This window comes from Siphateles boraxobius, unplaced genomic scaffold (genome assembly GCF_051911475.1).
Source record: "Siphateles boraxobius isolate OS27281-9 unplaced genomic scaffold, OSU_SipBor_1 25, whole genome shotgun sequence".
NCBI lineage: Eukaryota > Metazoa > Chordata > Actinopteri > Cypriniformes > Leuciscidae > Siphateles > Siphateles boraxobius.
Genome location: NW_027508866.1, coordinates 31,002,476 through 31,146,654, shown reverse-complemented (window position 1 = coordinate 31,146,654; position 144,179 = coordinate 31,002,476). Strand labels below are relative to the sequence as shown.

Sequence of the window (144,179 nt, the reverse complement as noted above, 5' to 3'; positions counted from 1 at the left end):
AAATGTCTCTCTCTTAGACAAAGAGCAATAAAAACCAAAGTCCCGCCTGTGAAATTCCAACCCTCTAATTGGCCAAGTCAACAGGAAGAGGCCGGATTTCTCCAAGGTGATAAATGACGCTTCCCCCCTCCGCTCGTCTCTCTGTTACTTTTGATTGTCAAAATGTAGGGTCTCGCCTCCGGGCGAGCTCTTCGCCTTTCTTTTATTTGTTTCTAGTTTAGTTTGTGTTTTTCAGTCTTAGATAAGTCTCCGTGTTTAATTCCAATCGACGAGTGAAAAGAACACCGCGTGACATATCTCTTCAGCAAATCCATCTACAAGGGACCTTTAAACGAGCGCGCGCTCGTTTTGAAGGAGAAACACGCGCACGTGACCACGTGGCGAGAGACGCACACACGCTTCTTCACCAGCCATGCGAAGATGTGACGTTAACTCCGCGTGATTTCCCCGTAGAGATCTTTATTTCTTTTCTTTGTTAGTCAAAGTTTTGTTTTCCGTAGTCGACTCTGCTCACTTCCACAAAGTGAAACAAACTTAGCCGAACTATTTTCCTTTGGTAATGTTACCCCAAAGACTTGGAAACTCCGTTCAACGCGCGCCAAGCAGCACCCAGTGACGCTTCCTAAAGGACTCCGCTCACGCACGCGCAGGAATGCCGCGACACAGAGAGACCCAGAAACTTAAGTATATCTCTTTATAGAGCTTCTAAGAAGCATTAAGATGATGTTTTCGTGTTGTCACAGGCAGGGGACTGTCAGGGGAATGTTGCCAATGCTCTCTCTCTCTCTCTCTCTCTCTCTCTCTCTGTCCCTTCCCCTCTCACACGTGTTTCCATTGTCCACACTCTATGCATTTCTCATTCATCGATGCCTTATCGTGTATTGTTGTTTATTATGTTTGTAAATACATATATCCCATGTAACCGTAGTAAATACATAAGTAGTTCTGCCTTATTAAATTCATTATATTCATCTGATTGATGTACTGCCTTTTTGCTCATTTAAGTCCCTTAAGTGCCAAAAGATCTTATAGCAACAAGCTTACAAATTAAAGATACTTTAAAGAGTATGTGTTTATAGGGCAGGAAACCCAATTCTTGTGGCCACAGAATTGCTTTTCCTGAAATCCTATAAAGTAAGATGATATTGTGGATTCCCACAGATATTAGTCTGACAATTGAGCTAATTAATTTTGCCTGTTTTGTAAAACGTGGTCCGTGCAGGTAATTGCAATCAACTTGTGGTTAAGTGCAAGGATACACAAGCATGCATGCAGGTAAAATTACATATCATCCCTTATCGGGAGTTTTATTAACATGTAAGACTGATCTAATCCAAACATGTATGAATAATTATTAATTACCAATTATTAATTATGATATGCAAATTCCCCACGGATTAGATCCGCCCCAGAGTCTTTACATAATGGTGGAGAATAATGCGGGCACATTTTAAACTTGTTTTTGAGCAATTCAGTTTCAATCGATGTCTATATTGTGATTTAATAATGTACGCGCGCCTCGAGTGAGCGAACGCAACGCGAACTCACTGGCTGACTGATTAAAGGCACAAAGCCGAGTCCAGTTCAGCACATTAACAGCTGCAAAATAATGTCTAACATTCATTTTGCCATTGTTAATAACTAAAAGTAAAACTGCAGTTTCATAGTATTAAATTTGTCCAACAAAAGACGAAGAAACCTCTTTTGAATTGTGACATTTTAATGTTAAACTCCCCTGTCCGAACGAGATTCTTCTGTCAGGGTGAAGACTAGATTTAGTGAAACGATGCTCTTTCACTATTCTTAAGAAAGGCCTGATATTATAATCGTTAGATTAACGATGAACTCCTGGTTAAACATTGACGCAGCTACTCAATTGTAAAAAACCTAAAGCATATTTAATCATAAGTGCTATTTGATAATATGTCATGGGAGTCGAAAAAACAGACGAATATTTCCTGTTTTATTTTTGCACGACGCAGCGAAGCAATCCTGCCAGACGTGTTTGTTAAAATATAGCACCAAAAAATCCAAAACCGAAAAACATTTTTAATCATAAGTGATATTTGATAAATGTTATTTGGATCCGAACGACAGACGTATAATTCCTGTTGTCCAGGAGTTGTCCATTAGTGTTTGGAAGCGAAGAAATCCTTCCGTGCACACGTGTGTCGAATAGAAAAAACCCGCCGAGGTTTAAAATTCATAAGCGAACACGTGTGAATAATAGCGCTAATTGTTTATGTGGGAATTGAAAAACCGATGCCTAATTCCGGTTGTCCCTATGTGTGTGTGTAGAAAAAATTCCTGCCAAGCCGTTTTGTGAAATATAGCTGAAAAAAAAAAACGCTGAGATTTTATTTTGGATAAGTGTGATCTTACAGAAAACAAAGCGTCTGCACGCTCAAATTTGAATCACACATGGAAGCAGGGTGGTTGTTATTCCGCTGACAAACACTAGAGGGCAGCACTGAGGCCTAAGTGCTTGACAGTTCTCGAATTACGCACCGCCCCCTGACTTTACCCTCCATGAGCGAAATGGCGCCATCTCGTGGACACTAGTAACGAGGCCGTCTTTTCCTAAACAATCTCTCTCATCACAATTTCAGATTTTTCCAGTGAATTTCTGAAATTGTGTTTCTAACTTTCAATGCATGTGCAAGTTCCAGTTTTACTAACATGATTTCACTCCCGACTGTGTACACTTATTTTGAATTTGGTTCAAACCACAGTTGAATTTAAAATTTAAAAGTAAGCAGTACCAGTTTCTGATGACCACTTAGGAGGAATGCGCCCCTTGTGGCCTCCCCCCTCTACGTCAGCTCATCACTTAGTTCCTAACATCATTCTTTTCTGAAGTGGCTTTCTCCCAGTTGGTTTTATTTTGGTTATTATCATTGATACCTCACCGTAGTCGTGATCATCATCAAATATAATGCCAACCTTTAATTTCCTACACTTAATCAAATTTGGTTTGAAACAAACAAATTTCAAGATCAATTTGAATTAAGTCTCCTTTCCTGTTGGGAATGGTTTTATGGCTTTATTACTATATTTCCTTTTTCAAATTATTTTTAATAATTTTGATTTGATACGTTACGTTATGTATTTGATACGTTATGACAACTGTATCCTTACTATTCTAGAAGTTACTTAACATCTATGCATACGCTTGATTTGAATTGTATTTAAACCAGTTTGAATGCAATTTAAATCAAGTTCTCTGTCAGCCAGGTTGACCACTAGGAGGAAGTGGCCCAAACCCTTAGTGGCCCAAACGCGCCACTACAGCTTGCTTCCTCCTGTGCTCTTCCTGCTGCACTTAATCTCTTCTCTGAATGGAGGCTAGGTTGTTCTGATAATTAACATTGTCATAATTCCCTTTTTGTTTGTACCATAATTTTAGTAAAGCCGTTGCCTTTGATTTTTCTACAAAAAATAGACACTCAATTTGATTTAGATAGAGAGAGCTTTAATTCACGTTGAGGTTCACTTGTCCTTCATCCTGTTTTGTGTTTGTAGGTAGAAATTTCTCTCGTGCTGTGGTGATTTGACAGTCATCTCTGCTTGGGGTCCAGCTGGCTGGTTCGTCTGACCTGCGTCACCAGCGCTGACTGAGCACGGGTCTCGGACTTTCCTGTATTTCTCCGTTGGTGCAGCCCGCAACACGACATCACCAATTTGGCACTGCCGGTTGTGTTCAAGGTCGGGTTGCGTGAGGGCACACATCGGTACAGATATGCGGAAGGGCCCGGGACACTGCTGTCAAGTGTTTGGGGACGACAGAGAGACCAACCAAAATGCTGACTCCAACCCGAATGACCTCGGTTCACCCCAGGGAAACTAGAAAAGGTATTAAATCCATCACTTAGTATTGGCCACAGAATCTAGAGATTCCCCCGGTCATTGAAGTGTTTGGCTCCCTCCTACTCTCCTAGCCACAAATCGCAGGCTTAGGCCTCCTCTTCCCCTGTAACACTTCCTGTGTACTATTAACGCCATTTCATTACAGACCTTTCCATCTTGGATGGTTGCATGTTACTTAAAACTTTGCTATCTTGCCATTGCTCTTTTCTGTTGTGCTCTGCTCCTTTCAGTTCACTTAGAGACAGAACCTATCTGAGACAACAAGGAACGCTGAATAATAGTTTGACAACCAAGCCGTTAGCATCAACAGGTGACCCCTAAGCTACCGCCCCATTAAAAATCTTTATTCAGGCCCATGCTGACCTACCCAAATTGTCCTACCAAATGATTTAACTGTCGGCATCAGTTAACCAAAATTTTCATACGCGGCATAGCCCGTATTATAGCTTGTTAAACGTAGAACGAACCTGCATACAGGTAAAGATAGCTTTATTAATCCCCAAGGGGCAATTTAGTTCCATTGGTCTCTCTGTGTGTGTGTGTTGTGTTCCTCTCGCCCACAGTGAAGCCAGTATGTTCCGGTCCTACAGTCCCACAACCCGCTGGGACAACCTGGAGACATGGCTGAGATTCATGAAACCTCCATTCCTGACCAAGGTCGCCAGTGAATCAGAGCCCCGAGCCAAGAGCATCGCAGACGTGGACAGGCTGATGGCGCACAAACCAAGCCAAAGCTCCCACGACAAAGACCGGTCAGATACGTCAACCTCACTTGCCAGCTGATCGCACAAGCACGTCTCCACGAAAGGAGCCGCATCGCCCTGGAGCACGAAGTTGCAACGCTAAGGATGCAAGCCGAGGATGACAACGACCCCGAGCTACAGAAGGAAGTGGAAAGACTTCAAACTGCCCTATCTGATCTTCATCTGCACATAGACCAAAGAGTGCAGTCAGAGAAAAGAACCAGAGAGGAACTCAACGAGAAACTCCGACAAAAGTGAAGCCCCTTGCAAAGAGCAGAGACTGAACTTAAAGAGACTCGAAAGCCACGGCCTGCGAAAGAAACTCGCAAGAGGCCCGTGCTACCATCCACAAGCACGTTCAGCAGAGACAAGATCTCGAACACGAACTTGACACCGTTCACACAGAGTTGAAACCCTCTTATAGACTGCAGAAGGACCGGGAAGGGGAAACGCACACCACAAAGTTTCCCTGACCAGCCAGTCCGCACCTTTCAGCCAAGAACCCAGAGCTGTACAGGGGGGTGAAAGCCCACTGTTCAAAACATCACCAGCCAGCCCACAAGAACCCCCGTCAGCAGCGAGGGGGGAAGAGCCTTTCCAGGAGAGCCCCGGCCACTAACCACGGCATGGCTCCCAAAAGACTTAACAAGCTGGCCAGAAACATCCCTATGTTCACTCCGAACCATGCAGGAGGCCACAACGTGCACGCCATCCGCAGGACATTGACTTTCACTTACAAACTGTTACCAACGTCACCGCGTGGGACAGATTGTACCTGCTCAGAATCACGTCCAGTCGTGATGCGCGCAGCTTCCTCGACCGTCAACCAGAGACAGTCAAGTCGGACTACCAGCCGCTGCGGCAGGCCTTCACTAAAGAATTCTCTGATCCAGAATCAGACCAAAGACTAATCACAGCCATGGACCTCAATCAGTCCGGCATGGAGGATGATTTCAACTTCAGAACTTTGTCTCTCCGAAATCTGCACCCCACAGTGAGTCATCATCTAGACATCCTGGCCTGACCACATAGCATGACTACTCAACAGCTAAAAGAAGCTTACACAAAGCAAAAGACTGTGTCCGAAAAGACTTTGAAAAACCCCACAATCTACTCTGTCTCTGAGCCCTACTCAGAGCTGCCTCTAGAGGGCGCCCCACAACACCATAGCCCTGTTTACAGAGAGTCAAGACCGTTCCAGGCCAACAGAAGGCAGCACTACTGCGATGGTGCTCGTCCAAGACACCAGAGCGAGGGCTTTGACAGATTCTGGGACCTGCAACAACCACCCGACCACCCAAAAGGTGGAGCCACATGGGAAACCGACCAATGGCCCAGAAAGAGCCGAGCCCCATCGACCAGACCATCAAGCCCAGACAGCCCAGAGCGGAACCCCTCTCGACATGCCACTGGTAAGCACAAGTCTGAACCCACATCAGAAAAAAACAGTCCCGCCACATCTGAGACAGCTGAGACCCTGAAGTCGCTGAAAGAGCTTCTTCACAAAAGACTTTCCAAAGGAGACAAGAGGGACAAGACAGACATCCTATGTCTAAGCGTAAGACCTGAACCAGGCAACCAGAACACTGCTCGTCAGCCTCAGAGCACAGAGCTAACTGTCACATCACAAAATGACAGCATCACCCAGCCACCACAGCTGACAGCTGCACAGCCTGAGCGACACAGCACAGTTTCCCACAGCTGGGTCCAAAAGCCCAAAATACCTAGAAATGCTGCTTGTCTGTCTCCGCAGAGAACTACACAAGACCGGCCCTAACCGCCCATCGATCACCACACCAGCCCCTACGCTAAGACTCCTGGGGAACCTGATCGAAAAAGGGGGTGGCCCGGAAACTCTACCTAGCCATCACTTTGGAAAATGAGGTGAGCTTGGAAGCCCTGGTAGACACCGGCTCAGACCTCACTTTAATGTCAGCTCTGCCCTTTGAAAGACTCGGCACTAAAGCTAAGAGCAAAGATCGAACTCTTATACCCCAAACGTGACAGCTGAACGTGCAGTCGTACAGCCAGAACAACATCCGGCTCGAACAGGTAGTTCCCAGGAACTCCAGCAGCCATCCATGGGTACACAGCCTCAGCACCAAGTCAAGATTCAAGTTCACTACCCTGCACCTTCCAGCTCGCCAGAGACCAAGAAATGCTGCTCAACGATGCGTGAACTGATACAGAAGGCCTCTAACACATAAGGCCTCCTCAGAAAGGGTCCCCTAAGATCCCATTGTTTCCGAACTGCAAAACCAGAAGGCACACAGAGTGAACATAATGCAAGACTCTGTAAAAGGGTCCCTGGTCAGCATAAAACATAAAACTTTTAAAGTAGATGAAAATGTGTGCTCGAAGAGAAGCAAGACTCTGCATTAGACAATTTAGAATTTAACTGATTTAAAGAAAATCTTGAATGGACGTGTATGCCTCACCTGCCAACACACTATGCACAATTTTTTCGAAACAAACATTTGCTACATGCTGGTTGAAATGACACTGCTAAACATTAGTTTCCATGACAATAAAGGGTTACAGGAAACCCTAGCTCCAAATAAGGCATACGTCACCTTGACGCCATAGTGTAGGAAAACCACCTGAGTTGAAACTACTGTTAACCTACAGGTTTAATTTGATCATTGCAATCCAAACGGAACACAACATGCGATAAGCATTTTGATCACTGGCTGCTGGCTTGTCTAAATGCAGATAAAACAATAGCTGGAATTGACATCTCTACTGTAAGTGAAAGAGTCTTAGATTTCCAACTAATATAAGTAAGTTCAGCAGTAAAGCGTAAGTCTGTTTGACAAAAAAAAAAAATCTCATCTCAGCAGCTTGTAAACTGTACCGATATCTATCCTGCTTTGGTTAAAGAAAACCAAATTGCAGTATTGCTAAACCTGTTTCTGACAAAGGAAGCTCAGGACAGTGTTATATATACGTAGACCTGGGTGATGCTCCCCTTTCTACAATGTAAAGGCCTTACAAATTATTGTTAGATTGATGTAATTCACCTAAAAATTTTAGCTGCATCTACAAGCAGAGAGCTACCTAGCGATCAAAACTGTTCACTCGCTGAAGAGCCAGCATTTGTGCATGAGAGGGACGTAACTATAGATGCTTAGACAACCTTTGACTTACAGCAAATCTATTTCCTTACTCGGTAAACAAATAGAATAAGTTGTGTTAAGTAAAGAGAAGAGTTACATGAGTAAAACTAGCAAATGCCAAAACACAGTCGCATTTTACTTAATGTAACGTCAAGTTCTCAAAAGACTTTAAAGTATAGGCGCCCCCTTATAACCCTTTTAACCCGTTAAAAGGTGCAGACATTCTTCAGGTACTGTCGAATTGTTCTGACATGCTCTAGTTCCCATGACAATGACTTGTCACAGGAAGTGCTAACTCGTGATGTCACGTTGTAAACAAACCAGCCTAGGTGGCTAAGCTAACCTAACCTAGCGTCCATCCAGCTTAGGCTAAGCTAACCTAACCTAGCATCCATCCATCCAGCTTAGGCTAAGCTAACCTAACCTAGCATCCATCTAGCTTAGGCTAGGCTAACCTAACCTAACATCCATCCCCCTTAGGCTAAGCTAAATAATAACTTCTACAGTTAGCAGTTAGCATCATTTACTTTAAGCCTTAATTACAGCTGCTGTTTATACAGCCCAAAGTATTCTAGAATACTTTCTTTAACCCCAGTTAGGGTTTGTAATTCTTCACTTTCCGTACTTTCAATTCTGCTCAGCTAAAGTTCACCTTCACTAGTTTAGGCATAGGCCTTGCTGAGCACTGTAGGCTAAATCGCCAATTAAACTTAAGCTTAAGTACATGTAAAATGTGTAGCTAGAGAAGAATCTCTATAGTAATGAGAATTTTCATCAGCATGTTGACTAAACATTTGAAGGGACACACAAAGTGGTCGTGAACACGCAACCGCTGTAACCCACCATCGAGTGTTGGTCCAAGCGAATTCAAAGTTTAGTCACTAGTGCTACTGACTATTCTCACATTCAGATCATTCCCGCTGTTTTGACCACTCACCCACGTTTTATTTTTATTTTTACTTTAATAATAATAGCATTCAGCTATTACCTTGTCTTTTCGGTCATCTATATGATTCAATTCCATTTCCTCTCTTGTTGGAATGTGGTTCCATTTCCCATAGGGCCCAGAAAGGAAACAGAGACACCTTTATTTGTGATTTTGTTTATTTTCAACAAGTGCACTAATTTTTATGACCCTGCAACACAAGTAATTTCAACGATTACTAGGGCATAACTATAGTCCTGAGGATTGATAATAAGCCTAATTGGAATAGGAAAGCTGTCCTTTTTCCCCCTATCATTCACTTCGTCAAGCCGTAGTGAACCACTAGTTAAGTCCTGAGAAATAATTTAGTCATAAGAACCATCTTAAGTCAGTTATTTCATCTCGGCTATGCCCTTTCCGGGAAATACTCTCGGAACCACATAAGTCTTAGCCTCCTAACACACTTCACTAGCTAGATACACGTGAAACGCATAGCTTTATGCTACATTCCTAGCGAACCCATTAAACCTTGGTTCTGAACTTTTAGGGTCATGCATTAGTCTCACCCCAAGTGCGACAAAATGTCACAGAGCCTCTGCTTAACCTGACCTTAACGTTCCAGCTTACCAAAGACTATGACAAACAATGGACACTATGAGAAACCACCTCTCATACCCCTCCAACCACCCACGAACGCCGTCTGCACCCACCGACAACCAATGCCCCTGACAACCGACGTCTACCGGCACATGCTGCGTGCACAAGACAACATTCAGCGTTCTGCACCTGATGCCATCACTGCGCCACAGCTTGTGGTGCCACAGTGCAAAAGGGGGGTCATGCCAATGTATGCCCATGACGCACCATGTGCTGCACACCGCAGCACCAGAGACACTTGCAAGACACCGAACCAAGTGGCATACCGGCGTCCTCAAAAGCGGAAAGACTGTCCTAGCCAACCAAGGACGACACTCGCTGAAATTTTTCCTCCCTTTCTCTTTCTCTCTCCCTTTCACTTTTACCAGGATGCTGCTGTGGTTTGCCATCCTGTGCCTTCAGTCGACCAGAGGCCAGCCGCAATCGGAGATCATCTCACCAGGTCCGGCATCAGGCATCGTCCTGAGGGAACAACCGGGACTCCTGATCACCAACTGCCGGACCCACACCCAGAAAGTATATGTTCGACTAGACCCGCGTAATGTTTACAGAGCACATTACCCCAGCGCAGTGGCCCAATACAGTTGGGCCGGTGCCCGATGGACAGAGGACTCTCTCACTCACGCTGAGGCCGATGTCAGGCACATGCTCAACCAACTTGAGAAAATGACTGTCACACAAGCGGAGCTAAGTGGACACAACCGCCGCTCCAAACGGTTCCTTGGAGCTTTGCTCGGAGCCGCCGCTGCCGTCGGAACTCTGTTTAACATCGGTATGTCTAGTGTCAACTCAGTGAACTTAGCCACCGTGAGACGGCACGTGGCCGAAATCCGGACTGAAATCCCACAGATAAAAGAGCAACTCAACACACAAAGTGCCTCCCTTCAGACCATCGGCAAGACTTTGAGGGGAACTGTGGTGGTTCTCAACACTCACAGCGTCCTGCTGAACCAGACCGTGAACTCTATGAAACAGCTGTTTACGGTTTTCCAGAATGACTTTGCTCAAACTCAGCTGGTCACAGCCCTGATGGCAGACATGCTGCGGGAGGTGAGCTCTTCCATTGACAGCCTAGCCAGGGGAAGGATTCCACCGTACCTGATACCCTTAAGCCTTGTCCAAACGGTGCTGGCTTCCGCCGTCACCACGCCAACTGACCCTCTACAAATACACATCACCTGTTGTCCAAGCCTGGACCGCAGCCGATACCGCGCTGTGTATCTCTATGGTAGTCAGCCACATCCTGTCACTAGGCCTGGCCTTCATCCTGTATAGGAGGCTCAACGAGATGCGAACATCGACAGCCAAGCTCACGAAAGCCGTGTCTGGAGGTTTCCGACGGAACCCCCGGAAAGAGGGGATCACACCAGACACCGCTTTGAATCTCATCGAGCTGAGCCCTCAGCCTCAATAACCACCTGCTACAAAACCCTCATGATTCACCTGCCATCCGCCATTGTGATGATTGTCGTCCGATGATGTCTCCACAGAGACGTCATCCGACGAAAAGGGGGATTGTAGGGTATGAGCGCAGAATCATGGAGTCAGCATTCCTTAACACAATAAACACACGTTAACAGGGGTTTCTAAAGCCCCAACCTATGACTCTTCCAATTCTAAATCTTCCGTTAGCGCCAGCCAGTCTGGAGGGTAGATTAGTTTGTGACACCTTTACAGCGTAATGAGTCCCCACAGCGATCCTCGCGCGATCCTGATTTGTTCGCGAGCCAACATCCAAGAAGACCGTTATCTCCAAACCCCCCCCCAGCGAGGAAGGAATGCCAGATGCGCAAATGGACAACACACACTCACACACACACACACACACACACACATATATGCATCTATAACATTAAAACCCAGAAATGAGTGATTATGAAATGTATACATGATGTATTCCTGTATGTTTGAAGTTTATACTGTATCCTGTCTATCTAGGACTGTTAGTTATGTAGTTGAACCTTGCGGACTTCTATAAAGGTCTAAGAGTTTATATATATCCTTGTATGCGTAACAAACACGGAGTGATTGGTATTAAACGAAATCGCTCAACTTGCTCGAGCCAAATATATGTAAGAAGTTAATGAAAAATATAGTTTACTATGTTTTCCATCTTTGGAGTGAAAAGAGACCAAAACTAACATCACTGGTGTTCTTAGATAACGGCGTTTACGACCCAAAGGAATGTTCACAGAACTGCCACCCTCTCTGAATTCTAACCAAGGAGGAGAAATGAATCCTGTATTCATATATATACAGTATATGCTATTATATATCCACTTGAGAATTGTATGAACAATGTATCTAAGTTCCCTATTTCATGAGTTGCCTTTTTGTGGTTTGGTCTATGTTTCTCGACAACTCTAATGCGATAATGTTTAAACTTGGCCAACTAATGTTTAACCAAATCCATTTGTGGCAAGTTTGGTCTTGATAAACTCCAATCTTCATTCCCCATTTGTTAATTGACATTACATTTTGCTAAACTTGTGACACATTAGTATTATAAGAATTGTGAAGATTCTGCTCTTAAACACCCTAATTTCGTCGGTTTCAAATGTCTCTCTCTTAGACAAAGAGCAATAAAAACCAAAGTCCCGCCTGTGAAATTCCAACCCTCTAATTGGCCAAGTCAACAGGAAGAGGCCGGATTTCTCCAAGGTGATAAATGACGCTTCCCCCCTCCGCTCGTCTCTCTGTTACTTTTGATTGTCAAAATGTAGGGTCTCGCCTCCGGGCGAGCTCTTCGCCTTTCTTTTATTTGTTTCTAGTTTAGTTTGTGTTTTTCAGTCTTAGATAAGTCTCCGTGTTTAATTCCAATCGACGAGTGAAAAGAACACCGCGTGACATATCTCTTCAGCAAATCCATCTACAAGGGACCTTTAAACGAGCGCGCGCTCGTTTTGAAGGAGAAACACGTGCACGTGACCACGTGGCGAGAGACGCACACACGCTTCTTCACCAGCCATGCGAAGATGTGACGTTAACTCCGCGTGATTTCCCCGTAGAGATCTTTATTTCTTTTCTTTGTTAGTCAAAGTTTTGTTTTCCGTAGTCGACTCTGCTCACTTCCACAAAGTGAAACAAACTTAGCCGAACTATTTTCCTTTGGTAATGTTACCCCAAAGACTTGGAAACTCCGTTCAACGCGCGCCAAGCAGCACCCAGTGACGCTTCCTAAAGGACTCCGCTCACGCACGCGCAGGAATGCCGCGACACAGAGAGACCCAGAAACTTAAGTATATCTCTTTTTAGAGCTTCTAAGAAGCATTAAGATGATGTTTTCGTGTTGTCACAGGCAGGGGACTGTCAGGGGAATGTTGCCAATGCTCTCTCTCTCTCTCTCTCTCTCTCTCTCTCTCTCTCTCTCTCTCTCTCTGTCCCTTCCCCTCTCACACGTGTTTCCATTGTCCACACTCTATGCATTTCTCATTCATCGATGCCTTATCGTGTATTGTTGTTTATTATGTTTGTAAATACATATATCCCATGTAACCGTAGTAAATACATAAGTAGTTCTGCCTTATTAAATTCATTATATTCATCTGATTGATGTACTGCCTTTTTGCTCATTTAAGTCCCTTAAGTGCCAAAAGATCTTATAGCAACAAGCTTACAAATTAAAGATACTTTAAAGAGTATGTGTTTATAGGGCAGGAAACCCAATTCTTGTGGCCACAGAATTGCTTTTTCTGAAATCCTATAAAGTAAGATGATATTGTGGATTCCCACAGATATTAGTCTGACAATTGAGCTAATTAATTTTGCCTGTTTTGTAAAACGTGTTCCGTGCAGGTAATTGCAATCAACTTGTGGTTAAGTGCAAGGATACACAAGCATGCATGCAGGTAAAATTACATATCATCCCTTATCGGGAGTTTTATTAACATGTAAGACTGATCTAATCCAAACATGTATGAATAATTATTAATTACCAATTATTAATTATGATATGCAAATTCCCCACGGATTAGATCCGCCCCAGAGTCTTTACAAGGCCTACAAGGTGCGGAATTTCCCTTCACCTTTGGCCGTTAGGGCTCATTCTACTAGAGGCATGGCGTCCTCTAGGGCCCTCCTTTCGGGAGTTCCCATCAAGGAGATCTGTGAGGCAGCCGGTTGGGCTACCCCACAAACTTTTGTTAGGTTCTATAGTCTGCACCTCCCTAGTACGCTTGGCGCACACGTGCTCTCGTCCTAGCTGAGTGCCTGAATCAGTTTCACTCCGGGGCAGGCCTGTTTTCGGTGCGTGGCTTAGTGGGCATTCGTTCCCCAAAGTGTCGATTCTCGGCGCAGTGTTGAGTTCCCTCGAAAGGGAACGTCTCGGGTTATGACTATAACCCTTGTTCCCTGAGAAGGGAACGAGACACTGCGTCGTCCTGCCACGCCCCTCGAGGCCTTAGAGCGTCTTGCTTCATCGCGGAGCTGATGTGTGTGTGTGTCAGCGTCACTTTTATGCATCCGGTTATGCCGTCACATGTTACATCACGACGCAACACCAATATGGGATTGGATTAGTTTCATTCTTACTTCAGAGGCGCACGCTAAGGGAGCCCCCCCCCAAAGTGTCGATTCTCGACGCAGTGTCTCGTTCCCTTCTCAGGGAACAAGGGTTATAGTCATAACCCGAGACGTTTTCTCTGTGGAAGCATAGATCTGACGTAATCTATTCACCTTCATGCCTTTCCAAACCCCTATAACCTGGAAGTATTTTGTTCAGGTTTGGAACAGCATGAAGGTGAATAGGCCTAAATGATGCCAGCATTTGCATTTTTGAGGGAACTATGCCTTTAAGGGCAGATTTCCCTTCACGGTCACTTCGTCTAGTGAGCGTGAGTGAAACTCTTCACCCTGTAAGGCATGATATTCTTCCTCTAGTCAACAATAAGCAGTACAGCATAGGGTGTACGTGCTTTCATGCACATTTTCAGATGCCGTTTTGTTGAAAAGACATTTTGACCAGCTGTAGACTTTGACATGCTGAAAGGGTTAGTCTGTTTTTCTCGTGACTCCCCATTTCTGCCTGTTGCATTAAACACAAGGTTGTATTAGTGGCAAAATGCAAAAAGCAAAATGTTCAAAGTACTTTTTAAATGCATGTTCCTGATGTTTTATGACCATTCATGTGTGTTGTCTTAAATCATATAAATGGGCTCCCATACGGTCCACTTCTCCCATGCCTACAGAAAGATGTGAAAAGCGCCGTCGCTGCCTCTCTTCCTCCGAGGTTAGTGGCGACATCGGCTGTGACTCACCGGTGTTTTCACCTGCAACAGATACTTGGCCAGGCTCCTTCGCATTGAGTGATGACGTCATATCCTTGGCGTCCTTCTCTAAACTCTCTGACCGTGCGACAACTGCTGGCGCTGAGCCAGCTGTGCCCCCTGGCTCTCGGGAGCCTCAGTCTTCTGCCACACATATATCAAATCAGAATCTTTTTTCCTATATGTATAACAACATCTCATTGCCACAAGTTCTCCTGCTTGGTGATTCTTCCATCAAGGGAATTAAACTTCCAGCTTGTATCACCTATTGTCTCTGTCTAATGGTAAGATTGGTGATTTCATCAAGCTTTTGCCTAAACTTTTTCACTTACATACATCTGTACAAATAGTCATTGTACATACTGGGACTGATGAGATAATGGATAGGCAATCAGCCAGATTGCACTCTTGAGCTTGAGGAAATATGTTTTCAAATTGAATCCTTAGGAAAGCGCTGTATTCTATCTGGTCCTCTCCCCTCTCCTTCTATGAGCTCTGAATATTTTAGTTGTCTTTATGGACTGCATCAATGGCTATGCCACTTTTGTCTAGCTGCTGATTTTAATTTAATTTCTAATTTTGACTCCTTTTGGACTAGGCATGACCTTCTTAATGCTGACAGACTTCACCTTAATAGGGGAGGGACCAAGCTGCTCACCTCCAATCTAGTGAACTATATAGCCTTTGGTATTAACTGACATGATGCTCAGCCTGACCCTCCTTCAGCCCATCCCTGTTCTACTCAGCATAGTAATCATGAGGATCCTGCTAAACTGTCCCCCTGCATAAATCTATATATGACCTCGGTACACCTGCATACTTCTATCATGTCCTTACAGGCTCCTATTACTGTACAAATTGGTTCCACAATGGCAAAGTGGAATAGACCTAAACGCAACTTGGCTCGTAGACCTAACCCATCTAATCTACTTATCATTCCTAAGAAATCATCTGTCCCTGTGGAAAAAAAACATTTTTCTTACAGTAAAACTCGCTCTACTAAATATCAGGTCACTCATTAAAAAGTCTTTTTTAATTAATGATCTTATTTCCTCATAAAAAACTTGATTTTTTACTTTTAACTTAAACTTGGCTTGATTCAGTAAACTGTAATAGTACTCTGATTGAATCTTCTCCCTCCGACTATAACTTTATAAGGGTCAACTGTGAAAATAGACGTGGGGGAGGAATAGCTAAAATTTTTAAAACTTCTTTTCAGTGCCAACTGTCATTTTATGGTGACTATGCTTCTTTTGAATATCTTTCTGCTGTCCTTAAAAGTTGTCCAAAAATCTTGCTGCTAACTCTATATAGACCTCCTATTTTATCAGTTGCAGTCTTCCTTGAAGATTTCTGTGAATTGCTCTCTGAAATCTGTGTTCACTTTGACAGCATTGTTATATCAGGTGATTTCAACATCCATGTAGATAACCCTGAAAACCAGCATGTAAGAGACTTTTTGGCGCTGATCGATTGTCTTCAATTTGACACAACATATACAGGGCCCCACTCACTCTCAGGGCCATGCACGCGATCTTGTCATCACAAAGGATGTAACTGTTTCCACATCTGTTGTGGATCTAGCCTTATCTGATCACTGTTGTATTTTCTTTGAAGTCTGCTTGCTCCCCTATTGTCAGAATAACTCTATTATGAAAGAGAGCTATAAATGACAAAACTTGTGCTCTTTTTGAGCAAACACTCTTTGAGTCCAAAAATTAATCTCCTAAGACTGCTGATAACTTGTTGGAAGATTTTAATTTAAGAATGACAAATATAATGGATGATATTGCCCCTTTAAAACTGAAAAAATCCATTGGAAAACCGAAAGCTCCATGGATGAATGATCCGTTAGTTAAACTGAAAAAGAAAGAATGTAGGAGAACAGAAAGGAAATGGCGTAAATCCAAACTTAATTCAGACTATCTGATCCATAAAGGGACACTTTACGAATACAATTCTGCAATTTGTTAAACAAGACAATCTCATTTCTCCACTATTATCAATAGTAAAGCTAATACCACCCATGTGCTATTTTCCACCTTTGAGAAGTTAACAAATCCTTCACCTTATCTGGCTCCTGAACTACTCTCAGTTGAAAAGTGCAATGAATTTGCCTCTTTCTTTAAGAGCAAAGTAGAGAACATAAGACATCATATCTCATATACGTCGCATAGCGTCTCTCACTTTGAATCACCAATTAGTCTGAGGGATGAGCTCAGCGCTCTTTCAAATTTCAGCCCTGTTGACCTCGACATTCTTGAAAAGACTGTACAAAGTCTAAGTTCCTCCACATCTGAGCTGGACATTTTACCAACTAGCTTTTTTAAATCTGTGTTTCATCTAATAGCAACTGATGTGCTTTTAATAACTAATACCTCTCTACTGAGCAAGAAACAGCAGTAATGACTTTATGAACTTCTTCGCTTATAAGATTGATAATATTAGGGACAAAATTATAACTATGCAACCGTCTACTACAGCATCACATCAAGGAGTGCATTATAGTCTCCCTGAGGTAAAATTTGATTCATTTGTTGCCATAGGAGAAGAAGATTTTTGCAAACTCGTTAATTCATCTAAATCGACAACATGTATGTTAGACCCTATACCGACTAAACTACTGAAAGAGATGCTTCCAGAAGTCATAGATCCTCTTCTTAACATCATTAATTAGTCTTTGTCTCTAGGATACGTACCAAAAACCTTTAAGCTGGCTATGATTAAACCGCTTGTTAAAAAAACGCAACTTGATCCTACAGAATTAGTCAATTACAGGCCGATCTCAAATCTACCTTTTCTGTCAAACAGAGCCGGTCCGAGCCTTTTGGGGGCCCTAAGCAGAATTTGATTTGGGGGCCCCCTCCCACTACGCGAAGTCACCTGTGCTTGACGATTATTGACACAAATGTCACGCGATAATGATACATTATAAATGAACACAGTGAGGTTATATATTAATACAAAATAAATACTTAATAAAAAATAGATGTCTACTTAAAAAAAGTTTCAACTTTTACTTTACTCTTTTACTAACTCTTTGAAACTTCTTAAAACAAACTGTCTCAAAACATATAAAATAAATTATTTGCTAAAATAATGACAAAACTGAGTAATCAGAAACATAAAAGCAAGGGTTTTAACAATGACAATTATTGTTAAAAAATGTAAACATATTTATCAGTTATTATTTCTCAACTGTCTAACTGTCCTCAAAATCTTTTTTATTATTATTATTGTAACAGACTTTGTTGGATTGTACATGATAGAATCCAACAAAGTCTTTTACTACATTATAATACCGTTAATGATGTCCTGGCGCTCATTGTATATGTGTATGCAATCTATTTTTCCCCTCGGGGCTTGCCGTATATAGGAATAGGTCGTGCGCACTTGGTACTGGAGTGTCGCGGGTTTTTGGAGTTAGTGATCCGGTGGTATAATAAAGTGGAGAAGAGTTCAAACTGCTATGTTTATTATTTATTCAAACTGCAACCCTTACACCTAGAAGGTTAAGTTCCCCTGCGGCTATTTTCTCCAACTTAAACCGATACCGTGACTATGTGCAGTTGCTCACGAATTGTCTATGCACTCGCGAGGTGTCTAGATTATGCACGTGACTTAAACGCTGGCAGACACAGCAGCATTTGTTGGCAGGTATATTGATCATGAAATCAGAATTTTCTTGTCTTGAATTATTCATTCATTCATTCATATTCATTCATGCATGTCACTTGTCACTTGTTTAAGTCATCTAAAAAAAAAATATATATATATATATATATATATATATATATATATATATTAAACTCGATTGTCCACAAGGGGCCCCAAGCAGCCGCTTAGTTTGCTCATGCCTCGGGCCGGCCCTGCTGTCAAAAATACTAGAAAAGGCAGTATCCTCACAACTGTGTTCCTTTCTGGAAAGAAATGGTATCTGCGAGGATTTCCAGTCAGGATTTAGACCGCACCATAGCACTGAGACAGCTCTCATTAGAGTCACAAATGATTTGCTCTTATCATCCGATCGTGGTTGTATCTCTCTATTAGTGTTACTTGATCTTAGTGCTGCATTTGACACCATTGACCACAACATTCTCTTAAATAGACTAGAAAACTATGTTGGCATTAGTGGAATTGCATTAGCATGGTTTAAATCATATTTATCTGACTGCTATCAGTTTGTAGCAGTAAATGAAGAGATGTCTTATCGATCACAAGTTCAGTATGGCGTACCACAAGGCTCAGTACTAGGACCGCTGCTGTTCACTCTGTACATGCTACCTTTAGGAGATATCATTAGGAAACATGGAATTAGCTTTCACTGTTATGCTGATGATACTCAGCTCTATATTTCTTCCAAACCTAACGAAACTCACCAATTCACAAAATTATCGGAATGCATAGTTGATATCAAAAATTGGATGACTAGTAATTTCCTACTACTAAATTCTGAAAAAACAGAGATTCTAATAATTGGACAAAAAACTTCCACACGTAATAACCTAGAATACCGTCTCACACTTGATGGCTGCTCTGTTAAGTCTTCGTCGTCAGTTAGGAACCTGGGTGTGCTCTTTGATACCAATCTTTCATTTGAAAGTCACGTGTCTAGTGTCTGTAAAACCGCATTTTCCATCTTAAAAATATATCTAAATTACGTCATATGCTCTCATTGACAAATGCGGAACAACTAGTTCATGCGTTCATGACATCAAGGCTAGATTATTGTAATGCTGTACAGGGTGGTTGCCCTGCACGCTTAATAAACAAACTACAGCTAGTTCAAAACGCAGCCGCTAGAGTTCTTACCAGAACCAGGAAGTACGACCATATTAAGCCGGTTCTGTCAACACTGCATTGGCTCCCTATTAAACATCGTATACATTTTAAAATATTGCTGATTACTTACAAAGCACTAAATGGTTTAGCTCCCCAGTACTTGAGCGAGCTCTTAACACATTATAATCCTTCACGTCTATTGCGATCTCAAAGTTCTGGCCAGTTGATAATACCTAGAATATCTAAATCGACTGCTGGCGGTAGATCCTTTTCCTATTTAACACCAAAACTTTGGAACAATCTTCCTAACATTGTCCGGGAAGCAGACACAGTCTGTCAGTTCAAAGCTAGACTAAAATCACATCTCTTTGACCTAGCATTCACATAACACTCTATAGACTTCTATAATTCAATATTAGGCTGCTTAGATTAGGTCAGCCGGAACTGGGAACACTTCCCTTAAATCCTGATGTACTCGTTACATCATAAGAAGAATGGCATCTACGCTAATTTAGTGTCTTTGTTTATCCCGAGGTTTTCCCGCAGCCTGCCGGATCCAGGCCGTTTCCAGATCTGACGAAGGACTTTCGCCTGGACCTGATGACAATGCAGTGCTGAAGTGCCAACTAGCCTCTCCCTATGGAGGATCCCTATACCACTCTACAGATAAAGCGTTGTGGAATTTTTCGGTTCGCGTACCTACCCAAAGTGATAAGATAAAATAAAATTCTGCATCAAAATTTATAGACGAGACAAGTAGTTTGTTTAGGCATGGTTTGTAAGGAATTACAAACCTGCGCACATATATTCAAACGCACATAACTATAGAATCAATTCTTAATGCGCATGTGAACACCATCAGAGTCTATCACAGGTTCACGTTTAAAGTCTGTTTAGAGAGAACGGTGTCATCTTAGCTGCCCCTAATTTAATAACAAATGATCATTTAGACGGAAGTGAATCAATCAAAACTAACGTTAGCTGGAAAAAACATTTTTCAAGAACCACTATGAAACCAAACCAATCTCTGTTACCTTAAATTATATGTTTATCTCTGTAAAGCTGCTTTGAAACAATCTACATTGTTAAAAGCGCTATATAAATGAGGATGACTTGACTTGACTACTGAGTGGGGTATTCCCTAAGTCCCTTAAAATATCCATTGTAAAACCTTTACTTAAAAAGAACAACCTGGATGAGTCTGTCCTCAACAACTACAGACCCATATCAAATTTGTCTTTTATCGGTAAATAATTGAAAAAATTGTTTTTAATCAAGTGTCTGCGTTTCTAACCTCAACTTCCTGTTTTGATCTCAACCAGTCAGGTTTTAGAAAATACCATTGCACTGAAACAGCCTTGGTTAAAGTAGTCAACGACATTCGGCTAAATAATGATGCTGGAAAAACCACTGTTCTTATGCTGTTGGACCTCAGTGCGGCGTTCGACACTGTTGACCACAGCATACTAGTAGAAAGACTTAAATGCTGTGTTGGCCTCTCTGGCTCGGTCATCTGCTGACTAAAGTCTTATCTAGAACACAGGAGTTTTTATGTTTCTATTGGTCATTATGCTTCCGCTCCTGTGTCCTTAACGTGGTGTTCCTCAGGGCTCAATCCTTGGCCCTCTTTGTTTAATCTGTACATGCTCCCTCTTGGCCAAATTATGAAAAAACATTCTATTAGCTATCATAGCTACGCAGATGATACACAGTTATATCTATCCTTGTCTCCCAACGAGTTTGCTCCCCTTGAATCTCTTTATCATTGTCTTAATCAAGTTCAAGACTGGATGTCTAAAAATCTCCTTAAATTAAACACAGACAAAACTGAAGTAATTATCTTTGGGAAAAAGGATCAAAGACTAAAGACTGCCACATTATTGTGAATGAAAGGTTTTGAGGTAGTGGAAACCGTGAAGAACCTCGGGGTCATTATTGACAGCGACCTAAGTTTCAATAGCCACATGAAGACATTCACAAAATCAGCTTTTTATCATTTAAAAAACATTGCAAAGGTTAAAAACTTTATATTGCCGGTAGATTTAGAAAAGCTTATTCATGCTTTCATCACCAGTAGGGTGGATTATTGTAGTGGTCTTTTCACTGGTCTCCCTAAAAAAAATAAATAAAACCTCTTCAAATTATTCAAAATGCAGCAGCAAGGCTTTTGACCATAACTAAAAGAAAAGATCATATCACACCAATTTTAAAATCTCTACACTGGTTACCAGTGATCTATAGAATTGATTTTAAAGTTCTTTTTCTTGTTTTTAAAACACTAAATGGGCAAGGACCTCTTTATATAGCAGAGATGCTTGAAACATATAGCCCCTCAAGACCTCTTAGATCTGCTGGAAAACTCCAACTGGTACAATCCAGGGCTCGTACCAATCAGGGAGAGGCAGCCTTTAGTTGTTATGCGGTCCGTCTTTGGAACTGTCTTCCTGTAGACATTAAGACCTCTCGTACTGTCTCTATTTTTAAATCCAGACTAAAAACAAAACTTTTCTATGATGCTTTCTATTAAACCCTCTCTTGTACTTGTGGTCTGTAAGGTTTTTATTTTTAGCTCTCAATTTTTTGTATTATGTTTCTTGCGATTTAACATGTTTTTATTGCTAATGTTATTGTGTAATTGCTATTATGTAGAGCACATTGGGTTACCGTTCTGTGTATTAAATGGGCTATATCAATTTAATTGCCCCCAAGGTGGCTTTTGTCATCACGTTACTGACCGGAAAGGCAGCGTTATGGGGAACGGCGGTGTGGGAGAATCAAGACCCTTGCTGCGCCTCGTTCCAAACTCTCTACGCAGAGATGAGACGAGTTTTTGACAGAGCCGTCGTGGGGAGAGAGGCCGCCAGGGTGCTGGCCGACCTTCGTCAGGGGGAGAGGTCGGTCTCGGACTTTGCCATTGAGTTCCGAACCCTGGCGGCCGAATGTCATTGGAACGAGGTTGGCTGACCGCGTCCAACGAGAGATCTACGCCCTGGACCTACCCACGTCGTTAAACGGTCTCATCGAGCTGGCACTACGGGTGGATGCGCGACTTTCCCGAGTCGGAGGCAGAGTGGCAGACGATAAGATGCATCGTTGCGCGTTTTTTTCTCACCGATTATCCCCAGCCGAAAGCAATTATGACATTGGTAACAGGGAGTTGTTGGCAGTCAAGTTAGCGTTGGAAGAATGGCGACATTGGTTAGAGGGTTCGGGGGTACCTTTTATCGTCTGGACCGACCACAAGAACTTAGAGTACATCAGAACCGCCAAAAGATTGAACTCCAGGCAGGCTCGGTGGGCACTTTTTTTCGGTCGTTTTGATTTTTCTCTCTCGTACCGCCCGGGTTCTAAAAAAAACATCAAACCCGATTCTTTGTCTCGTATTTTTGATCGCTCCGAACGCCCGTCTACTCCCGAGTGCATTTTACCGGAGACCCTATTTGTTTCCACACTCGTATGGGAGATCGAATCGAAGGTCAAGAAGGCCTTAGAAGGGGTAACGCCTCCGCCTGAATGTCCACTGAGTCGGTTATTTGTGCCGGAGAGATTAAGGTCAGACGTTATCCGGTGGGGCCATTGTTCCAACATAGCTTGTCATCCAGGAGTTAATCGTACTAAGTTTTTAGTTAAGCAACGATTCTGGTGGCCACTTATGGCTCGTGACATTCACAGTTTTGTTTTGGCTTGCTCGGTTTGTGCCACTGGTAAGACTTCCAATCGACCCCCAGATGGGCTCCTCCAACCGCTGTCAGTCCCTTCGAGACCCTGGTCCCATATCGCTCTAGATTTTATCACCGCCCTCCCACCCTCCCAGGGTAACACTGTCGTTTTGACAGTGGTGGACCGGTTCTCGAAGGCGGCGCACTTTATTCCCTTACCCAAATTACCCTTAGCTAAGGTGACAGCGTTGACAGTCGTTGACCACGTCTTTCGCTTACATGGCCTCCCGATGGACGTGGTCTCTGACAGAGGACCCCAATTTGTGTCCAAATTTTGGCAGGAATTTTGTAAATTACTGGGTGCGACGGTTAGTCTGTCTTCAGGGTTTCACCCTCAGAGCAATGGTCAGACCGAGAGAGCCAACCAAGATCTGGAGAGAGTGTTACGATGTTTGGTATCCAAGAATCCTTCCTCATGGAGCCAACAACTGTCCATGGTGGAGTACGCCCACAATACCTTACCATTGTCGGCCACGGGCCTCTCTCCGTTTGAGTGTAGTGTAGGTTACCAGCCACCAATTTTTCCCAGTCTGGAATCCGAGGTCGCGGTCCCCTCTGCTCACGCCTTCATCCAGAGGTGTCACCGCACTTGGACTAAAGCCCGTGAGACTTTACTCCAAGTGGGGGCGCGCACCAAGGCTAAGGCCGATCGCCACCGGTCGAAGCCTCCCGTTTACGTCGTCGGTCAAAAAGTGTGGCTTTCTACCAAGAACATTCCTCTCTGCTCCGTATCTAATAAGCTGGCTCCTAAATTTATTGGCCCGTTCACTGTCACCAAGATCATTAGTCCGGTGGCAGTCCGCATTAGTTTACCTCCTGCGTACAGGAGAATTCACCCCGTATTTCACGTTTCCAAGATTAAGCCCGTGTTTCATGCTCATATTAATCCGCCTGTCCCGGTTCCTCCCCCGCCGCGTCTCGTAGATGGGGAGACCACCTATTCGGTAAATCGGATTCTGAATTCTAGGCGGAGGGGGCGCGGATTCCAGTACTTAGTGGACTGGGAAGGTTACGGTCCGGAGGAGAGAAGTTGGGTACCTGCCAGAGACATTCTGGATCACTCCTTGATCAATGATTACAATCGACAGGTAAGGAGGTCTGAGAACGCCAGGAGGCGTTCTTAGGAGAGGGGTACTGTCACGGTATACTGATCCAATGTTTCCTTCTCGCCTCGTGTTTATGTTGTGGTATGAAAGCACGTGTGTAGTGGGCGTGATTGTGTTGTCATTCCTTGATCCGCTCCAGCTGATCATCATCATTCATCCCCAGCTGCTGTTAATCTCCCTCACTGCTTAAATACTCACCGTCATCTCATTCCCTTTGTCAGATCGTTGTTTGATGTCCTGGGTGTCGGTGTTGAGTCTTGTTCGTGATTTTCCTGTCATCGTGTTCCTGTGGATTGTCGTCTTGGTGTTGGATCGTTTCGTCTCGTCTTGGCACTTCACTGCACAAGGATTCACCGCACTCTGACCATCGAAGTCCCTGCGTTATCTGTCCACACCCGTGTCTATCCTGAGCCTGTCTACTGTTCCTTATTAAATTGTCGAATACTGCATTTGCTTCCTGTTCTCCTTTACCGATCATGACAGAGGGCTGAAGAAGCACCAACATGGATCTGGGAATCTGAAGGATCTGGTGAGATTCCGTATGGTGGAATGGTCTCTGATCTCTTGTTAGGTGTTCTCCAAACTCATCGGGCATTATAGAAGAAAACTCAGAGCTATTATCTTAGCAAAAAGAGGTTGCAAAAAGTATTTAATAAAAGGGTGCCAATAATTATGGCCAACGTGTTTTGGAGAAAACCATTATTTTCATTATGGGATTTACCCTCCAGTTTCCTCTTTTACTGCAGTGAAAGGTTGGAATTTTTCGAATGAAAGATCAAAAGGATAAACAATGTAGATTTATTTTTACAGGTATCATATTTACCAGGGGTGCCAATAATTCTGCCCACAACTGTACAGGGCTCACTGAATGTAATTAAATCAGAATCATTCTTGCATCTTGATGCTTATAGTTGTCTGGTCACTTGCCTCTTCAAAAACTTGTCCCGGACATGTGTTAATATCGAGCCATGATATATATCATATAGGCTACACTATTTTAATATTTCCTGTTTTTTTTATATATGTTTGTATGTATGTGTATTTAAATGCATTATGAAACACCACCATGTTTTCATGAGAATTGCATAAAACACTATTTTTCATGTTATTTTGAAGAGAGGCATATGGTGTAATTATCCAAAGACAAGGACAAATTAACAGATATTAATAACCACTGAGACCGCTGATGAGAATTATTACAACCTGAAGGGGGCATTAATGAACCATAAATGCATTTAATGTGACCTATTTTGGAAAAATCAGTCAAATAGCCAATCTTTACTCTTTGAATTTGTTCTAGACAGATAGACAGACAGACACACAGACAGACTGTTGACAACTTTGATGAGCTGACTGAGTGCAGTGCATTGTGCAAGTGCAGTGCTGTTGCATCAGGAGTATGAATCAGTGATGAAGAGAGCAGGGCTCTACTCTGATGAGGAAGCATTGTGCTGGAACCACCAGTCTGCTTCTCATGAGCAATCAACCCTGTGGTTTGGACAGGCTTTTATGCCTGGGCTATATATACATTTTACAGAAAGCGAGAGTAATTTTCAGGAAGCTTTTTCCTCTCTAAAGCAAACATTAGGCTACATAGGCCTAACTAAAATGATGAGAGTGAAAGAGACAGGCAGTATTCTCTTTCAATATTTTTTTAAGCATCATGTCAGCTCAGACTAAATGTGTCGGTGAAATAGCCTAACTTATAGGAAGCTAACACTCTAAAAGGGTAACATGCCTTTTACATGTTGTGTATCTATAATCATAATTAAATTATAATGAAAGAAATGGGAAAGCTGCTTTAGAATTGTAGTTTGAAGGGGAAGTTTTTTAACATATTTTTACGTCTTTTATTTATCTCATTTGGTCCATTAGTACATTTTCACCTTAGTACATTTTCACCAGATCAAAAATCTGTTTTGACCTCCCTTGCCTATGCTTAGTGTTGTGGTTAACTGCAAACCTGAATCTAACTGAAGGAGTCTTTGTTGTTGTTGTTGTTGTTGTTGTTGTGTGTCGTTGAATGTGTAGTCTGGTCAGATGAATTCGATGAAAGACTTTTAGCTGAATGAGACTTAGCCGAGCACATACAGAAGTAGAATTAACTCTAGCTGTTACGACGCAGCAAGGACAAAGCAGAGAGTGAATCCAAATGCAAGCACTTTAATAATCCAACAAACAGGTAATCCAGGGTAAACTCAGAACAAGGAACAAGGTACTCAGAACTCAGACTACAAGCAACATTAAACAACGACCGACAAACAACAACTGAAGCACAGGGGTTTAAATACACAGGCAAACAAGCTAAACAAGATAACAAGGGGGCGGGGCTAATTAGAAACACCTGGAGAGACTAATAAACAAGAAAAACTACAAAGGACTACAAAACATAGCACAGAACAGGAATAAACAAAAGTCCAGACAAGACAAGGAAAACATAAGGCAGGAATCGTGACACTAGCAAGGGCCTCAGACCAGCTCTTCCGATAACTTGATTTGCAGCTCATTTTTCCAAGTCATATTTAGGCAGCTCTAGTGATGAAAGTAACATGGGTTAGACGGAGGATATACGACTACCACCTGTAGGGGCTGACAATAAATTCTTAACCAGAGATTTTTCTGGTAGTTGATGGAAACCAGGGAAGTTAGTCTTAACAAAGTAGTGGAGTTTAAAATGATAATAAATACATTTGTGCCTCATTTCAAACCAAAATGTGTAGGCTACATTACAAACAATAATATAATTTTTTTTTAAATCACCCTCATCTGAGCCCCCCTAATATTGAAATCCTAGAATCGCCCCTGAATCTCACATTAAGTCTAAATTAATTTATCGACCTAACATTTCATGTTTATTAAACCTCATATTTCATCACTGAAAAAAAAACAATGACTAAAATGTACACAGATTTTTGTAAGTAAATTTTCACATTTACGAAGTAGAATTAAATAAAATCTACTTAACTAAGTTTCAAAGGTTAAAAAACGAATATAAAAAATATTTTAAAAAATTAATAAATTAAGGTGTTTATGAATTCAATTAATTAGACATGCTTTTGTTTATTAAAATGTGATTAAACCACTCAAATGGAATCCAGAAAAATGTAAACGGAAAACACAGGATTTGGTAAAAAGATAAAATTAAATTTGAGGGAAAAATAAAATGTATTTCATAGGGCCCTAAAAAATGTAATTGTGTTAAATTTTATAAGTTTTCAAATAATTAGACTTGCTTTTGGATTAATAAAATTTATAATTAATAATAAAAAAAACAGAATTTGGAGAAAAAAATACAATAATTTTTGTTTTGTTATTTACTTAACCACAGAATCATTTTTATCAGTGTGTATCCAAAAGTTGAGCTATTGTTAAATGGTGTGTTTGTAATGTTACACATAGGTCTACTATTAGCTTACGGTAAGCAGGTTGGCGAAGGTGGGTTTTCTAAATTCTTGACCTAATTCACTGTTAAGTTTCTGCAGCTGCTCAATGCGAATCCAGAGGGACGGTATTATGGATTCTGCAAGATTTGAAAGCTGATGCTATTTATTATGCTGTTTATATTTTCTTGTGATTCAACCATTGGCCTATTTTAGTAGCACTCGTGTCGGGGAATGTCCTATGATGCTGGAAGAGTAGCATATGCTATAGCTTATGATTAATGCTAAAACTATATTTTTGGCTTTCTTTGTAGAGTGCATTGGTAATAAACTATTACTTAAAATTTGAGGGATGTAAACTTTATTATGCATGAGCATGACACAAACTAATTCAGGAAAGTTTGGATAAAGTCATGGTAAGTTTTTCACATTTGCAGTTGCAGTGTGTTTCTTCTCATACACTTTCAGATGAGAATGGAATAGCATACTGCTTTCTGCATACTGAGCAGTACAGTGTATTTTACCAGTAATAAAAACAAAAGTATGTGAAACGGTACCTTTCTATATTGTATAGTTCTTCTCCTTTTATTTGATTTTTATGAATACAGTTATTTTGCATTTTTCAATCAGAGATGTAATTTTAAAAAAATCAGCACAGAAAAATCAGTAAATCAAGTCAATTTAATAAGTTAAACAGAAGATGTGAAAAACATGCCTTATTTTACTTACAGTTCATTCATATCACATAAAATGGAAAGTCATAATGCACATATTGTGGGATATATTTTTTTCAGTTCTGTATATTTTGCATAAAGAAAAATATAATGCAAGAAGTATACTTACTGCAGTGCATGCAGAAATAATTTATTGTGCCATTTCAAACTTGTTCCTCCGGCAGGAGTTTTTTTCATGGCATTAGCATACTAGCCGGCTGTGCATAAACCTCCGGAAGGTAAAAATTATTATTCAGCAAAAAAAAACATTATTTTTTATATTAAGGTCCTCATATTGATTGTCAGTGGGATCAAGCTTGCATTCGCCTTCAGATTGGTAGATTTTTGCATCTCATTTTGAAATAAAACCTCAGGATGCTCATTTTAGAATGATGTGTCAGAACAACAGCCTTGGTTGCCAACTAAAGCAGAAGTTGCTAACGATGTTCTGACCTTTTGTGAGATTGCCGTTAATTACAATGCTTCCACCATTTGAATAGTTTTGGAGTTGAGCTTTATCAAAATGCATTTGATGTTTTCCACAAGACAATGGCAAGCAGAGAGAACAGACTCAATTAAAATGACTCATTTCCGTTGTGATGCCATTGAGTTGAATTGATAAAAACATGTGAAGAAACAGCTTGTTATTCGAAAATTAAATATTTCCATGTAGCTCTTCAAGATTGCTCTAGGAAAAACACTCCACATGAAGACTTTGAACATAGATACATTTTTGTAAATATATTACAAAGTGCATGCATTTAGTCATTCTGCTTCAAATTTCTGTACAAGGTTTTTTGTGAGGATAAAAGTTAGAGTCAGGATCAAAGTAGCAAGTAAAGGCGACTCGCAGTGCTCTGATCAGAAGATGAATAGAGGTTTGTCCTCACCACCAATCACACTGATGCCAGCATGCATTCACATTTGATCAAAACACCAATATCCCAAACCAAACACTCAGACATGCAACTGTTCAATTGTCATGATTTGTTTTACCGTAGTGGCATATTTATAAGCCAAAAGCTTTTGCACTGCATTAATCTGGGCTGTTATAGTTTGGTGCTGACGTGTTGAAATTGAACAGATGCTTAGATGTGTGGCAAGAAACAGCGCGTGAAATGTCGATCTGATCCACTCCAGAGTGCGTGTAGCGTCCAAAATGAATGCTTTGCCACACCTGCTGATAATAATAATATAAATATTTCCTTCCAGCCATGAAACTGTCATTTAAAACCATTTTTTTATTTGAATGATTTGTTTGTTTTTGGCCAGTCATTGTGGCATGTGTGCATTTTGGTGATTTATTGCAAAGAATATTCCATGTACTTCTGAAGAAAGGAATACTTCCAATCATCCTTTTCCAATGGTCATTTTCCCGCTGAGGTTGGAAATGTTTCTTTAGCACCATTTTTGGAGCTATTTGAACTGATGAAGAAAAATATCCAAACTAACTATATGGCACTACCCAAGGGCAACACATGCTTGTGCAATGTGCTTATTATGTTCCTATTTTTCCGACCAATGGGCAAGCTACTCTAATTTATTTAATCACCAATTTCAGTCTTTACTCGTGTTTTGGACCCTGAGCATTTTTCATTCAAATTCATCTCTGGAGGCCAATTGAACTGGGAAAAACTTTGTCCACATGCACAACAAAATTGTTTGTTTTTCTGCTGGTTTGTAAGGTAAAGAGATGGCATTTTAGGACTTTCAATCAGAAGTTCAAAAACCACTCTCTGCGTGATCATTTTTTATGTCACGGTTTGTTCTCAATATCATTTTTATGCTTTGTTGCTCTATACTATGAAAGTTGGTCTATTTTGCCTTCGCACATGGTGTGAATGTAATCCAGTCGGGGTCCGCTTGAACAGCATGACGTTAGAGTACAGTTGATTCCCTTGAAAATTATAAGATCTGTTTCCAATCTTCAATGTCCCTGTGGGAGGGAAATCATTATGAAATCATTAGACATTTGATCTGTAACAGAACAGAGAGCTAGTGCGTGTGTTTCTGTGTGTCCTGGTACTTGTACATGTGCGTTGTTTACGCACAATATGCATTTTTCTATCAACACACGTCTTTTTTGACATCATAGGGATTATGCTGAAATGTTTCTCAGATGTGTTTGTGTCTGCAGTGTCTCAAAGTGTTCTTTTCAATCAGCATAAGTACATGTGATTCACGTACACTAGTGTCTAATCCCCTGTGGCATAAGATGTACGTTGTTGATTAAAACAACGACAAACTGAACCATAATTCTGATCCAGAACAGAAATATTATAATCTGTGTGCCAGATTCTGCTGTCTGTACTGTTTACTCAGTTCTTCGATTATATTAATAATTTATTAGTTGTGCTTGCTAAAGCTATTGCTCATTCCCAAGCTTTAATTATTTAATTTTATATAAGTTTATTGAACGAAGTCTCTTCTGCTCACCAAGGCATTTATTTGATTCAAAATACAGTAAAAACATAAAAATATTGTGTGAAATAGAGACATTTATTTTATTCTATCAATTTTTACTTTATTTTATTTCAGTTTATCATTTTATTTTATATTTTGCTGCCTAATTCTTTAATGAATAGAACGTTCACTTGAACCAGCATTTATTTGAAATAGAAATAATTTGTAACATTTTAAATGTTTTTACTGTTACTTTGATCAATTGAATGTGTCTTTGCTAAATAAGAAAAGTATTAATGACTGAGCCCAAACCTTTGCACAGTAGTGTATCACAAACCTAAATATACATCACAGTAACTGGTCCTGGTTTATATCAAATCGAAAATTACAGAAAAATGTCAACTCCTTTCTTTAACTGTCGAGTCATCTCTACAATCATCTAGACTTGCAATGCTTTTGGGGAACTGCTGACTCACAAGCGAGGCTGTTTCGTGAATCTTAAAAGAATCGGTTCATAAGAGTCATTTGCTTGCTAATCGGGCATCACAGTTCACACTGTTTGCTGTTATATGTAGGAAACACAAAGCTTTAGGCAGATTTAAAATGATTGTTTAATATTTTTACTTTAGTCGAGGTAATCACTACTCCCTTTTTTGCCCAGAAAATGTAGAAATCTTTTGCCTAATAAAAAAAAAGCTTAGATGCACAAAAGATTAAAATAGTACTCATCACGTATCTCCTGTTATTATATCACAATGAGGTCATGAACACTTAAGATCCATGGGTTTCCCACCCTTAAGTATTCATACACACACACACACACACAAACACACACACACACACACACACACACACACACACACACACACACACACACACACACACACACACACACACACACACACACACACACACACACACACACACACACACGCTCACAACTCACACTTCAGAATGTCTCTGCCAACTCATTTCAGCCACTTCAGAAACATCTTGAATTGTGTTGTTCTCAGTTTTGAGGGTATGAGGTAAAGGATAAACGGTTTAATCTTGCTAAGTAGCTACTTTTCACATCTATCAAGATTGGATTGAAATGAATTGTGGGACAAATCTTGAAGGCTGCTACTCTGGTTCTCTGTTGGAGAGGAAGAGGTATAGATTTATGTCCTAATTTGTGTAATCATCACTGTCATACTCCACATCCAGTATAATAGTACATGGAAACGATGTGTCATTGCTGTTACCCATATAATTCTGAGAAGCATTGCCACCAAAAAAATAAATAACACTTTTTGTGTGGTTACTTGTTTGTTTTGTCAGCAAATTGTATTTGATTTTTTTGCACGTCAAATTGTATTGAATATGACCATAGAATGTTTTCAGGAAGATTTATGTTTGGTGTTTTTGCCTTTATTGAGATATGCTAGAAGAAAACTGTCAGGAAGTGAAGTCGTAGAGAGAGGGAAAGGTCCCCAAGCCGGGACTCCAACTCAGGTTTCCCATGAGGTCATCGCCTCTGACGACCATAACATTTTTAAGTTCACTTTTGAGTACACTTGTCTTATTAGCTTGAGTTAGAGGTGTTAGTTATATTGTTCTGTGCATTCCATTCATCAAAGAGGAAGTTCAGTGAAACACTGAAATGCTTTAAAATGAATTTGAAAGTGCTAAGTTGGCAAAACACAATCCACACCCACATTGAAATGGCACAGTATTCGTGATAGTGTCTCATATGTGGCTTTCTCATATTCTTTACTATTACTTTACTACTTAGTTTACTAAACTAACCAAAAACCATACATTTCTGCTCTATTGTGAACCAAACATTCTAATTGAAAATTATTGTGAATTATTAATTATTTATTTTTAATAATAATATTTTCCAGATCATATTTTAATCATTGCTCTTGGCTTCAGTACAGTGAAAGAGTTTTTTTAAATATATAATTTTATTTTTAATATCACGTTTTTATATCACACTGTAAAGGAGGAATAAATAAAATTGGGGTCTTTTGCATCAGTAAATGTGCAGAATATTCAGAAGATAATTTGAGTGCTGCTTCAGAACTCAATGCCGTAATGCTAAGGTGTTGTGAATGCTTGCCAGAGCATTGGTATAAGGTGTTCTGAGTAGTTTTAGCTGCTGTTATGCAGTTTCTAGGGATTCTTTGTGTTTTAAATGTTGATGGGAATTTTTTTCCCAGCCATTTGATCATCCTCAAGGTGAAGATCCAGTCACTTAGATAAGTATTAGCACACCCCACCTCACCAACTTGAACGGGTTGAGGCATCATTCACATTTAATACTTCACCCTTACCTTAAACGTCTCTTCTACATTGATCCGTGTCACATTTCAGTCATTGAGAGGCTGAGTTTCTACCTCTTGTACTTCAGGAACTGTACACGTGTCAGAGCACATGTTCCCACCCTCTGCAGTCGGATCTTGGTGACCCAAGCAATCCATCCTTATAGATCTGTTGCTTTGGATGTATGAGTTGAGGCTCTGTAGATGTTTGTGCATGGAGTTGTAATGTAGCCTCTTAGCCAGTTTTTTGCACCCTAGGAGATTAAGGAAGGCGTTACGATACTCAGGACTGTGGCAATAGATGATTGGGTTCAGGCCTGAATTGGCATAGCCGAGCCAGTTCAACAGGAGGAGCACGGACTGTGATGGCACCTTTGGATTAAAGACCTTGATGATATTGCAGAAGAAGAAGGGTAGCCAACACAAAATGAAGATCCCCATAATAATCCCCAGTGTCTTGAGCGCCTTGTGCTCTTTTACATAATGCCTCGTCGACTTCTGCCTATAACCACCAGCTGTTTTGCTTGCAGAAACTGTACTTTCACTGGAATCTTTCATGTCTGTGCTTGGAAAGCGCAGTCTGTCCTTATTGATGAGTTTCAGCTGTCTTGTCGCGATGGCAAACACCTTCCCGTACACAAACACCATAATCATGAGGGGCACATAGAAGGACACCACTGAGGAGAAGATGGCATAGGTCTGGTTAGTATGGAAATCACAGCACTCTTTGTTGTTGTAACAGTCTTGCGCATCGGTGGTATTTGCATGAGAATAATGGTTCATGATTGGCACGAAGGAAACTAGGGACGACACCATCCACACTATGCATACGATGTAGCCGGCTCTGCGCTTGCCTAGGAGGACCTGATGCTCGAGGGGTCTTATGACCGCAATATAACGCTCAACGGCGATGGCGCACAACGTCTCGATGCTGGCCGTAACGCAAAGCACGTCCACGGACGTCCACAGGTCGCAAACCGTTTTGCCCAACAGCCACTTCCCGCTGACCACCATGCTGAAGCACAAGGGTTGGACCACACAGCCCATGATGAGATCCGCAAAGGCCATGGAGATGATGAAGACATTGGTGGTTGTGTGGAGCTGAGGGGTGCGAGCAATAGCCAGGAGGACCAGTAGGTTCCCCATCACCGTCAGGAAGATGACCAGCGCTAAAGGAAGAACAAGCAAGGGAACCAGGATGGAGTTGTCGGCATTCATCCTGAGAGGAAGCTTTCAGTGGTCAATTCAGTGGTCAAAATCCTTTGCGTGCTGGGTTAATGTCCTGCAAGAAACAGATTCCAGGTAAGTTCACGTTTAAGAACAACGACGGAACGTTTCCACCATCGAGATGGAGATATCAACGGTTTGCTCATTTTCGAAAGTTCATAAGCTTTATGAAGATGAGAGATAATTGCGTGGAAACTCCCAGACTGTAAGTTAAGCTGGGAAAGACTATTTGTCTTCATGCGCTAGGAGGAGGAGCATTCGCTGGGTAGGAGAACTGTTTGTTAACATATAGCTTTGAGAAACTTCTTGACCCTCCTTCTGACCTATAATGCAATATTTGTGTCATAATATTTTTCATGTGCTACTTTGAAGTTTATGGAATATAATACAGCAGCAGCTTATTTCAAAATACGTATTTATGTTCTGAAATGAAACAGACCGGCATGGAAAGTTTGATGCCTTTATGAAGTAATACAGCAATTTCAGCTAGCTTACCCAGACGTCTTGTCATTTGAGATGATCAGATGATCCATAATGCATTATATGTGCCATATTTTTTACTTTTTATTGATTTTATTGTATTATTTTCTTAAATGTCCGTTAATTGTTAATGCACTACTCTGCATTTTATGTAATATAAGGTCACAAAAACCTCCTGACCCATAATGTATTATTTGTGCTAATTTCATTATTATTCATGCAATAATCTGCATTTTATGAAATATAACTTCAGAAAAACAAAGCTGCTGCTGTTTACGTATTTAAAAAAAACATATTTACATGCTGAAATGACATGGTGATGTGGAAAGTTTTAATTTCTGCCGGGTTATTCTGACTACCTCCTGACCCATAATGCATTATTTTTGTCATATTTTGACGCTTTTATTGTAAAATGTTCTTGGTATTAACAGCTATTTCCATTATTGCTAATGTCATTCAATTCTTAATGCACTACTCTGGATTTTATGCATCATATTTACACCTATTTCAAATAATTCCGTGTTGAAATGAAACCAACTGTTATAAAGTAATAAAGCAATTCAGCCAGCTTACCCAGAAAGGAACTTCCTCTCTCAAATGATCTTGATTAATTTACGCTTGATGAGAAGTTGCCCCACTTTTTTAAACTCTTATCTTCCATTATCGTGGACTCTTGCTCTGCGCACCTTCCCACGCCTATGTGAACATTATGTTCAGAAGGATGCAGGACGTGTGGTTTGTGGCGGGCACCGTATTGTCAACTTCCTGTGGCAGAATGGCCTCTAAAGAAGAACTGCTGTAAGGACATGGTGAATGAGAGCATTGCTTTCAAAAATGTCATTGTTTGTTAAATGATTATGCCAAAAAAGGATAGCAATTATGCATTTCTGTTATTGTCACTGTAAAAAAAAAAGAGCTGCCTAAAATTTTTAAGTAGCCTACATTGAACTTCATTTTCATTTCAACTTAAATTACATTAAACGGACTTAAATGAGCTTGTATAACGTATAAAAAAGTTGAAAATTGCTTACCTTATTTTGATGAGTTAAAGCAGTGTAAAAACATATGTTATCATAACTTATTGATAATATAATTTTTGAAAGTGTATTTTTTATAACTCTTGAATCAACCAACAACACATTGCTGTTATTATCTTTACACTTTGTTACAGAACGTTGCTTGTTTCCTGTGTTGATGTGTCTTAGTTTAGATTTTGTTTACTCTAGATTCATAGCTTAGATGGTCATGCTACAATGCAGTTCTGTTTGTCAGACAGATTACTCATCATTCATTTGCTTCTGCCCTCTGGCAGTTCTGACAGAGTTTCACAACATTTCAGACGTTTTCAATTTACATGACAGAATGTTTATTAGAGCGGGTTTATGGGAAAATATCACAGAATGGCAGATGGATTGTCGGGATGTCCATGTTAATAACCAAAACCGTCTTAATTGCTCAATACAGAAAACTGACTTGGGAACATGTTAAAGGTTTTTGGGAGCATCATTTGCTAAGTATTCTTTGATTCTGATGTTAATTTAGTTCATATGGTGGCTGTGCAGCACACTAGCTTGACATTAATGGACTCTGGCCTCAGGAGAAGTTCGCAATTTCAAACACACACGCACACACACACACACACACACACGCACGCACGCACGCACGCACGCACACACACACACACACACACACACACACACACACACACACACACACACACACACACACACACACACACACACACGGGGGTTTCCATGCTTAATGGGGAGTTTCTAAAGGCTTAATGATTTTGATACTGTACAAACTGTATATTATATTCCCCTACACTAAACCTACCCATCACAGAAACCTTTCTGCATTCTTAGATTTTCAAAACACTAAATTTGATTTATAAGCTGTATTCCTCATGGGGACCAACAAAATGTCCCCATAAGGTCACAATTTACTGGCGTTACTAGGCTATACTTGTGTAGGGAATACCAGGTACACACACACACACACACACACACACACACACACACACACACACACACACACACACACCCTTGTTTGCTGGCATCATGGCTGCCATTATCTGTATCAGACACTTTCCATGAATATGTTACAAAAAATTGCTATTTTTTGTGTATAGGTATATTTAAATCATACAACAGGGCCAGTTGCATAATTTTGTCATAAGTCTGAATTTTAAATGAACTTGTTTCACTACTTTTATTTTAAATTACCAAACTAAAAAAAAATTAAGAAAAAAATGATAAATAAATAAATAAACAAACTAACAAACAAAAGTCATTAAATTGTTTTAGTATTTATTGGTTTAAAAATAACAAATATTCAAACAGTATTCAAATCAGTGTTATTTTAGTATCATTGAGATACTATTATGGTTTTTATTCATATTAAGGATTTGTATTTTAGTCAAAGGTTTAGTAATTTTGTTGTGTTTTTGTATTTTTTATTAGTTTTTTATAATTTCTATATAATTTTTTTTTGTTTTTTTATTTTAATTTTATTTTAGTGCAATAAGCTACATTAAATGACAATGAGAAATGTTGCCTTGGCAACTAGTTGAAATAAATTAAGTTTATTAAGAACCAATATTTTATTTGATTTCAGTTAAAGTTTATTATATTTCAAGTAATAATTTATGTTTTTAGTTTTAGTTAACTCTAATAATTTCAATTTTATTTTTTATTTAAATGACCAAACTACCAAGAAAAAGGATTTAAATAAATAAAAATTCCGTTTTATTTTTTGTCTTAGCATGTAGTGTTTATTGCTAGAAAATAAATGTTTTTAAAACTGTATTTAAATGTTCAAAAATAAAATACAGAATGTGTAATATTTTGTGCACAGTGCCACTTAGTGGTAAAAGTGAAAATACACTGCTTTTTGTCAGTAATTTCCCCCTAATTCTACCAAGCCTCATGTGATTCATGTGCTGCACTTGATTAAATTGAGGCATGTAGTCTGTGAGACTTCTAGAATCTAGAAAAACACAGAAATACTGTCTCATATGAGATCTCATATGCCGATGCCAGCAACCATGAGCAATTAGTGTAATTGGGCTGAGTACACATAGGTATTGTACATTAAACAAATTATTATACTCTGAGTAATTAAACAAATGGACCTCAATGAGTGTGCTGAGATTTAAAAAATATCCAGAGAGACAACAAAAGATCAATACAGTCGATATGGGCTGTTCTTTTCTCCTTTTATTTATTTGACAAACTCTAAGATGTGCCAATCTGTAAAGGGCTCCCATAAATTCCAAGGCAATAAACAACAAACAAAAAATATCACAAATCTCATTTAAAACGTCACTGTTTTCTCTTTAATTGGTATTACAAACAAGGAATGTGTTTGAAATGCAGAGGCCAGGTGTGAGGGAGAGCCTTTCACACTAATGAACGTGTCAGATGTGTTACTTATCCCCTCCGCACAACTCCAACAGGATCTTACGGTAATCGCCCGATGTGTCCCCCTAGAAGACAAACAGAACAGGGTTTCACCATGGGTTAAACCAGCGGAGTGCTTGGGTATGTACAAGAGTTTAGAGAAAAACTGTGTAAAAACTGTAAAAAAAATAAAAATAAAAATAATAATAATGTAACATAATAATATAAAATTATTATATAAATAAAACAATATTTTATGCATTTTATTACATTATAATATATTATATATTTTATTATATATTTCTCACAAATATTTTTTTTTGTGTGTTTTTACTTTTTATTATATATTATAATAATTTATACAGTAGCTGCCTTTTAATTTTTAGGATGGGGGCCCTCGCATCAGCATGATCATATTTGACGGTCTGTGGCATTGATAAGATTACAAACCACTGGGTTAAACGTTAGTACTTTTTATATGGAATTTTAGTGTGTGTGTCTGGAAAATTAGCTAAAATTAAAAGTTTGGTTTGGCTTCATTTCTCATGGATTGATTTAAAGTTATTTTGGGAGCATCATTTGCCAAGTATTCTTTGATTCTGATGTAATTTAGTTCATATGGTGGCTGTGCATAGTACTTCCATAGTATTTTTTTCTCCATACTATGGAAGTTAATGGAACCCATCAACTGTTTGGTTACAAACATTCAAATATCTTCTTTTGTGTTAAGCAGAACAAAGAAACTCATACAGTTTTGGAACAACTTGAGGGTGAGTAAATGATGACAGAATTTAATTTTTTGGGTGAACCACACCTTTAATGGCTTTTAAGTCAAATTAGTCAAATGTCCTCAGTGAAACAGCTGTGTCCCACCTTTATAAAGGAGTGAAGGGTCTTTCCATACATCTTCAGGAACTCTGCTTTAATGTCGAGCATATCGATCTCGGCGCGAGCCACCATGATCCTTATCAGCACGCTATCTGTGGTGCCTAAACCCTGAGAGAAACAAGAGAAATGATTACTCTAGCACAGGCCATATCCCTATCGTGTGCAAATATTAGATAAATTGTTTTTTTCATTTACCTTCATTGACTTGTAGAGCCTTTCAGCGAAAAATGCCGGCTTGTTTTTCATGCATTTCACTGCAAAGGTGAACGGAAGCTTTTTATATCCAAGTAGGCAATTTAAACCATACATATGACATCAAAATATTGCAATACTCACAACTGACCTATTGCCAGAAATGCATCCTCTAGGGAGCCAGACATCTCTCTCTTAATGCTGTCTTCAATGTCCCGTCCGGAAACCTTCTGATACTCTTGAAACACTGGGAAAAGAACAGGGCTTGAGAAAATGTTGGATGCAATACTGCAGTGTATGTAAAGAATGTATGTGTGAAACAATATGGAGTGATAAAGGTTTTAAACAATAGTACTGGCCAGACAATTTTGCATGTTCAATTCAATGACCTGCGTCTAGTCATCATAGAAATAAACAGTCATTTTGCATTTTTAAATAAAATATTGAGTAAATATAACAAATAATGTACATTTTGCTTGTCATTATTGCAAAATATGATACTTGGCAAATTAAAAAAATGGACACAGATTGTATACTGCATATATGTGACCCTGGACGACAAAACCAGTCACATGGGTACATTTTCAAAATTGAGATTTATACATCACATGGAAGCTGAATAAATAAGCTTTCCATTGATGTATGGTTTGTTATGATAGGACCATATTTGGCCAAAGTACAACTATTTGAAAATCTGGAATCTGAGAGTGCATACAAATCGAAACATTGAGAAAATCGCCTTTAAAGTTGTCCATTTATGTTCGTGATAGTGCCGCATTCACTCACAAAAATAAATGTTTTATATATTTACGGTAGGAAATTTACAAAATATTTTCATGGAACATGATCTTTACTTAATATCCTAATGTTTTTTGGCATAATAGAAAAATCGATAATTTTGACCAATACAATGTATTGTTGACTATTGCCACAAATATACCTGTGATACTTATGACTGGTTTTGTGATCCAGGGACACATATTTCAGTTTTAGTGAACCGAAATTAAATAAATGAAACATATATATATATATATATATATATACACACACTAGTAAAATAACACTGTACTGCACATAATTTAAATAGAAAGAATGAGTAGCAGGCCTATGTCAACTTTGTCACCACAAGGTGGAAGTAATGAGTCTACTTCATTGTTCCAGTGTTATTTTCCCATGCTGCTTTCTAAGGTTACATAAGAACGATCACATAACTGGCAAGGAAGATTGCTGTTATTATCTGGTGGAACAGATACCTCGGAGTAAATGATTTCTGTTTCTCACACACAGCACAGTGAGGAACTTGACCTCGTCCGTTCCCCATCGAGCTTCGCCCGCCTCGTAGATGTCCTATTGGATAAACAAGAGAGAAATTTGCCTGAGCAATTTCCTTTTTAACTGTTAATGATTAATAAACATCAGCATGACTGTTGTGTGTCTAAGGCTGAACCACACAATAAAAAGCAGCTCACTGAATGTATACAGAAACACAGCCATGAATAATTGTAAATATGGAGAATACATCAGCCCCATTCATTCAAAGTATTTGCACACCTCAGCCACACATAAAAAATATAACTATGTCACTGCGTTAGATAAAATATCAAAATATTCATATGACAATGTTGAACACTATGGGTTTTATCAGTTGTATTTATATATATATATATGTATATATATATATATATATATATAAAGAATGAAATATGCATTTTTATTGTTTGTATATTACTTAAATTAAAATTAAAGTTTTTAAAATTGTTTCTTTTCCCCCAAATAGTTTTTTTTCTGCTTAAAGAGTTGATTGGGCTTAAATCTGATAGGAATTGGGATAGATTCTGCTTAAAGGTTGATTGGGACACTTTTTCCCATCATTTCAATGGCAAAAAGTGTCCCAATTACACCACATAAATCGAACATGCTTATTAGGCACTACAGCCAACCACGTCAAAATCTTCACCTTTGCATCCTGGACAGCCTGAGCCTCATCTACCTTGGTGCTCTCGTCACGCCCAGCCTGTAAGCAAAGCAGAAAAGACAATATCTATAAATCCAGCATGACAAACCATCAGGGGTCACACCTGCCCCGACCGGACACTGTGGACGGCAAAGGTTTGCATGGCAAACAAAAGAGCTGATGGGTGAAGGCATCAAAGAATCTTCTTCACAAATAAGATAATACAGGCGATTTGTTTATTTACCGAGAGTAAAGACACCAAGACCCTCTGGAACATTCCAGACGTGTCTCCGCAGATATCATCTTCAAGACTCTTGTCATTTACTGTGAAGACATAAGAAAAGTGAACGAAACTAGTGTAATATGGGAAGAAATATATATTTTGACAGTATAACTTTCATAATGGAAAAGACTGTCAGTTTCCATCCATAAATCTTAGCATGTACTTCTCTTGTAAGTAGCGATGATTTCCTTAACCTCAGAATTGGTTCTTGAGGCCAGGATGTCAATAAGACAGGCCTCCTCTGTCCCAGCACCCTGGACACAGGGAAGAAAATAAAATAAAATGAAGAAATCACCTAAAGCCATCAATACACAGGATAAGTTCCTAGGGAACATTGCTGATGAAGGTAAAGGTTTGGACGATATTATGCCTATTGCCATTAATAACTCTGCCACAGGTCAGGGGATCTGTGTCTAAGTGTTTCCTGTTATGTTGCCAACAACATTGGCCATAATGTTACCTAGTATCATTATATTGTGAACAGATTGCTATCAATTTAGATTTTTGTGACTTTTGATACTGATTTTTGTGCCTTCCAATAGCTTATATATATGAAATGAAGTTATTTTATGCATTTATATATTGTTTTATTTTTATTTATTATATTAAATTAATTTTTATTTTATATATAAATATTTTATTTTATATATGCAAAGTAGCACATATTTATTGAGATAATACCTAATTTGCATATTTAAACATACATAGTCTTAAAATGTGTAATACAAAAGATATTTGTCTTAATGTCAGTAATCAACTGGGGAAGTTTCATGCTGATATCTATTAGTTAGTTTTTGTTTCCTATTCACCTGGGGTGTCTCCCCTTAAACGATGCCATGGTACATGTCCAAAACCCATATAACCATACAAAACGGTTTGCAAAATGATTTTACCCAAGAACACTTTTCAATCCAAACAGAGAAAAAAAGAAAATCGTCCCTGATTTTGGAAATAAAGTACAGTACATTTCCCCCCTCCTCACTAACCTTGATGGCGTTTCTCAGCTCATATGCGTCGTACACCGGGCCGGGCATCATCAGGCCGACCACAACCGACTCAAAGTTTCCAGTGAGCTCTGACTTCAAGCAGTCAAGGAGTTCCTGAATGAGGGTTTAAAATATACTGTTATTTACCACATACTTTTAAAAATTCCAGTGCAGAAACGCTTAAAATTAGAATATTTCTTCTCAGACACATTCATTCATGCTTTAAGCCACACGGTTACAAATCTTACATCCCAGAAGGAAAAAGAAACAAATGGATTTGGTGTTGGGAAATGGTGAGACAGCAGACCAGCGCTGTAATATCTGCTGTAAGTCTCCAGAGGGAGCTGGGTGGGGAAGGCATGTCGAGTCCACAAGACCGTCCTGAACACTGTCCAGAACTTCCCCCACAATGACTCACACTTTCTTGCTCTTCATAGAGCGCTTTAGTCACTCAAAGTTTCCATCAACACGCATCAAGACCTGCCTGTGACTTTCACTGACTGAGTTACAGAGGGTTTACAGATTAATAGAGGACAACCACCAGAAAGTACAATACAAACAATGTGCTGCATTCTTTATAGCCGGTTATGATAACAGTCATAAAGCAGGGATGTCTCCTGAAAGACACCGTTTGTAAATTGCATGGACTCTCTGTTCCCTCAGTGTGAATATTGACATGAAGAGTTAATGATTGAAGTCGACAACATCTGTTATCAGTGACACATACTCTCCTTTGTCTATCTTCATTCTGGCTACAGAATCATCAAGAAATGTCAACACTGTTATCTAATCACCTGGTGAACCATGTATGTAATGTAAATACAGACTGATGCTCACATCGTCCCTGCCATTAGGACCTTCCGCAAAGATTAGATAGCAACAACAATCTTCCCTAATTTTGGCAAATAAAATGTGTTTTGGTCCATAGTGAGATAATGCTATGGCACTATTGTGTATAAGTCTTATGCACAACAAACTTTTGTATTCTGTTAAACAGGTTGTATCCCTTCCGGTTCAGGTCTTTAGTATGTGCTTTGTTAAATATAGAGCTGTTTTACTCGAGATGTCTTCAAAGGAGCGAGCAAAGATAAGCATAACCAATGTCCGTCGCATATGCTGATTGATACCTAAAACTAGCTAGGTTAGCTGCATGGTTTCCTTAAAATACCGTAGATATTGGCATCAGCTCATACTGTTAACACTTTCTCTGACAAGCGGATGCGAAAGGCCTGTTTTCCTGTTTGTTCATGTGACGTTCGACATAAAGCCCATTGCAAATGAAAGAATGATGGCTGTTAATGAGGCAAAAGGTAAAGAATGGAGTATGTTACCTTTCCCACACTCTGTTTGAAAGCTTCCTTGATTTTTTGCCTTTGTGCAATAGTGCGATGAGCGATGATTTCGATGATAGCTGCCTCGTTGGTTCCTGAAAGTAGTTCATTTCAAGAAACCGTTATGCAAAAATGAAATTTCAAAGCAGTTATTTAACCATTTTGAGATTATCAGCATAAGCTAATAACTGCATCCTTTTCACCTTTTGTCATCTTCACCAAAAGATTGATAATGGATAGTGTGGTTTTTAATGTGCTATTAAATATATATAAAATACATGATATAATAATTATTACATATATAATAAATAATGTTGCATTTTTTGAAAGTGTCTTATGCTCACCAAAGCTGTATTTATTTGATCAAAATACAGTAAATAATACAGTGTTATTGTGAAATATTATTGGTATTTAAAATAATATTGGATTTTTAAATAATATATATATATATATATATATATATATATATATATATAATGTAATTTATTCCCGTGATGTCAAAGCTGAATTTTCAGCATCATTACTCATCATTACTAGTCTTGTGTCACCTGATCCTTCAGAAATCATTCTAATATGCTGATTTGCTACTCAAGAATCATTTCTTCTTATTATCATGTTCGCATTATCTTATTATCAAACAGTTGTGCTGAATAATAACAGAATGAACAAAGTTCAAAAGCATTTTTTTGAAATAGAAAACTTTTGTAACATTGTAAATGTTCATATATATATATATGATTTGTATTTGATATATATATACAGTCATGTGGAAAAGAAAGGAATTTTGAATTGAATTGAGTTTTAAATATCAGGACATAATAAAAAATCATCTGGTCGTGAGCGGCTCTTAAAATGAGGTAAATGCAACCACAGATGAACAACAACACATAACATAATACACCGCGTCATAAAGCCAGAATGGAGAAATCATGTCTAACAATCGAAGTACATCTATTGATTCAATAGCTTGTAGAGCCACCTTTAGCAGCAATAACTTTGAAGTAAGCATTTTCTGTAGGGATTTTTGACCACTGTTTTTTAAAACTTTGCTTAATTTCTTTGTTGGCATTTGTTTATGCACAGCTCTCTGAAGGTCCCGCCACAGCATTTCAATCTGGTTGAGGTCTGGACTTTGACTTAGCCAGTGCAACCTTGATTCTTTTTTTTTTTTTCTGGTGTAAATGTCCAGGTGTGCTTGGGATCATTGTCCTGTTGCATGGCCCAAATTTGGCCAAGCTTTAGCTGTTGGACAGATGGCCTCACATTTAACTTTAGAATACTTTGGTTTGCATGGGAGTTCATGGTCGACTGGTCCAGGTCCTGTGGCAGCAAAACAAGCCCAAATCATCACCCCTCCACCACCGCGTTTGACAGTGACCGTGCTGATATGCTGTGTTCGGTTTTCGCCTAAACGTAGCACTGTGCATTATGGCCAAACATCTTTACTTTCGTCTTGTCTGTCCAACGGACATCATCAGTCTGACCTTGGGTGAATTTGCTGGGACGTCCACTCCTTGGAAGATTAGCAACTGTCTTGAATGTTTTCCACTTGTGTGTGAATAATCTTCCGTACTGTAGAATAATGGACTTCAAATGTTTGGAAATGGCCGTATAACCCTTTCCAGATTGATGGCAGCAACAATTGCTTCTCTAAGATCATTGCTGATGTCTTTCCTCCTTGGCATTGTGTTAACACGCACCTGAATGCTCTAGACCAGCAAACTGCCAAAACTTCTGCTTTTATAGAGGTGATCACACTTACTGATGATCAGTTAATAAAAGGCATTTGATTATCAGTGCCCGACTGCTACTTACCCTCTTAATTCCTATGGAGCAGTAAGTGAGTACTTACTTTGTCACCCATGGCTTCTCAATTTTGGCCTAGTTTTAGTAAATAATAATGGCACAGTGTAATATGTCATGTGTTGTTGTTGTTCATCTGAGGTTGTATTCACTTAATTTTAAGACCTGCCAGATGATTTTTATTATGTCCTGAAACATAAAACCATAGAATTAAATAGGATGTCCTTTCGTTTTCACATGACTGTATATATACAGGTCCTTCTCAAAAAATTAGCATATTGTGATAAAGTTCATTATTTTACATAATGTAATGATAAAAATTAAACGTTCATATATTTTAGATTCATTGCACACCAAACGGAAATATTTCAGGTCTTTTATTGTTGTTACGTTCCTGTATGGTGTGTGTGTGTGTGTGTGTGTTCTTTTGTGTTTCTCTTCCCGCTCTCTCGGTTACTTTCGCTTTGGCAGGTACCCGTGATTGGCCAAGTGACCTGTCAATCATTGCTAGCACTGACGTCATCACTTCTCGCTGTCGCCAATGGGAACAGGCCACCTGGGGAATAAAAGGGCACGCCAGATATCTCCATCCAGGCTCAGCTCGCTGAGACTCAGGCCACGCAGCTTTCTGTTTTGCGATTTCGTATACCCTGTTAAGACTATTGTCCCTGTTCGATCTGTGTGATATTGAATCAATGTATGAGTGAAGTCTTCCTGTGTTCGTTCCTCTGGTTTTATGTAACTGCTATACAGCAGACCGCTGAAAGTTACTAGTGCGGAGAGAGAGATAGACAGGTAAGCATGTCACGTGACATACACTGCAACACGCAGGGGTTTTCGTTCTGTCTAAATAGGTTAGGGGCGATATATATACACACACACACACATTACATTATTACATTAAATAATACATTAAATTATTTATTCTGGAGAACTTCCCATTTCCCTTTCATGTTCCATGGAAGTGATTGCACAATCACAGTTTTTGAAACTTGTTGAATTACAAGCTTATTGGTATTTAGAGTATCGGGTTACATGTTACCCTTAAGGCCTCAGGCTGGATATCACATGCTTGATTGTAAAACTGCAAGAGAAGCTTCTTCTTTTTTTTTGCACTGCATTTTACATTTTTTACACTTTCAGAATTATATGTTCACTGTTATTTATAGTATCAAATTGCATGTTCCTCATAACTCACTTTAGGCCAACAAGCGACTCTGTGAATAACGGCACCAGTGTGAGTGGTGTTTTGTAATGTTCCTCGCACTAAAATCAGCTGATGTCCATTAAACTAGAAAGCTGTATTCTCATCACAATGCCAAGCTCTAGTCGAAACCGATGAGGAAACACCTCTTCGGTTACAGCACAAATGCCAGAGATTTTTCTTGTTTTGACCACAGCCCAGCTGAGGTGTCAGTGCTGATAACAGCTTGCAATTTTAACTGGAAATGAAGAGCGATTTAGTTCTCTGATCTTCCTGTTAAGAATGAATGCTTAGACACCATTTAAAATGCAACCAGGGGGTGATTCTCATTTTATTCAAATGGGCAGAAAATGTGATCATGTAAAATATGCTAATCTCGAAGTCTGGTTCTGATTTGTCTGATCACTTACCAGCTCCTTTCATAGCACCATAGATTTTCTGGGCATCTTCCTCTGGCTTGAAGCCTGATGCCTCAGTCACGGTTCCGCGGTTTCCCAACTACAGAAAAAGAAGAGAGAACAGCACCTTTACACAGAGAAGTGTAAACTGACACCTATAAATTTAGAGTCGCTGTCACAGGGCTGCTTGAAAACTCACATATTTTTAAGATCAGATTGTGTCAAAGGAAAAACATAAATGTGAAAAATTCAATTTAGAGTATCGCTCACAATCTTGAACACACGGAGTATGGGGTTGCTAAGATTTTTTTTATGCTTTTAAGTCCCTTCTGCTCACCAAGGCTGCATTTATTTGATCAAAAATACAGTAAAAACAGTAATATTATTACAATTTCAAATAACTGTTTTCTATTTTAGTATATTTCAAAATGTAATTTACATTTGAAGCAAAGCTGAATTTTCAAAAGAACATCATTTGTTTGAAATAGAAACGCTTTGTAACATAAATGTCTTTACTATCACTGTTGATCAATTTAATGCATCCTTACTGAATAAAAGTATTAATTTCTTTTAAAAAATCTTACTGACCCCAAACTTTTGAACAGTAGTGTACTCATTCTCTATTGTGTTGTTTTCCCACATAACTATTTTCCATTATTTGAGAATATTGTCTACAAAACTAATTTGACGCATTTAAGCAGAAGCCTTTATATCAAAGGTTTACAAGATCCAGAATTTTGACTGGCAAAGCAAAATGAGAATTAATGAGAGAAAGCAACTTTTATTTGACTCCAAATATGTGATAAAATAAATAGCCTTTGAATTGGCTAGAAGCGTGAACAAATGCGTCAGTGTTTCAGACGTGCTCATGCAAATGGTAAATAGCAAGATAACGGTAACCGTATTTTTATAACTGTCCATATGGGAAATGTAATGGTATATGTGCAATTTAATTTTAGAAATTTTAAATCTCTCTTTACATTCAAAATGTTGTTCTTACCGCTGCCATTGTGATGGAGGAAAGGTTTCAGTCTGGAGATGAAGAGATGAGAACACTAAAAGCAAGAAATACCTAATAAGTATTACAATAATTAGGCAACCTTGCATATAGAACACAAATACATTTTTACACTGTCAAAATGCAAAAGTGGTTGGTTATAATAGATTTTGAAATCCACAAACATTCACAAAGCAAAACAAAAAAAGGGGGGGGGGGGGTTTGACACGTACCGGGAAAGTGACAAGGTCTGTAATATTTTTGCAATCCAAAAGCATTCTAAATTGATAATTTGTGCCAGTGGTTTCTGCAATCTACTTAGACTTACAAAGCTTATGGGAAACCCAGCCCAGTTTGTTTGGGTTTTGAAATTTAATAAGTGGGACTGAGCTCTTAATAACAGGGTCAATGACACTGTTAAATAAATTATAACTTTGGATGCCTCAAGCAAAATGGTTTCCATTTTACTATTCAGCTCATTAAACAGAAGAGGCTAAACCGGTAATTAACAGCCTTCTGCTCTGTATCAGTTTCTCCATTCAAACAATCAACTTACAACCTTTTGTTGGAAGGTTTTGTTTCAAACCCCAGAAGACCCAATTTAAAACCTAGAAACAGCTGACAGTCTTTCAATTTTCGCCTCATTGTATTCTAACATTGGCTCTATGACGATATAATGTATAATTTAATGATCTTTTAATAATGTATTCAACATGCTCTACATTCAAAGGGCCCGTTGACACATGCAGTGCAACTTTGACACTATTCAGAAACCTCTTTTGATTTTGAGTCATACTATCAGAGATGAATTCATTGATATTCACAACATATTTCAGTATTTGAGACATTTCAGCATCTTTCTACCAGTGTAGTCAAATTACAAAGTGCAAATTAAAGCCCAGAGCTCAGAATATAGCTGAGTTGTAAGTTATGATTTATCAGCTAATTATCAACTAAATAAGATTCCTCTGAAGAAATTAAAACAGAAACACTAACTTTTGACACAAGAGGAATTAGACCATTCGATATTAAATGTTTGAGTTCATATTGAAATCTTTTTTTCCTGAGACCAGAAGTAGGTCATTGGCATGTATATGTAAAACGTGGTGTAATTTATTTGCAATGCAAAGCCATATGATTCATTGTATTTTAATGAAAGCCACATATCAGAGGATCATGTTGAGCTGTACAGTCACGTGACAGGAATATGGGCGTTTAGTGCTCTCGCAAAAACGTTAGGATAACACTTCAATTTACAAGCTTCAATTCACGACAACTACTTTTTATTTCGATAACATGATTTCTATTCGCCTATTAAATAAGAAAATGAACCTCTATAAACGTTCGTTATAGAGCGGAGATACGAGGTTAACATGAAAGAGCTAAAAGTTTTCTATTAAATTCTATTAAATTCTATAAATGTGTCTTACCTGAAGCGTTGGATTCAACGAGATGCGTGAGACCCGTCACTCTAAAAATGGATGTGCGGAGATCTGCGGGAATGTTTCTGAGTTTTGTTGCCAACTTTAATGGGTGTTGGCTTGTATGGACTGCTTGAGTCGAGTTCCAGTTCCTCTTTTACGGCCCCTCCTCTTTATTTTACGTTGAGATAAATGATTGAACAGTTCATAACCCGAGCTGAAACTAAGACTCACTTGTTGACTTATAGGATGTGCTTACTGACGCTTTTTAACTCTGTCAAATTTCTCAGCAAACCAATATAATCAATTCAAACGTGTCTTTAATTGCTGTTTGTTCTAAACTTTGTGGTAAAGTTTAAAGACGTGCATGTTTTAAGATTTCTTTAAAAGTAAAATTAAAGGGATAGTTTACCCTAAAATGGACATTTTGTCATTACTTACCCTCAAGTTGTAAAAGTTCCAAACCTGTATGATATTCTTTCTTCTGTTGAACACAAATGATGATATTTTAAAGAATATGGGTGATAAGAAACGGCTATGGGTGCCCTTAACTGTCAGGTTACCAATATTCTTTAAAATATCATCTATTGTGTTCAGCAGAAGAAAAAAACTCATACAGGTTTGGAACAACTATGTGTAGGTCTACTTTTGTAATTGTTTACCTGTTTGTACATACTGTGAAGCTCTTACCCTGTTGACAAGGGTATCTTCAATCATTTCCATAATTTTTAAGTTATAGCATCCCCTCTTGACAAAATTGAAAGTGCCCATCCTTCACATAAACTGCTTTCTCTTTTGTTCTTTGTCTCTGTAATACATTTTTTAAACCTTTTTATCCTTATCTTTAAACCTGTTCACTTGTCAACAAGTTGTTGTCTCTCCAAAATGTGAATAGGTGAAATAAAGTCGTTATTTATGTTTGTTTTTGCGCACAAAAAGTATTCTCGTCGCTTGATAAACTTAATATTGAGCCACTGTAGTCACTTGGACTATTTTAACGATATCTTTAATAAGTTTTCGAGGCCGGCAAGTTTCAATCCCTCAAGAAGCCTAATGGACTAGTATGGAGGAGTGATCCAGCTCTCAGATTTCATCAAAAATATCAATATAATTAGTTCTTACGGGGTTGGAACAACATGAGGGTGAGTTAATACTGACAGAATTTTCATTTTTGGGTGAACTATCCCTTTAAAACTCAAAATTTGCTACAATATGTCCTCTGCATAGGTAAAATGCCTCTTCCTGGGTCTCAGGAGTGAATCAAACACAGATAAACATGAGAATGTTAATAGAAGAGAACAAAAATAATGTTATAGGCTACATGTTGTGCACTGTGAATAAATCGATCGATCAATAAATCGTTCAATCAATAGATTGAAGGCTTTGCAGTAAATGACAGTCTTTGGTTATTTCTTGTTGCTGTTAAAGTTTGAAGGTATTGTAGTGACCTATTTATATTCTAAAATGAGTAAAAAAAATAGGTCTTTGTGATGCCCATTTACATGTGGATAACAATTTTTTGTATGTAATAAATACATTTACAATCTGTCATATTTAAATCATTGTCATTTGGGAAATTAATATATATTTTTTTAAATAGCCCAATTATACAAATTTACTTTTTTTAATAAATACGTATTTATATGTGGACGCCCCACATTTTGATGAATATGTTGCAAAACTCATAACAATAAAGGACAATGAAGAGTTTTTCTATTAAGAGTTTCGGACTTTTATTATAATTATTTTAGCGCTGGCTTCACTCTTCCGGTGTGGTGTCCGGTTAGCTGGCGCATCTGCAGCATCCGAAGCCGCAGACAAGAATCGCCATGAACAACACGTTCATTTCTGCATGAATTCGATTCTGTCTGATTAATATCAAATCGCATCCGTTCACCGTTCACCTGCAGGCCACCGACGGGAGCGCGCAGATGAGATGCGAAACGCGTCTGAGTGGGTTTTGCAGGAATGCTAACGTTAGCGCCTAGCTGATTATATGTTGAATTTAAATTATTATAATTTCATCAGTCAAGGGACGAATTAATATGCTTAGGGGCGTTTAACTCATGAAATTATCCATCATTCTGATTAATATCTGCATGTCATCTGTTTTTCTGTGGAAAGTGGGTGCTTTTTCAGAGGTTTTAATGAACTGCACAGCTGGCTGATGATGGAGGGTTTGACTTCCATCCATCCAAACACTCATTTCTTTTGACTTCACATTTGAAGGTTCAATTTTCAACAAGGCATGAATGTTTACATCGATTTCAGCTGGATTTAAATATTTATATCGTGATAGGGGCTCGTGTCACTTGCATAGACGCTAGACAAACACATTAATCATATCAGGCCATCGCTGATTGATGCTGTATATTTGGATATACTCAACTGTGATGCTTTAATTTACTACATATACCGTTTACAATCATTTACTTGAACGTTTTTGTGTCTATACGGTTCATTTAAACTGTGATCAGCACCAGAGTTGGGCAGCAAGTCCATGTTTGACAGTCGCAGCTGATCTAAGTTAGACCTCTGGCACAGAACAACCAACCCTCCCACTTCAGTTTCTTATAGACTTTGCATAAGTATTTAAGGGATCTTTGACACATCATGAAGAAGTTCTTTGACTCCCGGAGGGAGCTGGTGGGCTCTGGACCCGGTTCTGGAGGGGGAGGTGGAGGTTCTGGATCCAGCAGTGGTGCTGGTGGGAATTTCATCGGCCGGGCTTTCACTGTTGGAAGACACCAGGTCACTGTAGAAGAAACTTTGGCAGAAGGTACGTCAGGTTGATGTTTGATATTTCCTTTCAACCTACAACCTTTCACTTAACAGGACAGATCTTCGGCTAAGCACACCATAATCAACATCTTGAGAATCAAAACTCTTCAACGATGAAATTCTTTAAGACTGGGTGAATTTAGTTTGATTGAGCTTCAAATAATATCCAGATTTGACTATAACGTAGTTATCATCAAAAACATTTTGACTATCATTTATAGATGATTGTGGACAAGTGTAAGGCATTACTAAGTATTACTGTAATTGAATTACCCATGAAAAAGTAATGGATTTCTCTTAATTTTTCTGTTAGTTACTCCTGATGTAGGCCTAACGTTAATTGGATTAAATCCTGTATAGACTACGTATAGAACAATTCTATATAAACCAATGGATTTAACATACAAATTTAATGGATATTTATATTTAATGTAATTTTTGTTTATTTAACCATTTCCCTTTAAATACTTTGGTCAGTTTAAAAATAATTTTGTACAATTTTGTGTTATTTATTTGAAGGAATTAAAAGAGCAGTTTCATGTCTATCCTTGGATAGTTCAACTGGTTGAGGTTAATATGGGATTTAGAAAGTAATGTAATACTTTTTAGAGAGTGTAATAAGTACAATAATAATCTAATTGCACTGTTGAAGATGTAATTAGTAGTAGCTAGTAATTAATTACCTTTTTAACTTACCTTTGTAACTTACCCAACACTGATTGTGAACAAGGTCATCCTATGGTCATGGAAAAGCTGGAAATATCATGTGAATTGTAAAAGTGTTAGCAGTTTGGTAAATTCATAGAAAAGTAATCAATTTATAGATAGATAGATATGAAATACTGTATGTAAAGATGTATATATGTATATAAATACTGTGCGTGTATATATACAGTATATAACCACACACAAATTAATAATGCACATAATTTTTTATGCTATTTTTTCTCAAAAGTAACTCTTTAATTCAATTGCCAAAGCTGTCAGTTAATTTTGGACTAGCAAAAGGGTCAGGTAGTACTTCTGCCAATCATTGGCCAATGCTGATCATTTCAAAATCGCCAAATATTGAATTATTCTGGTTGACAATCGCTCTGTCACTGCATAATGTTTTCATTTCAATCCTTTCTTGATGTTCAATATTATAGGCCAGCTAGTTACAGATAATTGAATCCACCAAACAAATGTCCCGCCGGTGATCTGTGGTTAGATCTCTGCTCTTCTTGGCTCCTCTGGCAGCTTTATTTAGTGGCCTAAATCCTTTGTCTGGAAATCCCTGCTCATCTGTACTTGGGTGTTGACATGTCCGGCGGTGTGACATGTTATATTCCATCTAAGCATTTCATTGATTCTTTTATCATTATTATAATGCAGTTTTTCTATTAATTGTGAGACTATATTGAGTATTTGTACTTTAAAACATTAATTTGCTAATGTTGTGTAAAAAAATATATACGGTACCGTTCAAAAGTACAGGGTCAGTAATATATATTTTTTAATATAAACGATTAATTAAAATTATTTTATTCAGCAAAGATGCATTATATTGTTCAAGTGACAGTAAAGACATTTATAATTTAGAATGAGAATATTATTTCAAACAAATGCTCTTTTGAACTTTCTATTTATCAAGTAATTAATCCTGAAAAAGATCTATCTCCATTTCTACAAAATATATGAAGCAGCACAACTGTTGTAAACATATAACAATCATAAATGTTTCTTAAACACAGCATATAAGACTGATTTCTGAAGAATCATGTGACTGAAGAGTATTGATGCTGAAAATTCAGCTTTGCATCAAAGGAATAAATTAGATGTTAAAATAATTCAAAAAGAAAAGTTATTTTAAATGGCAATATTTAACAATATTACTGTTTTTACAGTGCTTTTGATCAAATAAATGCAGCCTTGGTGAGTAGAAGACTCTTCTTTCAAAATATTTAAAAAATCTTTCTAACCCCAAACCTGTATTTGTTAATTCTAACCTGATACACTGATGTTGATTTCAAAGATCCATTTTTTAGCGAGGAATTTGAAGGTACAGTTCAGCTAAACAATAACAATCTGTCATTATTTACTCTACCTCATGTTGTTATAAGAGAGGACATTTAGTTATGCATAGTATTGACACCATACTGGGAAGTGAATGTTGTCCAGGTGCTGTGAAAGCTTGAAAAATATTAAAAAGCAATATGAAAATCCTGCCTAAAACCTCTTTTGTGGTGTACAGAAGAAAGCATTAAATTGGTTGAGTGAGCGTTCATTGCGTCGCCATGAATTGCGTGTTTTATCAGTGTTGTAAAGGAAACGGTTGTTTACTCTGTTTAATTTAATTTCCAGTTCACAGATTGAACTGGTAACGAAGCGAATAGACTTTAAGGCCTGGTGCGTCTCAGACTCATCTGTGCTGTTCAAACACCTCTCAGCATCTGTTTTCAGCTCATCAATAAATAAAAAAAAACAGAGATAATCTCACTGATTGTTTGACTGTAAATTGACTGTTTCTATAGAGCTAGAAATATCTATGTCCTACTTTCCCCCAGCAGTTTCCCCTGTTCCTGCTTCGAGGAATAACACCCTGCTCCACATTATGCTAACACAGCAAAACATACAGGCTGATGTCTGACTGGACACTTCAGCACAGACTATAACACCATGAGGAAATGCTTAGACTGTCTATGTGCAGTTTACATACGCCTGCAAGTACGCTTGTTCCCAGTGCTTCCACTAAAAATATCTGGCTCAACAAAACACAATTTAATGCTTGCATGCAGAAATGTGAATAATGTTTTTTTTTAAGTGAACTTATAGACAGGGTGACCAGTGTTTGATCACAAATAGTCCCCCTGTGGTGAAATTCAAGCTTGTAATGTTGTTTATATGTCTATGTGGTGTTTTTACTATGGTTTAAGACAAACTAAGTGCAAATTCATAAGTCAACACCATTGCTGAGTATTTTTTCCTTAAAACTCCAGTGAACCAAAGACGGTCTCAAAAACACGGTTGGACATCGCTGGTGTCACAAATTACCTTGTAACCAATCAGATCAACGTGCGATCGTCTGCGAGTGGATCTCTGAGCTGGTTGAGCGAGTAGAGGGGCTAATTTTCATATTCATAGAACCGTGTATACTAAATGAAGCAAGGGTTTAGAGTTACATTCAAGCTATTCAAAGGCATGAAGACATTTTCTCAAGGAAAAAACGTTTAAATATATGTAACTTTGGTGATCAAAGATGAGTTTTAAGGGATAAAATTATTGACTGCAGGGGGACTTTAAATAATCATATTAATATCAATAATTTATTATTATTGCTGTTTTGATTTATTAAAAATGAACTATTTAAAAAAAATTATGTAATATAATAATTCTAACCGAAAAGAAAATTGTAAGTTAAACTGAATTAAAATTCCTGCTGATTTCCACATGGAGGCAGTGTTGTGAAGTAAATATCACCTTGCTCCTTTAGTTCTCAAGCTTGTTTTCAGCAAAAGCATTTAAACTTTGTGTGTTTTCCTTTGCAGGCGGCTTTGCAATCGTCTTCTTAGTGCGGACTAATCAGGGGGTGCGCTGCGCACTAAAGAGGATGTATGTCAACAACGAATACGACCTGCAGGTCTGCAAGCGTGAGATCCAGATCATGGTGAGCATGATGAAATATCTTCTGTGCTTTAACACAGTTAAGATCATTAATATTTGAGACATGATATACTGTAAAAACATGACTTGCACTACTGGTCAAAAGTCTGAGGTCAGTAAGTTTTTAATTTATTTAACAAGAATAGATTAAATTGATCAAAAGTGACAGTAAAGATATTTATAATGTTCCAAAAGATTTCTAGTTTAAATAAACGTTGTTCTTTTGAACTTTAAATTCATAAAATAATCACGTTTTCATATCTGCATATTAGAATGATTTCTGAAGGATCATGTGACACTGAAGACCGGAGTAATGATGTTAAAAATTCAGCTGTGCCATAACAGGAATAAATTACATTATTACTATTTAAATTTTTTTATAATATTTCACAATATGACTGTTTTTATGATCAAATAAATACAGCCTTGGTGAGCATTAGAGACTTAAATTTTTTTTGAACGGCAGGAACCATACAATATTTAATTTAATATAGTATTTAAAAAATCTGAGCTTTCTGTGACGTGTGCCTGCTTGAGCTCATTTCGTCTTATTCATTCATACACTTTCTGTTCTTTGTGGATTGTATTCCAGCGTGATCTCAATGGTCACAAGAACATTGTTGGGTTCCTGGACTCCAGCATCACGGCTGTAGGAGGTGGAGACGTGTGGGAGGTGTTTATCCTCATGGACTTCTGCAGAGGTAAGTCTGCCTTTCAGCCCCATAATGCCTCTGTGCACAGCCGCCTTGTGCTCTGTGTGGGAAAACAAACATACATTTGACAAAGAGTAAACTTAAATACCGATTAGTCACCTAGACAACTGTACCACCTATATGACAAACAGTGATGCGGCTAAAAGTACAATGTTTATGTAAAGCATCTTTCCAAATGTCTCATTAAATTTCCTTTCATTTAGTGTGTGTTCACTGTTCACAGTTTAGTATTTCGGTCCGGACCAAAGCAAAAAATTGTACATTTAGTCCTGGTTCAGAAAAACGCTCTTATGACTTATATTTTGCAAAGGAACTTACTGGACATCCAAAACAATGCAGTGTTTTTGGCTAAATGTGCTTGTTGTGGATGTAAAAATGTGATGGTATTTTCATCAGATGAGAACTCACAAAGAACTGGATGTATTGAATGTGGCTTTCACAGTGAGCTTCCATCACGTGATATTGATACTTACAAGATATTGATTGAAATTTAAACATGCTCGCTAGGGAGTCAAATGAAGGCAAATTGACATAATTTCTGGCTAATTGAAAATGCAGCAATTCAACGCTCTCTGACTGTAAGTTGCGCTTATAGAACAACATGGCGTTTCTTTGGGTACCGCTGCACACTTCCTATATTTTGCATGTCATGAATCGTAAACTTTTTGAGCTTGGTACAGTATTTGTTTTGCTGGCGCATCTGCGCTCTTCTTTGCATCCGTCTTCAGCGTGTCCCGTCTGGCCTGTGTTAACGTCCTGTTTAAGAGACTTCGTAATATTTCCACACAAATTACAAATTAATTTGGGAAATTATTGCAACACAGCTTGTGTGCAAGTTCGGAATAGAGATCGGCCAAAATAAAACGGAAAAACAAAAAAGGATTTCTGGCTGGTCGATTGGTGGATCTCTATTTGGAAGCAGCTTTTCAGGGGTCTCGCTCCGCTTGTTTGGTGCGCACCAGGGTTTGGATGGCGGTGTTCACGCTTATTCAAATGAACCGCACTAACAAAGCAACCAGAGTTCGTTTTAATCAAACTTAACCTGCCAAGTGTGAACACACCGTTAAAAGGATCTTTGATTTATTTTATTTTAATGTGTTCAAAAGCCACAAAAGATGCCTGCTTTCCACCTACTGACCTAATGCGTAAACATTTTAGGGAAGCGCACTAGCCAGACGGGATTTAAACTTGGGTCGGCTGGAGACCCAAGGTTGGTTTGAAGATGAAAAACGTACCAAGTACAATGTTCTCTCACCATTCCTGATTTCTAACACTCACTCACAGAGTTTGGCGTAATCTTGCTGCTATCAGAGCAGAAACAAAAGCTGATGCTCTCCGTATGTTTTTCTGTGTTCTTCGGGAGCATTCATGAGTAAATTGCGTGAGGTTATTTTGTCCATTAGATTGAAAAATCTGAAAAACTCATACATTTAGCTGCCCATAGAGCCTCCCCTCGAAGAAATCATGACAGAAGTGGTTAAAAGTGGACAAAAGAGAGGGATTAAAACACCAGGTGTAAACGGGAATGTGTCTCCCTCGTCTACTTGTGAGCCGATCGACCAAAACGCATCTTAATACAAGGTGTAAACAGGGCCTTATATACAATATCTCCTCTTGTACAAGGTATTTGTGCTATTTATACAATTCATCCACTTGGAGGCGCTCCTTAGACTTCAGACCTCCATCACAGCCTTATATCCTAATCTTCTTGTACCTTGAGAAAGCTTTTCTTTACTCGAAGTCTCGAATTGTGTAAGGCCGGTATATCATCTAACAGCACCTACACAAAAGACTAATCCTCATTACAGGAGGAACATTTTCTAGTGTCCTCATCGGAAAGGGTTTCCCTATGTCTTGATTGGTTAATTTACTGCAAGAGGTTATCCTTAGAATTTCGTAAAGCCCAGAACAGATTGATTTTTTTCATTATTCCAAAAAAAGCTTGTTTCTTTCTTTTGAGTGTTCACAAAAGGCCAACCCATTGGATGTATTGAATGTGGTTTTCACAGTGAGCTTCCATCACGTGATATTGATTCTAACAAGATATTGATTGAAATTTTAAACATGCTTGCTAGGGAGTCAAATGAAGGCAAATTGACATAATTGCTGGCTAGTTAACTTCTGAAGTGCTTACAGATAAACTGCTTAAGGGACGACATGTGGGTTTTTGTTTTCAGATATATAATGTGTAGGGATACACTTAATTATTTAGATTTGGACTGTGGATTTACCATTCTAATTTCACATAGTGTCTCTTCTTTAATTCTCCTCAAGAACCTCAAAGAAAACCCTCTCAATCGCAATGCTTTGAATACTATCCCGGTTTTCTTGGTGTTTACTTGTTTCTGAAGTATTGTAGTGTTTTACATCTCTCTGTTTGTTTGCTTGCAGGTGGTCAGGTGGTGAACCTAATGAACCAGCGTTTGCAGACGGGCTTCAGCGAACAGGAAGCGCTCCAGATCTTCTGTGACACGTGCGAGGCTGTGGCACGTCTGCACCAGTTCAAAACTCCCATAATCCACCGAGACCTCAAGGTTCCTTTATTTTCTGTTTTGCTTTGAGCAGCACTTTTTTCCAAGAAAAAGTGTTTCAGTTTGGGCCATTGATTACATGAGTCACAGTTAACAGCTGTTTATTACCTTGGTAAAACTACTTCATAGTGAACACTTGATCAAGAGGTCGAGTCCTTGGGGTTTTTTCTCAAAACATTATTTCATTAGCTGAAGATGTGATGTTGTACTGGAGTGTAATTTGCGTATGACTCTTTGCAGGTGGAAAACATCCTGCTTCATGACAGAGGACACTATGTTCTGTGTGATTTTGGCAGCGCCACCATGAAGTTCCAGAACCCCCAGAGTGAAGGAGTGACTGTGGTGGAGGACGAAATTAAAAAGTAATTCTCTCCAATCAGCCTGTTTCTGTGAAATTCAATTTGTTATATAACCAGTGGAAATAGGCAGAGGAGGTTTACCCGTAAAATGAACCGTTTTAATCAATTTCTTACTAATGTGCTGAACTCAGAACAGTGATGTATATTAAAAATATATATTTTATTCAACATTTTCTCACTTCCATTACTGGAGGTGAGTCCACTCACTTCACGGATTCCAGGAGGTTATCGATTATATGTAATGAATATGCATATTGTTGTAAATTGTTCTATTGATGGTAAGTTATACTGCATGATTTTACTCATTAAAGGGATATTTCACCCAAATGTTTTAAATATTTCATCACTTACAAGAAAAAAAAATACTATGGAATTCAATGAGGCCCATCGACTGTTTTGTTATCGACATTCTTTCAAAAAATATTGTTTTGTGTTCAGCAGCAGAAAGAAATTTATACATGTAAGGAACCACTGGAAATGGTGACAGAATTTTCATTTTTGGGTGAACTATCCCTTTAACATTCCTATATTGACAAGTTGTTGGGTGAGTGATCAGAAAAAATATAAAACGTTGTAAATCAAGACTAGAGATAGATCATATAATTTTTTTTAAAGGAATGAAAGCTCTTTTTTCAGTAAATACTCTTGGTAAAAAGAGATTGTAAAGACATCTATAAATTAATGCTACAAAAGATTTTTATTTCAAATAAATGCTGTACTTTTGAACTTTATATTCATCAAAGAAAGTGTAACACATTTTTCACAAAATATTAAGCAGCTCAACTGTTTACAACATTAATAATAAAAAAAAAGATTTTGAGCAGCAGGTCAACATAGAATGATTTCTGAAGAATCATGTGACACTGAAGACTGGACTAATGATGCTGAAAATTCAGCTTTGACATCACGAGAATAAAGTACATTTTAAATACATTAAAATAGATGGCCAATAACCATTATGATGGATAATATTCTAAGTCAGTACTGTTCATCCTTCAACCTAGAATTTTGAGGTGAAATCGTCCATTAAAAAATTGCTTTTATTTATTGAAAATTATGACAAATTTCTTTTGAGGTGACAATAATAATAACACTAATTATATGCAGAGTTTTATGAAATTGTCTGTTTTGTTTAGGTATACAACCCTTTCCTATCGCGCTCCTGAAATGGTGAACCTGTACAACGGCAAAATCATCACCACTAAAGCAGATATCTGGGTAAATAAATATATTAAAGATATCACAGCCAATCAGAAGATATTTTATTATTTTAAAAAGTTATTGGCTTTTCTTAAGCTTTTCGAATCTATCTTTCACCAGACTAATAGCAAGTTTGCTAAATCAATGCCTAAATAGCTGTTAGGTTATTGGTTATTAACGTCAGTAGATAAGGAAAGTCCAGAAGAGATTACAAAATGTTTGCAATAACACCAGTGTATTTAAAAAATAAGTATGGGCAATTTTGCTTTCTTAATAACTTTAATGTATGCTTGTTTTGTACCAAAAAACAAAAAAGAACGGAAGTTTAATTAATCTTATTCAAGGCTTTTATACGTTATATTATGACCTCAATCCAGTTTCTTTTTCCTGTACTGTACTATGACGTGGGTTCTTTGTTCTTTCAGGCAATGGGCTGTCTGCTCTATAAAATCTGTTTCTTCACATTGCCCTTTGGTGAGAGTCAGGTGGCCATTTGTGATGGCAACTTCACCATTCCAGACAATTCCCGCTACTCGCAGGACATCCACCGTCTCATCCGTAAGTATCTGTCTGTCGCTGCTCGCGTCTCGCATCTCGCACCAGGTGTGTTTCTGTCTCACCACTGGCTCAGTACGGCTGTGGGTCTCACTTGAAAGGACCAAAACTGAAATTTTGTCATCCTTTATTCACCCTCAAGTCCTTTCTTTCTTCTGTGGAACACAAATGGGGAATATTCAAAGAAAATCCTAGTCATTAATGAAAGGATATGGAACTTACCAAGTAGCTTTGTGTGAAGAACAGAGCAAAATGTAAGTCAAAATATCTTCCCTTCCTTTGTAGATAATATAAACATGGCAACATTGATATCAATGTTGTTTGTTTATGGGAAAAATAATGGTGTTTGGCTTTTTAATGGTGTCAACATGCCATTTTATTGTCTATATGGCTATGTTCAGACTGTCAGTCCAAATCTGATCAGTTTTAGCAGGTGTGAATGGCAAAAAATCACAAGAAATGCAATTTTTTTCAAATCCATTTCGAGCTACATGCATATGTTTTGAAATCCTATTCAAATCGCATATCTGGAAATCTTTTTCAGTCTGACTGATCTAATCGGATTTTGCGTAGTTTATCTGACTTTCTTACGCCGCGTAAAACGTAAACATCAGACGTTGTTATAGTAAACATGCTGAAAGTTGCTGCAGAAGAAAGATTATGAGTGCTTCTCAATATCTCTCCTCGCTCCTCCGTCCTCCATCCTATGACCCGTAAACCGATTGAGCTCAGCCATCTTGAGGGACATCTCAATTCTCTAATTGCACCGCGAGGAGTCGAGGATTGAGGAGTGAGGAGGCTTCCAGAGGAGTTATGAGCGAGAATACACAGGTGTATCCTATGCGGAAGTGTTTTATCGACTAAACGTGACGCACGTATCAATTCTCCTCCCCCTTCACATCGGTCACAATAATTTTAATTTATACTTTACCTTTGCAGTTTATATAAACCACACATTTCACATATTTCAACAGGGTATCTTGCTTTATTATTTATTACGAATTTCTTAAATAACCAAACTAATACAACATAAGGGCAGATCCTTTTAGCGCAGCTGATAATACTATGAAGTGACGCTCGAGTGATCAAGTATTCCAATGTATAAAAAAGCTTTCATTCAATTCCTCAGTTCTCATTTTATTTCCTTGCAGCCTTCCCTCGCATCCTACAGGGGGTGGAGCTGAGACGCGAGGAAAGGAAACGACGATGCACAAATAAGAATTGAGAAGTACCTTTTGTTGTTGCAAAGTGCTGTACGAGCAGAAAATAACAATATTACGAAGACATGTTTTGAGACGGCATTAAACAAAACGGCACAAACCAGCCTCCTAAGTTTCTGCCTCTGCCCCACAAGACGCACATTGCATGTTGTTAATAAGACAACGTGTATTGCAAAGCCCTCTGTTTGGGTTGATGGTGTTGTTTTTGTTTTTGGCGTATGCCTAGCATGCAATGTTATTGCCATAGCAACCGATGCAGATATTCCGGAAAACGAAAGAGCGGCATAGACATAAATCGGATCTGAAAAGTTGCTATACACAATGTGCACGTCAATTTTAGATCAGATTCCAATAGGAAACAGATAATCAAATTTGGACTGAAAGTGTGAACGTAGCATAAGATAGGCCATTTTAGAGCTTTAATGAAGTGAAATTTGAAATACAGGTCAGGAACAGTTCGCTAAAATATTTAAATTCTGTTGTCATTTACTCACCCTCATGTCGCTCCAAACCTGTATGACTTTTTTTTCTTCTAATAAACATAAAATAATATTTTTTTTAAAGAATGTTGGTAACCAAACAGTTTCGGTTCCCATTGACTTCCTTTGTATTTTTTGTCCACACAATGGAAGACAATGGGAGCCAGATAAGAAAATAAGATATACAGGTTTGGAACAACATGATCATGAGTAAATGATGACAGAATAAAATTTTTTGGGTGAACTATTCATTTAAAGGAACACTCCACCGTTTTTTTTAAATGGGGCTTATTCACAGTCTCCCCTACATTAAGATAGGTGGGCAAAAGCATTTTTGTCTCAGTGCATGCATTGTCTTAGTTTGGGATTGCCGACGCTAGCTTAGCATAATGAATGGAATCCTATGTTGTCAGGTAGCATGTCTTGAAGTGATAAAAACAAAACAAAAAAAAACCTAATTACTTCTTGTGGCTTGCGTATTCACAACAAGTACAAATAGCAATTCAGATTAAGACTAGACGATTTCCTAGGCAGATATTGACTTGGGACTATATTAGGGTGAATCACAGGCGAAGCACTGCTACTTGGGCGCTGTCATATCACGCAACACCTGAAATTCCCAAACTTCTGTCAACATACCGGCGTGAATATTAGCTGGCAATTTTCCGACAGTAGACATAGTGAATGGCGATGGACATGGGGGATTTTGTGCGAGACGAAGAGGGTGACTTCTCAGACAGTCATGAAACGGAACCTCTAAAAACCGAGTTTTCAGAAGAGGAGCTGCGTGCAATGGAAATAGACCGACAGAAGGAGGAGGTTGCGATCGCTCAACAGCCTGAGGACGTGAGGATGAGAGCCAATTTTTTCACAGGTAACGATAACAGCGAATTTTTTTTTCAATCATGTTGTTCATGCTAAACAGGTTGAACTCGACATGAGGTTATAATAGATGAGGCAATTTGAACCATACTCTATATCAGGGGTTTTCAAACTTTTTGTGTGTGTGGACCACTATTTGTAATCAAGAATTTTCACGGACCACCTCATAATACACATAATAAAATATATCTACACACAGTCCTTCCTGAATTAATCCGCACCTACTGCAGGTGGTCCGTGGAAAGGCAAAATAAAATATAAAATAATATTTTTTACCTTCATTTTACCAGGAATCCCCTTAAAAAAAATAAAAAGTAAAAAGAATATGTAGGCCTATATTGATATAAAATTTAAATTAAATTGTCAGGTCACCGCAGACCACAGTTTGGGAACCACTGCTCTATAAACAGCTTCTCAGCATCTATCTTACAACTGAATAAAGACACAGATTCACGTAAGGAAGCGTAATAAAAGACAACTTACATGTGCACTTTTTTTCTGCCTGTTCTTTGAAAATGGATGGGACGGCCATATCCTTCAGACGTAGTCTTTCTGGTCCTATATAGCATTTTTTCAACATAATCCTCCGGTGCTAAATGATCTTCGCAAAAACACGATACTGGCTAATTTTGTAGTGAGGTGTTGAAGTACAGATATCCAGAGCAGCTAGCCATCGATTTCTCAGTTCCACATTCGGTGGAATTCTGTGAAACATTACATACGTGTATGTCCTTTGCTCGTTCTCACAAACTTTTGCAGGTAATTACAATGTTTGCTGTAACTTCTCAAACTAAACACAATCCAAAAGCGAAGATACTCAGTGCAGGTCAGGTCATGCCGGTATGTTGACGGAAGTTTGGGGATTTCAGGTGTTGCGTGATATGACTGCGCCCAAGTAGCAGTGCTTCGCCTGTGATTCACCCTAATATAGTCCCAAGTCAATATCTGCCTAGGAAATCGCCTAGTCTTAATCTGAATTGCTATTTGTACTTGTTGTGAATACGCAAGCCACAAGAAGTATTTTTTTTTTAATCACTTCAAGACATGCTACCTGACAACATAGGATTCCATTCGTTATGCTAAGCTAGCGTCGGCGCTGCCAAACTAAGACTATGCCTGCACTGAGACACAGATGCTTTTGCCCACCTATCTTAATGTAGGGGAGACTGTGAATAAGCCCTATTTCCAAAAACGGTGGAGTGTTCCTTTAAATTTCAGTCTGTTGCTCACACAAAACTATCACTTTTGTGGTACTTTCAGTCATTTAGGATCTAGGATCTTCCAATACGTGGAAAAGATTGGCATTTTTATCTCCTTTTGTGTTTCATGGATGTACAAATGGGTTTTGAACAACTTGATAGTGAGTAAATGATGAAGACTCTCTAATTTTTGGATGTGCTATTCCTTCAACTTATTCTATTTATGAACGCTTATACCGATCATCCACTCTCCTCTTTTTTTCTTTTGTCACATTGTGACACTCTCTCTCTTCCTCCCAATCTCCCTCCTCTTTACCTCTCTTTGTGGTGGTGATTTTATCAGGGTACATGCTGGAACCAGACCCTGATAAGAGGCCTGACATTTATCAGGTGTCCTATTTTGCTTTCAATCTTGGCCGGCGGGACTGCCCTGTCCAAAACATCAAGGTTAGTCTCTTTCCATCCTCTCCTCCAGGGTTACTCTCGGCCTGTTGTTGGGTCAGCGCTTTTACCTCTGGGATCAGTTGTTGGATTGGGTGCTTGTGTGCGTCAGCCTGCAGGAATGCCTGAAATCATAAAAACAAAACTAATCTGAAATATGTCCCCCTAGAATTCTCCCATTCCTGCTAAACTTCCTGAGCCAATCAGAGCGAGCGAAGCAGCCGCGAAGAAGAGCCAAACGCAGACTAAGACGAGGTAAGTGTCCAGAGGCTCCATAGTGCTTTATGGGTGGTAAATTTGACCTGGTCTCATTTGTCTCTGTTTTTGTCCCGTAGACTTACAGACCCTGTTCCCACCACTGAAACTTCCATCACCCCACGCCAGCGACCCAAAGCAGCACAACCCCAGTCTCAGGCACTAGGAGGCATCCTGCCCATCCAGCCTGCTGCCCTGACCCCGCGCAAGAGAGCCAACTTACCCGCTGGAGCCGCCCAGCCAATAGGTACAAATATGATGAAATATTCATCACAGTTCTATGTGTATTAGCACAAAATAAGCTTAAGGCAAACAGTAGTTTTAAAGCAGCACTATGCAGTTTTTTTTAGCTTAACTGAACAGCTTCAGAGTTATTGGAATGGTTATATGACTCTTTTCGGGTTGAATGGTGGTCGTCTCGCCCCCCTCTGGTGCCTGTGAGTGGAAAAACCGCACTTGCAACTTTGGGCCGGCGGACAGGCATCAGCGTCAGGAAGTATCGCATGATTTCAGCTCTCACGATGTAACGAATTGCTTTACGCCACTGCACACATTACATGCATACACGCCCCCATCCAGATCCGGCTAGCTATAAGAACAACTATCGTCATGGCTAAACTGGCATATAAGCAGAAAGCTAGGAAAGCATTGTCGGAGGAACAGAGAAAGAGGAAACGGCAGACTGACCGAGCAAGGAGTCAGACACGAGTAAATGTCGGACCTGCGTTTTCAGAATGGACAAAAAAATGAAGAAAGCGTGGTCGGAAGAGTCTAGAAAAAGGTAACGAGAATCTGACAGCGCGAGGAACCGGACAAGAGTCCTACTCGCTCAGGCTTTCACTGTTAAAATTCCTGCGATTATCATGAGAACAGTTGTCAATTTCTCACATAATTATCAGGACATAAATAAGCCTACATGTTGTAAATAGTGTAAATGTGCGCAATTTTCAAACTATTATCATAAATTTCAGTAATCATGTCTAACAACATCATAATAACGGACATTGTTATGAAATAATGCGACGTACATGATGTAACTTTATTGATGTCATCTGGCATTTAGGCTCAGGTTAACCTAACCCAGTAGGCTACTTTATTATTATAAAGTGGAGAGGCCTTGAGTGCAGATAATAGACTGTCACGCTCTGCGTGAGTTACGACAGTAACGTTAAATACAAGTACTCTACAGCGACTCTAGGGGTCGCTGTTTGACAAAAACGGAATTCCTGCATAGTGCTTCTTTATGAACATAAAATCCTATTCATAAAATACTTACTATTCGGAACGTGAAGGAGAATATTGAGCTGAGTGATGTTGAAAGTGCTATTGTCGTGCAGTGTTTAGATATAGCCAACAGAAGCAGAGAAAATAATTACATTTTGAGGATTTTGTAAAAAAAAAAAAATTCTTTAACATTAGTGTTTATAATATAGATTTTTGTTAGAAACAAATTTACAATAAACATACATTAAGTACTTATAAATATCAAATATATAACATTTTAAATATATAACTTAAATGTTTAAAATATAAATGTCTTTCAATAAAATATTTAGTTTATTGTAGTTTTTTATTAGTGTCATTATTAATTTAACATTAACATAACATGTAATAAGATTATATCAGAATACATATATTGACATACAGTATATCAACATGCACCACGTCTATCCACTAACTCCACACTATTGTTCTCTGTGTTTCCCAGCTGTCAGTGTGAACTTGGCTCAGCCGGCTGCAGCTCTTCAGTCTCAGAAAGCCCTGGCGTCTCCAGCTCCTCAGCATAAAACAGTGAGTGTCTTCACTCTGTCTGTATTTCACTTCACTAATCCAATTCCACAATACACAGCTCTTTTTAATTGCATAATATATTATGAAAAGAATGTTAGAAATTAGTATGTCATTGTTACAAATAAGAATAATGCAGGTTGGCAAGGAACTGAGATGAAATGGAGGAAAAATAGCTATGTAATACGTTTCTATTTTAACTTTATTACATTTAATTCCATGGAAGAATGTGTCATTTATGTGCATCTAATGTCACCAAGTATGACTGCAAAAAGGACTGATTTCCAAAAGGTTTTGTGAAGATTATTTCCATCTTTCGTTGGTAGGACAAATATATAGCCCTGCCTCAAACTCACGCTATTGTCTGTGAGAGATGGCAGAGATGCCAATCTTATTGCATGTGTTTTCAAATCAATATATTTGTTTGAAGTCCTACGAAAGCAGTAGAAAGTAGTGAATAAAAAGAAATAAGGACAAAAAAAATAAATTTCCTTGGCATCAAATCATTTAATTCATGTCAATGACTATTCCAGCCGGTAGATTGCATGTATTAAATGAAACCTACAGTCTGGGGTGTGAAGGTCACATTTATAGTTTGCATCATGGTATAGTTGTCTGGTGCGTGTCTGTGTGCCAGCCCATGCAGCCGATCTCCATCACAACAGCGGCTGCAGCAGGAGGAGGGTGCGTTCCAGTAGCAGCGGGTAACCCTGCGCCTCAGAAAGCTGTAGCCACTCCTCCTCCATCCAGCCCTGCGCCGCCCACCGCACCGGCACGGAGCGCCCGTCGTAAGCAGGCGCCAGCGGCTCAGCAGCAGCCCATGCCCGTCCAGCCCACTACCACTCAGCCGGCTGGTGCCTCGCTTCCAGCACAAGCAGAGCCCACTGTCCAGCAGCCAGCGCCTCAATCCCAGATCAGCCCAGAGAACGCAGAGGAGAGGGTAATCACCTCCATCCTGTGCATGCTGTGCTGTCCTGTCAAAGAGCTGGCAGGCTCACTCTCACTGTTGCAGCACCTCACGCAGTGGCTGTGCCTCATCATCCATTGTTTTGCATCCATCCATCCCTGGTTTATTATTGTTTGTGTGATGGATGTTTGCTCGTTTTGGTTTATGGTTTATTTGCTCTGAAAAGTGTCTGAAGACTGTGACAGACAATGTTTTTGTTAAAACAATACGTTTTGATGAAGTTAAAATCGAATGGTGTTTATGCTTCATTTACATTGCATTCAAATCTGATTTGTTGGTAATTAAAATGAATAATGAAATCAGAGCCATTTGTTCAGACGGTGTAGTAAATATCCTGTGTAATTAGATGTTGATTTAGAAATTAAGTATCAGTGTCATGATGCAAAGAGTGACAAAAGAAGTAATTTACTACACACTATTATTTTTCACATTTATTATTCACTATATAAACACTTCCATTGAAAATGTCGAAATCTGTAAAATGTTTAATGTTTTTGAAAGAAGCCTCTTATGCTCACCAAGACTGCATTTATTTGATAAAAACACATCAAAAAGAGTAATATAGTGAAATATTACAATTTAAAATAAATTTTTTTTTCTATTTGAATATATTTTAAAATAAAATATTTTCTGAATTTTCAGAAGCCATTTCTCCAGTCAAATGATCTTTCAGAAATCATTATATGCTGAGTTTGTGCTCAAGAAACATTTATTATTATTTTTCATCAAAGTTGAAAACAGTCGCTGCTTAATATTTCTTTGTGGAAACTGTGATACATTTTCCAGGATTCTTTGGTGAATAAAAGTTTAAAAGAACAGCATTTATTTAAAAATATAAATATTTTGTAACAAAGTAAATAAAAAGTATAAAATAAAAGTATTAATTTTGTTTAAAAAAGTCTTACTGACACCCACCTTTTGAATGGTAGAATAGCTCTAATGGTACATGTAAATGAGTCAATTTTTCAATTTCAAACCACAAAGAGATGTGATTTCGGATTGGGTTTATGAAAAAAATAATTCTACTACTACAAATGGTTTTGAGTCTGATACGTAAAAATCTGATTTTTACTACCTGTCTGAATTTTATTTATCTTGCTTTATTTATTTATTTGTCTGTTTATATTTTTATTTTATATCTGTATTCACTGACGCTTGATCAATCCCCTTTGGTTTTAATTTTGTTTTGAACTCATACCATTTCACTGCATTTAAATTTAATTTGCATGTCACACTCTAATTTCTCTGTATTTTATGAGTTCTTAGTTGCTTCATCCTCCTGTCTTTTCATCTTCTCCTCAGCCTGTGGTCCCTGGCCTGTCTCAGACTCCTCCATCGTCCCCGAGGACGGCCCAGAAGGCGGGGCACAGGCGCATCCAGAGTGATGTCACACACAGTGCTATGTTCGGAGTGCCGGCCAGCCAGTCCACTCAGCAGCTGCAGGCGGCCACAGCAGAAGCCAGCCTTAATAAGTCAAAGTGAGAAATCAAACCTATAAATATAGAATGTAGGCCCTTCGCAATGGGACGCTGCCATTATACTGGCTACTTAATCAAGAAGTGTTCTGTCACGTTTGGACCTACTTTAACTAATATATGAACTCTTCTTTCATTGTTCGGGCACAATTAGATCAGCCAGTGCCACCCCTTCCAACTCTCCCCAGTCCTCCCAGCAGAGTGTGTACCAGCCTGCCCAGCAAGGCAGCGTTTCTGTCCCCCAAGCTCCTGCTTCAGCCGCTAGCCTGACAAGCCCCCTGGTCCAGCCTACCTGGAATCCCTTCGGAGATGACAATTTCTCCAAACTCACGGCTGAGGACCTGCTCAACAAAGACTTCACCAAGCTAGCCGATGGTAACTTTGCTTACTCAGACACTTTGCAGAATGCAGTTATCAATGTTTTAAAGGCTACATCTACATTAATCCAGATTCATTTAAAAACGCTCTCCGTCCACACTTGCGTTTCCAAAAGTTTTTTGTACACACTGAAATGTCAGAAAATGCCAAAATCATGTTACTGTGCATGCGTAAAACGTAAGATAAACTCACTGAGATGATACAGAGAGACCAAACGTAATACATTTCTTATGGTGTTTTGGCACAATAATTTTTTCCGCAAAAGATCCCACCATTTACTGGTGCATCCAGTTTGCACTCGCCTTTCTATGGTCTGAAATGCAATTGCTCTTATGTTTTGCATAGTACACTTTCTGTCATCTTTGCAAGAATGTAATGAAAATTATATAAAGTAACATTTATCTTTAACAACACTGTGAAAGTGAATAGCACATAGCAGGCACAAACCAGTGTAAACCGAGATATCTATCGGTGCAATATGCATTACTAAACATGCTTCAATGGTTTCAAATACCTTTTTAAGATTTATCCACTTGGAAGAGTTTCTTTAAAAAAAAAGTGTTTTCAAATGGAGCCAGATTTAGTGTGGATGTAGCCAAAGTGTTTTTGCTGTTTGCAGACCCTGTTGAACCACTGATTCCTGCTACTGAGAGTCTTATTCCCGACCTGGAGGCTGCAGAACCTGCTCCTCCACCTCCCGGTAGGTGTACCGTCAGCCCTAATCTGATGTTCTTTATTTCGATTCCATTCCTGGCCTCCTTCGCTTAATGTCAGCACATGCTCAGTATATCTTAAGGTAGTCAAACTGGTCTCCAGAATCAGCAGGATTCCTATTAAGATGAAACACTCCAGTACAATGTGCCCTTTGAATCGCATCCCACCACTTACCTCAGCATCCCGCCGAGCTGCTTGTCAGTGTCTGTGTGCTTCTATTCACACCGATGCTTAGTATTTAATGACTCCGTTGATGTCCAGCTCTTCTTGACTACCTAATGTCCATCTTCTTTCTCTGCTCTCATACAGCTGAAAGACCTACGGACATTCTGGGCTTGGAACCGGGAGCTGGTTTTCTAGCTGTGCCAGGTAATGCAGACGTCCATGCACACACATGCAGTTGTCACAATACCTATTCTGTTGAAATTTTGTAATGCACAATAACATTTTTGATACCAAAGCAAACATTATTGTACTAATTGAACAATATTTTTATTTAAAAAATAAATAACAAATGAATCCTGACACACAGTCTTTAGGTTTTTCTTGTCATTTTTTAAATAAACTCTCAATAATACATTTAAGAACAAAGAAATTAAGCAATAGAATAAATGCAGAACAAAGAAATGCATTATAATTATATAAAGCTGCTTGAGCTTTATCAGATATCATTAAAAAGTATTAAGTATTCAAGTAAACATGTAGAAATTTGAATTTTTTCAATCAAATATAAAAGGAAATTACTGAAATAATTGCTGTAGTCTTTATGGCAAGATTATTTGATACTTACTGATTGGATGCTGTTAACTGAAAAACTGATGTAGTTTCTTTTGGTTTATCTTAATACCGAACTTGTCCTGCTTTTTTGCATTTACTTAAGGCAAGCCAAATACGCTTACATTAATAGCTTGGCAAAATGGTCATTTTAACAAAAGAAAGTCATTTGAGCACATATACATGCAAGCAGAGGCATCATGCCCAGTATGGAGACAAAGCTGGTCATAGGTCTGTGTAGAGGACTTATCTAGTTCTGGTTCTTGTGGTCTTTGCTAAAGATCTGTGCCGATGGCTGTCGTGTCGACGAGGCCTTCGCGGGGGATTGTCTAGTTGACAGAAACTCTGCTGACCTTCAGGGCTGCGTTTTCGTCGTGTCTAGGTTCAGGTCCAACATCTGATCTGGATCTGGATACGGCTGACTGCGGTAATCTCTGGATAAACAGAGAGACTAATATTAATGTTGATCATTCTTATGATGAAACAAGTACATCGGGTGTTCTGACCTAATTTATCCAGCCTAACAATCCTCAGGTGTGAATTATTGAAATGTGATAATGTGTTATGTGTATGTCAGGCTGAAGAGAGTGTTTGGGTGCTAAATAGGAAAAGGATCTACCGCCTGCAGTTGATTTTAATATTCTAGCCATTATCAACTAGCCAGAATTTTGAGATTACAATAGACGAGACGGATTATAATGTGTTAAGAGCTCGCTCAAGTACTGAGGAGCTAAACCATTTAGTGCTTTTTAAGTAATTAGCAAGAAGTAAATTAAAATGGATGCATTGTCTAACGGGGAGCTAATGCAGTGTTGACAAAACCGGGCTAATATGGTCATTGTTACGTGCCACATACACAAACAGAGAGTGACACCTGTAAAATAGGTGAAGCCCGGAGTTCCGTCTCCTGCTCCCGAAAAGACTCCACAAGGCAACGAGGTAGTCATAAAAAAACAAGATTTATTTTTACATAGAGGTAAGGTTTACTTTGACTCATAAGAGAAGGAAAACAAGAATGCTTGGGTTAAGAGGATTTTCAGTCGGCCAAAACAACAAACAAAAAGGGGTCTGCTAACTAGTTTTAGGTCTTCTTTCCTGGAATTGAAATAAGTGAAGTTACATTTCTTACCTCCCTGCTGACCATTAAACAAGAGAAAAAAGGCATAAAAGAAAAAGGGCCTCCGACCTCTCAATCGGTCTTTAGAAAAAGTTGCAGACTAAACTAATATAGTTACTGGCTTATACCGCTAATAATTCAGAGCGCTCACAAGCGACTAACACTGAATAAGTAGCACAACTCAGCGAACTGGCATTAACACATTACTGTTGAGGTAAAGCTTGTACACGCGCACACTTTTTCACACGAGGAAGCAGGAGGGGGAACTCTACGAACAAGCCTTCCACACAGCTTTTGTGCCTGCGTTGAGTCGTATCAGGCCCCGCCCACTAAATCAGCTGCACCTGTTACACTCAAATGAGCGTGAAATGACAGGGAGAGAGAGCGAAAACACACACACACACACACACACACACTCTTGCTCTGAACAAGACAAATAAAGTATTTACGTTCTGACACGTAGCAGTCATACTTCCTGGTTCTGGTAAGAACTCTAGCTGCTGCATTTTGAACCAGCTGGAGTTTGTTTATTAAGTGTTTTTGGAAACCACCCAGTAGAGCATTACAATAATCTAGCCTTGATGTCATGAATGCATGAACTAACTTTCCTGCATTTGTCATTGAGAGCATATGTTGAAATTTAGATATATTTTCAAGATGGAAAAGATGCTAGAAATGTGGCTTTCAAATGAAAGATTTGTATCAAAGAGCATGCCCAGGTTCCTAACTGACGACACAGACTTGACAGAGCAGCCATCTAGGTTATTATATTCAGAAATTTTTGGCTCAATAATTAAAACCTCTATTTTTTCAGAATTAAGTAGTAGGAGATTACTAGTCATCCGATTTTTATTAGATTTTTTTTTTTATATATCAACTATGCCTTCCGTTAATTTAGTAAATTGGTATATGTCGTCGGGTGCGAGGAAAAATAGAGCTGAGTATCATCAGCGTAACAGTGAAAACTATCACCATGCTTCCTAATGATATCTAATGATTCTATACGGATGGAACGTACAGGGTGAAAAGCAACAGTCCTACTATTGAGTTAATGATTAATTGAGTAATATTAAGAATGATTTGAACCATCCCAATGCAATTCCACTAATGCAATGTAATTGAGTCTATTCAAAAGAATGTTGTGGTCAATAGTATCAAATGCAAGTAACACTAATGGAGCGATACAACCACTATCAGATGATAAGAGCAAATCCTTTGGAACTCGAATGAGATCCATCTCAGTACTATGATACAGTCTAAATTCTGACTGGAAATCCTTGCAAATACCATTTCTTTCTAAAAAGGAACATAGTTGTGAGAATACTTCCTTTTCTAGTATTTTTGACAGAAAAGGGAGATTCGAGATCGGTGTGTCATTAACTAGTTCTCTAGTTTAATAACAGCCTAATGACAATGATGAACTAATAATATTAAGAAGAGGATCTATAACTTCTGAAAGCATCTCTTTCAGTAGCTTAGTCGGTATAGGCTCTAACATGTTGATTTTGATGATTGAACAAGTTAAGACCATTATTCGTCTCCTATAGCAAAGAATGAATGTAATTGTTCCTCAGGGGGGCTATAGCGCAACGTCGAATGCAATACTGTAGTAGACGTTTGCATGGTTATAAATTTCTCTCTAACAGTATCAATCTTGCAAGTAAAGAAATTCATAAAGTCATTACTGCTCTGCTGTTTGAAAACATCTTAAGTTGAAGCTTTATTTCTTGTTAATTTAGTCACTGTATCAAATAAATACCTAAGGTTGTATTTGTTTTCTTCTAAGAGTCAAAAAGTAAACGCATATAGCAGTTTTAAGGCCTTTCTGTACGTAGTAACACTGTCCTTCCATGAAATGCGAAATACCTCTAGTTTTGTTTTCTTCCAGCTGTGTTCCATTTTTCGTGCTGCTCTGTTGAGGGCGCGAGTGTGCTAGTTATACCACGCCGTCTGACTATTTTCCTTAAAATTCTTTAAATACATAGGAGCTACCGTGTCTAAAGTGCTGGAAAAGAGACTGTCAATAGTTTCTGTTGCAACATCGCGTTCTTCTAAGCTATCTGGTATGCTGAGGAGTTGAAACCGATCAGGAAGATTATTTATAAAGCAATCTTTAGTGGTAGAAATGATAGTTTTACCATATTTGTAACAGGGGGTTGGTTTTGCAGCCTTGGCTAAATGGAATATACACGAGAATAGATAATGATCTCAGATGTCATTGCTCTGCTGCAACGCCCTCAACATCGATTCCATGTGATTATATTAGATCTAAAGTTTGATTATGACTATGAGTGGGTCTTTTACAAGAGTGGGTAAAATGGTGTGTCTTTTACATTGTGCACTTATCCTGAATTGTGTCATGTATAATTTAGACCCATTAATAATTCTTCTGCGGTTTATTTCCATCTGTGCAAGTTACTTTTTTCTAATCCCCAGTCTTGCTTTCAAACCCTGCATTGTCCTTTCCCTTTCCTCTTCGTTATGCATTGGCTACATTTCTGTGTTTATTCTGGCTAACACTCGCTGTTTCCTCTGGCTGACTTACAGAGAAGCTGATAGAGGGCCTGAAGTCTCCAGATACCTCCCTCATGCTGCCTGATCTGCTGTCAATGGCCGACCCCTTTGGCAGCTCCATGGATGACACCAGAGGTGGTAAGCTCTCACTGACTGTCTTTCTGTGTGCTTGCTCCTTTTACAAAAGCTATACTAATCACTTTCCTATTCTCTGAGACAAAGGATATTTTCTATATTCATCCAGTCCCTGTATTTGTGATAGCTTGCAATTTTCTCCTCTTGCCACATACAATTTAACTTGAGACAAAAATGGATTTGTATAGGCATTGTGAAATCAACACAAAAGGCTGAATCGACAGTTATAGCTGTGTGTTATGGAATTGCATTGGAAGAAAAAGCTGAGTGATTTATCATTTAGTGATGGATCCCCTAAATATTGTGTATTTAAAAAAAGATGAGGGGGCTAAGAACTCTGAGGTACATCTGTAGTTAGTTTATATGACTTGTACAACCCTCCTCTCCAAGATGCCTTGAAGAATCTGCTCATCATGTAGGGCTCAAAGTAGCGAAGGGATGTTCTTATGATGTCCATTGTTGAGAGAATAGACAAGGTCCAGTGAGTCACTGTGATCAAGGCATCACAAGGTCCAGCAGCAAAATCGTTTGAATGTGATATAAAAGAATATCAGTTATATGTTTGATGATGTTCTAAAAATTTTTGATTGTGGCATCCAATGTTCCCTCTAATTTTTTTTCTTGCTGAGCAAAACTTTTTTCTATTGGGCGGACATATGCACCACCTGAGCAAAAATATTCTTTATACCTGACCTGTACAGCATACATAGAAACACAATGGTTTCAACATTCAGTTGTAACTTTTAACTTCAATGTGGCATTTCTATTTTATTTGACCCCTGATGTAACTTATTGGTATTAAATCATATTTTTGAAAAACAAGCAGTTAATTAAGAAGTCACTAAATGAAGCACATTTTAGGTTACCTGATATTTTTTTTACAGTGCTGTTAACTGTACAGTCTTTACCAAGAAATCCTATGAAAAATAATTTACAAAATCTTCTGCAGGACAGTTCAATTCTTAACAATAATAGAATATAGTATGAAAGAAAAGTAAGCTTTTACACTGAGATGGTTTGGGAAAACATAAAGTGTTTTTGTACAGTCAATTAATTGTGTACAGGAGGCATTAAACCATCAAAGTTAAATGATTGTTTATTTCTTATGAATTTCCAATATTTTCTTTAGCAGGGGGTTTCAAAGTTTTCAATGGCAATGAGCCCGTGATATTCTTTATTTAGGCTTATAATATAATAAAATACAGGCCTAATATAATATAAAAAAACGTATTGAAGTATTTTTAGTGATATGATATATCAGTTGAAATGCTTCAATTTGTTAACATATTATATTATTATAATATATAACAAACTGAAGCATTTAAATAGATCGAAAAGCTAAATATTTTCAAGAAAAGTGATTATGTGAACTCTTTTATAGTAATCTAACCATGCCTGAACCCCCAATCCCCCCCCCCCCCCCCCACACACACACACACACAAAAACATAGATTTAAAGTAATGCTAACCTATTTTGAATTTGCACGCGGGTGGGTGTGTAATTGTTACCGTTCTGTGTCCATCAACAGTTATTTCTACCACTTTAATCAAACCACTCTTCTTTAAAACATTATGATGTGATTTTATTTCACATGTCTGCGTTTCTCGTTGCCTCTCGTATTGAGCTATTTGGTCCGCACACAAGACTCACTGCCAATCACACGTGCTCACATCATTCTCTTTCTATGAAACCTGTAAACTGCATTCACCAGTTTTCAATCTATAGCGGTTGACCAGAGCACTGAAATTATTTCTCACTTAAACTACAATCAAATGGATTTCCCCACACATTTCGCATCATTCGCACATTTCTGCGCGGCCGCGGCTTCAGAAGTGCGCGGCCTCAGCATCAGAAGTGCGCGGCCGCGCACGCGCGCAGCTTAGAGGGAGCATTGGTGGCATCATCTGTTTTCTTTGAATTTCCTCTCTCTCTCTTACTCCCAGTCAAAACAGACGTGTGTTTGGACTCTCTGATTCCTGGCTTGGAGCCCCCTCAGGCTCACCTGCATCCTGTGGAGGCTGAACCAGTATTTTCAGCACTGGCAGGTAAAAATATGCATCGGAGATTGGCAGAAAACCCTGTCAGATATTCAGGGGTGACAGTGTTTTCTTTGTGCGGAGAGAGTGCCAATGACAGAGGCTATGACTGATCACACATTAAAAACCCTGCTACCCTAATCCCTTTCCACATTATTAAGGATGCAGAATGTTGTACCTAAAACAGTTAATTTCAGATGTGCTAAAAGGGGTCACATCATTAAGAAATTTCCTTCAACTTTAGTAAGAAATTTCCTTCAACTTTAGTTATAAATTACTTCAATGTACTTTGAAAAAACTATAATGGTGCTGTCATATTGAAGGCAAAATTCAGCTATTTAAAAAGAAATTGTGCTTAGGAATTTTGTGTAAAACCCCATTCAGATTTGGCAACAGGTTCAAGTTGGCCACGCAGAACAGAATACTGCTTGGTTTGAAAGTGACTTCTGTGTGAGTTGTGCTTCATACATCGCTATTCTATTGACAATAAACAATGGATCTTTTTTTGGACTACAAATTTTTATATATTGAAACTTTAAGCTGCAAAAACTAAGTTGCCATATCTTGCTGACAGATGTTGTACACATGTATTTATTACATTTCCACCAACACCTGTTTGGTGTTTATATGGGGAAGCAAAACTTTGTTTGAATCAGCATATCTGAAAATTCATCAAAATGATTATTTCATTAAATTCTGAGGGTCAGAAAAATAATAGGAAATGGTTATGAAGATAAACTATATTGACTTTTTAGCACAAAATCCTTCCACAAACATAAAATAACCTCCAAAAATATAAAATAACATATCACCCCCTGATTTTTTATGTAGGTAGCATCTTTGTGATTTAATGTTTTTGTGTGTTTCCCTGGTGTTTCTCTCCACTGCACTACAGACCCTTTGATTGGTGAGGACTCCCTGCTTGGCTGTTCACTCCCCTCTGGCTCCGCCTCCTGCCTGGATGACTTTGCAGCTGTCTCAGGAGGCATCTCCCAGAATATACAAGGTGCAACCAATAATTTTTTGTTTTTCTGGCATTTATAGCTTATGTGCCTTGGTGCAGCATATGACTTGGGGACAACACTGAACATTTTACTTTCATTTAAAAAAAAAAATTCCATATGGACTTTCTTGACATTCATTTAGCTTTTGTAAAGTGTCAGCCACAAAGATTAATGTTAAAGTTTCAGGGTTTACATCATGCTAACAGTATTTTTCTCACCCATCTGTTTTTCTCCCTACCACCCGCCCTCTTAAATATTTTACCCATAAACTGCCAACCTACATCACCTCTTAGCTGCAGACTCCTGTTTGATCTCAGGCTTTGAGCCTCTGGGCGCTGAGACAGCCAATGAAGATGAATTTGACCCCATACCAGTATTGGTCTCCAAGAACTCCCAAGGTAAAAGCTTTGAGGAACCAAATCCTCTTTCTGAGAATGAGTGAGCAATTTGCTTCTTGGTCATTCCATCAACTCAACCAAAAAACCACATTTTTGATTTTGTTAATATTTTTTTCTGTAGAAATACAAACATAAATTGTGATGAAAGCCAACATATTAAATGTCACAGATGTATATTTACTGAGTAATCCACTTTTTTGTTGAGTGGGTCAAAATGAAAATTTTCACCTTCGATTTGGAGCTAAATTAAGAGGGGTTTAAAATGACTTTAGAAAGATGGCAGCAGCGTTTCTTTTTTAAACAGATTTGTAAGTCTATTAGTAAAATCTGCTGACTATAGCAATCTTTTTTTGCCTCAAGTTTGTATGCCTGTAACTCAAGAAGTATTAAAGATATCTTAATATCCTTGAGGCAAAATAACACAAGTGCTTTTTGGCATTTTTGAATCACCGTTGGCATTTAATGATTTAAAGATTGCTAAAGTCAACATATTGTTCTAATACACCTACCAATCTTTGTAAAAAGAAAATAATGATGCTGTCATCTTTCTAAAGTCATTTTACACCCCCGTAAATTGGCTCCAAATCTGAGGTAAAAATTGTCATTTTGACCCCCCCCCCCCTATACAAAATAGTGGATTACTTAAATATACATCTGTTACATTTACTATTTTGGCATTCATCACTATTATGTTTGTCTTTGTACAGAAAACCAGGGAAGTTTCCGAAATTTGTTTGATTTGACACGGAATGACCCTTCTCACTCTCATCGTAATGAAAGCAAGCAGCTAGTACATATGTGTGTGAACTGTATATTTTGCAAAAGTTTTTTTTTTTTTGGCAGTTGCTGAAATTCCGAATTGAGATGTTTTGTTCAAGGCAAATGAGCCATTTTGCACTCATATGGCTTGAGATGGGAATTGATAGAAATTCTTTTCGATTCATTTTAATATCTTATAAGACAAATATATTCAACTGTACGTTGTAATTTGAAACATCAATCCATAATTTCACAAATTTAAGCCTCATGTACGCATAATTGTGTAACTAGTTCACATGACATGACAAAAAAATTACTTGCATATACATTTATTCATTTAGCAGACGCTTTTATCCAAAGCAACATAGAGGTGAGGAATACAACAAGCAATTCATCTTATGAAGGCCAGAAATACAAAGTTTCAGTCATCGGTTTCATCATACTCATGATTTATTGTTGACACAAGAGTCATTCTTCCCCAAATCAGATTACATTGGATGAAAAAAAATCTATACACAATAACAAATATATTTATTTATTTATTTATTTTTGTTATGGTGCATAACAAGTGAGGCCTTTGAAAAAGGAATATGGATTTTTGTGTTCTTTGTTTTTATCAGTATCAATGCAGACAAGCCAGTTTTTTAGTATCATTTATATATTATCGTAGTATTTGTTGAATAGTTTTTCCCCCCAGTTTTCATTCTAATTCAGTCTTTCATTCCTATTAAATATTTCCATGTTGCTTTCATTTTCTTTTTCAATTTTAGTACTTAAACTTATTTTTTTTCAGATAGTTGCCAGCCAAGGCAATGTGCCTAATTTTTATTTAAGATATTTGTATCTAATACTTATTTCTTCTATTTCAATTACCAAAAACGATTGAATCGCTTTAGTTAACAATAACAACCCTGAGACAAGCTTACATTTTTTTACCTTGACTTGTAGATTCAGTAGTGGTGCAGAAAACACTGTGAGGTACTACTAAAAATTAACCTAAATTAACCTTATGTTTCATGTGTTTTTGGGATCTTTAATTGAGTGAAATATCTATAATTAGTTTATAGTTTTTTTTAAAAGAAATCAGTTCTCAAGTGCTCGATTCCCAACCCTACGCATGATCTCTCGTAACATTCTCTCTTGACTTTTCGTGAACATCTACTTACTTTTGTGTCTTTCTCTCCCTCTCTCTTCTGCTGTCCCCTTCCTCGGTCTCTCTTTGTCTCGATTTGACTGTCCTCCCTTTCCTCCTCCCCTAACCTTCCTGTCCATCTGGCCTCTTTTAGGGGGTCACTCTCGCAGTAACAGTGGCAGTTCTGAGTCCAGCCTGCCCACCCTGGCCCGTTCCTTGCTGTTGGTGGACCAGCTCATCGACCTCTAGACCCTACAGATAATTCCTGCTGTGCTGAAGATGACGTCAACCGCTGTAGTCTTCTGCCTTTAACCATGAATCCCTCCTGCTATCATTTGTCCTATCCTCCACCCTCTATCATGGTCCATTTCCTTCTTTAATCAGTTCTTCATCTTTCCATTCTTCCTGCTCGTCACATCTTACGTTTTATGTTCTTTCCCTGTCACTTTATTCCTTCAGTTCTTGTCGTCATCAGCATCATCGCTCATTTGATTTGACGCACTCAACATTCCTACCCTGCACCATGCCATTTCTCTCCCTGATGAGTTTGTTCAACTTTTTCCATTCGAGTTTAGTGCGACCTTTTTCTACAGGCTCAAAATCCGAAATCCAATTCCTGTGGCATCCATATCTGTGTTTCCTTTGGATGCGCATTTCATCTGCCTCGCATTCAAGAGTGCAAGCTTCAAACATCAGATGTTTGCTCAATCCTTCTTCTCTTCAGTCTTTATCTGTGTATTCAATGGCACTCAGGAAGCTTGTCTCCAGATTAAACACACGTGGGTTTTAGTACAAGGGAACCAAATGTTTACAGACAGGAATATTTTTGCTGGATATTTACAGATCTGCAGGTAGGCAAACACAGCTTGTAAGAATTTATCTTCATCCAGACTGAGCGCAGGGTACGAACAGATCTCAACACTTCGTGTAAAGCTGACCAGAAACTCCTCATTGCCATCAGTGGTACCCATTTTCACCATCTCATGACCTCCAGACCATCATTTCTCTGTTATTTCTTTGTAAATAGCTCTATTGATGTTGTACGTTGGCTCAAAGCTATGTAAATTGATGTATATCTGCAGTATTCGACTCTCCCGCCCTCGAAAGTGATTTGTTCTTCCTGTGTATAAAGCACCTGGTCCAAATGTCCAGCCATTCCTTCAGAGATCCCTGTCTCACCCCATAATATACATGGAGAATAATTTAAAAGAAATATTTCATATAAGGTTAAGATTATATGTGAATATGAATAGAGTGTTAGAGAATGAATGTATGAATCGAGTATCCATATATAAATGCAGATATGTCTATATGAAACCTATTTAAGAGGAAACTTTATCTCTTTGTTCTGTGTGAGACGTGTTTGCGAATGTAATTTTGTCGGTTTTCATCTTCAATGGCCATCGCTGAACAAAGTCAGTTAAGGAAAGAGGACAATCTCGAAGCATCGTTACACGGTTTGACGCCATTTGCAAGCAAATCGGCTGGATTTGATTTCGGTTTTCATTGCCTTTTATTCTCAAGACATTGAACAACAAAAACAGGTTGTAGTCTCGAGGAAAATCCTCAACGCTGTACGTATACCATTTCCTCCTGCCATGCTTTCTTGCACAGTTCTTGTGAATCAGACGCATATCAAAGCATGGCAGCTATTATTAATATGAAGTTAAGACATGTCTGTGGCCAATCTTCATATCAGTACTGTACATATGTGTGTATGTGTGGACGTGAGGTAAATAAATAGCTAGTCTTAGTTGTTGAAAGTGGTCAGGTGGTTTTGTCTTTGACATGGTTTAAGGACCCGCAGCAGGCACCTCGGTTTCAAGCACAGGTTCTCCTCATTCACTGAGTCTTTAGACATTGAAGTACCTGATTGAGAGCAGGCCGTACGAAGAGCAGAATCCCGATCAGTGAGAAATGCTGTAGAATTGAACGTTCTGTAATCATAAAAACAATATCAGATTTTTGACATTGCGGAATCTGTAAATTACATTGAAATGAGTTTGAGACAGTGGTTGTCATTTCACAAGATGCATAAGAGCGACTGCAGTAGGGCTGGGCGGTCTGATAGATTTTTTGCTATGCGGTTTATATCACTTTAGATATATCTGCACGGCTATAATATACAGTATTAACTGCTTTTCTCCAAATTTGGCTTATCTTATCAGAAATGTGTCTGGTTTAATTTAGCTGTTTTGAATCTTTTTGTCTTTTTTAATTACAGACTGTTAAGGTTTTTTTTTTTCATCACATTTGATGCTAGATACTGATGCTACTTACATAAATACACACATACATACATGCATATATGTGTGTGTGTGTGTGTGTGTGTGTATATATATATATATATATATATATATATATATATATATATATATATATATATATATATATATATATATATATACATACATATATATACATACATACATATATGTCTGTGATGTCTGTGGATTTTTTGTACCACTTTATTACAATAAGGTTTCATTGATTACCTGCATTAGTTACCATGAACTAACAATGAACAATACGTATACAAAATGTTACAAATACTTATATTGATAATATGTTATAAAAATCAAATGTTGTACATTTTAATGTTTTGTGAACATTTTTATTTGCTAACATTTTAAGAAAGATTAATACATGTTGTAAAAATGTATGGCTCATTGGTAGTTTGTGTTAACTAATGCATTAACAAATGTTATATAATGAGACCTTATTGTGAAGTGTTGCCTTTTTTTGATGTTTTTGAAAGAAGTCTCATGCTCACTAAGGCTGCATTTATTTATTGCAGTTAAAATACAGTTAAAACCATAATATTGTGAAATATCATTACAATTTAAAAATAATCGTTTTCTATTTGAATATATTTTAAACTATAATTTAGTCCTGTTCATTGCAATTTTTTGGTCAAGAAAAAAAGTATTTTATTATCAATGTTGTTGTGCTGCTTAAACAGCATTTATTTGAAATAGAAATTATGTAACATTATAATTTAATGAATTTTTGGTGAATTTAAGTTTTCAAAAAAAGAAAAACCTTACTGACCCCAAATTTGTGTGTGTGTGAAGATTTGCTTTACAAATCTTATCTTAATGAGATCAAATTCAAATGTAGTGCCTTTTCTTTTGTATTTAACCAGTTTAAAAACAAATATTACCAAAAGTATGTGTGTGTATATATATATATATATATATATATATATATATATATATATGTGTGTGTGTGTGTGTGTGTGTGTGTGTATATATATGCACATACACAACTTTTTTTAATTTAAATATATAACAATATATTTATTATTTAACAATATAATAATGAGATATCAGATATTAGTCATTCCGCCCATCCCTAAAGTGCAGTAATGAAACCAAAAAAAAAAAAAATTTGTTCAAGCTCGGGATATTATATGAGGCATTTTGTTGGAGGCATTGGTGAAAAACCACTGAAAAGCACTGCACGTCAATGATGGAAGAGAGATGCTGCTGGGTCTCTGGGTTACTGATGTTTGTTGTTGACTGTGGATTTCTGAGATTTCTATATCCTCGCCTCTCCTCTGTACAGCCGTTCACAGACTCTCATGTTAACCTATGCAATCCTAATGCTTCATCTTGTAGTTCTCAGTAGAGGTCTTTGCCCCGCGGGTGGTGTTTGACTTGTGTTGTTGTGCAAAAATCAAAGATTCCTTTTATGTGCTGTTTTTGTTCAGAGAAAAAACAATATTTATGACCATGTTTATCCCCAGAGTTGGAACCTCATTGGTCTCTGTAGCAAACACCCTCAGCCCAGTGTTAGAACAGTAATGGGTTCATGTGCACCTTCTATTTTTGTCAAAACCAATAAACAAAGAAAGGGGTGGTAAATAAACATGTAAATGTGAATGTAAATTGTGCTGGTGTTCATTTTTATTTTGTCTGTTGAAACTGTACATTTTGTTGTCAAGCTAATCGTGCACAGAAATGTGAACCACTGTTGAATAATAATAATAATGCAATATATAAATATGAAATGCTGTTGTAGTAAGAGAAATAATTATATATTTTATATTTATATATTGGATTATATTTTCAAAATATTGATGTGTAATTTAATTATTTAAACTATATTTTAGTAATTAAACTTTTGTTGATCAACAAATAGAAAAATGGACAGGGGGGATGTAGGAAAAGAAAAAATAATTGAAATATTAAAACTATATTCTGTGAATATTTATTGTGAAATGCGCTATACAGATGCACTTGAATTGTTATAAATATCCACCTTTTTTAATATTTTAGAAAAGCCAACATATTTATCAGGTTGTTTTTGTGATTCAAATTGGTGATACTCAGGCCTCTATTTGTTCTTGTAAGACTGCAGTCATGTTGTGGGCATCATAAATTTAATAATATATTGAAGGATTACTTGGGTGTAAAACAGCTCTCACTTTCTTATCACGTTAAAACTTCTGGCTGATATAGCCGCGTCTTCTCCAGGTAAGTTTTCTTTATCAATGTTGTATTCTTTCTCACTCTTTCTTCCTCTGTCATTTGAGCATTCACTTGTATAAGAGAATTGCACATTCACACAAAAACATGGCACTATATGACTAAGGCGTTGTGTTTTACAAGTCGATGTAGCCAAACTTGCCAGGATGCCCGTAGGTATTTTGCCTTTTCAGGAGATTTTATGGAGTTTCATTCCATTAAAATCACTTGAGACTTTAATTGTCCTCTTAAAGCATCAAGTTCATAAATAAATCAGGGCTTTGAAGCAAGAGTAGCCTAGTTTGGTGCTGTGCATTTCCTGCTGGCATTCAATAACACAAAAACAGCCTTCCTCAAAGGCTTGATTATCTACACATTTGAAGAATTCACAAGCCGTTTCTCTTGCTGCTTTATACAAATTAACTGTTTTGTGATTTGCTGACCTCTTTGCATGCGAAATGGGTAACAAGTTCAAAAAGTTGATAAATGTGGTCATCATGTAAATGTTCACATTGTTTGAACCTCTATAGATGATGTTTCTTTGAATGGTCTGGTTGGACTGGTGATGAAGGTTTTCGTAAAAAAAAAAAAAAAAAACGATTGCAAATTCAACCGTAAAAGACTGCAAAAATGCTACATTAAAAACCTGTTAATTGGTAAATCTTAAAGGAATAGTTCACCCAAAAATGTTGTCATTTACTCACCCTCATGTTGTTCCAAACCTATATGAGTTTCTTTATTCTGCTGAACACAAAAGATATTTTGAAGAATGTTGGTAACCAGACAGTTGTCGGGTAGGCATTGACTTTCATAATATTTATTTTCCTATAATGGAAGTAAATGGCTACCGTCAACTGTCTGTTTTCCAACATTCTTCAAAATATCTTCTTTTGTGTTCAGCAGAAGAAAGAAACTTACACAGGTTTTGAACAACATGAGGGAGAGTAAATAAAGACTTAATGAATGAATTTTCATTTTTGAGTGAACTATCGCTTTAATTTCCTTTATATCAGTGGTGTCCAAACTCAGTCCTGTAGGGCCACTGTCCTGCAGAGTTTAGCTCCAGCTTGCCTCAACACACCAGCCTGAAACTTTCTAGTCTGCCTAGCGAGACTGTGGCTGTGTCCGAAATCACCCTCTTTACGCTCAATGGGTCTCATTCATGAAACACGAGCAGAACAAATTTTTGTGTAAATCGTGTGTAAAGTGGTTCTGGCGTAAATTTTCGGATTCATTAAAATGTTCGTATTTTCCAAATGTTAGTTGGTACGAAAGAAATCTACACCTGCTCCCAGCCACGCGTAAATAGTGCGCTTAACACCCGAACGTTTTGCTCATTAACAAGGCTGCATTTTAATTCACCTTAATCGGGTACATATTTACACAGCATTTTGAAAAAATATTATATATAGTAATTACATACGGTTTTTCTTATTATGAGAGCCAGTAATAGCATCTGCGATGGTGGTCCTTCTCCAGTTTGAATTCGATTTTTCCGAAGTGAACTAATTCGTTTTTTGCTCTCAAGCTTAATGTCGAACCATTTTCTTCTCACTTCTGGGAATGTTCGATTAACAGATGAAACTCCATTGACTGCATCTGTAATATGCTGCCAAGCTTCCTTTTTTTTTTAGGACCCGATACGCCACTATGTACGCTTGAAAATAAAATGTGGCGTTTTGAATGAACTTCTGATAATAAAACTTCAATTTCTTTATCTGAGAATTTTTTTTTTCATTCGCATTCATGTCATAATATGATGCCCATATATAGTTGTCAGTCGGATTTAATGGGCGGGATTTATTAATTAAATTGAGAATGAACGTGCACGCGCATCCCATTTACGACTGATTGGAATTCATTAACACACACATTTCACTGTCACATTTGATGTTTACGAAGTATTTTTGAATCAGGAGAAGAGTTTTCGGGAAGGTCTCTTTACGCGCAAATCACTCACATATTTACTCATATATTTACGAATGTTTAATGAATGAGACCCATTGACTCTTCCCTTCATTAGTCCAATAATATAGTTCACTTGAGGCAGTGAATGAAACCGGGTGAGTGAATTCGGACACAGTGCACCGGAAAGGCTGCTACTTTTCCATAGTTTGTGGTTGGTGTTTAATAATAACTTAAACCATAGCAAACTGGCAACTCCAGTAGTAATGAAAAAATGCTGTCATGGAAACTATGAACAAACCTTACCACATGTGTATTTAAGATGATTGTCAGTATATTAAGTTAAAAAGAATAGTTACTTTATATATTAACTTTGTTTTAGTTAATTAAATGTATTTTTTTTTAACTGTAAATTTAAGTATAATCTTTTAAATTTAAAATATGTATCTTATGTATGCGGTTGTTTTTATTCATTTTATTCATCAAACCAACCGTCATTCTCTTGCAAAAAAAAAAAAAAAATTCACAAGCAAGTACAGCCAAACTTGCCAGGATGGCTGTATTTATTTTTCCATTCAGGAGATTTTAAAGTTTTTCTTTCCATTAAAATCACATTGACTTTAAAGGTTCTATTAAAGAAGTGAGTAAAATGTTGCTTATTCATATTTTTGTAAAGTGAGGCTTCTGCTTTTTTTTGTTTTTTGTGTAAATTTCACTTTTTACTTTTAAATTTCACATTTTATTGTATGAAAAAGCATGCATTCTCTTTAATTTGTTGTGCTCTTATTGTCTTTTGCAGAGGATCTTCCTAATGTGAACGGCTACGCATTGGCATCGGGAGCCAGTAACATCCAGAGCTCAGAGGTTCCTTCAGAAGAGGAAGAGGTTCTGCACACGTGCAGTGGCTCAAAGCTTCTTCTGCTGGACTCCAAACTCCTCAACACAACCGCTCTCAAACTCTCACCATTATCCTCTCCAGACGTTTTCTCAAGTGCCCCATTTCCTGGATGTGGGAGAGACGGTAGGGATATCTTCACCAGTGCTCCCTTTCCCCAAATTCAACGAGCCCATACACAGCCTGACATCTTCCTCCAGGCGCCCTTCTGCAGGAAGAATGATCCACAACATTTTACGAGATGCTCGAATGGCAACGAGCCCATCTTGCCCCATCCACCTGTGCACAGTCAAATCCGGTTTCCCTATTGCGCCGAGGCTCCGATGCCCCAGCAGCCCATTGCCGCCCATCGTGTGGTCTCCAGCGTGGGCCAGCAGGCAGCCGTGAGCTCCGTCCCCGTCGGACCCCTTCACTCCTGGACGGTAGGTGTTCGAGCGGTGATGGACCCCTTTCTGGCGGCCCCGTTCCAACCTCGGGGCCCATTGGGAAAGCCTTAATGTTGCGAGCGCCCCTTCTTCTCATCTGGTGTTTCCACAGCACTTTAGCTCCGCTTCACTCCGATGTTCTGCTTCACTCTGATGTTCTACATCCGTGCATCGCGCCAACAGACATGTAGAGAGCAATTTCATCTTTTGATTATGATATAGAGGTCTATTACCCACATGTATTCATCCATTTCTTTTTTGATGCTCTTTGTAATGGTTTACACAAGCTTTTTCAAACATATGTAGTAAATTATTTCTTACTTCTTCATTGAGTCCAGTATTAAAAGGACGTAAAATGTGAAAATGAAGGAAGTTTAAGGTGTGGCCACATTAGCGAAATGTAGGCAAACTTTTGCAGGCAAAAAAGTTACTTTTCCATTGTCAATAGTAAAGCGATGGGTTACACTTTAAGGTGACGTAGTTACAATGTAGTCACTTAATTAAGTACTGAGTAATATCAATTAACTACATATACTTACTATAGAGTTATGGTTTGGTTCAGGGTTAGTAACTTGTAATTATGCATAATTTACTGTTATTACTATAGAAGATTACACTTAATTTTAAGGTGTCTGTGTTTCAGTGTTAAGCATTACACAAGTACTGTGTAATAATAATTAACTACATGTACTTACTATACGGTTAGGATTGAGGTTTGGTTGGGGGTTAGTTGCATGTAATTATGCATAATTTATAGTTATTACTTCAGTAACTACATGTAACGTGTAATAATTACACTGTTAAATAAAGTGTTACCCTATAGAAAGTACATGCAGTACCGTGTGACTGTCACCTTAAAATAAAGTGTTACCTAGCATGTATGAAACTGCTTGAATGTTACTTTTAAACCAAGAAACTTCCTGGTGGTTCGCGCTGCAAATTTCCGTGACCAACTTGAACAAAAGCAAACGCAAAACTCCCAATCGCACGCATTCCTATTGAATTGAATGGAATTCACCTGCGAAATTTTGCAGTGCAATGTTAAATGTGACTGCACCTTTGCTCTCTGTTTACTGGTATTTTTGTATAGGGGAGCAGCTGATGAGACTATTCAAAGGTTTTAGACTTGTAGTTAGATTTTAGGTTTGTAGTACTTGCTTCCTTTTTAGTGTCAAAGCAGGCAGAATATCCAAAACCTTGTGACAGAATTGTTTTGAGGCCTTATGTAGGTCAAAATGGCAGGAGAATAATGTTTCTTTGCTGATATTGTGCTTTTCTTGAACCTAAGGTACTGTAGATGAATCTAAGCAGGGCTAGAATGGACTGAAAGTAACTGACGGTCACATCCACACCATCTGGTGTGAAAACATTGAAGCACTTTTACAATCTGTAGTCATGGATATACTAGTTTTGCTATACAACAATCTGCTGTATATTCACTGTATATTCCTTACATGATAAAGACTTTGTTAAAATGTCTCGTCTTTTACTCTTTCTTCATAAATTAATATTAATCATCCTTTGAACACCTGCAGGACTTGAAGGTTGAAGCGTCAATCAGAAGTTATTTTCTTTATGTACAGTTTATACACTCACCTAAAGGATTATTAGGAACACCTGTTCAATTTCTCATTAATGCAATTATCTAATCAACCAATCACATGGCAGTTGCTTCAATGCATTTAGGGGTGTGGTCCTGGTCAAGACAATCTCCTGAACTCCAAACTGAATGTCAGAATGGGAAAGAAAGGTGATTTAAGCAATTTTGAGCGTGGCATGGTTGTTGGTGCCAGACGGGCCGGTCTGAGTATTTCACAATCTGCTCAGTTACTGGGATTTTCACGCACAACCATTTCTAGGGTTTACAAAGAATGGTGTGAAAAGGGAAAAACATTCAGTATGCGGCAGTCCTGTGGGCGAAAATGCCTTCTTGATGCTAGAGGTCAGAGGAGAATGGGCCGACTGATTCAAGCTGATAGAAGAGCAACTTTGAATGAAATAACCACTCGTTACAACTGAGGTATGCAGCAAAGCATTTGTGAAGCCACAACACACACAACCTTGAGGCGGATGGGCTACAACAGCAGAAGACCCCACCGGGTACCACTCATCTCCACTACAGATAGGAAAAAGGCTACAATTTGCAAGAGCTCACCAAAATTGGACAGTCAAAGACTGGAAAAATGTTGCCTGGTCTGATGAGTCTCGATTTCTGTTGAGACATTCAGATGGTAGAGTCAGAATTTGGCGTAAACAGAAGGAGAACATGGATCCATCATGCCTTGTTACCACTGTGCAGGCTGGTGGTGCTGGTGTAATGGTGTGGGGGATGTTTTCTTGGCACACTTTAGGCCCCTTAGTGCCAATTGGGTATTGTTTAAATGCCACGGCCTACCTGAGCATTGTTTCTAAAAATTTCCATCCCTTTATGGCCACCATGTACCCATCCTCTGATGGCTACTTCCAGCAGGATAATGCACCATGTCACAAAGCTCGAATCATTTCAAATTGGTTTCTTGAACATGACAATGAGTTCACTGTACTAAAATGGCCCCAACAGTCACCAGATCTCAACCCAATAGAGCATCTTTGGGATGTGGTGGAACGGGAGCTTCGTGCCCTCGATGTGCATCCCACAAATCTCCATCAACTGCAAGATGCTATCCTATCAATACGGGCCAACATTTCTAAAGAATGCTTTCAGCACCTTGTTGATAGCCTGGGAAAACCCAGACGAACTTCCGGCAAATTTAGATTTGCTCTGCAAGTTAGTCTGGCAAACAGCCCATTCAAGCTCATTTCCAATCTTTCCAAATCGAGGCACCAATCACAAACGTTGAGACGGGCTTTACAAGATGACGAACGATCTGATTGGTTTTAAGGTCTATGCAATTGCTTACAGAGGCATTTGAGCGACGTCCGTTGGTGATGCCCCTTTGGAAATTAGCTGTGAATGAACCTTCCCCAGACCCTAACACAGTTATGACTGAGAAGGGGTCTGGTTTTAACCAGGCTACCTTGTTGAATCAATGCCACGTAGAATTAAGGCAGTTCTGAAGGCGAAAGGGGGTCAAACACAGTATTAGTATGGTGTTCCTAATAATCCTTTTGGTGAGTCTATATAAAAAAAAATTTGATATCACTTCACTTTGCCTGTTTATTGCTGCAGTCTTTTGATCAAAAGCTTCACATCTATCAAAAATTCAGAACCTATTGGATTTTTTGGTGAACAAAGGAAAATATATTTCTGTGTACACGTGTGTGTGTGTGTGTATGTATATATAATGCACATACGTTTTTTTGTTTTGTGTTTGATGATCAACATCAAGACCATGACTATAAATTTTATCTATGGATCTTTTTATAGGGAATGAGAATAAATGTATTGGCTTGTAGCTACATTTTCACACATTGAATAGACCTTGAGAAAACTATGCTTCACCTGAGGTGAAAGAACCAGCAGCTCTTTTTATTTAATTCATACTTGGTAGGGTGTGATAAATGCATTCAGTGTCTGAAGGGATGTACATTTCTCTTTCATTGATGAATCACAGGACATAGGGAGTTTTGTTCAGAAATGACACTGAGCCATTAAGCAGCACCAATTTATTGAAATAACAGCCAGTGTGCTGCCATTGGTCAGTTCCACCTAAAGACTGTTGGCTGATTCCACTGTTTTTGAAGGGAATTCTGGGATTGAACCGCCTACAGATTGAGTTCATATATTACCTTCACTGATCAATGTGATCAGTTTCTGTGATCTGATCACACTGATCTCAATGTGTCTGTAATTCTGAGGTAAGGTTTACACGACAACGATGTAAGAACAAAAGTTTTTCCTTTGCATTTTTCGCATACAGACAACGTTTTCCTAAGGCCTATTAACTTTGTGTAAAAGTCCATTAATGGATTTTTGATAGACAATGGCTCTTATCCTCAAACAGACACACACACAAACAAACAAACGTGTGTGTGTGTCAGGGGCGTTTTTCTCTGAGGAGGCAGGGGAGACAGTGTCTCCTCAAAAAAACTGGATGAGAAAATAATCGGTTACAAAAATAAAACACAAAAAGTGACATTAAAATGTGTAAAAGTCACTCGTTTTTATAACAGTCCAACAGCGACACCCGCGGGTAAAGTTACAGCGGGAGGCTTGTCTCCCCTGAGCCCATTGACTTTTAACAGATCCCCTAAAGCGTGCGCGGGGTTTGGTGGGGGGTAATAGTGGACCAGGTATGACATCAACCGGGAGTTGGCATCACATCACATCACATATTGCATAAATCAAGCTCTCTGATCAAAAGACGTTTATGAAAACAGTGTAGTGTAAATGACCCTTTACATAGCCACTTCTCTACACACCACAAGGCTATCAGAAATTACACTCAAGACTGTTTACACAGCACCATTTTCAACTAAAAAGAAAACATTCACATGAAAACAGCGTTTTTGGGGGGCTGAAAAAGCAAACTTTTAAAAACAGGATTCAAAAATCATGTTTTTGAAAACAATTCCCTTATCTCTGTGTAAACTACAAAAAACGTGCATTTGTACGGGTTCACTCTATAGGCTTATAGTGTTTCTTTACAAAGTGGCATTGCCAACTACAGGCCTGTTGTCATTATTAGTCAATTTCATGGTTTTGACAACATTGTCATCTGTACACGAAAAACTTTCACAGTGTTAATAGCCTATATCATTGTCGTGCAAATTTACCCAAAGATATAAGATAAGTTTCCCTTTGTTTTAACATAAGTTCCCTATTCCCTTTTGTAGATTTGGTGAAGTATTTTCAGTTTTAAGTGCACTGAGTTGCATCAAACAGGAGTTTTCACAAGCTTGGAAAAGTCCTTTTAAACCAAATGAAACATTCATTTGTAATGAAAAACTTTGTCTTCCCCTAACTTCTGTTTTTAGGATATATACAAATATTAACATCTTTTATCATGTAGCCTACATTTAGCATTCAAAAAGAAATCAAATCCTTTTCTTTCTAATTTCTTGTCTGACACGTAACACTTTTAATTGTTTCTCGGTTAGTTTTGTGGCCAATTGTCCTTGTGAATGTGAGCAACACAAGAGTGGAATTTTCCATCCTGCATGCGCACTTGCGTTTCAAAACCAGTCGTGTTTTGTCTCCTGCTTTATAAGTAGCTCTGTGTGTCATGGTCTAAAGTCAAAAATGAAAAGATCACATCAATTTCTTATAGCAATGATCCTGCAATCATTGATCATTATTAGTACTCAAATAATAATAATAATAATAATAATAAATACATGTGTTTTTACAACCCTGTTCACAAGCTTCAATTAAAACCTAGATTTTTACCATTTTCAAAAAAATGTTGGGGTGTTTTGGTTGTTTGCCAGGACATTGCTGACATTATTTTAGTATTTACATACAAGTTTTAGAAATGTTCTGTGCTTTTGTCATATTTATTAGTTTTTCTTTCTTTAAAAATGAAATCTTTATTAAAATCAAATTAAATACATTTTTAACTTTATTAAATTAAATATTTATATGTTGTCTTATTATTATTTTAGTGTTCTTTTGTTAGTGTGTTGCTGTGTGGTTGCTAAGGTGTTCTGAGTGGTTTAGCATGTTGCTAAGGAGATTAGAGTAGTATTTTTGTTTGTAGAGTAGTATTTAATATTTTGATGGTTGCTAAGATGTTATGCGTGCTTTTATGTGTTTGGACTAGTTTTTACCAGTCAAATAAGCATTCTGATATGATTCTGATTCTTAGAAATGATTCGCGTCCCTCTTCAATGTTTATTGTCCAGTAAAATGTCACATATAGAAAGATGTGAGTAAAAAAATTGGCATTGGCAAGTATCTGAAACTGTAACGATCGCTAGTTTGCTGCCGACTGGTAACATTTTTATAAATTCTAACAATATAATGCTGATAACATGAACGAGAACAAACATAAATGACGCTCTGAACAGTCAAAGGGGTCAGTGCTGCATTGTAAGCTTCCTTGCCAGTTCATATATTCAAACACAAGAAGATATGAACGGGAATTCAATTCACTACTCTCGCTGTGTGGCAAGTTCAAACATCCAGAAAGCCGAGTTTCAGACTGCACGCAAATACTAAATTGTGCTCTGTTTCAAATCTTCTCGTGCATGAGCAGATTCACACCAAATTATGTCAAAAATGCCCGTCTCTGAGTATCCCTGAAAATAGTCATTTATGTCTTAAATGAACAGTTGAGAAAGAAAATGCATGTGTACAGAATGTATCATTGGATCTGTGTATTCGCTCTTAATGTAACAGAAACGATACTCGGTTCCTAACGTAACCTCGGTTCTCTCTAGAGAGGGAACGAGTATTGCGTAAGTTTAGCTTACGCTACGGAAAAGATTCATCTTCTCGAGATACTGAAGCCAAAAAATTATCCTTAATTTTGTATTCCTTGTCAACGCAGTGCAGCAGCTAGCAGACCTAGAGCAGGCCATCTCGCGTGCTCATTGGCTGCCCTGCGGGCAACTGCTGCAGCCTACCAGTGAGCCCGGCGTGACGTCACGCCCAATGAAGGGCGCCCGCGCCTTCATAGCGTCACAGCCCGCCAGAATGGGCGTGGCTTAGCGTATAACACTAGGGGCTGTAGGCTGACTTCCCTGGTTTTCGTCGACTGAAGCGAAGTCGCTTGTGGCGCGAGCACGGCCGGTTACGCAATACTCGTTCCCTCTCTAGAGAGAACCGAGGTTACGTTAGTAACCGAGTATCGTTCTCTTATGAGAGGTTCTCTCGTTTTGCGTAAGTTTAGCTTACGCTACGGGAACACTTTGTCAACGCCGTGCGCGCCAAGCATCCACATGAGACCCCGAGCTTTCAGGGGAACCCCATAAGTGGAAAAAATAAGGTGGCCAGCCACGCGGGCCATCACTTGTACATAAGCACACATAGGGAATACAGAGCAGCGCGCCGGTCTGTATAGGCACATGGCACATACCCTACTTAGTGCAGCTCAACCAGGAGAGCTGAGTCATGTGAAAGTGATCTGAGCAGGAGATCTGGGCAGAATACACCTCTCCTTCAGACTGACAACAGTTTAGCCTGCAAGGCAGGAACTTCTAGGTTATAAAACCTGACAAAGGTAGACGGGGAGCTCCAGCCCGGCGCTACACATGTGTCATGGATAGAAATTCCACTGGACCATGCCCACGAAGAGGCCACGCCTCCCGCGGAATGAGCCCTGATGCCCAGAGGGCATTGCAGACCTTTTGACGCGTAAGCGGCCGCTATAGCGTCTACTATCCATCTGGACAGGCTCTGTTTCGAGGAGGCGAGACCCTTGGTGCGCCCACCAAACGAAACAAAAAGCTGTTCCGAACGCCTGAATGAGGCGGAGCGCGTAATGTAAAACCTCAGCGCTCTGACAGGGCAGAGGAGATTCACATCACCTTCGCTGTCAGATGCTGGGAGAGCTGACAACGAAATAACTTGCGCTCTGAATGGAGTGCCCATCACTTTAGGGACATAGCCATGTCTAGGTCTGAGGATCACTTTAGAGTCATTCGGTCCGAACTCAAGACACAACGCGCTGACAGACAGCACATGCAGGTCCCCTACACGTTTTTACTGACGACAGTGCAGTCAGAAAGACGGTTTTCAGTGATAGATATTTCAACCCCACGGAGTCTAGTGGTTCAAATGGAAAAGCTTTCAGGGCCTCGAGGACCAATGAAAGATCCCACATGGGAACCGACGGGGGGCGCGGCGGATTCATCCTTCTAGCTCCTCTAAGGAAGCGGATGACCAACTCATGTCTTCCCAATGACTGGCCGTGCGTCGATTCTGCGAACGCTGCCACGGCCACCAGGTATACATTGAGTGTGGATGGGGACCTTCCCTTATCCAACAGCTCTTGTAGGAAGTTGAGCAGATGCGCCACCCCGCATGTCCGCGGGTCCAGACCTCTGTCGGTGCACCATCCAGAGAACACCGACCATTTAGGCGCGTAGAGCCTTCTCGTGGAAGGGGCTCTAGACTGCGTGATCGTGTTCATCACTCCTTCTGGCAGGGCAACGAGTACCCGTTGATCAACCATGCATGCAGAGACCAGCGCTCTGGATGGGGATGCCAGATCGTGCCGCGAGCCTGAGAGAGGAGATCTGCCCTCACCGTATTCGGCCACGGAGCTGTATGTGACAGCCGTGCTAGTTCCGGGAACCAAATCTGATTCTCCCAACGCGGGGCTATCAGTTTCCCTGATTCTCTTGATCACCTGTGGCAACAGAGAGACCGGAGGGAAAGCATATAGCGGGAGGCTGGGCCAAACCTGGGCCAGCGCGTCCTCGTCCTTCGAAAAGACCGTCGGGCATTGAGCGTTGTCTTTTGACGCAAATAGGTCGACTTCCGCTCTGCCGAATAGGCGCCACAGTTTCTGGACTGTTTGGGGGTGCAGGGACCATTCCCCTATGGGAACATTGTCCCTGGACAGTTTGTCTGGGCTGTCGTTCAAATGGCCAGGCACATGCGCCGCCCTCAGCGAGCGCAGGTGCATCTGAGACCAAATAAGGAGGCGTTCCGTCAGATTGCAGAGATTTCTGGATCTGACACCGCCCTGACGGTTTACATAGGATACCACAGACATGTTGTCCGAGCGGACAAGAACATGCTGGTCCTGTATGAACGGGAGGAAGCACTTCAGCGCGTTCTCGACCGCTATCATTTCCAGACAGTTTATGTGAAAATCCTTGTCCTGGTCTGACCACTGGCCAAAGGCCGGTCTGCCCTCGAACAGCGCGCCCCAACCCGAGTTGGACGCGTCTGTTGAGATGACTTTACGATAAGAGATGGTTCCCATCATTACTCCCTGCTGGTACCAGTCGGCCACTAACCAGGGCTGCAGAGCTGCTATGCAGGCCTGAGTCACTCTGATTTTCTGGCCGCCAGACACCCAGGCTCGGCGGGACACGCGAGCATTCAACCAGCATTGGAGCGGGCGCATGCGCAGTAGGCCCAGCTGGAGCACCGCTGCAGCTGATGCCATACAGCCCAACATCCTTTGAAATGTTTTCAAAGGGAGAAAGCTGCCCTTCTGGAAAGATGCGGCTAGGTGCGAACACGGCGCGCGCGCTGTGTCGATAAACGAGCCGTCATGGTCACCGAGTCCAGTGCTATTCCTAAAAAGGAAATTGACTGGCTGGGCAGTAATGAGCTCTTGGTCCAGTTGACCGTGAGACCCAAGCTTTCCAGATGACTGAGAAGCACTGTTCTGTGAGATAGCAGTTCTGTCTCTGACTGTGCCAATATCAGCCAATCGTCCAGATAGTTCTTTATTCGCAGCCCCGGACTTCTCAGGGGGGCGAGCGCCGCGTCCATGCACTTTGTAAATGTACGGGGTGCCAGGGACAGGCCGAACGGCAGGACGGTGTAATGATATACCTGACCGTCGAAGGCGAATCTCAAAAATTGCCTGTGACGGGGTACTATCTGAATCTGAAAATAGGCATCCTTCAGATCTAGAGAAATAAACCAGTCCCTCGGGCGAACGTGGGCGAGGATTTTCCTGGTCGTAAGCATTTTGAACGGTCTTTTCGCAAGCACTTAGTTCAAATGTCTCAGATCTAGGATAGGTCTGAAGGCTCCGTCCTTCTTGGGTACGAGAAAATATCGGCTGTAAAAGCCTGACTCGCTCAGAGAACGCGGTACCTTTTCTATAGCCCCTTTGCACAGCAGCTTTGCTATTTCTGCGTGAACTAGGTGTGCTACTTCCGCATTCACTATCGTCGCGGTCCGGGCTTGAAAGCGCGGGGGACGGCGAATTAATTGAAGTGTATAGCCCTGCTTTATTGTGCTCAACACCCATTCTGAAATCCCTGGGATAGTTTCCCACACAGCTATGTGAGCCGCTAGGGGGCGAATGGCCTCCGGGTTCAGACCGCCGCCATTTGCGGGCTTGTGAAACTGAACCGGAGCCGAAAGCGCGGTGCGCGCGCTCTGGGTTCTGGGCAATGGCTGCTCGCTGAAAAGCCGAAACCGGCTGATTTATGTGAGATGTCCCAATCATAAGGGATGGGGAACATTCTTTTGTCATTTTTTGACGCGCGAGCAGCGCTCCGGGCGGAAAAGCTTCCTGTAAGCGTGAGCGCGTGTGCACGGGCACGAGACTTACAAGTGTATTTGATGCCCCGATCATAATGGATGGGGAGCGTTTTATTAATGCCCTGCGTTTTGTGATAACACTTAAATGCGTGGGCGGAGCCCGGGGGGAGGTTAGTGTTAGCAAGCGTGAACGCACTATGGCGGGCACGAGACTTACATTCATAACCTGCTTTCTTTTGTGAAACTGACCCGGAGCCGAAAGCGCGGCGCGCGCGCTCTCGGTTCTGGGCAATGGCTGCTCGCTGAAAGCCGAGACCGGCTGATTTATGTGAGATGTCCCAATCATAAGGGATGGGGAACAATCTTCTTTTTTTTTTTCCTTTTTTTTTTTTTTTTTCTTTTTAACGCGCGAGCAGCGCTCCGGGCTGAAAAGCTTCCTGTAAGCGTGAGCGCGTGTGCGCGGGCACTAGACTTACAAGTGTATTTGACGCCCCGATCATAATGGATGGGGAGCGTTTTATTAATGCCCTGCGTTTTGTGATAACACTTAAAACGCGCGGGCGGAGCCCGGGGGGAGGTTAGTGTTAGCAAGCGTGAACGCACTCTGGCGGGCACGAGACTTACATTCATAACCTGCTTTCTTTTGTGAAACTGACCCGGAGCCGAAAGCGCGGTGCGCGCGCTCTCAGTTCTGGGCAATGGCTGCTCGCTGAAAACCGAGACCGGCTGATTTATGTGAGATGTCCCAATCATAAGGGATGGGGAACATTCTTCTTTTTTTTTTTTTTTTTACTTTTTGATGCGCGAGCAGCGCTCCGGGCTGAAAAGCTTCCTGTAAGCGTGAGCGCGTGTGCGCGGGCACTAGACTTACAAGTGTATTTGACGCCCCGATCATAATGGATGGGGAGCGTTTTATGAATGCCCTGCGTTTTGTGATAACACTTAAAACGCGCGGGCGGAGCCCGGGGGGAGGTTTGTGTTAGCAAGCGTGAACGCACTCTGGCGGGCACGAGACTTACATCCATAACCTGCTTTCTTTTGTGAAACTGACCCGGAGCCGAAAGCGCGGCGCGCGCGCTCTTGGTTCTGGGCAATGGCTGCTCGCTGAAAACCGAGACCGGCTGATTTATGTGAGATGTCCCAATCATAAGGGATGGGGAACATTCTTTTTTCACTCTTTGACGCGCGAGCAGCGCTCCGGGTGGAAAAGCTTCCTGTAAGCGTGAACGCGGGCACTATACTTACAAGTGTATTTGACGCCCCGATCATAATGGATGGGGAGCGTTTTATTAATGCATTGCGTTTTGTGATAACACTTAAACGCGCAGGCGGAGCCCGGGGGGAGGTTTGTGTTAGCAAGCGTGAACGCACTCTGGCGGGCACGAGACTTACATTCATAACCTGCTTTCTTGATCGTGTAACAGAGCGGGCAGATAGTGGGCACAGACTTCTGGACACATTTCTTACATTCAACACTCGAGCGGCTTTTCTGCGCTTCATGAGAGTGTGCTCTGCGAGGTTCGGAGTGCTTATGTGTAGGGGTGAACACTGGGGCGTGGGCACTTCCATTACACTTACAACACCGACGGCATGAGCCGGACCAGAGATTAAATACTCTTTTTGAGATTTTTCTGGGTCGCCGTGAAAACGGCGTTTGTGTGCAGACGAGAGGGTCAACAAACCGGCTCGTTGGCTGCTAATTGAACCACTGCAGTAGCCTGTTTGAAGGGGACTGACAGGGAATAAACTTAAACACGCACGTCTTTTCGGAGGCGATGTGTCTGTTAGTAAGCGTGAGCGCTCGTGAGCGGGCACGTAACTTACATTCTTAATCTGACGTTATACTCACTTGAGATTTCTCTGGGTCGCCGCGAGAACGGCGGATGTGTGCAGGCGAGCGGGTTGCATTACCGGCTCGTTGGCTGCCAAATACACCGCTGCAGTAGCCTTATCTAAGGGGACTGACAGGGCGAGACATTTCGACGGCGGCGCGCAAGCCCGTCCGGGTCATGCAGAGAGCTCGAGAGGGCTCTGCATGACGCGAGGGCGGGGTAGCTCTCTTGTAACGTAAAGAGAGCTAGCCGCGTGCTCGGTGGTCGAGCAGAACTGGAACAGTGTTTGTACGAGGGCGCGCGCACGAGTAGTGGGCACGGGACCTACATGTAACACAGATGATGCCCGTCCGGGTCATGCAGAGAGCTCGAGAGGGCTCTGCATGACACGCGAACGGGGACACGAGGGCGGGGTAGCTCTCTTGTAACATAAAGAGAGCTAGCCGTGTGCTCGTACGTATCCCTCGGCCTCATTCTCAGATGCGACGGCAGTGAGGCTCGTGAGCGGCAGCTGCGCGTCGGTGAGGAGAGGCGGGGGGTGTTGAAGGCTTCGAGTCGAGCCCGCAGGGTCGACAGCGGAAGCGCTTCACAGAGCTCGCAGCCCCGGAAGTGCGAGGCGTCTTAAAAAAGACACTCGCTGCTCTTTTAGAATAGGTTTTAGAATAGGTTTTAGCAAGGTAAAGGATACGTCGCCGGATAGCGTAGCTCGCACGGATGGCTGAAGGTGGCGAAGACGGCCGGCTTCCTCAGCGCTGTCCTAAGCTGGCTGTCCTCTGTTCGACGGCGGCGGTGGCTTCTCTCAGATCCAGCGATGCGAAGAGCGCGCTGAAGAGACGAAAATCAGGGAAGTCAGCCTACAGCCCCTAGTGTTATACGCTAAGCCACGCCCATTCTGGCGGGCTGTGACGCTATGAAGGCGTGGGCGCCCTTCATTGGGTGTGACGTCACGCCGGGCTCACTGGTAGGCTGCAGCAGTTGCCCGCAGGGCAGCCAATGAGCACGCGAGACGGCCTGCTCTAGGTCTGCTAGCTGCTGCACTGCGTTGACAAGGAATACAAAATTAAGGATAATTTTTTGGCTTCAGTATCTCGAGAAGATGAATCTTTCCCGTAGCGTAAGCTAAACTTACGCAATACGAGAGAACCTCTTGTAAGAGAACCTAATATTCCTGCTGCAGTCTGCGTTTAATGTTAATCACTCACTGCTCGTGACTAAATACATTTTGAACTTGAATAAGGATTAATCTGTGTTTAATTTATATAGTTAAGACTATGCAGTTATTTTACATTTGATTAGCCTACTTTACTCAATTTATGTACCTGAAAACTATTGTTAGAACTGCATGAAAAGCACTGTTTGTTTAACTTGTGTCATTGGCCGGTAAAACATATTTATGGCCGGTAAATGTCCTTAAGTCACAGGCCGTTGGCAGGGGTGGCAAAAAGTTAGTTTTAGGTCCTGGTTTCAATGCAACCATTCGTGTGTTGTTCTTGAATAGAAACACCATCAGTAAAAATAAATAAATAAATAACAGTGGGGAAGCTGAAAACTGTAGACAACCCCTTTATTCTGCTGTTGTGGCTACAAATCTCTTGACATGTTTACAACCTTTTCAGTAGTGTGAGTATGACCAGGAATAAATTACAGCTGTTATAACCAGATCAGCCTTGAACTCATTTTGACAGGTCAGTCTGCCACACTTCAAGCATAAGATTAAATCCTTTATCCTCCTCTTAGGTATTTACTACACTTGGCTCTTGAAAGCTGAGAGCTGATGTCATTAGCCACAGGACTGAGAAGACTGTCTCACATAAAATGAACCAACAAACAGGGCTGCAAAGCCTTTGTGACAGGGAAAAAAGGTATTAACAACAGAGCCAGAAATCACTGCCACGTTGCTTGAATGCTTCATCAAACTCTATTTATCTGACGAGTAAGAGAATGCAAGCATATTTTTCTGTAAATTGAGCGAGACGGTTTGAAAATGTACTGTGCTTTCAGATGCCAATCCAAGTCTTACATTTTTAAAACATATTTACTGGGAGGAGAACCGAGGAGAACCGAGAATGATTTGCAATTATTGTTATAACCTGCTTTGTGACATTAACCAGCATTAGATTGCAGATGCAGCATAAAGTGACTAAATACCCGGCTATTGATGAACTTTAATTAAAAAGCCTCTGCAGTGTAAGTGACCAGAGCTGAATTTTTGAAGAACGATTGTGAAGAGAAATAATTATTTACTTATTTCGAAAAACGTATACTGATGTACACATTCAATAAGGTTCATTTTAATTTCAGGTTGACCTTATGCTGGATTTATAGAGCCTTCAAAGGGACCTTGAGTTTGGTGAATTACAAATAACCATGCTTCATTTGTGACCCTGGATCACAAAACCAGTCTTAAGTATCACGGGTATATTTGTGGGAATAGCCAACAATACATTGTATCGGTCAAAATTATCAATTTTTCTTTTATGCCAAAAATCACTAGGATATTAAGTAAAGATCATGTTCCATGAAGATATTTTGTAAATTTCCTACCGTAAATGTATAAAACATTTATTTTTGTGAGTGAATGCAGCACAATCGCGAACATAAATGGACAACTTTAAAGGGAATTTTCTCAATGTTTCGATTTTTTTGCACCCTCAGATTCCAGATTTTCAAATAGATGTATCTCAGCCAAATATGGTCCTATCCTAACAAACCATACATCAATGGAAGGCTTATTTATTCAGCTTTCAATTTTGTCAAATTTGGTTTTGTCATCCAGGGTCACAAATAATATTATATATCTGAGTGGCTTTTCTCAAAGGAGGCACATGAATTATCCTACATTTGTAGTACAGGAACACTCTAATATACTGTGGCATTCAGCATATAAGTGTGCTACTTATCATTAAAAAGAATGAGTTGACCGCGGTTCATAAAGTTGATTCAGTACCAGTTCTGGAAATTGGATTTGCATAAGGACATGTGACTAGTGGCTCAAGTGTTTCCTTTATCAACAGTGTGGATGGTTTCAAGGTCTAAGTTGTAAATTTTATACTCCCCAAAAGCCATTCAAAACATGCAATTTTGTTTAAATTCCTGATAGGCTAGCCCATATAAATGATACTGACCCAAATGCAAGACGCAGAAATACAAATCCCAACATTTAATTGAAGTGTGTAAAAAAACATGCTCTTCGTTTACAAATAATTGCCAGACACACACTGAACATCTGCAACAGCTCAAGCACAAACTTTCAACCCAGCATGAGAAATAAAAAAACATTGTTGAAGTGAAAAAAAAAGAATAGTTTAAATGGCAAAATTCTGCCATGCTTAATTATAGAATAATTAAAAGTAATTATACATTATGTGATCGTTTACTCATTATCATGCTAACTTGTGTGATTTTCTTTAGCAGAATATATCTTTTGACATCCTTCATTTGTGAGTCAAACGGGTTTGGAGTGACTAGAGGGTGAGTAAATGATGACAGAATTTTACCTTTTCAGTGAACCATCCCTTTAAATGCATCACTGGCAAACAACAGAACAAAAGACGACATTTAAATTAAAGAATTCTTTTTTTCATGAATTTTTACTCATGAATGCTGATCTATTCTTAGCACAGCTGTTTGGAAAGCATTCATATATACAAAATAAAAGCCTGCATTGTTCCTCAAACATTGGAAATTGGAAATGTATGGCTCAAACATGTTAATTTTCTTCTTGGGTTCAGTTTTTGTCAATGTTCCCTTCTACTGTTGCAGTCACTTTTATCCTGCGATGTTTTCCTGACCTATTCAAAAGGCATCAAAGCTGAACATGATCTCTAACAGGATATGTAATACTGATGCTTCTCGTTTGACCTTTTCTAATGTATCTGAAAAACTAATTAAGATGTTAATAATGATGACAATGTGAATAATTTACAGAATCATTTTTACTAACAATGAAGACAGTAGGTATTAGAATATTCTTTTACCAAAGAATTGTCAACAGACTGCCTAATAGTCTTCAATTATTTAATGGTCTATCATCAATTATTCTGTTAGAAGACACCATTACCTCATGTTGATGTGTATATATTTCTCAGTTGTTCAAATAACTATCCATTCCATGGATATTATTATTTTTTTATTCAAATGTTCATAATTTGTATCCGATTTGCCTCGTCAGTGTCTCTTTCTGGTTTGTATGCTCTGACTTTCTTTTGCGTTCTGTTAATTTGAAGCAAAATTAAGAACTGATTCTGAAAGTTAACAAACCTAAAACTACTTCATAGATGTGCGGTTTTAGAAAATTAACACCTTTGAGTTTTTGCCAACCAATCAGAATGAAGTGTGCAATACAGTCTCTGCCATCTGCAGCCATTGGCAGTTGTAATAATCATGCTGCTTCTTTTTTAATGCCTGGAAAATGTAGGTCTCAATATTTCCCACCAGCATAACCAGCAGTTTTTCTTTTGTGAATCTCTTGGAGTTACTCAGTCCTGGTAGACTGTGGGTCCTCGGTGCCTGGGCGTGGAGGTGGACGAGAAGGGGGCGGGGCTCGCCCGGGCGAAGCTGCCTGAGGGGGAGGAGTCAAGGTGCTGGGTGATGAGGTCGGTGTGGGAGGAGAAGGGGATGGGACTCGCCCGGGTGGAGCTGCCTGAGGGGGCGGAGTCAAGGTGCTGGTTGATGAGGGCGGAATGGGAGGAGAAGGAGGCAGAGTCACATTGATACTCAGACTGGTAGAAGGAAGAGCTCTGGTTGGAGGTGGTGTGTAAGGGGGAGGGGTTATGGATGTTGGGGGAGGGGTTGATGGCAAAGGGGGCAGGGTGGAGGTGGGAGAGTGGGCGGAGCAGCGTGGGGTGGGCGGCAGGGTGCCCTGTGGGACAGGAGGGCATCTGCTATGGGGGAGGCTGTAGATGTGGCCTGAGGGGTTGTTGTAAAGCGGGTATCGAGGAGGTGGGCAGGATTTCATACGGGTGAATTTCATACAGCGACCCTAGAGAGTAAAAAATGTAAAAATCCATTTATAAACGATTATATGTTTTACACTGATTTTACACTGGTGTGCTAAGCTTCTGAAAACCTAAAAAGATACAGTAGTTGTTTTTTGTTTTTAAATAAATTAATAATTTTATTCCCCAAGGACACATTAAATTGAGCAAAAATCACAGTAAAACATTTACAATGTTACAAAATATTTCTATTTCACATAAATGCTTTTCTTTCGAACTTTATATTCATAAAGAATCTTGACAAAAAAATGCATGACGTTTTCCAGACTGGAGTAATGAAGGTGAAAATTCAGCTTTGAGTACAGGAATAAATTACATTTTAAAATTGTAATTCTATTTCACAATATTAGTGTTTTTACTGTATTTTTTTTATCAAATAAATCCAGCCTTGGTGGGCAGAAGAGCCTTTTCAAAAACATTAAAAAAAAAAATCTTACCAACCACAAACTTTTGAACGGTAGCATATATTAATAGTTTCTGTTTTCTAACATCAGAATAAGCTGTTTTTGCACTATTACTATTCAAAGCATGTTTTGAGTACATCGAACTCTTATTTTAAAAGATCAAGGAAAAGAGGTTAAGAGTTTCTACTTGTTTCAAATCAGTTTTTTTTCCCCACAGTATGCCTCTCAATAATGAAGATGGCATTCGTGAGATGAATTTAGCCCAGTTTTGTGTTATATAGTTCAGTAGTTTAGTATTGCTCTAAAGTATCAACAGAAGCTCTTTCCCTGTGAAGATGCAAAGCAGGCCAATTGCTTTCAGTTTAAAGGCCATTTGATTTCTGTCCAGCGTTCTTGTGCTATTTACCACAGCAGATCAGACACCCTAAAACTCCCCTCTGTGCATTCCTCTGAGGGAAAGGGGAGGGTGGTTGATGCTTTAAGCAGACTATGGTGCATTCCTTTAGGCAGGAGGAATATTAGCAGACTGGTCCTATTGGTCTGAACCAATGCCAGAGTCCCGAGTACTTCCACTCTGCCTCTGTTTCTGACTGCACTTATTGCAAACAGCTGGCCTCCTTTCATCCTCAATATACCTCACATTGTTTTTCACGTGATCAACAAGAATAGATTCTGGAAGAACCCAGAGGTCTGCTTTTCTGGGCATGAACTACTATTACCTCCGTATGTGGAAACAGATTCTGCCCTTGTAGTGTAGTGTTTTTCTAACTTAAAAACAATTGTCATAGACATAAGCAATAAGCACAGCTGAGTATATATATTAGGGGCGTAACGATACTGTCATGTCATGATTCAATACATATCACGATACGATATGATAAAAAATTTACTGTTGATTGAAATGCTAAATTTGATATTACATTGTGGATGTAAATGAATAGGCTTGGACTTGGTGCTGGTAACCCAATGCACAGGACAATGGTGACGCCAGAATAAAAATACTGATGATTCTGAAGCTGAAAATACAGACGAATATGCTTGCACTCTGTCACTTACTAGATATATTTAAAATAATGTAGACCACTTTTTACTGGTAACATAAGACATTTGGCACTATCAGGACCCACAAATATCGCATCATGATATTCAACATTATGTATAGTAGTTTAATGAAGTACTGACACTAAAAGTCTAAACTTTTTTCGCACAGTAATTTTTATTTTGGGTGAACTATACACAATAAATATAGAGTGTTTTCGCTACACGTCATCAATCCGGAAGTCAGCCATTTTGGAGGCACTGAACGTAAACAATGCCACTGAACTGAACGGACTTGCATATTTGGTTGATTATTGCTGCTGAAAAATGTTCGTGTTTTGGTCTGTACTAATCGGTCGCACCGGGAAAAAACATTTCGAGTTCTATAGACTGCCAAAAGTTAAAGAGAAGAGTGCAAAAAACAGTTGAAAGGTGTTTGTGGTTGAGAGAGGCACAGCATCAGCCACATGTGTAAATTAAGCGTGGACTATGGCTAAAATGTTGACGTAAAGTAGTTAACTATGGCTACATTCAGACTGTCAGTCCAAATCCGATTATCCTTGTATCTGATTAGAATCTGATCTAAAATGATGTCCAAACTGTGTATCGCAACTGTTCAGATTCGATTTGTGTGTTCATGCAGCTCTTTGGCAATGATGTTGCTTTGATGGAGGGGTTTGCATTTGCAATAGAGATGTTGTCTTATTTCAATTTTACAACATGGAAGAATAGCAGTAAGGGACAGAGAAGCTAGCTCGTTCGGATCTTTACCTCATATTAACATTAGTTCGTCAACATTCAACATTCTTTCCTGCTTACTAAATCCTTCTCTATATGATTTCGCAGCTTCCATGTGTGTTTTTCCGTAGTTTAGATATCATAAAATAGTGTAACAATGTGTTCAGTAGTACATAAACATGGATCACTCCTCCATAGGCTTCTTCAGGCATTGAAACTTGCCAGCCCCGAAAAGTCATTAAAGAATTCGTTAAAATAGTCCAAGTGACTACAGTGAATACGACGAGAATACTTTTTGTGTGCAAAAAAACCCCAAATTAACAACTTTATTTCAACTATTCGTTTCCTTCTCTGTGGGCCTCGAGTCAGTTAGTGTAGTGTGATCGCGTAGAGCTACGTCAAACGTAGGCTCACTATTGGCTGACGCTGGTCATGTGTGTGATGCGTGTGACGTGCAACACAGAAGCTCTACGCTATTATACTAGTGAACTGACTCGAGGCCTACAGAGAAGGAAATGAATAGTTGAAATATAGTCGTTATTTTTTTTTTTTTGCACAAAAAGTATTCTCGTCACTTGATAAACTTAAGATTGAGTCACTGTAGTCACTTGGACTATTTTAACGATGTCTTTAATAACTTTTCGGGGCTCGCAAGTTTCAATCCCTGAAGAAGCCTATGGAGGAGTGATCCAGCTCTCATATTTCATCAAAAATATCTTAATTCGTGTTCCGAAGATGAACGAAGGTCTTACGGGGTTGGATTTTTGGGTGAACTATCCCTTTAATGCTGTTGTTTACATCCGTGTATCTCCAATATGGCCGCGCATAACTGACCAAATTGTGACGTAGGTGCAAACCCTCTATTGTCGTTATCCATTTTTGTATTGCGATATATTGTGACATGATATATTTTTACACACTTAATATATATATATATATATATATATATATATATATATATATATATATATATACATATACATATATGCGTATGCCACAAACTGACAAAATATCTGCAATTTTATGGAGGATTTGTGTAATGCATGACACTATTTATCACCTTCTCTCCAGGTTGAGGTCTCATCACGGATACACGGTCATATCCTCTCCTAAGCCATACCCACAGGGCATCCAGTTTCCCCTGAAAGATTCAAACACAACCGCGGTTCAAGGAGATCAACACTTCAGAGTGTGCTGCTGGGAAATTCAAGCTGCAAAACACACTTCATCAACAATGCGAAATGATTGTCAGGGTAATCTGTAACTGACTACCCAGAGCAGTGCAAAGAGACAGAGGACCAAGGTACTTCATTTACATAAATTTTATGCAGAGTTTTAATTGACAAGTTCCTAAGTTTCTAATTTCATGTCTGAATTAAAGAAATATAATAAGTGGAACAGCAATGAGAAAGAAATGCATGCACTTTGTATTTTCAACTCAATGACATGTAAAGTTTCTCATTATTTGGCAGTAAAATAAACTGCTTAGGATGTAGCAGACAGACAAAATTTTACTTGTTACCTTTTTACCTAATAACTTTTTTTAACTAGAATTTTTTTTTATTAAAGATTCATATTAAAAATGCAACAAGGCACATTGCAATCATATTCAATCAATCTTACAACATGAACTGAACATGGAGTACACTAGAATTTTACCTGCCGCACAAATAAAAATAAATCAATTATCAATGTATTTAATAATAATAAAATGTTACTTTTCAAATTGATAAATAAACAATTAAATGGATAAATCTTCAACAACATTTGCCTTTGTTAGTGGCCAGTGTGTGTCCAAAGAACATGTATCATTGTATCATCATCAACAAGTTCATTGGTTGTTTCCACATATGAAGGGTCCAGTTGCTTTTTTTTCTTGATTAACAAGTAGATAATGCAAATTGATTAAGAAAAGCAACTGGAAATTATTTAAAACTATTAAAATTCTATGCATCAGTTTGTTTTTATTTATTTTTTATTGTTACATTTAACTAACATTTTAATTCGGGAATTATATGAACATCTGTTAACATTTTTAAATGAAAAATAATCTATACATTCATAACTGATTCCTTCATTTTATTTTTATGTGGCAATCCTAGCCACTTGGTAATAATTGGATTAGGATTTTTGTATTTTGTAGCCTTTATAAGTCAGCTACAAATCATTAGACTTGATTTTTAGTAAACAAATGTCTCCAATATGACAAAACATCCAAATATTTTAAAATAGCTCAATAGAGGATTGGCTGTTGGAACCGCCAATAACTCCCTGAGGTACAGTAAATAATTTTCTCTTAGAAAACAGTTATTAGTAACATTTGGCTCGCGCTTCCCTGGATAACATCTCACTTCATTTCTTGAGTTGTGGGCCTCAATGGAGACTAAACTGAGAGCGAATTTCATGCAGAATCACACACACTGAAGCTTGTTTTAATTTTTCTCAACCTGCATGTGTGTTTAATCTCTGCCTCTCAGAGTGGACTGTCACCCAACATAATCCTGAGGAAAGAAGGTGGAAGAGAAAGAGAAAAGGAGTTTGTTTTGTTGGGAAACGGACCAGCTCTGCAAAGCTCATCTCTCTTGGGTCAGCTCAGTTCAGCGTCTGGTTTATATCAACCCTCCCCTTCCATCTGACAGAGACATTATGAAACAATGCATGAACCGCTTCCAGACAGGCCGAGGCTACCACAACAGCACGCCGCTTCTTCTGAGCTCTTTCCAGTCTTCCATACCCTGGCCACGTCATTTGTTGTCCACCAGATAACCATAACGTAAGCATGACACTGAACTGGGTCATCCATAGCTGTTGTGTAATGTGTTTTTATGAGGACACACTGGGATTTTAACATTTTTTGGCTTCGTAAAAGGTACCTTTTACAATGCCATCCCTGGCCAGTTGGTTCAGACCAATATTAATTTTAATTCTGGTCCAAGCTGGTTAGAGCTGCTTTGGTTCTGGTCACTGGTTGGCCAGCAATGCAATCCTGTTCACCAGCAAAACGTGATGAAAAGATGAAAAAATCTATAACATATATTAGAAGACTTGTTTGACTGTTGTTATTGGTTATCTCATTGTGTTAAAGGGTTAGTTCACCCAAAAATGAAAATTCTGTCAGTATTTACTCACCCTCATGTTGTTCCAACCCCGTAAGACTTTCATTCATCTTCGGGAAACAAATTTAGATATTTTTGATTAAATCTAATAGCTGTCTCACTCCTTCATAGGCAGGTAGTAAAAACATTGTTAAAATAGTCCAAGTGACTACAGTGGCTCAACCATACGTTTATCAAGTGACGAGAATACTTTTTGTGCGCAACAAACAAACCAAAATAACAACTTTATTCAAAAATGTGGGCCTCTGAGTGAGTTCACCTAGTGTAACAGCGCAGCGCTTCTGTGTTGAACGTCAGAATGAAGGCTCACTGTGACATACAACACAGAAGCGCTGCGCTGGGCCGGCAAGTTTCAATTACATAGAAGCCTATGGAGGAATGAGACAGCTCTCAGATTTCATCAGAAATATCTTAATTTGTGTTCCGAAGATGAACGAAGGTCTTACGGGGTTGGAACAACATGAGGGTGAGTAATTGACCCTTCGCAGGGAGCTTGATTGACAGGTGATCTGACCAATCATACTTCGCCATCCGCCATTTTGTCCGACAAAGCAGTCAGGAGAGTTAGTAGATTAAAATGGGAAGATTTGAACTTGAAAAACTGAATATACTGACGCCTTTCCGCGGTTAAAACAACATTCCTTCTTATGTTCATTCATGTTTATTTGATGCTATAAATGAACTAGAAGGAAGAGATGATCGGTTCACGAGCAGCTTTAACTGAGGCTCTACAGCGATCTGTCACGACACATTAAAGAGCCACAAAACGGTATTTATTGTTTAAATTTCTTTTTAAAAATTTGCTAATTTGAAAGGTGAGTCTTTGTTTAATATGTTTAATATCAAAAGTAACCGAAAAGTAACCTGGTCTGCCCTGTCTGTCAGCGTATTGTCAGTCTCCTCTCTGATCCGCGATGTATTTTTCACTGCGTGAGAACATGGTGTGTGCGTGAGAGCGGCGTAGCTTGTCGGACATAGCGACGGTAACTAAGGGGGGCGGGTCTTTGCGAAGGGGGTCAATTACTGACAGAATTTTCATTTTTGGGTGAACTATCCCTTTAACTGAGTTAATAGCTTAGTTAAAGGTAGGGTAGGCAATTTATACAATTTATACTATAATTTATATTTATAGTTATACTGGTTGAAACTCTCTTCACATCCTGATAGCAGTCAATAATAGTGGTCTAAATATTAAAACATGTAAAAATATCTTCTGTGGCAGTCTCAGGACCAAAAAATGTTCTTCCAATCATTGCATTCGGTCTGAATGCAATGATGCGATGTTGTACCTGCCTGTTAACATATTCATTTATTTTCCATACCTCCGCACACCTGCTCGCGCAGACATCACACGTCATCAGCGCGTTACATGCTATGCATAGACAGACGTGTCACCGAGCCCCACAACCGAAACAGCCGCCGCCTTTTACTGTTCCTCCTGAACCAAAACAATGAGCTTATGCTGCGTTCACGCCATGTTGTAACTATGATTATGAGATGGCAACCCATGATTTTCTACTTTGAAAGTATACATTTTCTCTTTGTCTCGTGGTGGTTTGAAGACTCTGCAGTGCGCGTTCATATGTTTTGAAGGAGGTGTGGCTTTAACCTACTTTTAATTTGACAAACAAAACCTTTGGCTTAAACAGATCTACCTTGATAGGGGAGTACCACTTCTGAGGGGAGATTGGTTTTCGCATGCCGTTGTTTAGGGTCCGTGTGGTGGGAAACTCAAACTCTTGCTCGGGCATCTTCACCCGCGCATTCTTGGCTTTCTCCAGTTTGGCTCCTTCATCAGTGGATCCCTTATCTCCCCAGCGCACCTGGAGTTGTGACGGACACACACACACACACACACACACACACACACACACACACACACACACACACACACACACACACACACACACACACACACACACACACACACACACACACACAAGCACATTCGTATTACTGCAGTGGACCGGAGTGAATGCAAGCTGTTCTTTTCTTTCCAAACATACTTCCATCCTTTTGATGCCACCAACTCCTCTCCCACCGTAGTACGAAGCATCCACTGTTGGCCACTTCTTCTTTGGGTAGCCTTCATCCTCTTCATCCTTCAGAAAAAGACATTCTTATTAAAAATTTACATGAATTATTTAATGTGAAATGTTGAGCAGGGCTTGATTGATTGGATTGTGAAAATGCATCTCTGTGTAAAATAAATAGTTGATTTTAATTCCATGTTAACTTTCGCTAACTTTAATTTGTCATTAGCAAAAAAACTACAAGAATATAGTGAAATATTTGCCATTACTTAAAAAAAATTCAGTGAAAGATAATAGAAAAAAAAGATTTTTGCATAGATAATGGTGTAGTTACTTTATCTACCAGCAGGGGCTGACTGGCTTATGCTTGAATTTCTTGGCTCATAAGAAATCAGACAAAATTGAATTTCCATATGTTCCCTTGCAGTCTGACTGCAACCGTTTTAATGTACTTGGGAGGACGAATTCTCTTAGAAGATGTCACGGATACACCAGTTTCAGCGCCAGAACTTCTACACTCCGCCCACTCGTTCAACCTCACCCGAATTCTAATCATCCGCACCTGTCATCACCAACATTCTGCAATCCACATTCACTTCACCCACTGCTTAAAAGCCACACCAGTTCATCTTCCCAGTTGTCTGGTCTCGTCTATCCATACGACAACCTGAATCACGATTAAGAAACCCTTCCAACCTGCTGTTTACCTACCTGCTGTGAAACTTACCCGTCTGCTACCTCGATCCTGTCTTCCTCTCCAGTCCGGTCCGTCTTCAGCCAGTCTTCCTCCAGCCTTCCTCCATATCTTCATCACCCTGCATCAGTTAAGAGACTCTATCAACCATTACGCTACCATCCATATATTCATCTGACTTCTAACCTGCTACTCACCTGCCGTATCTGTCCCCGAGTGCATATAAATAAACCTTTTGCTTGCTTTACCTGTTTGTGTCGTTCTGATTTGTGACAGAAGACCAGACCACTATGCACGACCCGGCAGATCATGGTGGAGAGGAAGATTCATCCCCGGTAACAGTCCCAGATACTTCGTGGGACGTTCATCACAACCCATCACCATCCGTCATCAGTTCTTTTTCATCTGACATATCACATGGCCTGTCCAGCGCCCCTTCTCAGGCGAGGAGGGGGAGTGTAGCGGATTTCTTTTGCAGTGCGAGCTGTTTATGGAAATGAATCCATCTGAATTCCCCACCGAAAGAGCTAAAGTGGTGTTTGTCATTTCCTTCCTCACTGGTCGAGCCCTTCTCTGGGCACATGCTCTATGGGAGGATCACAGCCCCTTTACGCGATCTTTCTCCACCTTCACAGGACACTTCCGGGAAGTGTTTTCCAAAGCCACCAACGCTCTCTCAGTGCAGGATCAACTGTTCCGGTTAAGACAAGGTAAATCTGTTGTTTCATCATATGCCTTACAGTTTCGCACGCTGGCGACCTCCAGCGGATGGAATGAGTCGGCGCTTATAACAGCTTACCGCCATGGATTAAATCCGGAGATTCGTTTACAGCTGGCCATTTATGACGATGTCATCAGGCTTGAGTCTCATCCAGCGCTCCATTCGCGTGGATCAACACCGCACTGCCTGTCAGCTCGACAGCCCTGCACTGCCTCCTCCTCGTCCTACGTCTAGGCTCAGCCCTTCAGCACCAGAAACCATGGATGTCGGCTCCACCCATCTGTCTGCCGCTGAACGCCAACGTCGCATCACCAGCAGTCTGTGTCTGTACTGTGGATCCTCTGGTCATCAACTCATTTCCTGCCCTGTTCGTCCCCCACGACCGGCGGTGAGTACAGTCCGTCTCCACTGTTCCATTTCACCAATGAAATATACTCCAGTTATCCTCACTTACCAACAACGATCTCTTCCAGCGAAAGCGCTAATTGATTCTGGTTCCGCGGGCAACTTCATTTCCCTATCGACTCTGCAAAGACTTCAGACCTGTAAGAAACCCATTCCTCAGACTCTCCATGTGCAATCCATCCTGGGGAAACCACCCGGTCGTGGGCGGATCGGTCATAGTAGTCCCCTCGTTTCCATGAAGATCGGCTGTCTACATGAGGAGGACATTCCGTTTCTGGTGCTGGAGGGCTCTACTGCAGAGATCATCCTGGGACGCCCGTGGCTGGAACTCCACTCTCCCAACATCCACTGGTCCTCAGGTGAGATGTTGCAATGGGGAGATGACTGCTTCAATCGCTGCCTGCACTCCGTCAGAAAGGTTCCTCGTTCATCATCCACTTTGGTTCCTGATATCTCCATTGTGTCCACTTCTATCAAAAGTCCGCCTACCGACAAACTCCCTGAGGTACCAGTCCCTTACCGGGCGTTCCAGGATGTCTTCGACAAGCAACTGGCGACCAAGCTTCCACCTCATCGGCCATGGGACTGTGCAATCGACCTGCTGCCTGGGGCGGTGCTCCCGCGTGGTAAAATTTATCCACCGTCCATCCCGGAGCAGAATGCCATGGAGGAGTACATCGAGGAGGCACTCCGTCAGGATTACATCCGGCCATCCACGTCCCCTGCCGCTTCCAGCTTCTTCTTCGTTGGAAAAAAGGACGGAGGCTTGCGCCCCTGTATTGATTACCGGACACTCAACAATTCCACTGTCAAATTCCGTTATCCCCTTCCTCTGGTCTCAGCCGCTTTGGAACAACTCCGTGGTGCTCGCGTCTTCACAAAACTTGACCTTCGCAGTGCCTACAATTTAATTCGAATCAGAAAAGGTGATGAGTGGAAGACGGCGTTCATTACCCCAGCAGGCCACTATGCATATAGGGTTATGCCCTTCGGACTGTCCAACGCTCCCGCGGTCTTCCAAGGGTTCATGAACGAGATATTCCATGATTACCTACATAAATTCGTCATCATCTACATCGATGATATTCTCATATACTCTGCCAACCTATCCAAGCACCACCACCATGTCCAGTCTGTTCTCCAGCGTCTACGAGATCATCAACTCTACCTAAAGTTATAGAAGTGTGAGTTTCATCAGGACACCATCCACTTCCTTGGTTATGTGATCACTCCACACGGCATCACCATGGACCAGAGGAAGGTGGAAGCTGTCTCCAACTGGCCACAACCTACCAACATTAAAGAGTTACAACGTTTCCTGGGCTTCGCAAACTTTTATCGCCGTTTCATCAAAGGGTTCAGTCAAATCAGTGCACCCATCACTTCACTTCTAAAGAAAGGGGCCAAGTCTCTGTCCTGGACCACTGAAGCCACCATCGCCTTCGAGAAGCTCAAAGCCTCCTTCAGTTCCGCTCCTACCCTAGTCCATCCCAATCCTGATCTACCGTTTCTTGTCAAGGTGGACGCCTTCACCACCGGGGTAGGAGCGGTTCTCTCGCAGCGGCAGGGGACACCACTCCGACTCCATCCATGTGCCTTCTTCTCCAAAAAGCTGTCCCTGGCGGAGCAGAACTATGACATCGGCAACCGAGAACTGCTGGCTATTAAACTCGCCCTGGAGGAGTGGAGACACAGGCTGGAGGGAGCAAAACGTCCATTCGACGTCATCACAGATCACCGCAACCTAGAATACCTCCGAGATGCAAAGAGACTCAACACCCGTCAAGCCCGCTGGTCACTATTCTTCACCCGATTCAATTTCAAGGTTACCTACCGCCCAGGAGACAAGAACATCAAGCCCGACTCTCTTTCCCGCCTATACCAACCTGATACCATCACCTCCAACCCGGAACCCATACTCCCTCCAGCCTTGGTTGTCAGTCCCATACAGTGGAGCCTAGATGACCACATCGCCGATGCTACACAATCAGAACCTGCTCCGCCGGGAGGTCCTGAGGGACGGACCTACGTTCCCACTCGTCTGCGTCTGTCCCTCATGGACTCAGTCCATACATCTCCAGGCTATGGACACCCAGGCAGCCAACAAACCCTCTCGCTCATCCAACAACGCTACTGGTGGCCCGATATGACCCAGGATGTCTCCCGGTACGTAAGGGGCTGCTCAGTCTGTGCCATGGCCAAGGTTCCTCGTCGCCTACCGGAGGGAAAACTAGTTCCACTTCCTGTGCCCACAAGGCCTTGGTCTCATCTCGGTGTGGACTTTGTAACCGACTTACCTTCTTCAGATTCCCATACATGCATCCTGGTTGTAATTGATCGATTCTCCAAAGCCTGTAAACTCATCCATCTACCTGGTCTACCCACTGCATTCGAAACCGCTGAATCACTCTTCAATCAAATATTCCGTCACTTCGGCATACCTGAAGACATTGTGTCTGACCGTGGACCTCAGTTCATTTCCCGTGTCTGGAAGGCCTTCTTCAACCTCTTGGGGGTTTCAGTCAGTTTAATCTCTGATTACCACCAGCAGTCCAACGGCAAGACTGAGCGGAAAATACAGGAGATCGGGAGATACCTGCGGTCATATTGTCACGATCATCAGGACTGCTGGAGCCGTTACCTTCCCTGGGCCGAGTATGCACAAAACTCTCTCCAGCAATCCACCACAGGACTCACGCCCTTCCAGTGCATACTCGGCTTCCAGCCGCCCACGTTTCCCTGGTCAGGAGAGCCTTCCGACGTTCCAGCAGTCCACCACTGGTTCCAGGTGAGCGAGAGGGTCTGGGACTCAGCACATGTCCACCTGCAAAGGGCTGTTCGGAGACAAAAGAGCCAGGCCGACGCAAGACGATCTGCTACGCCCCTATACCAACCAGGACAAATGGTCTGGCTCTCCACCAGGGACATCCGTCTCCGACAGCCCTGTCGTAAGCTGAGTCCCAGGGACATCGGTCCGTTCGCCATACAGAGGCAGATCAACGAGGTCACCTACCGGTTGTCACTCCCTGCTCACTACCGTATCTCACCTTCATTTCATGTGTCCTTACTCAAACCCTACACTAATCCTCTCACTCCTTCTTCCCCAGGGTCTGGTGCTGAGAACGTACCTCCTCCTCCTCCCGTTGACCCTGAGGACGAAAAAATCTACCGGGTCCACGACATCCTAGACTCCCGACGACGGGGCGGCCACCTGGAATACCTCGTTGATTGGGAGCGATTCGGTCCTGAAGAAAGGTGCTGGGTTCACAGAGAGGATATTCTGGACCCCACTCTCCTACAGGAGTTCCACTCTGAACATCCCAATCGTCCTGCGCCTAGAGGTCGTGGTCGTCCCTGTCGTCGGACCCTTCCGAAATCAGGAGCTGGCCATGGAGGTGGGGGGTACTGTCACGGATACACCAGTTTCAGCGCCAGACTTCTACACTCCGCCCACTCGTTCAGCCTCACCCGAATTCTAATCATCCGCACCTGTCATCACCACCTGTCTACAATCCGCATTCACTTGCTTAAAAGCCACACCAGTTCACCTTCCCAGTTGTCTGGTCTTGTCTATCCATACGACAACCTGACTCACGATAAAGAAACCCTTCCAACCTGCTGTTTACCTACCTGCTGTGATACTTACCCGTCTGCTACCTTGATCCCGTCTTCCTCTCCAGTCCGGTCCGTCTTCAGCCAGTCTTCCTTCAGCCTTCCTCCATATCTTCATTACCCTCCATCAGATAAGAGACTCTATCAATCATTACGCTACCATCCATATATTCATCTGACTTCTAACCTGCTACTCACCTGCCGTATCTGTCCCCGAGTGCATATAAATAAACCTTTTGCTTACTTTACCTGTTTGTGTCGTTCTGATTTGTGACAGAAGAACTGTTATCATGAGTCTTTTTTTATTTTAATTTTAAGTATTACCCTAGATTACCCTCTACTGAAACAGAAACTTTTGGCAATCTGGTAATGATCCACAACTTATCTTAAACACTGTCTTCAGGGTTTAAGAAAAATGTTTAATTTTTAAAATGATACATTTAAATAATAAATCCATTTTAATTCTGCTGTCTTGGGAGAACTGTTGGCTAATTGACTAATGGATGAAGCAAAGATCCTTCAGAAATCATTCAAAAATGTGCTGCTCAAAAACATTTCTGATGGTTATCAATGTTAAAGACAGTTAACATTTTTGTGGAAACCAATTTTTTTTCCAGGATTTTTTTAATGAACAAGGTTCAAAAGAACAGAATTTTTTGAAAAACTTTAAATATTTTATAACATCGTAAATGTATTCAATCTCACTATTTATCAATTCAACGCATCCTAGTTAAATTTAAAGATAATTCTTAGTAAATCTTAGAATAAAAATACTGACTCCAAATTTTGAACAATATTTATTATATGTGTGAATTGTTTTCAACCATCATGACCCATTCCTAGTACAGCACAGTTGATCTTTCTGAGGTAAAAAGATATAAATTTCGCAGTGATGAGCCCTGAGAGCAGGAATAAGGGATCAGTTTATACTTCCACTGCAGACTGTTACCTCAGACACTGTAAGACCTGCTTTTAGCTTGTGGAATTTCCTGTTTTGAAGGAGAAATCTGAGACTTGGAAAGAGGAAGACTTACAACGTGTCCAGGTTGAAATGTGCTATGGACAATTAAATTGTTCTCAAAAATTCATAAACTTTAAGAGGTAGTAGGCTACAAAAATTCCTTAACAGTGGAACTGCTCTTTGGTCTTCTCCAGATGTTTACATTTATCCTAGTCCAAAAGCGGGGAAATCAACATTACAGGGTGGATTTTCTTTGAAAATTCAAGATAAAATTAAATCACATAATTTTCTGATGCTTTCTGTCTTTTGTCATTATCAGTTTGGCACCCGGGACCACATCTGTGAAAACTTTGCTGAGCAAATGTTTGGAACAAATGTCAGCTGGCGTCTCCTCACAAGCAAAACACTCTGAAGAAATCTTGTTGGAGGAAAAAGGTTTCATGATGAGAATACACTTTGGCTTTTACCAAAACAGCAAGGCATAGCATTGAAAATCTACATTCAATTTAAATTATGATCTGCTAGAATTCTACCCCTCTGTTTTTGCTTTCCAATCTAATTTGAGCTGATTGAAATCTGACTTGAGAGCTACAGCAGAGGGGAAGAATTTCAGTGAATAATGTCTTAAATATAGATCTGTTTTACACAAAGCTATCACATGGCTTCAGACCAGTGTTATTTCAGTTAAAGTTTATTTAATTCAAGCAACAAAAATGATTGTTTTATGGTTTTAGATTTAGTTTAAGTATAATAACCCTGCTTCAGATGACTAGCCCTATTGACTTCCATAGTATTGAAAAAAAAAAATAATACTATAGAAGTCAATGAGGCCCATCAACTGTTGGTTACTGACATTCTTCAAAATATCTTCTTTTGTGTTCAGCAGAAGAAAGAAACTCATACAGGTTTGGAACAACTTGAGGGTGAGTAAATGATGATTTTCACACTGGTCTCCAACTGCTAACTACAAAATGTAATCTTAACATCGTTCAGGACTCATGGAAGAAAAGGAAAACCAAAAGAAAGCATCTCTTACCGAACTGTCGTCCATCACGTGTGGCGGCGGCGGCTCATGGACGATCTGTTGCAAATGAAAATAAACAGTTTTTTACAGTCTTTCATGTCACAGGAATCATCTTTGAAGGAATGGTAATTAGATTTTAATGCAAAATGTCATTTTTTTTTAACTTCTTTCTTTTTATCCCATCTCACTTCTTAGCAAGACTTTTTCCATGGCTCAAAATTTCACATTCATTTGCTCTTCTGAAGAGACATCATAGGCTCAAAAACTGCTTGAAAACCACTTTTCAGCACAGTAATGACTTGATTTTGGGCTCCGGTTGGGTTAACATCTGAAAAAGAAAGCGGAGATGAGGGGCTTCAGTGCGAGACTTACCACGGTGCAACAGAGGGGCCAAAACCACCAGAGTGTGGCCATAGCGATCAGCAGCAGAAGTATCAGCAGCGCTATGGCCAAGAACGTCCCGTCGGTCTGATGGACAGAGCAGAAACACAGATCCAGGGGAGGTTTATGGTCCAAAGGAAATACACATTGAATAATCTTCCTCATGCCACACTCAAACCCTTCTGGATGGGGTTCCACTTAAAAGTTTGCGGTGTAATGGAGTATAGGGAGAGAATATTAATAGGAATTTATGCAAGGAGCTTTTTTAAAACAGTATCTGGATCTCTGTGTAAGGGACTATGCCTGGAACCCTGTCTGAAGTTAAATAGTATCTCACGAAACCTTTAAAAAACTTTTCAGTCACATTTCACCACAAAATCAAAGAAAATAAATAAGAATTTGTATTTTGCTTGGAAATGAAAAGGAAGCCTATTTCCTGACCGTAAAGATTTTTTTTCACTGTGACATTCTTTTCTTAATTATTTTCATAATTTTTAACTAATGCAAAAAAAAAATCAATTATTAGATAATTCAATACTTCAATTGTAAAGTATTTCAACTGATTTTAAAAATCACTGGATTATCAACAAGATTATAAGAATCACCTTTCAGAGTAAAAGAAAAACTGCATTAAATAAAAAAACAACGTTACAATGCAAAATATACATATTTATTTATATCTATATATTTATCTTGTGGTTTTCAGGTGAAATGTGACATGGACATGTTTTCATGAGATCACACATTCAACACTTTAACAATGGTGTTCAATCAGTTCACATGCTTTTGGTCCTCTGTCTCGCAGCAAATCTGCTGCAATCTACCAGTGTACTGTTGGGAAGGCACCCCACCAGAGGAGCGTTGGTTTTTAGAGAGGGCAAGTAGGACAGAATATACTGACTGTGTTCAGAGGGTAGACTGAAGATGGAGCTGAGCTAGAGGAACTGCCCAGTGTAGTGGTACTGGGAGTGGCTCTGCCCAGTGTAACACTGGTAGTGGGCTTGACACTGCTGCCCTGCAGGGTTACTGTACTCACACAGCTGACGGTCGTGATGGTCACAGAACTGGAGATAAAACTCAGGCCGTTGTTCATACTGACATGGAGGGAGGCAGACCTATGAATGACAAAAATGTCTGACTTGTTTTGTTCTTTTTTAAAGTTCTTTTATGAAATTTTTGGCTTTCTAATTTAAATACATTCTGCATTTTTCCAAAAATTCAAAAAAAGTTCAATTCCATCTGGGCTTAAATTACATGCACTGTAAAAAGCGATCATTTGACTTAACTTAAAAAAGTTGGGAAACCGTTGCCCTTAAAATTATTAGGTAAATAAACTTCATGCTTAACCCAAAAAATGAGGTAATGTGGGTATACATTGTATAAAATGACATATACAAATTTTTAATCCTGGGTTGGTAAAACTTTAAAATAACTTTCATTATTTAATCATTAATAAACATTATTTAATGCTTAACGGATCATTAGTTAATAGATATTCAAATAGCTAGAAATATTAAAAAGTGCTTGTTAATGTTTACTAAAAAACGTACTAAGGTACTAAACGTATTATAAAGTATTAAATGCTCCTCTTATATGATATTACACTTACAGTAAAAGTTTAAAAGTTGATTTAATTCCTGTGATCAAAACTGTATTTTCAGCATCATTACTTCAGTGTCACCCGATCCTTCTGAAATCATTCTAATATGTTGATTTGTTGCTTAATATTTTTGTGGAAACTGTGATGCATTTTTAGGTAATGTATATTATCATGTAAAATCTGAAAATAACAAATATATAAAAAAATGTAATACAATAGAATCAACTATGATGAGTTATGCAGGGACTTCCTTTTACTTTTTCCACAGTAAATTAAAATGTGACTACATGTATTGATTAAATTTGATTTCAATTAAAAGATTTTTACTGTACAGTAGGCTACATATAAAATTATGAAGATGTTTTACAATGCTTCATAAGCTAAAAAGCCTGGAATAAGAATGCCCTTGAGAGATCTGGGCGTCTTTCTGTCCTATGTTTGAATTTATTTCTTGGCTTGTGTGTTTCTCTTTCCATTCTACCTTTATTTGCTTCAGCTGAAGAAAGAGTTTCCAGCAACACTTACGTTCCCTCCTCCTTCAGTACGGGCGCTGGGCAGAGCAGGTACGTGTCTTCAACTACCAGAGGCCTCTTCACTGGAGAATAACAACAACACAGGACAAGAAGCAGCTTGGCAAGTGCCCTTAGGATTGATTTCAGTGATTCGGTTTCATTTGACCGTGTATTTGTGGATAATTTTACAGCAGCTCAACATATAAACCAATCTGAACCACCCTTACAAAAATTGTTTCATACCATTCAAAAGTTTGGGGTCAGTAAGATTCCTTTTTTATTTAAAGAAATGAATACTTGTATTGAGCAAGGATGCATTAAATATATCAAAAGCTTCAGTAAAGACATTTATAATGTTTTTTTTTCTTCAAAATGCTGTTATTTAGAAACTATCAATTCATCAAAGAATCCTGAAAAAAAAAAAATATTTTTTTTCCACAAAAATATTAAGCAGCTCAACTGTTTTGAATAGTGATAATAAAAAATGTTACTTGAGCACTAAATCAGCATATTAAAATTATTTCTTAAAAGATCATGAAGGAGCCCCTAAAGGAACATGGTGATGGAAAAAAAAGCAGATTGGAGGAAAAATTATGTCAATGCTTTTGCGTTTTCTCACAAAATATTTTGCATTCCCCAGAGAAACTTTGCGCTCGCTCACAAAACTTTTGAGTTCTTTGCGGGGGAACGCAAAACTTTTGACAAAATATGTCCCCCCCCACCCCCCAACCCATAGTTTTCCACAACCATGTCCCTTTAGGGGCTCCGTAATCATGTGACACTGAAGATTTGATTAAAATAGAAAACAGCTATTTTTAAAATTTTGAATAATATAACACCAGTTACTGTTTTACAAATAAATGCAGCCTTGGTGAACATAGACTTATTTCAAAAACGTTAAAAAAATATCTTACCAACCCCAAACTTATGCCAGGGTGTTACTATGTAGTTTCTTGGCAGTTTTGGGTGATCGCTAGGTGGTGACTCATGTCAGAAGTGTCCACACTCAAGTCTCTATGATATTTTGTTCAGTAGATATGACTCAAATCCCAGTTGAATTGTAAGTCTATGGGGTTGTTTTGCTCATTTTCTCATAAAAGCACACCTCTTCTCAATAAACCGCATGCTTTGAGGTATTATTCATGCCTATCTAGGACAAACAAGTTGCAGGACAAGTTATTTGAAGACCTTTGAAAAGCCCCTAACCCTACGTATGAGTAATGGAGATGCTTGCCTTAGCAATTACCATTTATAATTATTTTCAGAAGAAAAACACTGAAGCTGCATTGCATATCTTTACCATTCAGGTTCAGCCTACAACTGAAGGGCAGAACTTTTCATCCTCTTGTCATTTTCCACATGAAAAATGAGAAACTGGAAAACGTTTGACTCCAAAGCCTCATTTACCCTGGCCGAGAATCACACTGGTGAGATGGGCCCTGCATTCCCCAGTGCCATCTGATATTCTTTAAGTAAAACAGCAGCTGAGCGAGAAGGATAGAAGCTCAGAGCTCAGAAATCATTAAGTCATCAACACCGCAGCAGACCAATTTCTAGCCATTCACTTCCAAGATAAATCCAGCGTTCCAGGCGCTGTGCGTTGAGCCATTTTATTAGTTACCAAATGTAGCAGTTATGCAAGAGCCATACAATGGGGAGTATCATTTACGACATACCCTATAATAATTAAATTTGTTCACATATATGTTTTTTTCGTGACATTGGTCTAACTCTACACATGCTAATCAAACCAATACATATACAAAACAATTAAAAACATCTAATATCCTGAACCAAAAGTCCTGGTAATATTTTCCATGGTGTGTTTTTTAATAGTGTGTAGATATGTGTTTTTTGCACATGTGGTTTGCGTTCAAGGCAAGTCTTGTGATTTACAAGTGTTGCGGCCAACCTTTCTCGAGTCCATTGCAGAAAACACGGCAGCCATACTGACATTTGGATTCAATTGGCTTCTTTATCATTACTAAAGTCAAAAACAAAGCTGTCTGCATTGCCACATGCATGAAGACAATATTTCTTTTTCTATTTCCACTGATGAGTTGAGCTAGGCCTGGATGAATAAAAGTTTCAGTCATTTATCAACTATCACTTTTGTTCTTTATCAACTGAGGAGATCATTTGGGTTAGCAGCTAATGCTAACACAGGATGGCCTATTAATAATTTAGCAGCTCACAGGTAGCAATGCAAGGAACAGGAATCCGTCTGTGCTGTTTTTCACTTACTCACGGTGAGGGTGTTGTTGATACGGAAGCTGCAAAGGATTCTGCTCACATCGCGGGCGTGAAGGAATCCATTCCCTTGAACCACCACCTCAAAAGATTCTGGGAGGGAGGAAAACACATTGCGTTTGATGTTATATACATGTGTCCTGAACAGAAAAAAACCTGCAATCCAATATATAAGTTCATATAAAAGTTCAGATTTCATGTGATGTGTTTACAGTTGTATATGTAAAAAAAAAATCCGATTTTTGTTGCCTGTCTGAACTAGGTTTTTGCTTCAGGCCTGACGTATGTTTACCTCCTGCACAAATACTCGAGGGCTCCACGGCGAGGATCTCTATACAGGATCTCTTCAGAATCTGAGGCAAGAAAAAATGTATGCATTTAGTCAATTTTTTGTAGAGACATCCACCAATTTTGACAACTTACTGTAAGTTTTACTTGTGTGATATAAAGGCTCTGTGCCCAAACCTAGTGAGCTGGTGTGGCGAGCAGGACGAGGGACGTGAGAGAACGGCGCGAGGCCGGTGGCGTGAGTGTTAATGAACGTCACCTGTGAGACCTGTGCATCTCTCACGGAGGAGCGGAAGCATAAAAGGAGGAGCGACAACGCTGAAGATCGAAAGAGGAACAGGCAGGACCCGTCTAACGGAGAGCCTTGGCACTTCCTATTAGCCCCATTGTGTATAATCTTGGTTGCAGTTCCATTAGAATTCCACAGTGGCTCAATCTTAAGTCTATCAAACGACGAGAATACTTTTTGTGCGCAAAACCCCCCAAAAATAACGACTTTATTTCAACTATTCATTTCCTTCTCTGTTGGCCTCTAGTCAGTTAACTTAGTATGATTGAGTAGAGCTACGTCACACTTATTGGCCGACGCTGGTCATGTGTATGATGCGTGTGACGTACAACAACAGAAGCTTGCGCTGTTAAACTAGTGAACTGACTCGAGGCCCAGAGAGAAGGAAATGAATAGTTGAAATAAAGTCGTTATTTTTGGGGGCTTTTGCGCACAAAAATTATTCTTGTTGTTTGATAAACTTAAGATTGAGCCACTGTAGTCACTTGGACTATTTAAACGATCTCTTTAATGACTTTTCGGGGCTGGCAAGTTTCAACCCCTGAAGAGCCTATGGACTAGTATGGAGGAGTGATCCAGCTCTCAGATATCATCAAAAATATCTTAATTCCGAAGATGAACGAAGGTCTTATGGGGTTGGAACAACATGAGGGTGAGTAAATACTGACAGAATTTTCATTTTTGGGTGAACTAACCCTTTAACTCATGCAAACTCATAAATGACTGATTGTTGTGCTATACATGGGCAGGTAATATGCATCAACTCACAATTGATTTCAATAGAGTTTATCTTTAGCGTAATGGAGGCCAGCTAATAAGAGCTGTGCAAGTAAACCTCAAGAGGCGAACAAGCAACTGACGTTAGAGGCTGCGCTCTTTAGCGTCCTTTTTATCGCACCCACCTCCCATGTTGGAAACGCTGGTTAGAATCCTGCTCGTCACTGTGCTAGTAGAACCGGAGGGGTTACATTGGTGCCGTGACCGGGATGGGAGTGAGGTTTAGGGGGGTGAGTGTAATACCTTTTCGAAATGTGCGGTACCGGCAATCCTATAAAATCAGTACAAATTACACTATATTCGTGGATCTAATAACTTGGGTACAACATGTATATGTAGACTTTAAGATTATGACATCTATTGAATTGTAGGCTATGACGCAAGTTAGTATAGAAGAATAAAACATCATCCGTATGCGCTAGTGGTAAAAAAATAGAGCCAGATGAATTGCACTTTGGTAGTTGTGGTTTTTATGTGCGCTGAAAAAAAGAGGAGGAAGCGAAAGAGGAGAATATGGACGCGGTCATGGCTAGGGAAAAGAGGCCAGCTTGGCATGCTAATCTTGCAAATGGAGCTTGAGGTAGTTTTAAGTTTTAGCGCCATGTCACATTGAGCATTGGCTAGTCAGTAGATGTAGGTTGTAGTGAGATGAAAACACACTGTGAGATGATCATGCTAAATTTCTGACACTGTCAGAAAATGATCGCAGGCTAGCTTTGGTCGCAAGACCGTGACACCGGCAGAACCTCTCACACTGTACGACGTAGCGCCACTGTTTAGGAGCCACGACCACAGAAATCGCTACGTTTGGTCATCTTTCGTCTGGGACAGCCCAAAATCGTACAATGTTTACCGGCATAACGGAGGCCAGCTAGTAGAACCAGTGTTTTTTTTAGTAGCTAACAATTAAATAGTCTAATTAGCATGAAAACACATGGCATATTTTGATATCATTCAATGTATATGTTGACCAAACTTGTTGCTGGATTTGAATAAGATTGAACTATTGTTTAAAAGATAAATGTTGGTTTTTTTCACTGAGTCACATTATCAAATTGCCTTTTTAGTGAATGATACATGCAATGATACCTTAGAATTTGGCTAAAAGACGCCATGCTTTTTGTCTCAAAAGTGCACATTTGATAACATAAAATGCTGCCTAGGCAGCTCACAAGGTTTTGGAACACAGCTATTTAGATACATCAATAAAATGATCAAAAGAAAGATGTGAGAATAGCTGTGACTGAGTTTAATTAATTCACTCACTGAATCAATGACCCCTTGCAGTGCTTCAAAGCCATCATTAACAGGAAAGACGTGATCTTCGCTGTCAGCAATTGTTGCCAGCTGTGACAGAATGAGAAATCATGAAAAATAATCTTCTCTATTCTTTCGTTCTTACATTGTACATCAGTTGCTTAAAAAATCTATATTGTGGTGACCTGCACACAATGAAGGGGCTAATAATTTTGTCACCTTACCTGGGTTTCATTAAAGTCTTTCACTCCAACACAATACACAGAAGCTCCCAGCTGACGTGAGCGACCGGCCTGCCATTTCATCGTATCAAAGACAGGTTCAAAAAGATGTGTTAGGTTGCATATATTAAATTAGAGCCAGCACATGTGAAATATCAAACTATGCAAATATTCTCTAGATAACAGGCTGAAATAGACAGTCAGAGAGAAAGAAGGTCCCAGGTTCAGTTTATTTTATAATATCTGGTGCCTCACGGGTAGCCTACTGTCAGAGCTAAAGGCTGTTAGTGCTAAATACAATTTTCATGCTCGGGGGAGAAAGAATGGAAAATATGTCAGGATCTAAGGTGTAAGGTCTCACCTCTCTGGCTGCCAAGTCAAATTCATTCTCGCGCAATTCTCCATCTGTCAGAGCAATGATGACACTCGCTGTGCGGTATCCTAACACAGAAAGAGCGAATCTATAATAGTCTATAGAAGAACCTCCTATGGTTCAGAGAGTAAATTATTCAATTACTTTTTGAATTTCTGACAGTAATTTCTGGGAGTAATCAATCGTACTTTGAGGATCATCTCGCGCAACCATTGTCCTTTGGCAACCGTAGCGCATTTAGCTAACCGTCATTAACAAGTTTTAAACTTTCGTTGTGATGGGTAAACATAATAACATGATAATAACAATAGCCTACTTATATTTTTTTCGATGTATATTCGATAAAAACCTCGTCAGGCGAAAGAATGAACGAATGTGACATCTTAAAACATAGGCTACTTTGGTGCGGGCACACATTAGTGAAATTTCGTGGGCAAAAAGGTCCCCATTGTCTAAAATCTTGCAATGTGTGAAACGGGTTTTTTTGCTAGCGACATTCCTGCTTGCATCGATTCCAAGTGAAATTACTGTAGACTACTTCGTAAATGTGCTAAATTTAAACATTGGCTTAGTTGAACTTTTAAGGTTGTTGTAACGGCGTTAAAATATAGAGGTAACATGGGGAAATATGCCCCCTTAAGAACAATGTGAAGAACTATACCTATTTAGATATAGCCTATGTTTATCATGTGAAGGATGATGATGCATCAGCCAATGTGTTATTATAGGAAATTAATAGAAACATTTGCTAATTTATTTGTTATAGAACAAAATGTAGAATTATTCAGAGGCCATTTTACCCCACCAAACTCCCACCCACCCCGTCGCCTTCCGCGATCTGCTTACCTCCCCACTGAATCTGCGGTGATGAAACACCGGAAGATAGTTTACAACGTAACCCCAGAAATGCACGCTGCTAGGCAACCGCTATATTCTGTGGCCATTCACAGGAACGCGTATTGCTAAAACCAGGCGTAGTTAAGCCTAGGCTTAAGTTTGGTTGGTGTAACCGACGTTAGGTCTACTCTAAAGACTGGTCTTAACTAAGACTTACTTAGCAGTTAGGACCAGGCTTAGTAAAGCCCTGTTGGTGCAACTGGCTCCTGGGGTCTAATTTGAGGGTCTTTTTTATCAAAAGAAAAACTATAACTTTTACTCCAAAAATCTAAAAACATTAATGTGTCCACAAGTCCCTCATTAACAAGTAGACACAAAAACTTTAACATTCAACATAATACAATGCCATAAATCACTATGTGTGCAGAGACACACATTTAGATAAATTAACCTTTCTACTGACTAAATCTCACAAGTGTTAATATTCAGATGAAATGACAAAACTAAAGATAGCGTATATTCATCAAAAGTGGGATTTTGTGTCATCTATATGCTCAGGACTTTCCCCTAGCTACTGTATTAAAAAAAGAAAAAAAAAGTCAAGTCAGTGATCATAGGAACTTGATTCGGAACGTACCATCACCTGTTCCATAGTAGATCTGCTCGCTTGCCTAGAAAATCACACAATTTTTTTTAATAAACTGCGTTTGTTCTGACTTGTATTTTAGTGGATTTTACAATATCCTCTTACCCTCTGAAAACCTTTGTGCATGAAGGTATCTCCACCTGGTAAGACATGCTGAAGTTCCTCCAGCCCAGCACGAATCTGATCCCTGAATATTAAGATTTGTAGCATTTTAAGTTTTTCATGGCAATTTAAGTATTTATACATCATGCAATGTTTGCTTACTGCCTTTTATTTAAATAAATACTTAAAAAGAGAGATACAATTCATGTTAATTAACATTTTTATTTTGACCAGCTAGACCAGATCCAAACCAACGGTAACCAGCATAAAGCCTGGACCAGCATGGATTTGAATGCTGCCAGCTCTTCTTGATTTCTTGGATCGACACAAATAAAGATGACAGACTCACAGCAAGTAAAGAGATATCAAAGTCAAACGCTTTTCAGCTAGAGATGTTGGCAGTATGAAATCACAGCATGTGTTATAAACTCTTGCCTGTCTTCTGTAAGTTTCATCAGGATCCGTCCCTCCGTTGAAAAGACTATAAAGGACATTCGGAGCTGGGGGCTGAAGACAGAGAAGAATAGGAAAATGTAATTTGTTTATTCACAGACCACTATGCTGTAGTTGCTGACTAGCTGACATTAATAGGGTCTACTAGGAGTTCCATTATAGCTATTCCTGTTATACAAGCTGTCATTTTTCCTTAGCACTTAAATTGGCTTTGGAGCCTTTTATTTATATTATATTTTTTGGACAGTGGCAACTCAAAATTGCACACCACAGTAAAGTGTGCAGTCTTTTGACAATTTAATTTGAACAGAACAACTTTAGGTTACATACCAGATTTTTTATAAAAACATTGTAGTTATGAGATCACAAAAAAATAATAAAACTCAGCATGCTGAGTTTCTGCTGGAATCACCTGATGAACTTGTGTGCAAGGTGATCAACAAAGTAGTAGATCTCATTCCAGTGGTGCTGGACACTTCCAGACCTGAGAAGATGTTATGCATTAAGGGTTCAGTATTAGGATTGCACAAAATAACATTGGAATCATTTTTTTTTTGTCATACAAATATATAGACACTTAAGCAACACTAAAATGAATGAATGAATTTCAGATCTGCATCTGCAAATAAATACTGCAGGAGTTTTGTAAACAACTAATTTCTTTGTATCGTGACTTGTGTTTTGGTTTTATTGGACATACAGTCATATGATGTCAACACCTCTTTTGTGGTATTTTATATTTTCTTTATTATTCAAAGACAAACATATTTTCTGAACTGTTTAGCTTAAAAAAAGTGGGCTTTGTCTTTTTTTCACCGGACAAATATCACTTGCAAAGGAAAATGCAAGAGGGCATGTCAGTGTATGCAATCTTCTAGGTATCATTTTGTTAAAAACACCTTGTGCCATATTGCAGAGGCAGAGAGCATTGCAAGACCGGAGGAGATAAGTCTGTATCAATTGTTTGTCTTACAGTAGAAGGTGTGACATTTATGAATGCTGTCTGAGACATTACATCATCTGCCAAAGTAACATACCGACCCTACTTTGGAAACACCCTACTCTTTGGAAAACGTTTAGAAGTTCACATGATGGATTAAATCCATTAAAGGATTTAGGCTGCATGGCCATGTGGTGGTGATTTCCCCATGAAATTACACACTCCTGATATCCTATTTGAGGATTATCTCAATATTCATTACAAATTTGCATGGCAGCAACTGTCTTAAAAAGTAGTTTTAAAAAGCGTCTGACACAGAGAATGTGATATGAGCATCTAGACGCTAACTTCTTGTTAAGTGGGCTTCTTTAATGGCTCAGCTTGTGTAATAGCTCATCTGGCAGGGCAATTGTGGTGGAGACAAATCAAAAAAGAATGCTAAGCTTACGTAAGCGACGTCAAAGCCTTCCAAAGTCAGCATAAGCTTTCCTCTGTGCACATCCACCCCCACAAACACACCAGTGCTGCTAATTCAGTCTTGATCAATTCAACAGATGGTGATGGTGGACAGTCTATAATCGTCTCTAATTATTTTACTGTTCTATTTTTCAATAGTTTATATGTACATTTATATTTATTTTAGCATATATTTATATAGCATTTTAGCGAACTGAAAAAAAGACATGAAACACTGCTTTTTCAAATTCTCTGCAATACCTCACTGACCTGAGGTCACTATCACCTTTAATGCTTTGGAAATAAGTTGTGGTTTTGTCTGAAACCATAAGCCAAGACGCAGATCCAGGCCAAAACTTTAAGTTTGAGACACAGACCACATTTACTGTACATTAATGCATTTAGCAGCTGTTTTTATCAAAAATGACGTACTAAAGCAATTTGTAAAAGAGCCAACAATTTTTGTAATATAGCTACAATGGCTGGTCTATTAAACATTTAGATTAGGAAGCAAATGAATGAAGAGGAGATATGTAGAGAATAAATATTTTTTTTATTACTGCAAACTTTATTTAAAACATAGTAGTTCTATTTTAAAACACTTTATTTTAAATTTGGAACATTTGGAAGGTGAGTGTGAACCTTTTGAGGCCCAGATCCTGTTAGGGTCCAAAAAGCTGGCTGTACACTTTAATGAGTTAAAAAAGAGAAAATTCTGAATATATTTCAAACGCTTAACCACGTGCCGATCCATGATTGAGGTAATTATCTCATTTAATACATTGGAAATTGACTGTGGTCTTGTCTGAAACCATAAGCCAAGACCTAGATATACATTTTTGATACTCAAACCAAGGCCAAGACACTGAGTAACGAGAGCCAAATAAGACGTTTTATGCTGTCTTGAAAGGTTTCGAGATTAAGACTCCCAGATCCATATTTAGGAAGATGTGAGAAAAATAGAAAAAGAATCACCGCTTACACTGTGAAAAATGATTGTTTAAAGATAAAAGTTTGGAGGAAGTTTTACAATAAAGTACTTTTTCAGTCTTTCTGCTGTAAAAATTCATTTTTAATTCAGTGTGTTACTTGCCATTATTTGTGAAATTTCCTAGCAGTTTCTGAGTTAAATATTTTTCAAAGTAAACCTTACACCAACATTTTTTCAATGTATGTGTTCACGACAATTCACATTTTGTTTATCAAGAACTATATAATAAGTATGGAAGAAAAACATGATACTCATACTATTTCCGTTCTTACTATTGCTGAAATATTCAGTGTACAAAAGCAGACACTGTATCAAGGATGTCAATAATATGTCTACCTAGAGAGAATTTAAGTTGGAGATTGGGATAATTTGAGATGGATTTTGCTTAAAAAAATAAAAAATAGACATAGACCTTTCAGCATATCAGCATTGCTATTATGCATCTACACTGTTCCAACAGGAAAATGAAACTTGCAGTGTAAGCCAATACTTCGCTATGACCTCATCAAATAAGAATTTATAACCATCACTGAAAAGACTTCCAAAATCTGGGCTGTTGTCCTGCACAATGAAAGCATTGTATTATTCTGTCTCCAAAAAAAATTCCAAATATTTTCATGCTTATTATATTTGCCTAATGCACTCTATATTCATCACAGGGTGTGTTTTAGTTTATCTTTGCTTTTAAATGAAGAATGTTACTGGCACAACTAAACAATGGCATACTTTCTCTGTCTCTCCCTCCCCTCCTCTCTCTTTCTCATCTCCATATCATTTGTGCTCAGATTCGAACTCTGATTCAAGACATCTCTGAGGCTTTGGAACATCTGGCCCTGCTGGTGAAAAGGTTCAGCACATGAGGAACCCAAACAGCCCTAAACACTCCACTCATCTTCACCTCATGACACCTGCATCAATCTATGAGGGTTTCCTATTAAATAATGACCATAGAAAGAGACTTTAGACTGAAACTGAATATATTAAACATCATAAACAAACCGAGGGCAAACCGTCAGGAGAGCTAGACAAAGGAAAATAATGCTTCACAACCAAAATATCCCACAAACATCAATAAATTTAGAAAATCTTTTATAGTGTCTTTTTCAATAATCACTTCAGATCTTCTGTTGTGTTTATGTCTTTGGCAAGCTCTTTCTGGAGGTGGGTTGTCCTCATAGTAAACATGGTAAATGGTAGATTTTTATGGTAAATGGTTATGCATCCACAAAGCTATTAAAAATACAATACAACAGCTAGTACTGTGTTTGGGGATTTTATCTGCACATGATATGCTTTTGACCATGTCAATATGTTTTCATGCTTCCTCAAAATTGCAGAGGTTATACAGGAGCTGACCCTCTTAGACGTCTCCGATATGGAGCACAGAATATCAATTCCAGTTAAAATATACATTTCAAAGGCCTTCAGAATACAGGAGGTTTATGCCATATATACAGTATAGGCACATTCAAACCTAAAATGTCAGGATTTGCAGCATCAAAAGCAAGAGAGACTGTAATGATGCTTAATGCTTCTGAAATGCTTGCTGCTGTGTCTCTTTAGAGACATAATAACTTTGATTGCCTGCTTGACCTTTGGTTGTCTGTATGCATGTTGAATTAACATCCATACAGCATCAGATTCTCAGGTGCCATTACAAAGACACTCTCAAAGCTTATGGAAATTGAAACACTCACTTGTCCAGCACAAAATAAAGGTCAAACCCTCCATAGCACGAGTACCCAGCCTCCCAGCGTTCATAGCTCTGTCCAGCACAGCAGCTGAGCCTCAGGATAAACATCACAAACAAGCCTATGAGCAGCCTGTCACCTCCACGCCAATCCATGGACATTATTCCAGGTTGATTACAGTAGCCTTGCACAAGTCAATGGCACTTCCCAGCAAACCCTCAAGGCAAGACATCCAACTTTGGTGGAGATGATTTACTCTGCAGCCTCTTTTGCCTGTGATCCATTCAGGTTGGTGCAGGTCTGAAATCCTGGAGCTGCAGTCAGATCCTGAGGAGCCTGAATCACTCCCTCACGCTCAAATAACTCTAATACTGCTGTGCTGCTGCCACAGATGTGTTTCAGGCTAGTTGAAGTGCTGGCCCTCAGTGTGCCCCTGAGACATATGTTGACAGTGACTTGGGTTAGTTTGAAATCTTCATGAAATAATTTGATTTGGTCTGGTGGTGTCTGGATCTGTGTGAAAATGGGGTTTATCTTCAATAAAAAGAGGGAGTGACATGGTTACTTTTGGAAAAACGTTCAAAACAGTTTTACACGGACTCTCTCTCTCTCTCTTTTTCTTTTTTGCTCCCAAATCTCTTTCTCTGATTGGGATTTCTGGTGAGGGTATTTTTCTTCTCTGCTGCCACATTGTGGTGACTTTTATTTTTGTTGTAGTGGGGGGACATTCAGCGCGTCACTGTAATGAATGGGTGTAAATTCAAAAAAAAAATGTAAATGTAAATTAAAAATGGGTACCACATTTTTTCTTTATTAGCCTACTTTTATTTAAAATATATTTAGAATAACTATTAAACTGCATTTATGTAGCTTGTAAAAATAGTCCAAAATAAATTACTCACCCTCAAGTTCTTCCAAACCTGTATGGATTTCTTTCTTCTGCTGAACACCTGTGCAAGAATTGAATCAGACTAAATCTGAAAAGATTTCATCATATGGCAACAGACTACAGGAGGCAGTATGTAGGAAGACTTGCATTCCTTTCCCCCTGGGGGGCTGAAGCCCCTGCCCCTTTTGTCTCAAAATGTATTGTGCCCTTTTCTGATAATTGTAAATAATAATAATTATTATTATTATAAATATTATAATAAATAACACACTTACACACCCTTGCCACTAAAAATAATAATACAAATAAATATTATGTATATAAAAAAAAATTTGGCAGAGAAGTGGTAGGCGGAGTTTCCTTTGCAGCGCCTCATACGCTTTTAACGGTTCTGGTAGGGGAGACCATGGATGGTTGTAACACGGGTAAGTTGTAACAATTCCAATCTGTCCAATCAGGAACTAGTTACAAATCACCTGATCCACTTCACACATGCTTAGTTTAGTTCTTATTCCACCTGTGATAAAGTAGAGCCCTGTGGCAGACAAAGCACATGTTAAAGTGGAAAAAAAAAAATTGAGGTAAGAAAGTAACTTTTTTACTTTTTGTTATGGGAATGTCTGCTTTGTAGTTAAACTCATCAAACGTTTATTATGTTTATTGTACATTTATTCATTTAGCTGACGCTATTATCCAAAGCGACTTACAATTGCTATATTTCAGAGGTCGCACGCCTCTGGAGCAACTAGGGGTTAAGTGCCTTGCTCAGGGACACATTGGTGTCTCACAATGGATTCAAACCCGGGTCTCTCACACCAAAGGCATGTGTCTTATCCACTGCGCCATCACCAGCCCTTGTGTGTCTGTGTAGATATTTTCCATGCAAGTTGTTAGTGCTAATGTTTTGCCTGTTAGTTGTAAGGTGAGCTAGTTCATGGTGACATGACTTTGGGTTAGTTGTAACAACAAGACTCTGGGTTAGTTGTAACAACAATGAATTAAAATGTATTAAAATGTATTAAAATGTAATTAAAATTTAATTACCGCCAATACTATAGCCTGACAGTAGCAACTGTTCTTACACAAATAGAATGTTCAAGTGTTCAAGTTCAATTTATTATGGTCAATTACTATGACAGAGTAACAACAGAGTCACACACACACACACACACACACACACACACACACACACACACACACACACACACACACACACACACACACACACACACACACACACACACACACACACACACACACACACACACACACACACACACACACACACACACACAATGTTCAAGTGTTCAATTTTATTATGGCCAATGCTAACACTGGCAGTAACAAACATGCTTGCAAACAAACAATGTTTGTGTTCAAGTTCAATTTATAATGGTCAATTACTATGACTGAGAGTGACACACACACACACACACACACACACACACACACACACACACACACACACACACACACACACACACAGACACAGTTAACATCAGTTATATTGAAAAGTCAGTGTTGAATAAAAACCTTTCAAAATATATTTTTTTGTCAAAATCCTTACTTCATTATGTTACATATCACCCCGGTGGATATCATAATGTTACATCTCACCCCCGGGTATGTTACAACTAACCCAGACTATGGGGTGAATTGTAACATTTCACTCCTCGTGTTTGAAACTAAACCATGCATTTTCTGTTTGTGTTGCAAAGATAATAGCTATGTCATTTAATATCAGACATTTGTAACTAGTTTGGATCACATTTTGAACACACTGACTTCAAAGTACTACAAGATATAGACAGAAAGGTCAAAATTGTTACAACCATCCCCGGTCTCCCCCTACGCACTACCCAGCAGTTCAAGCGAGTCTCTTCAAACGAGCATCAGGTAACGTTTAAGCTAATACGGAAAATTACATTTACCCTACCATCACCATGCTACTCTAAAAGTTGCTGCAGCATGCGAGTTATTTTTACAATAAAAGTATAACTCGATTTCAAACGCATTCTGAGTGACAATGTCATTCGTTTTTATCCAAGGAATAAAAGTGCAAGGGGAAATACATCTAACAGTTAGTTAAATTAAATCTTAAGTCCATGTCCAACTCTAAATTGTAAGGAACTTATATCTTTGATTTCATAGTAACGCTTTACAATATTAATATTATCATAATTTCCCTATTTTCATTGGATGTGTTATGCATTCTAATAATTGTATCAACATATTTTATTAGAATGCCAAGGAAAGAAAGAATAGAAACAAAAAAAAGTGATAATTTTCTTTATTTAGTGCCCTTTTTGGTACCTCCGCCCCTGCCCCTGAGGAGGTCTGTGCACGCCACTGCTTGGTGCCCTACCCACAGAGCGTGGTGTGAGCGGCGGCGCTGTGTAGCTGAAACTTTACTGTAAATAGGCTAGTCTACACACAATAGTGTAGGCTACTTATTAATTCGTAATCCACTAGGGTAAAACATCTAATACCCTAAATGATTAACTGTGCTGTATGATGTAGCTAACTGTCGTTTAAATGACATCTTCGTGTTACGTGATTAAAACTATTATGATCGATGACGTCACTCGCTTGACATCCAGCTGTCACCGCACTAGTGGAATCCACTGTCACGTCGCGCTCATGTTTCCAGTTCACTGCGCTTTACTATGAAGTGAGAGTTGCGCATTGCAGCCAGAACACAGCAACCTGCTCATCACACGAGTGGATTTAACACACGCACACACACGCAACAGGTGAGCAGTCTTTTTCGCTTTTCGACTGATATAATCTTTTCTATGATATGCTATGTTGTAAGACTTTTTCGTTGTCATTAAAACTTTTAAAATACGAAATTGAAATGGTCATACTATGTGGCTATAGATGCTGAGCTGATTAAAGTCTCGTGTTTATACTTTGAATAACACATATGCACAACAGTAAAAAAAAAATATTTACTATTGTTTTAAGAATTTGTCATGCAATTATTGAAATCTAAATTATATATATATATATATATATATATATATATATATATATATATATATATATATATATAATTGAGGTTTTAGGTAATTGTAAGAAACTTATATCTTTGATTAACGCTTTACAATATTTAGTAATATTATCATCATTTCCCTATTTTCATTTGATGTGTTATGCATTCTAATAATTGTATCAACATATTTTATTAGAATGCCAAGGAAAGAAAGAATAGAAACAAAAAAAAGTAATAATTTTCTTTATTTAGTGCCCTTTTTGGTCCCTCCCCCCCTGCATTATTGTATATATAATGTATGTATATATATATATATATATAATTAATACATTAATATATCTATAATTTTCACTATTTTACAACTCCACTAGTTTACACAAGCCCTTGTCTTCCTGTTAGAATTATTTGACCAATTAATAATTGATTCAGAGACAATATGAATATCTTATCAGAATGAATTGTCATTTCCCTTTTCAAGATCCAACATGGACAAAATGACCCTGAACCTCTCTGCTGACAACCTCACTTCGGACAACTTCACGCTCCTGCCGTATTACATCCACTCGGCAGGGATGGCGGTCAGCTACATCCTCTCATACCTGGTGGTGCTGCTCCTTTGTGTCGTGGGGAACGGACTTGTCTGCCTGGTGATCATCAGGAACCGCAACATGCGTTCGGTCACTAATCTCTTCATCCTGAACTTGGCCATTAGTGATTTGCTGGTTGGCGTGTTCTGTGTGCCCACCACACTGATTGACAGCCTCATTTCAGGTCAGTGGGTCATCATCTTTATCATCATTGTCATAATCATCAATATCATCTTCATGAATGTGACCGTCATATTCAATATTATGACTTTCATATCAGTATCAATCCTGAAAATCCTGTCCTTGATTTCTCGACAGGTTGGCCTTTTGGCCAGGTCACCTGCACTCTGAGCAACCTCATCCAGGGCATGTCAGTGTCTGCTTCTGTCTTCACCCTGGTTGCCATAGCAGTTGACAGGTAATGATTTGTAATTTTACATACAGAAAAGGCATAAGCCTCCAAGACTAAAATGCATTATTGAGCTGTCAAGTCAAGTCAAGTCAAATATATTTATATAGCGCTTTTCACAATACAGATTGTATCAAAGCTGCTTCACAGTATCAATCAAAACAACTTAATGTTTGTTTATTACTGGAAAAAAAAAGACATCCAAGTTTGGTAGAGCTAATCAATGGTATGATTGGTTAATTAATTTGAATATCCCCAACTGAGCAAGCCAAAGCCAGGTTAAAAGCTGTTTTAACTAAAAGTAACTCGCACTTAGGGCTGGCGATATGACCAAAATCTCATATCACGATATAAGTCATCTCATATACCGATAACGATATATATCACAATATAGTACCTTTTCTGTAAATTCAGTTTATAATAATATTTACCACATGGAAAATACTTTCTTTTAGTATCAACTAAAATAATAGTTGATATATATATATATATATATATATTTTGAGTATAGTATAGGCCTACTCAAAAATGATTTTTTTTTCTCATTTTCTTTAGAACTCCTGGGCAAATGTTTGATTAAGAATGTAGAAATATAAAATATGAATGAAATATAAAACACTTTTCAAAAACAAATGAATACAGGCCCAACATAAAATGTAACATGTAGCAGCAGTCAGGGCTCCGAACATGATCAATGAACGAAATGATCAATGAACGAAAACAAATGAACGAAATTTTGACAGGAACAAAAACAAAATCAAATTGAATCGTTCTGAACAGGCATGCTTATTTGAAATGACCATTAACCGGTTAATAACGTTATTTTATCGTTCTGTTAAATATTTTAATTCGCCAGTCAACCAATCTCGAATTCAAATAGTAGCTATACAGACTGTGCAAATGTGATATTGACGCACAGCCTATCTGTGAGTGAAATGCCTGCGCTCAGCTGTCAAGACATCATAGGTAAGTCGCCATGGCAATGCGCTGGCGTTAGTTTTCCCAAGTATATATTGTATATGTCACCAACTGTCAAACAATTAGGCCTACATTTCATTGAAAATGAATAGCAGGTAATATGCAACTTTTTGTTTTTTTAAACCAGCGAAAATTGCAGGATAGTGAAGAACATGGATTCACATAACGTCAAATCACGCACTTAAAGCCCTTCTTTGAATGGAGAAAACATAATAAAACTATACATATAACTAATAGGCCTTATAAATAGACTTAAATGTCATAATTAAGCTAAAGCCTAATTCTGGCTTAATCTGTCTGTGAAACTGGGCCATAGTAATTTAACATTTTCATTAGAAAATGATTCTTAGTAAAGTAGTGTAGTAGAGCAGTAAATAAGCTTTTGTGCCAGAGAGATGGGAAGGGCTGTGGTTCTTTTATAAAAGAATATATAAAGTATAATTTGCAAGTACACTCAGGGACTACAAAACACTGCTGCTGGAAAATTGCCAATCTTTAAAAGCATATCTTTGATCATTTTAATCTTGCGCGGTGTTATTATAAACTAATTTAATGCAATTTACTTGCATAGGCTAATGGCTATGTATTAGTGTACATTGCCCATATCTTTAATTTTGTTACAGTGTTTGTTTGACGCGTTATTTGAGCATGTCAGTAATTGATGATACTTAAGTTTGAGTTTGATCATTATTTTTTGTAATACTCTTTTGATAAAGGTACATAATGCAATTTTTTTTGTTAAAAAATAACAAGATTTAAATCATCTTCTTTCAAAGTCTATTTTTGTCTTACCCTGATTCACTATGGTAAGCCTATTACAAGTTTGATATTTTAGGCCGGGCGGGATGCTTTTCACAGGAAATTGCATACGTCACTTGCCCGTGCCTCTTGTCAAATCCGTAAATAGAGAAAAGTTTCTTCGGATACTTGTTGTGTGTATGGCTGGGAGGAGTGACATAGGTTAGTTGTCACAACAAGTGAGAAAGGTTTACATGGAGCAGCTAAATCTTTTTTTTTTAAAGGGCCAAACAGGAGCTTCTGCTGGCAAAAAGAGAACATGTCAGAGCTTGTAATAAAACAAGAATCAACATTGTATTGGCTTTTTGGAGATCGCGAGAACTGAGGGATTTGAAATGTTGCAAAACATTTGTATTGAACAGATGAATTGCCATATGTAGCTCTCTGACAGAGTTTATTGTAAAGCATTATCTATTGTGAAGGGTCAATTCAATCTGGTTGTTGTAGTGCTGTGTCCTGGAATTCATTTTCAAGGAAGTACTGTGTATATTAATGGGTAAAACAACAGAATCTACAGTACAGTCAGTTTATTAATCAGGTCCACAAGCAACAGCATCAAGCATTAGATGTCTAAAATATCGGCAGAATACATTTTTTTTTAATCACTAGTTTTAGTTAATGATAATGTCCCTGTTTTTAACTGAGTATTTAAGCATTACACGTGACTTTCTACAGGTTTACCGGGATTGTTTTCCCTTTCCATCACCGCCTGAGGCCGGTCACTGCGCTCTTCGCCATCATCTTCATTTGGCTGCTCGCTTTTGCCATCATCTGTCCTTCCGCTGCAACCCTGACCGTCATTCACCTGGATGACATCTACATGGTGCAGGACAACCAGATCTACCCACTGTTTGTGTGTTTCGAGGACTGGCCTAGAGCCGACATGCGACGAGTTTACACCACAGTAATCTTCATCCATGTTTATCTGGCCCCGCTGGGTCTCATAAGCATCATGTACGGCTGCATCGCTGCCAAACTCTCCAACAACCTACGTGAGAACCGAACTCGCTCCAGGAGGAGGATCAAAGTCATCAAGATGCTCATCATGGTTGCCGTTCTCTTCATGGTGTCCTGGCTGCCGCTTTGGACTTTGATGCTTCTTACGGACTATCAGGATCTGGACCGCCAACAGATTGACTTCTTGAGCAGCTATCTTTTTCCTGTAGCTCATTGGCTGGCGTTCTTCAACAGTGGGGTTAATCCGATCATCTACGGCTTCTTCAATGAGAACTTCCGGAGAGGCTTCCAGACCGCTATGGCTTGTGGCTCCTGCAACTCTGTTGGGTTGGAAATGTGTCACACACACTTTGCTCTCCCGCCCCCTAACAAAGTATCCAACGGGAGCCGAGAAGTGACCAAGAGGCGGAAAGATTGCTGCTTCGCTGTAATGCCTCAAGGGGCGGCTAATGGTATTCAGGGAATTCTCCTTGAGAACATGAATGGAATTACAGCCTCCCACAGAGTTATAGGAGCCTGGATGGAGTGAAGGAATGAGGAGTTCTATATCTCAGGAGAAAGCTGTAGCATTGCCATTCTTCTCAATGACTCAAATTGCTCAGTTTGCTTCATAGATAATCAGTCCGCAAACATGTGATTCTGAACTTCTCAACCTTTTTGTATGTTGCTCGCAAAACTTATTTCAGAATAAACAGCTACTTTTGAATGGCTGTCAATGGATAAACATACTTTTTTTTGTCTGCTTAATGGTGTAACAGGATGATGAAAAAATAAAAAAATAAAATAAAAAAATCAATATCAGACACACAGTACAGGATTTATCACACATGGGAATAAATTAATTCAAAAGAGCAACCCCAAAAAAACGTGTGCCCATGCATATGTTCCCATTCCGAATACTTTATACTTGACATCATTGGACATCAAACCACAGGTGCCTTGTAAATACTGTATATTTGTAAACAAACAAACAAACAAACAAACAAAAAAAACTTAATTTTTGCTTTAATTTAAAAAAATGTATTAGTGATTTTTAAAAAATCTTTTATTTATTTATTTTTTAACATTTATGACTCTTAATTCAGTTTTATTCTCATTTAAACCTTATGATATATTTAGTTAGTAATGATGTACACAGATGGAAACGTTTCAGAACTCTGCTTTAAAATGTATAAAGGCACTGATGGAAACAAAAGGGAAACAAACATTTTTGCATTTTGCATGAATATACGTGGATATGTGGGAGGTATTTTGTGCCCATTACTCTTGATTGAAGTTACATGTAATGCTAAATACAGAAACACAGAGAAAAAAGAAAAAATATTTTTTTACATTCATTGTGAGGTTATTTAATGTGTAGTGACACCATGCTGTAATGAACAGAATTCTTATCTGTCAGCTCAGTTCTGCTGCCCAGATTTAGGATTGTTATTGCCTCTGAAAGCACCATTTTATTTTGCTGCTATGTTTTCATGAGTAACACACTGTTATACAAGTTCATGGAATCATAACTGAAGATAAACATCACCTAACTGGAAAATAAAGCCATTTAATGAGTAAAATGTGACCACTAAAGATGTTTACCGGAGTCTATTTTTTTATTGTAAATGTGTAAATTAAATAGATATTATATTCATTGCTTCTGTTTTTCACCATATTCGCAAATGTTCTGTTAATTGTAATACCTTGCTTAGTCATTTTTATACCATGTGGAATTTGAAAAACAAGCTTGCATTTCCACTCTTGGGCATGTAATTCATATTTCAATAGATTGGTCCTGCTAAATGCCTCTGATATTGAGCTACTAACACATAAGTTTTACATTCACTCAGGCACGTGCAGAGGGGAGGGGAGGAGGAGGAGGAGGAGGAGGGGAAGAGGTGGGGGGCGCCCCTGCCCTTTTTCAAAATTAATCCAAAGTGCCCTTCTCAAACAAATATCAATGATAATATTGTGGTCAATAAAACAAAATGCATTTGATTATAATTAACGTGAATTTAGGCTACTTTAGTTTTGTAACCATTGTTGTTTATTTTTACGTTTCTGTCAGTCTGAGGTGTCGTTGCCATAACGCGTTGCTATGGGTTGCGTCATTTGCGTGTGACCAGAGCCCGTCTGGTGTGACTGTTGAAAGACTTGACTTGAAAGAAAGACTTGAAAGGTGTGACTTGACTAAAGAGG

The 144,179-nt window shown here is 39.2% G+C and overlaps 5 protein-coding genes across 17 annotated transcripts; 2 read left to right on the top strand and 3 right to left on the bottom strand.

Annotated features, from left to right (window-relative positions):
* Positions 1-28,222: 28,222 nt before the first annotated feature.
* On the bottom strand, positions 28,223-35,484 carry adrb3b (adrenoceptor beta 3b). 2 transcript variants are annotated; one of them, XM_077243479.1, is made up of 3 exons: positions 35,262-35,484; positions 32,994-34,263; positions 28,223-30,208 (listed from the first exon to the last, which is right to left on the bottom strand). In XM_077243479.1, exon 2 carries the CDS (start codon positions 34,197-34,199, stop codon positions 33,030-33,032), a length of 1,170 nt encoding a protein of 389 aa, XP_077099594.1. In that variant the 5' UTR covers positions 34,200-34,263; positions 35,262-35,484; the 3' UTR covers positions 28,223-30,208; positions 32,994-33,029. The 2 variants fall into 2 exon arrangements, with proteins under 2 accessions (XP_077099594.1, XP_077099595.1); XM_077243480.1 differs by having other exon boundaries at positions 32,994-34,211; positions 35,262-35,383.
* Positions 35,485-37,886: 2,402 nt separating this feature from the next.
* On the bottom strand, positions 37,887-49,718 carry anxa4 (annexin A4). The gene is made up of 13 exons (XM_077243478.1): positions 49,556-49,718; positions 48,129-48,183; positions 47,141-47,228; positions 43,724-43,818; positions 42,393-42,506; positions 41,570-41,660; positions 41,368-41,447; positions 41,127-41,183; positions 40,423-40,516; positions 39,321-39,416; positions 39,173-39,231; positions 38,963-39,085; positions 37,887-38,175 (listed from the first exon to the last, which is right to left on the bottom strand). The coding sequence occupies exons 2-13, from the start codon at positions 48,135-48,137 to the stop codon at positions 38,116-38,118; spliced, it is 966 nt and encodes a 321-aa protein (XP_077099593.1). The 5' UTR covers positions 48,138-48,183; positions 49,556-49,718; the 3' UTR covers positions 37,887-38,115.
* A 1,589-nt stretch (positions 49,719-51,307) lies between these two features.
* Positions 51,308-90,164, top strand: aak1b (AP2 associated kinase 1b). 9 transcript variants are annotated; one of them, XM_077243470.1, is made up of 21 exons: positions 51,308-52,325; positions 55,855-55,973; positions 56,562-56,670; positions 59,074-59,216; positions 59,454-59,575; positions 60,709-60,790; positions 61,198-61,330; positions 65,451-65,554; positions 65,718-65,803; positions 65,884-66,050; positions 67,512-67,594; positions 68,229-68,531; positions 69,861-70,036; positions 70,188-70,408; positions 71,031-71,111; positions 71,435-71,494; positions 75,564-75,665; positions 77,610-77,711; positions 78,598-78,708; positions 79,000-79,104; positions 88,169-90,164. In XM_077243470.1, exons 1-21 carry the CDS (start codon positions 52,160-52,162, stop codon positions 88,759-88,761), a joined length of 3,168 nt encoding a protein of 1,055 aa, XP_077099585.1. In that variant the 5' UTR covers positions 51,308-52,159; the 3' UTR covers positions 88,762-90,164. The 9 variants fall into 9 exon arrangements, with proteins under 9 accessions (XP_077099585.1, XP_077099584.1, XP_077099592.1 ...); XM_077243469.1 differs by having other exon boundaries at positions 75,564-75,668; XM_077243477.1 differs by lacking the exon at positions 88,169-90,164 and adding an exon at positions 81,150-82,758 and having other exon boundaries at positions 75,564-75,668.
* A 13,559-nt stretch (positions 90,165-103,723) lies between these two features.
* Positions 103,724-139,337, bottom strand: antxr1b (ANTXR cell adhesion molecule 1b). 4 transcript variants are annotated; one of them, XM_077243464.1, is made up of 20 exons: positions 138,869-139,337; positions 135,288-135,335; positions 134,392-135,124; positions 130,720-130,791; positions 130,290-130,361; positions 129,858-129,939; positions 129,744-129,777; positions 128,258-128,337; positions 127,900-127,968; positions 127,685-127,765; positions 125,357-125,417; positions 125,059-125,157; positions 122,828-122,897; positions 121,604-121,817; positions 120,694-120,789; positions 120,334-120,378; positions 112,878-112,973; positions 112,527-112,694; positions 108,816-108,896; positions 103,724-105,559 (listed from the first exon to the last, which is right to left on the bottom strand). In XM_077243464.1, the coding sequence occupies exons 3-20, from the start codon at positions 134,544-134,546 to the stop codon at positions 105,053-105,055; spliced, it is 2,082 nt and encodes a 693-aa protein (XP_077099579.1). In that variant the 5' UTR covers positions 134,547-135,124; positions 135,288-135,335; positions 138,869-139,337; the 3' UTR covers positions 103,724-105,052. The 4 variants fall into 4 exon arrangements, with proteins under 4 accessions (XP_077099579.1, XP_077099581.1, XP_077099578.1 ...); XM_077243466.1 differs by lacking the exon at positions 134,392-135,124; XM_077243463.1 differs by lacking the exon at positions 138,869-139,337 and having other exon boundaries at positions 135,288-135,428.
* Positions 138,752-142,990, top strand: npffr1l1 (neuropeptide FF receptor 1 like 1). Its single transcript, XM_077243467.1, has 3 exons — positions 138,752-139,040; positions 139,175-139,274; positions 141,717-142,990. Exons 1-3 carry the CDS (start codon positions 138,755-138,757, stop codon positions 142,525-142,527), a joined length of 1,197 nt encoding a protein of 398 aa, XP_077099582.1. The 5' UTR covers positions 138,752-138,754; the 3' UTR covers positions 142,528-142,990.
* Positions 142,991-144,179: the final 1,189 nt, after the last annotated feature.

Bases quoted from the DNA above. Each gene is read 5' to 3' on its own strand.
- adrb3b (XM_077243479.1), bottom strand. From the start codon at position 34,199: ATGAATGCCGACAACTCCATCCTGGTTCCCTTGCTTGTTCTTCCTTTA.
- anxa4 (XM_077243478.1), bottom strand. The intron at 41,661-42,392 runs GTTAGTGAGGAG...CCCTGTGTCCAG, and splicing joins AGCTGAGAAACGCCATCAAG to GGTGCTGGGACAGAGGAGGC. The intron at 38,176-38,962 runs GTGGGACACAGC...TTTGTCTTCTAG, and splicing joins CCCTTCACTCCTTTATAAAG to GGGGACACATCGGGCGATTA.
- aak1b (XM_077243469.1), top strand. From the start codon at position 52,160: ATGAAGAAGTTCTTTGACTCCCGGAGGGAGCTGGTGGGCTCTGGACCC. The intron at 75,669-77,609 runs GTAAGCTCTCAC...TCTTACTCCCAG, and splicing joins CATGGATGACACCAGAGGTG to TCAAAACAGACGTGTGTTTG. The intron at 77,712-78,597 runs GTAAAAATATGC...ACTGCACTACAG, and splicing joins AGTATTTTCAGCACTGGCAG to ACCCTTTGATTGGTGAGGAC.
- antxr1b (XM_077243464.1), bottom strand. From the start codon at position 134,546: ATGTCCATGGATTGGCGTGGAGGTGACAGGCTGCTCATAGGCTTGTTT. The intron at 129,940-130,289 runs GCAAGAGTTTAT...CTTAATATTCAG, and splicing joins ATGAAACTTACAGAAGACAG to GGATCAGATTCGTGCTGGGC. The intron at 122,898-125,058 runs GTAAGTGAAAAA...GTTATTCTCCAG, and splicing joins CAACAACACCCTCACCGTGA to TGAAGAGGCCTCTGGTAGTT.
- npffr1l1 (XM_077243467.1), top strand. From the start codon at position 138,755: ATGGACAAAATGACCCTGAACCTCTCTGCTGACAACCTCACTTCGGAC. The intron at 139,041-139,174 runs GTCAGTGGGTCA...ATTTCTCGACAG, and splicing joins GATTGACAGCCTCATTTCAG to GTTGGCCTTTTGGCCAGGTC. The intron at 139,275-141,716 runs GTAATGATTTGT...GACTTTCTACAG, and splicing joins GTTGCCATAGCAGTTGACAG to GTTTACCGGGATTGTTTTCC.